Raw genomic sequence first — 144,179 nt, forward strand, 5'->3', positions numbered from 1 at the left:
CTTAATATTACAAATCAGAGACATTTACGAAAAACATAATTACTGCATTAGATTAATTTTTTGTGTGTCTACTACGTTTTAGACAACAACTCATGGCACACTTTTCTGCGATCTTCCACTCCCGTGGCGTGCTACGCAAAGTGGATAGATCCGCGCCATCTATTCGCTCGCACTCGCAACATTCGAAATAAATTTCGAATGCTGCGAATCCTGCCGCGCCACAATAGAAATAAGTAAATCTGAAATTGATAGGCCAGTAGCTTCTTCCAAACTACATTTTTTTATTTATCGGTGTAGATATATATTTGGGAGCAACTTACCCCCTTCATCAGTACAAAACTACAGCTTTGTACTGATGTAGCGGGTAAGTTGCTGATGAAGGGGGTAAGTAAGTATATATCTACACCGATAAATAAAAATTGTAGTAGTTTGGAGGAAGCTACTGGTCTATCAATTTTAGGCTAGACTACAAATAACAGACATATAATCTAGAAGTAAATCTGGAATCTAACTTTTCGCCGAGTTGTTTACCCTTCGAGCAGCAAATCATGGTTTCTGGGCCTCGTACTACAAATTCATGGTTTTCTAGCAGATCCTGGTATAAGTGCTACGTCCTGCAATTTCCAAAACGGCTTCCTTCAACAATAGAAGCTTTCCACCTAGATGGCCTTGAACTGTTTCAAACTAAAGGTATCATTTAGGGAACGATTTCCACCCCCCCCCCCCCCCCCCCCCATTAAACAAATTCTTCTAGATTCCAATGTATTGTAATTAGAATGTGTTACCGAGTTTATAAAACATATAACTGAATAGTTAAGAACACAAAGAGGTCTTGTTTTCCCTAAAAAAATTCCAAGAACTGTTGGTAAATAACAAGTTTTTCATTTATTGATTTCCCAATAATCCTCATACAATTGATTGCTTGTGCCACGAGAAAATTTTAGTAAATTGTAACAAGTATAAATCTGCATAAAGTATTTTTGAACGCCAATCGTTTTTCCGTTGATATAAATCATACGATAATTCATTTATTTGTGCAAAAAAGTATAAAATGTCGAAACAACAATTATCTAATTAAATTTACTGCTTAATGCCTGGGATATGATGATATGTTGCTACTACTCGCTAAAACTTGTTTTTAAGGCAAAATTTACAACTTCTAATTGCACTAAAAAATCACGAATGTGTTTTGCTTTGCTTTTCGAATTCCTCTTATGTTTAATTTCATTTATTATCAGACTATCAACTACTCCGCAGGTAGTTTCATTAACTACATATTGTTTAATCGGCTAAAATATTTTGAAATAGAGAAACTGGTTTAAACTAAAATTCATGTGCTTTCTTCGGTATTTTCAAACACGAAAGCATATTGTTTCCACATCTCTTGTGACATTTTCGCAAATTCACCATTAGGGTCAAATAAAGCAACTGAGAAGAATTCACTGAAAAGTCTACCCATATATTGATCCTTAGAAGATGGCCACCAGCCCTCCAAAAACCCAATATGTCCACCGCGAGCGGTAACGACAATAGCTACGTGGGATGATTTTTCAGCGGCACTAATTGGTATAGCTGAAATTCATGCAAAATCTATTAAATATAATATTCACTTTTTTATTCGTTATACTGACCATCCAAAGGCTGAAAAGGATCATCTGCTGCACTTAGACAAAGCAAAGGCACTGTAATTTGGTGTAGTTTATTATGCAAAGTAGCAGCTTGGTAGTAGCTATCGACATCTTCATAACCAAAATGCTTTGATGTAAAGTGGGCATCGAATTCTTTGATGGTTTTACTCTGTAAGGACATGAATATATGCTGTAAATATTATAAACACTCAATTCATATAAGGATGCATACTGATAAAATCTTTTCCATATCTATTGATGATTCTTTTTTTAATATTTCACACTTACTGATGGTCGCGCATAAACCATTAGCAAGATGTCGACCCAGAAGATTATTAATGAATGGTTTTTCAATATTAGCAGTACCTATTAGGACGAAACATGAAAACGAAAAAGTAAGTTCATCTTTTGAAAATATCTAAGTTCTACCTTTGTGAACATCCCAAGGAACCGAAATTATCTTAGCAGCGGTCAGAATATTCCGGGCTTCTTCATTGTGACCTGCAAGGTAATTTCCGAGAATGAGGCCACCCATTGATATACCAGTAGCGCCTAATTTTACACCGGGACAAGATTTTCTTACATGTTGCACCACTTCAGAAAGATCGTCACAGTTTGCTGCACAATATAATCGCGGAGTCTAAATATAGAAAAAATAAATGTATATATACATAAATATAATTCTTCTCTCTTCAATTTATTAGTTACCTTTAAAGCAATTCCACCCAATCCGCGGTTGTTGAACACAACTGTCCTCATACCAGCATTATTTGCGGCTATGACTAAGCACTTTATATATTCAGCTTGAGACTCACCTAAAGCGTAAAAAAATATTGCAGGGCACTAAATTTCGCTAGCACTTCTAAACACTCACCAGTTAAACCCGGTAGAATTATTATCACAGGGGATTCACTGTCGCATCCTTTTTCTAACCAATCTAATGCAACTTCACCTCCGTCTTTCAAGGTTAATATTTCTCTGCAAAAAAGGAAAAGCTTAAAAATGGTGGCAACTGAAACAATGACTATTGCAAAAATTCTGTTGTTTATAATTGGACGTTAAGTATGAAACGTGTTTTTGGAATGATTCCAATCAGCAAACAGTTTGCACAGATATGTACAGACTAGGTAGAATATTAGGATTTTTCCCAAAAAATAGAAATTAGATCAGACAATTTTGGTATTGAAATTTACTTTGAAATGAAAGTCATATTAAACTGGACAATAAGCTAGATGTCAGATATCACTCGAATCAATTGTGAATGAGTACCTGAGTCACATCATGATCATAATCTTGGGCAACCGCTTCCTAGTACTCGGTTGTAGTCTATCAATAAAGTGCTCTAATACGCTTCATGGCCTAGGTTCAAATTAGGCTCTTGCGCCATCGATTATTACACTTATTTTAATATTTTCTTTTTGGTAGATTTGAGAGCTGTAATTTTTTTTTTTATATCGTTATTTTGTTCAAAGGAAGACAAAGATAGTTCCGTTGTTTTCTATAGTTAATTAAAACTATTAACATTAGCTTCTAATTACACTGTACATACATTTGATTATTGAGAATTTAGCAAACACGCGTTTACTGGCTTTTTTCTGGCATTAGTCTGTTTAAATATTTCCAGACTTTCTGGGGCATCTAGTTTGTGGACTTTGTGTATTTTTCGGATAAAGCCTACGTTGCCTCAGGAAATTTTATGGCCCCTTTCTATCTTGTGTTTCGCGACTGAAAATTTGACATGTGTTATTGGATTTTTGCCGCTAGCTTCGATTCTTGGAAGTGTTCCTCGAATCTTGTTTTTATCAACCGCTTTGTCTGGCCTATGTAAATGCTGATGCATTCCGGTCATGTGATTTTATAGATCCCATTCACTTCCTCCTTAATCTTCTGGACTTTTTAGCTCGTAAACCGAGTTTTAATTTGTTTAAAATCTTTTAAACCCATTCCTGATCCTGGGCCACAAAGAGGTATATGTAATGCTGGATCCAATTGTTGGCTTGTCATTGGCGCTCAGTAAGTTGTTTCCTATTGTGAGCAGCCTTTTTCTTGCTTACTATTGGGTCAATAATGTCAGCGTGGTATTCATTTCTTCTAGCTGTATCTTTTATATAGGCCAGTTCTATATTGTATCTGGATCATCGCCTTGGCTAGCGGTGTTTAACATTCTATGTATCAACTGCGGAACACTGCGAATTTATGCTGATATAAATGGGAACAGTTGCTGAGAATGACTTGTTGTCTGTAGGCTCTAGGTTTCCTGAATATATCGAATTCGAAGTTTTCCTAGTTTCTAATCATTTTAATGTCCAGGAATGTTACATTTTCATAGAGCTGATTTCTCGAGCATTCCGGTTAGCTGAGTGGTTAACGGAAGTTCGCAGTTCAAATCTCAGTGGTGGCAGTGGGGTTTGTATCGTGACTTGACGTCCGATACCAGTTGACTCAACTGTACCTGTTAAATTAGGATAATAATCTCGAACGAGCGAATCCTAATGCAATTGGATTGCTGCGCGAAGGATTATTGTTATTCCGTTCAACTGCGATTTATCTATAATGGCTAACGCATATATCATTAAAGACGGGCATTATCCCACGCTCTTCCAGGCCTACCATAAACATTCCAATTATTAGAGGGAAAAGTAGATTGGCCAGTGCAGTAGTTTTATAAAATTCGTCTCGGAAGGTGAAGTGATTTTATGTGCTAATGATTTTCCCACCTTTCCTTGGTCGAGGTGCGATGTTTGTTTAGCCATGTTTGTAAATTATTTAGGGCCTGTTTAACGGGTATACTCGGGAAAAGTGCTTTTACATCGAATGAAACTAGAATTTCATGATGTCTGATCTGAACATCTTTCAGCTTCCCAACCACCTGGTACCTGTTTTGCACTGTATATTAGCTATGGTAATCGCCGATAGTGTTCATTCCTTTTAGTAGCCGTTTCGTAACACTTGTGGGTGGATGAATTAGTATCCGCGGTAATCTTTCGTGTTTGTGCACATTGGGTTGTACTCTAAACCTTGGTAGCGATGGATTAGTCATGCGAAATGCGGCGATATTCTTCACAAGGTCAGCACATTCCCTAAGTATTTTCTCCATTCTTCTCATCGGCTCTAGTAGAGGACTTGTGCTTAATTTGGAAAAGTTACCGTGACTTAGATTTTCAAGCACCAGATCGTCGTAGGTCGGTAATATCATTAGTTTGTTGGCCTTGTCTGCTTTAAGGTAAAGTACTGATCACACACATCAGTTTTGTGAGTGCCTTGGTGTGTTTGTCAGTTTTTCGGTTAGGTAGTCCTGTTTTGATGGATACCTGATGTGGTTTGAGTCATAGTTGTAAAAATTTGATATCTTGGCCTAAGCCGGCGACTTGTTTTGTACTTAAGTAATGTGTTCAAAGATGTGTTTAAAGATTATGTTAGTTATTAGGTTAATTAGTTAAATAAGAAAACATATAAAACGCTAGCACGTTAAGTGAAACAAACGTGTATAGAATTACCACTGAAGAAGGACACATGTTGTGCTCGAAACACGCGTTTGCAAAACTGTAAATAATCAAATAAATATACGGTATTTATTCTGAAGCGCTTTCTCTAGAGCAATCATATATTTATACTTGATTACAATTTCTTCGACTTTATTAGTAGAATCATTTAGGAAGGATAATCATACCACAAACTTTAGTTTTTAGCCTAGACCACTCAATACAGAGGACAAATCACAAATCTTTACCATCGGCCTGTTGCAGAAAATTATCTGTCGAAAATAAAGGAGAAATATAGAAAAAGTGATCCGCGACGCTGTGGTGTCTGGCAGGGGCACTATCCTCTTTAACATGAGATGTACAAACTGCCTTTATTCAGATCGAGTAATGGGCGTGAGGTCATGGGCTACATGAAGGCAAAATTAAGTGCAAAAATGTAGCGTTAATGACAAACACAACAACAACACCCGTGGTCAATTCAAAACAACGAAGATAGGAGACTATAACTTTGAAATAGTTCAACATTTCTCTTATCTAGAGGTAAAAATCACAACAGTCTATTTCAGTTTACAAAAACTGCTCCTCTCGAAATATCCCACCATAAGGTGAAAGCTCCTACTGTACAAGACAATTATTTTTCCAGTCCTCATGTATTTTTAGTTGAGTTCTTAGCAAATGAAATTGCGAACTCTTTCGACCGTTTATGCGCTTTCCGTTTCTTAGCTATTTCACATTCGAATGCTCTCTGGATTTTTACTAACATTTGATCCAGCGGGGCACCAATTGATGTTGCTTCTTAGACCAATTGTAAATGGGTGCTATATGTGTGTATGTGTCAAACGCTTTCTCCAGATCCAGAAATGCAATGTGAAAAGGGCGTAACGTGTATTGCATCAGTAGTTCCGCAGTTTTTGACAAATCCGGCTTGATTCAAGGTTATTTCAAGGATTTCGCGAATACCGTTGTCAAGAATGCGTTCAAAAATCTTCATGGCATGGGAAAGTAATCGGATCGGACGGTAACTTTCTGCTGGACTACCTTTCTTTCTCCATATTGGAACAGTGGTACTTTCTTGCCAGTCAGATGGTGTTCTTCCTTCCTGAATAGCCCGATTAAAGAATTCACTGAGCCACCGTGTTGGGTCCCAGCTCTTCACTTTCCAGAACTCAGATGCGCTGTCGTCAGATCCTGTGGTTTTCCCCGATTTCATTCGTTTTATTGCCTCCTTGACTTCAGTAGCGCTGACTGGTGGAACTGTTCCAAATGTCGGCAATGATTGTGGAAGTGGAGGATGAGCAAATTCTTCAGTTGAAATCTGCTCGAAGTATTCTTGCCATGTATCCGTTGTGGCTCGACGGTTGGTAAGCAAAGTACCGTTCTTGTCATTAACGCAACAGAAGTGTTCGATATCCTGTGCGCGTTCGTTACGGCTTTTAGCAAGTCGGTACAAATCTTTCTCGCCATCCCGAGGGTCCAATCTACCGTAGAGATTTTTGTAATGGTTCGCTCCGGTGACAGCGACTGCTTTCTTTGCCTCCCGTTTCGCATTCTTATAAATTTGCCAATTAACAAGCGAACATCATTAATGCCGTGTCCAGATAGCTGAGTGGTTAGAGCACAAGGCTGTCGTACGGAAGGTCGCGGTTCAAATCTCGCTGATGGCAGTGAGATTTGTATCGTGATTTGACGTCGGATATCAGTCGACTCAGCTGTGAATGAGTACCTGAGTCAAATCAGGGTAATAATCTCGGGCGAGCGTAATGCTGACCATATTGCCTCCTACAGTGCTCTGTAGTGTACTGTTACGGTCTTGAATGAAGTGCTCTAACACACTTCAAGGCCCTGATCCAATATGGATTGTTGTGCCAACGATTATTATTATTATTATCATTACTGCCGTCGACAGAATTTTGGCTTATCTTTCGGTTGGCGAGATTACTGTGATAGAGATGTGGGACGATTATTCGTCTCTACAATCAACATTTTGGAGCAATTAACAGAGATACGCGCAGGAGGGCTTTTGAGTGTTTCGATTCAACCCAAGAGTCGAAAAGTTGTGTAACGCAAGCACATCTTGGAAATCTATCACAAAGAGCGCACAGATGTGTTGTGAACATCATTGAAAACTATCATTTCAACAATGATATGCTAATCGTAGAATTTTTCGAGGTTCTGAAGTAGAAACTTACAGTATGTTCCAATCGCATCTGTAGATATTAAAGAGCTTCAAACGAAGGACAGACAACACCTTGTTCTTCCGAAACCTAAGAGGATTTTATAAAAATCTTTAACTTTAAGCAGCGTGGCTCCCACACATTATCGTTCAAGATTGTAAAGGACAGCGTATAATCGATACAGTAGCTGTGCAGCAGGCTGTCCACCAAAAACGAAATATCTCGACAGCGCACATTGAATATAAATCAGCCTTTGACTTCATACCACATTCGCGGTTACTACAAAATCAACCCGAATATCTTTCTTTTCCTGAGAACAGTGACGTATCCTCACAAACATCAGAAGAGATTTCAATCGGGTGTGGAATCTTCCAAGGCGACTCTCTAAGCCCACAGTGGTTCTGTTTGAATCTGCTACTCCATCTTTTGCATGAAAGCAAATATGAGTTCCAAGACAAACACGGCATATTTTCGAAATGTACAAAAAGTCATTTAATATATATTGACGATATCAAATTGTATGCCAACGACGAGAATCAATTTCCCTCCTTGCTGAGCATCACCATCTAGTGTTAAGGGGGGCTTCCCATACATGTAAATGGAGGTTGCAAAATTTTTTTTTATAAAATGTGGCCATGTGGGGTATCAAATGAAAGGTCTCAATTAGCACTTTTTGAAACTATATTTGACATTGGTTAAAACATAGGGGAATGAGGGCTCAAAATATGACCCACAAAGGCCTCAAAATACATCCGGTTCCGATATCTGCTCAAATAAAGTTAATAATAGTATATTTTCACATTTAGAAATTTACCCGGCAACCCCACGTATGTTCATCCCAGAATGAAGAACATAATGCACAGTATTGGCAGTAAGTGATACTATGGAGTATTTGTTTGCTTAAGATAAACATAGAGTGTATGTATGTATATCTTTGAATTCGGATATATATGCAGTACACCAGGAACTAATTTTGAATTCGCTGATGCGATACTATGTATCGAAAGTTTCTCATATAAGAAAAATACAAAACCAGCGACACTTGAAATGTTGAGCTTCTGGTTTTCCCACTTGTTTTGTATGCATGCGAATATCATTCAGTTTCCATACCTTTATACTATAATTAACCCTGCTTAACGCTGAACTTACCAGTCAAATGTTAAACTTTGGAATAATAACAATAAAAAATACATACCTTCTGTAGTCAATTTTTGGAATGATCTGTGATCGTAGAATACTGGCAAAAACGGTTTGTGCGCGACTTTCCACACACCAAAATGTTGGCCAAAATTTCATTTCTAACGTAGGTACATTTTTCAGCAGGAATGTTTTAAATGGTCCATTAAAAGCGGCTATGATCGGTCTCTGTAAAGAAATATGTTTACTTACTTAAATTGTTTTTCTAATGTTTCTACAAAATATTTGTTTTTCTTGCGGCAAATCCATTAATCATTCCCATCAGGAAGAAATATCGTGCCACATTACATGTATTACATACATAATTATAGTGTAACTGCACTTGGAGGGCCATAAACGAGTGAAGCTGGTTTTCTACTACTTGGTAGCGGGGTTGGATTTAGTAGAATTATAATGAGCCGAAAAAAGAAAAGTACAGGGAGCAACCTGTCTGATTTTTTTTGCAAATAAGGAGGGGGGTTTTATAAGGGGGGATACTGAAGTTGCCTTATAAATGGCAACAAGTTTGCGAATAAAACGGCGCATATTTGACTTAAATCGGATAACTCCAAGTATTATATGTTAAATAAAGCGTCAAATTTCGATCACAAATACGACATTTCTTTTCCCCTAACCCAATATATTACCAGATGGGGAGGTATCGTCCAAATGTTTGGCGCCAATCTGTGTCAATTTGGAAGTAATTTGGAGCGCTTGGCATTTTGAATGAAATGAAGTGTATAATAAATTAATTAAATAATTCTATAAACTGCAAACTATCTAGCTTAAATTGTTATCCATTTATATTCTGCATATCGGTTATAAATCTAGTAAAAGAATAACTGACTGTCATTTTCGACTGGCTTTGTACATTTCTGACAATGAACACTTTATTGGGAAGTTGGTGGATAGAGACGTTGTATATGAAAGTATTTTTTTATGGTTTTGTGTAAATACAAAACCTTATTGAAATCGGTTTACTGTCTGTCTGTCCGTCACACGCATTTTTCTGGGACAGGTTCTAGCGATTGGCACCAAATTTGGTAGAAAGGTGGGAACTGCGAACGCTCACACACACAGGTAGTTACATCCTTTTACGTTGAATTTAAGCGGGGTTCCCATAAATGCAAAAGGGGGGGTGTACATTTTTTTTTCATCAAATATAGTCATGTGGGGTATCAAACTAAAGGTCTCGGTTGGTATTTTTCGAAGGCGGTCTTAGTTTTGACATGAGTATGATATTACCAGCTTTGTGGAAATCGCACTATTACAAACAAAGTTTTATAATACATCAAAGTTGTTGCATCTTTCAAAATTGAAGACTATGAATGTCAATATCACCCGAAAGTGGGTACTCTTACATAATATATGGATATACTACGTGCTACGTACTAAGAAACACACAAAACCTTTCGTACCTGAAGCGTTGGCAGGGTGGCCCAGTTGGCCACAATTTGCACATTTGAGGGGTGACGCCGACTTCTTTTCGGCGTTGTCTTCTACATTTGAACGGGGGCGGTCCCTGGAGGAGTGTGGCGCGCGCACTTCACGCATCTGGGGTGGTATCCGCAATTTGAAAATACGTGGCCAAACTGTTGGCAATTGAAACATTGGGTGACGTCCCCTTTTCGAGGTTTCTCTCAGCTAATCCATTGATAAAGTGGTGTAAGTTCCTGGTTTGCGTGGAAAGCGGTCCACAAACAAACGTGGGCCTCTCGTTATCATAAATAAGGCCACAAACATACTTGGCCCCCAGTCGCAAAAAGAATCGGAACGGCTGCTTTGACGTAGCAACGGAAAGGAAGAATGCAGCATACCAAGTAATGTTGCATTCTCAAAGAACGCGGGCACGCGCAGAGACTTATCACGAACTCCGGCGAGCGGAGAAGCGACTTCACAGACGGAAAAAGGAAGCCTTGGAGAACCAACAGGTTTATGAACTCGAAAAGTACAAGGAGCAACCGCAGCGCGCAAGTTTAACCAAAGTCAGGAGGATGAAGCCTTATATATCTCGATGCTCATCCTGTCGAGACAAAGAAGGAAATCTGATTTCCGACAGAATGGTCATATTGAAGCGATGGGTTCAGTACTTCGATGAACTATTGAAAAACCAGAACATCGGCGAGTTCGAGGTCCCACCAACTGAAGACGACAGACAACTACTGCCACCACCAAGTGTAGAAGAAAAGTCCGGTGGTTCATCAACTTGTGCTCAAGGTGTGGGACAGCGAATCTGTCTCATACATAAAAAGGGAGATAAAACACAGTGCAGCAATTATAGAGGTATCACGTTGCTGAGCACCATCTATATCTATCTATCTTGCTAGGCCGGATAGCCCCATACGTCCACAACATCGTTGGCTCATAGCAAAGAGACTTCACTCCAGGCAAATCAGCAACAGATCAGATTTTGTCTCTGCGGCAAGCGATGGAAAAACTGTTGGAATATGGGCATCAGTTGCCCCATCTTTTCATCGACGTTAAAGCCGCCTATGATAGCATAGCCAGGGTAAAACTGTACACGGTCATGATGGAATTCGGTATTCCGACGAAATTGACTGACTAGGTTGATCCTGACCAATGTGCAAAGCGAGATAAAAGCAGCAGGATCACTTTCAAGACCAGTCGACATCAAAAACGGTATAAGACAAGGGGATGCGTCCTCTTTAACCCCGCCCTGGAGGAAGTGATCCGTGATGCTGAGGGGTGCGATCCTCTTTAAGTTCATCCAACTACTGACCTACGCCGCCGACATTGGCATTATGGAAAGAACAACCCGAGATGTACAGTCTATCTTCATCCAGATCGAGCTGGCGCGGCGCGAGATCTCGGGCTGTACATTAGTGAAAGCAAGATGAATATATGGTGGCAAAGTCAGCGCCAAAAACCAAAGAACGAACAACATCGAATCGCGCTGGTCAAACGAAAACAATAAACTTTGAGACCGTTGAAAATTTCTCCTGTCTAAGGTAAAAAATCACAACCGATAACGGCTGCGACGAACAGAGCCTATTTCAGCTTACAAAAACTGTTTCGCTCGAAACGTCTCATCATAGGGTCAAAGCTTTTACTGTACAAGACAATGATTTTGCCAATCCTCATGTATTTCTCGGAGGTTTGGGTTCCGTAGTCTACATGACGACGAAATCTATAAGCGATACCATAACTGTGAGGTTGTGGATAAAATCCGGCTCAATAGGTTACGGTGGGCGGGTCACTTAATCAGTATGGATGAGGATGATCCAGCCCGAAAAGTCTATAAGGACAATATCTATGATAGGAAAAGAAAACGAGGCGTGGTGGGGGAGCTTGTGGTAGTTTACTACTACACTAAAGGATTCCAAAAATACATGAAGATAGAAACAAAGCATGATAACTCTCCAACTGGTAAGAAGTCACAGACTTCGAATCCACCAGCACTTTGGGAAATCAGGTCGTGGCCGAGGCATGGATTTTAAAAGCCTCACCTAACTCATATTAAAACTTTAAATAAAATGTTTCTTTGTGACCCCTAATTCATGTGAGCTCATGTTTCATGTGACATCATGCACTTTGTAGAATCCAAAAAAATCACAACAAATGGCAAAGTTTCGACCTCTATAATTTTGTTAATAATAGTTAGATTTTCTTCAACCTTGCCCAAATTGTGCCTTATTTTATAATATTTTGTAGTTCTAGCATAAACTTAAGGGGTTTACGGTTAAATTTCTAAAATATGCTAAAATACTATTATTAACTTTATTTGTGCAGATAGGGATGTGTTCGTTTAGATAAACTACTGTGATTTTTTTCAGATCCTTCAGTTGAATAGGTTCTGAGATAGAGATCTGTTACACTTTTTGGTGCTCATATTTTGAGCTCTCACTTCCCTACGTTTCACTCGATAATAAATGTGGAGCCAATTTCGAAAAGTACTAATTGAGCGCTTTCATTTGATACCCCACATGACCACATTCTGTGAAAAAAATTGCACCCTCAGTTCACATGTATGGGGAGCATCCTCCCCTTAAACTTAACACAAAATGGCGCCACTTGCTATATGTAAAGGGAGCATCAGACCACACCTTCTCACAAATTTTCGTACAATCGGTCCAGCTGTTTCCAAATAAATCAAGTGTGACAGACAGACGGACAGACAGACATCGAATCGATTTTAATAAGGTTTTGTTTCCCACAAAAAGAAGACTGGCTAAACTTCCGGAACTCACAGCGTGAATATAAGAGGTTCGTAAAACTTTCGAAACGAGACTCTTTTAGAGCATATTGTGAGGAACTGGAAGGTGAAAGGGAGACTTTCAGGCTGTGCAGAGTTTTTAATAAGCACTTAGAGCAACTTCTAAGAAATATCTTTCATGGATATCTTGCTCTGGGCTACGGGCGTTCAAATCCAAAGAACATCATAATTTTTTCTGAAATGTCTGGAGACTGGTTGAGGGGCACATTTCAAGGTCGCACCCACTAAATGAAAACCAACATGCTTACCAATGTGGAAAGTCTGCTCTTCATTCTTCGGTTTCAAAGATGGAGGATGCAACTCTGAAGGGTGAGTACGCGATGGGGGTGCTCGTGAACATTGGTATTATTTACAAAAAGGACGAAACTGAATGGTCTTTGTCTTCCACAGATGAGACTTAGGTTTCAGGTAGTAATGTGGATATATGTTGCTATCATTAGGCCGATGTTCGCTTATGCATCCGTAGTGTGCTGGGTTAAGGTGAAACAAAAGAGTTTTCGTTGTAAACTTACCACACTGGAAAGAACTGTGTGTCTGGGTATCACGAGTGTCATGAGCACGGCATCCGGCGCGATTCTCAGGTCCCCATACATCCGTTTGGTAGAAGATATGATGTTATCTTGAAACGAAGAGAAAACTGGGACGAACCAGAAGAATGCGTGTCAGGATATACTGATGTCTACTACATCGATGGTCCAAAAACAGAAAACGGTTCTGGAACAAAAGTCTTCCTCTCGAAAAAAAAACCAGAAGTGGCTTTTTCCTTTGGGGTAATACACAACAGTCTTTCAGGCTGAAGTTTATGCGATCCTAACGGTGGCAACCTGAATGATTTACGAGCGGTTAAAGGGCAGGCGCATCGCAATCTGTAGCGATAGTTAAGCTGCATTGTGGGCGTTGAGTAGAACTTTGATCACTTCAAAAACCGTTCAGGAATGTAGAAACCGATTGAACTCTGTTTCTAGATTCAATACGGTGGATTTACTCTGGGAACCTGTTCATTGTGGTTTCGAGGGAAACGAAATCTCGGATGTCTTAACAAAAGAGGTTCCAACTTTCCCCATGCCTGGACCTGAACCAGAAATTAGGGTGTTAGCAGCTTTGGCTGGCATCACATCCACTAACGGAAATCCTGTGATACATAAACAAATCCGGGGCATTCCCTTAGACTGGGGAATCGAGTACAATGGGCCACAAAGATCTCAGTGCTCAGAGGCTTTGCCTCTCCCCCACCTCAAACACACAACACACAGATGATAAAGGAGTACTCAATAATAGTTCAAAACCATAATGTGTTTGCCTAGCGATAATGTGTGGAAAGTATGTACACACTGCAGACGTAGATGACTACAAGAGCGTCTCAAAACATTGCTGAACAAACAAGTCGGGAAACCGGAAGCTCGGCGCTTCAGGTATGAAATGTTTTCTTTGCTTCTTCTGGGAGTGTATTTAAGTGCAGAAGTATCTCATTTGTACGCAGCCCGTTATGTATATGCATTTATGCATTTAGAATGTCAGATTACTCACTTTAGTGCGATATTGATATTTAGTTGCAGTAAATTTACACGGTAAAGTCAACTTTAAGCTAATTTTAATAATAGCATGTAATTTTAGTAATAGCATGATTTTCATCAAACTTGGGGATAACATGCTCCATATTATATTCTATACTACTACAAACTTTTATAACTCTGGGATAAACTTAAGGGGAGTTTTTACTCAATTTCTCCAAAAATATGGTAATATACTATCATTAACTTAATTTGAGCAGATATCGATATGGAGAATATTTTGAGGCTTGGACACCAAATAGAAGTAGCTTCATGATTTTCTTCCGATTTTCCGGCTGGGTAGTTTCTGAGAATGTGTCCGTTAAAGAAATTATCAATTTGCACCCCTCCCACTCCCCGCTTTTCTAACAAATCTCAAAACTAAGACCGGCTTCAACGTGACTATATCTCATGTGAGAAAGTTTCTATGCACATTATCCCATTCGTATATTGCTAAAAACTCAAAATATTCCCTCATATTTTTATCAAAAATCTCAACGTAGAAGGATATCACTGACTGCATGTCTGGGTGTTCACAGTTCCCACCTTCTCGTTTTCGTGTCAATTTGCGTAGCTGCTTTTGAGAAAAGTGCGTGTGATAGACAAACGTTGAACCGATTTTACTAAGGGCGTTTGCAAACAAAGGCTTAAAAATCAAATGGTACAGGTACAAAGTGGAAAACGATAGACGGCTCGAAGTTATAGGTGGGGAACTCTACTCAACGTGAGAAGAAGACGCCATTGTAGAAGGCAATAGAGGAAAAGGAAAGGTTTTAAGATTTTAGACGCAGTATAAAATCCTGGGAAATGCTTACTGAATCAACACCAACAACTCTACTACCAAACCCTATCTGCACCCCCACGTGGTGATCGCTTGGAGTTCTTTCTTAATGAAAAATTGCAGACGGAGAAGGATGAAGGCAAGTCTCCCGCACTTAAAAACGGGACAAATTGTACCAACTAGGTTGGGGGTTGGGAAAAGCTGACAACCCTACGCGGAAAACCGACGTTACAAAGCCACGGAAGGAGCCTCGGACTGGAGGGACTTTACAACGGCGAACCCGACAATGAAAACGGAATAACGATTTGCGCATTTTCCTTGTACAGACCAAATGCTAGTCAGCAGCTAGCCAATACCCTGTGCCAATATAAAACTGATGAAGCAGCATTGCAAGAGATGCGCTGGACAGGAACCGGTTTCTTGGAGAAGAGCCAATACACCATATAATTATAGCGGCCACCCAGTAAACCATGTCCTCGGAGTAGGTTTCTTAGTCAGCCATAAAATAAAACCTGCTGTTATCGACTTTGAAAATATAAACGAACGGCTGCAAGCGTTAGCTTGCGTGGCAAATTTAGAAATATAAGCCTCATTAACGTTCACGCCCCTACAGAGGAGACTGCAGAGTCGGAAAACGTTACCTTCTACGAGGCAATTGAGCGGGCCTTCGAAGTCTGTCCCAAATATGATATTAAAACCGTACTTGGAGATTTTAACAGTCAAGTGGGGACGGAACCTGTATTCACGCAATACGTCGGCTCCCATAGCTTACATAAGAACACCAATGATAAAGGACTGCGGATTATACAGTTAGCAATATCACACGAAATGGTTATTGGATTGAACGCCGTCACCTCTCAGCGTTAATCAATGTCAGAACATATAGGGGGGCCGATATAGACTGGGATCACTACCTCGTTGGCATAATGTCCGTATTCGAGTTGAATGTAAGCTAGCAACGGAAAGGAAGAATTCTACATACCGGGCAATGCTACATTTTCAACGACTCAATGCTCTCACCATCAAGCATGGAAGAAACAGTCCGCGCAATTTATCCATCATCATAAGTCGCCAGGATCCGATGGAATTACAGCCGAACTGGTTAAATACCAGCGACCAGCTACACCAAATGGTTCATCAACTGACGCTCAAGGTGTGGGACAGCGAATCAATGCCTACCGACTGGAAACGAGGCATTATCGTCTGCCGCTCCGGGTATAGAGGTTTCGTGTTCATTTTATGTGAGAAAGTTTCTATTAGTAGATATTATGCTCCTGTTACACAAACAAACATTGCCCATTACCGAATACCGAATTTACGGTTATATACATGTATATAAATTGAGTGTACACCTATTTTCAACTTACTTCGTCCATAAAAGTATACATATGTACATAAAAAGTACGTATATTGAATACCCCTTGCTCAATGTACAAATATATCTATCTGAATTAGGTACTAGCCCAAAGCTGCATTTACATATACATACATTTATCTGTCTCCAGTAAATAATATTGATATATATGTGAATAAAAAACCAACACGAAATGCTTCCCTGTGACCTCCCATTCACGTGAGCTCACTTTGTGTGGTATTGGCGAATTGATATATTGTAGTGACGTCATACGCGTAATTCACACAAAATGTAAAAGTTTCACCTTTTATAACTTTGTTAATAATAGTTGGATTTCCTTCAAACTTCCCAAAGTTATGCCTTATGTTATCCCTTATGCAAATGCCAATTTTGTATTTCTAGCATGGATTTAAGGGGGTGTCCGTCTAAATTTTTATAATATGCTAATATACTATTATTAACTTTATTTATGCAGATATCGGAACCGGATGTTTGAGGCCTAGAAACACCACTACAGTTTTTTTTCAGATTCTTCGGTTGAACAGGTTCTGAGAACGAAACCTGTTACACTTTTTGAGGATCATATTTTGAACCCTCCTTTAAACTTAACAGAAAATTACACCACTTGCTGTACGTGAAGGGGACAACAGACCACACGCTCTCACCAATTTTCTTGAAAATCGGTCCAGCCTTTCCAAATAAATTGAGTGTGACAGACAGACAGACAGGCGGACAGACATCGACTCGATTCTAATAAGTTTTTAAAAAGGAGATGTCACACAGCTATAGAGGTATAACGCTGCTGAGTACTATTTAGGCCGGATAGCCCCGTGCGCTCAAAACATCATCGGCCCAAAAAAGGTTCACTACAGGCAAATCAGCAACAGGTCAGATTTTCTTTCTGCGGCAAGCGATGGAAAAACTTTTGGAATATGAACATCAGTTGCACCATCTTTTCATTGACTTTAAGGTCGCCTGTGATAGCAGTCAGGATAAAACTGTACACGGTCATGAGAGATTTCGGTATCCCGATGAAATTGGTAAGACTGACTAGGCTGATCCTGACCAATGTGCGAGGTCAGAGAAAAGCAGCAGGATCACTCAGATCAATCAGACGACGCGAGACTTTGGGCTGCACATCAATGAAGACAAAATATATGGTGGCAACTTCAGCACCAAAAACCAACCAACCAACAACATCAAATCGAACTGGTCAAATGGGAACAATAAAGATAGGAGACTACAACTTTGAGACCGTTGATAATTTCTCCTATCTAAGGTCAAACATCACAACCGATAATAGCTACGACGATGAAATCTGCGCACGGTTGTTGGCAGCCAACAGAGTTTATTTCAGCTGGCGAAAACTGGTCCGCTCGAAACGTCTCACCATAAGGTCAAAGCTCCTACTGTACAAGACAATGGTACTTGTCAGTCCTTATGACCGTTGTGTTGGCTAGTTTCTGAGAACGGGTCTTTGAAAGAATTGCCATTTTTCGGAATCTGGCACTACTCCCTTCGCAGCCAATGTCAAAACTAAAGTACTAATGAGGACCTTTTATTTGATACCCCACATGGTTCTATTTGGTGTAAAAAGATTGTACACCCCACTTTGAATGCATGGGGATCCTCCCTCTCTTTAACTCACCGTAGAAAGATGTTATTCATTGCATGCTAGGGGATTCACATTTCCCATCAAATTCCGTATCAGTAACCGTTTCTGAGGAAATGGGTATGAAAGTCAGACAGATGAACAGATAGAAAGACAGTAAATCGATTTCAATAAGGTTTTATTTTCAACAAACCCTAAAAACGCAAAAAGAATAAACAAGCAAGGATTTTAACTGTTTATGCTTACGTTCGACAATAGTGAAGACCCAAACAAAATTCACAATTTAAGAGCCATCCCTAATATGAAGTTCAAAATAGAAGCATTGGGAAAAGTCGGCGACCTAATAGCTCACCGCGAAGGATGCTAGGGATTTAAATACACGCAAAGATATTGTAATTGAAATTCAAGCTATGTAAAATAGAGTAGATATTAAACTTCCTGCCAATCACAAAAAAGGCTTTAATTATCCTTCAACAGACACATATGCTGCAAATCTGACAGCACAAAAAGATACAGGCTACTCACTATGCCTTCTAATAAAATTCCTGCTATAAACTTATTGTAGGGAGAGCATTGAAAGAATTGCCAGAAAGGGCCAAATCAAGTTACAAATAATCAATGCAGCGTTCAGATTAAAATATGTTGGCCGAAGTTATAATGGCCCTTAAAATAAGGAAGGAACTAAGTAGTATCGAATCGTATCGGTCAATATCACTACTCCCAACTACCGCCAAGTTACTTGAAAAGCAGAGAAGCCTTAAACGAGGAGCGAAGAAGACGCTTAAGCGAATCATTGTGGACCGATATCTTATAACAGACCACCAGTTTAACAGGTGCATCATGAATCTGATTGAAAATGTATTGCCAAAAAATCAGTTATACATTTTTCTCGATATCGCTCAGACGTGGTATCAAGGTATGTTGCATAAATTGTATAGGGACTTCGCAGAAGTGCAGGGTAGTGTTTTGCGCCCAACACCGTTTCTCTTGTATACCAATGATATACCAGATGCCAGAAGAATTCCCAGGGGATCAATTCTCCCGAAAAGTTACTGGTTTTGTGTTATTTGACCCTTGAAAGTATTAGTATTAAATAAATATTACGAATTTACGTTTGACGAGCCATAACTCTATATTGCACCTATAAAAAATAAAAAGATTCATTCTTTTTGTTATTTAATATGCTTTGTTTCTGCTTAATATCATTTCTACATGAAATGCATGGTTTTCGAGCTATTTGCGAAAAACCGTTGAAAAACATGCATTATTTGATGAAAAAACGACACGTTTGAACATGAAGAACTCGAAAACTACTACTTGTTTGAAAAATTTTCACAAAGCATTTTTTGGTTAGAATCGATCATTTAATCGATTTCTCTTACCCTGACGAGGGAGAGGCGAGCATCGGTCCTAAATAACATTTGTTTTTTATGTCACCCTCTACCCCCACCCCAAATTCCATGTCAATGTCAATGTCTTGACTGAAATAATTCAGAAGTTGAAAGCATTAATGACTGCAATCAATGCTGAGCCCAAACTTAAGGTCAAACCCATTAACATTCCTAATAACGATATAAGAGCATACAACAAAGAGATTGAATAGTCAGTTTAAATCATAATTCACTAAAATCATAAAATATTAGAATCAAATTGAAACATAATACCAATATAAACATCCTTCTTACTAATGTAAACATCCTCTAACTAAAAAGCTAAGATCATAGAATGACTTATCACCTTATGGCAAACTTAATATAAATCATCAATCAGAACAATACACAAAACTGCATAATCAGCAGAAATAAACATAGATATCAAATTAGTCTTAGGAGTCTTTCTTTCATTAGCAGTCTTTCCTACGAAATCTTCACAAAGAGCCTTTCTTAGTGAAATCTTCAGTCGTTTAAGACGGAAAGTCTTTCTTCATAAATCAGTAATCGGTCGGTAAACACGAAAACTTGTTAAAATGGACTCAATGTCTGTATGTCTGTCTGTCACCCGATACACTCGAAAACGCCAAACCAAGTGTCATTAAATTTGGTAAGAAGGTGTGGCCTATGAATTCCTTTACATATAGCCAGTGACGCCATTTCCAGTCACCTGCTTCCAGGGCAGATGTGAGGCAGCGTCTGATAAGTTGCCTTTGCCCTGGACGAAACCGCAAGTCTTAAATTTCGAATCTCAGGTGCTTGCCCAAGAATGAGGGTTCCGTGGACCACAAGGAGGCAATGTGTCGTGTCTAATTCAGATAGATATATTTGTATATTAAACCAGCGGTATTCAATATACGTACTGTATAACATATGTACATATGTATTCTTTTATGCACGAGCCAAAACGGAAATATGAGTACAAACAGTTTATGTGCATTATTCAGTAATAGGCAGTTTGTTTGTTTAGGGTGAGATTAATATCTATGCCTGTTTGTAAAATATCAAGGAATATGTTGGATATGTGGCTAGCTACGGATGGAAAAATGTGTGTAGAAGTTTCTCACATAAGATGAATACAAAACCTTTATACCTGAAGTGCGAGATGGCTTCGAAACAGTATGTTTTTAGTTGCTAACATACCTACCCCTGTAACAATAGCAAACGATGCGCACCCCATCGCTGTTGCAATACCTACTTACCTTGACCACTTGAATGAGATAATATACGACGTAACTACCTATTGCCATTGTGAAAATATGCCAACGGGGCAGATTCGTTAAGTAACTGTATAGATAGGCAATCATTTTAATCTGAAATGTGAGAAAGATCCAATTATAATAAATAAAATTTTACAAGGGTAATTAATTTGTAGTAGTTAAAATTAATATTAAATGATTTTTTATGATTGCCATTTACCCCTGAATAGAGTAAAGCACATCAACCACGTTTACGTGCCATCGTTCAAGATTTTCTGAAATATATTTCAGCTTCCTCCAGGACTTCCCGAGACGCCTGTACTTCTCCACTGTTCTCGTCCGCCATCTTTGATAAGCGGATTCCACAGCATGGCGTAGCCAGCAAAGGAACTATCGCTCTTCCGCTTTCTCAGCAACAAGTCTACGGATAACTGGCCTGTGCGCCGAGGAAATTCTTCCTTCGAAATTGCATCAGGACAGAATATTCCGATGGCATGTTGCGGACTAGTGTTCACGAAGGTTTGGAGCTTCCGAGTAACAGTGGAGATCACTTACCACATAGCAACACAGAAAGAACATTAGCCAGGTATCAACATGATGTGCAGCTGGGAAGTTTGAAATGGCCCTGCGGTGACTCATTTGTTGCGATCGGCAAGTGTGTGACCGATATTTTAATAGGAAATGAAAACTTGCTATTAAAATAAGTGGTGCATGCTTGTGGGGTCGTGGGTATGTGTGGAATGCGGAGTGTCCCATTTTATAGCATTGACCCAGTAAATGGGTTTCGAGTCAGTGTTGTGCTGATGGAGAATTAAGATGGAGAATTAAGGGTTAAGGTGGGTTAAGATTAGATTGTAAGTAATGACATAAAATTAAGTTGAGTTTCAATAAAGACGCGAATAAGAGTACCATGTTTAAATAGAGGAGTGTTTTTGAGTGAGTTATAGATTAAAGTGGTAGAGTATCACATTTTGTCGCAGCCGGTAATAGGTAAGTGTTTTCTTCTTACTTTTCGTATTTTATACATGATTTGTATTAAATATATACGCTCGTGGCCAGATAATGGTGTAGCGCAGCATATATTATGTAATTGTAATTTTTTGGTGTTTTTACTGTCTATGAGCTTAACTGAATAACTATTTCCCTAGAAAAATGTATTTGCACTAAATTTATATAAAACTTTTGTTTTTTTTCTGTGAACTTTTATTAAAATATTGTATTCAGTAAACCTTCAATCGATGCCAAATTACTACAACCGTAATCTGAAATTCCCCTCCAAACTATGCAATTTTCAAGGAACTTGTTTTTGGCACTTGTTTCTTGGATGCAACTTTGCTTTCACCCTTCGGCGAACGTACGGCGCTCTATCGGGCCGATGGATCTGGAAATATTAATCTCCTCCAATTCATCCGCACTCAAAACTGATATTATTGTATAAACTTTATGACACTCCGAAAGTTTACTGCTTGTTTGCTTGGAATCGAAATAAATTTTTTAGGCAAATTTCCTTTAAAACACGATCCTTCCCCGCCGTCGCTTTTCCACACTTAGAAGCTCTCGTTAAAGAGTTATTATCTTCGTAAAAACCTCAAAGCAGGCACATGACTACATCCTATTTCCTTCCCGACCGCGGTCAGAGACAGATTCTCGTCTCTTAACTTCAAAATCGGCTCACTAGTTAACTTCCGCAGTAATTACTATAAATTACTTCACATGCATTTGCTTGCAAATTTTGTTCAATTTCCAGAACCGGACTTCTGAACACAGTAGTGATCCTACAAATATTTGCGAATTTTATTATTGTTCCGTTACCTGATCTCTGTCGGTGAGGTTAGATGACCAACGTACTAACCACGGAAGAACTAGCTCTTTTTCAATCTCTTCAAATTGGGAAAGGGTTGTGGCGGGATCGGCACTGTTGCTCAGTTAAACAAGCCGGAATACCGAAAACTGGGCCCTTCAGGTATAAAGCTTTTGTGTTCATCTTTTGTGAGGAACTTTCACCTTTACCTTCGGGCAAATCCCAGCCCAAGGTTGAGGAGAAAGGATCGTTCGGGGCATCTGCCGCTAAGGGGAAACCGAAGGCGGGAGCGATCCTTGGTCGATCCCAACTCTTCGACGCAAAAGGCATCAAAGAGGACTCGACCGTCAACGGCTAGGCCTTTATTTGCAGCCAAGGCTATCGAAGCCGATAGATGGGTCTTGTATGACGACTCTAATCCATCCGGTTACGATACTGAGCATTGTGAACAGCTTAGAAGGAAACTCCTCCTAGCTGTAAGAACTGCATCCTCGCAAGACATAAAGCTTTGCTTTGAGTTGGTAGGTGTATGCCGTAAAATGTTTCGGCTAAACTTTCCCAACGAAGACACGAACGAGTGGCACAGGCAGTACTGCTCCTTCCTCAACGATGTATGAGATTGTGCGCGACTAACCCTGAAAAGGGTATCTGAGCTGTCATCGTTCAAAAAGTGCTTCCCCTGGTTTCCAGAAGAAGAACGGAATGGTGGTGAAGTTCCGGAACAACTTGGTGTCCAGACCAACCTCAACATCTCCACCTTGATACTGCTAGGTAGCAAAACAGGAGAGAGAGCCGATAGGCCGGGGACGTTGCTTGCTATCAGCGTTCCCAAACCTGATGTTAAGAAGGTCCGGGACCAATCGGGCTGCCCGCTCTACTACAGGCTAGGGACCGCCACGTTACAAGTGTCGGCTCCTAAAACCATTGGAGAGGACGTGCAGCCCTCGGCATCTTCATGTGAAGCGTAGATGAGGTGCCATATTTCATCATCGGATCAATAGCTGCAAGACATTTATATACCTCATACAAGAACTGTGGGTTGTTTGGTGGGGTAGTCAGGGGCCTAAACTTCCAAAATGCTGTTGTATGGAATGTAATGGAAGTAATCGACCCCGCTCCTACATGGTAGTCTCAAAAGACTTCTAGGCTAACGTGATTAACGACCTATATGATGACGACACGACATCGGCATACGGCAAACAGATACTATGGTGCTCTGCATATTTCCCCTATGACGCGGAAGAAGTTCCTAGTGGAACATTCATCTGAGCTATCCAATATGCCAAAAGTAAAGGCATGGAGGTAATAGCAGAATGTGATGTCAACGCTCACTACATATGCCGGGGATGTTCCAACATCAATGCAAGAGGATCGAGTAGGAACCGATCCGCAGATCCTTAATTTGGGTAATGAACCCACTTTCTTCAACGTGGTAAGAGGAAAGGTCATCGACATCACGGTGACATTGCGGCGCTGGTCGAAGAGTGGAGAGTATCAAACGATATAACACTCTCAGATCACAAAGGCATTGATTTCGTAATGGGCATGGATTCACCTCTACCCACTCCACTTCGGAATAGAACTGAGCGGCCAAGTTACGATCCCTGGAAAACGGATCTATTGCTGGAATTGAGAAGACAAACCAGATGATCACAACTAGCATGAGAGAAGCTTTCGAAGAAAACTGTCCATTCAAGTCGTCAAAGGTTAAAACACCAAAGTGCGCCATCGCTTCACTTTTTTTTGAGAAATTTGGGTGCAACCCCTAAGCGAGGGGTCCGTGGACCAGGAAAGAGGGAGTAAGTTGCTTCCCATTTGGTCCGGTCCTGCATTAAGTTGATGCGGACTTGGGACCCCATCATTCCTAAAACGAATATTTCAGCTCTGGCCAAGCTCTGGTCAATAAGGCGGATTTGCGCTCAATATAATTCGTAGTCATGTCGTGTTCTACGAATTATATAAAGGAGCACGCAACATCTGCGAGCCGCTACGGTCACGCTGCTCCCAGGGCAGAGGTGAGGCAGCGTCTGACGATTTGCCTCTGCACTGGTAAGAAACCGTAAAGCCGCCATCGCTTCACTCTTTTTGAGTAGTTCCTTTGTTTCCTATAGTTCTTTTTAAGTAAAACTAGTAATTTGAGATTTTATTTAAGGATTGCAAACACATCTTTCGGACACAACATGTGTCCTTCTTCAGTGCTGGTTTTGTACTTTGTAGTGCATGAAGAAGAATACATGTTATGTACGAAACATGTGTCTGCAATCCTTAAATAAAATCTATAGTTAAACTGGAAACTTCTTTGCTGGGTCTACATATTTGGAATATATATCGTGCACGCCTAGCACATGCTTATATTCCAATTTACTGACGTGATTTCAAGATGACATTTATTCCCAAACCAGGGGACCCACCTACACGGACACAAAAAGCTTGTGACCAATCACTCGAATGCTCTTTCTACTAAAAGGACTAGAAAGACTAGTAGATTCGGAAGTGGCCACTTCACCATAAGCAACACGTCTACCAAAACGGTAAATCCACGGAAACAGCATTCCGTGAACTCACGACGAAAACTCAAAAGGCGATTTCCGAAAAAGAATACGCCTTAGGCTCTTTCATGGACATCGAAGGTGCCTTCAATTATACCTCATTCGCAGCAATTTGTGATGCGACAAGACAGTATGGAATCGAACCGCTGTTAATCAGTTGGATCCTTTACATGCTAGAGTGGAGAAAAATCCGCTTATTGGTCGCCCAGAAATCTATTGATGCAGGATGTCTTAGGGGCTGGGGGTTTTCTCTCCTCTGTTCGGCTCCTGGTAATGGATACCCTGCTATGACTCCTGGAGGACAAAAAGTCTTCGCATGCGGACAATCTAGCTGTAATTTTTACCGGCAAGTTTGCGGACACAGCATGTGACCGCTTAAATGAAACTCTGCATGAAATCCACAGTTGGTGCCTTCGCAATGGACTCATGGTGAACGCTACGAAGACTGGACTAATTATGTTCACTAGGAACGTCAAGTGGGGCAGCTATACCCTACGCACCTTAGCAGGGGTGGAAATCCAACTGACACAAACAGTCAAGTATTTAGGAGTACATTTCGACTCCAAGTTAACGTGGAAGCACCACATCCAGGAACAATATCAGAAATCCTGCAAATTGCTCTGGTGCTGTACGACTGCAAAAGGTAAGACCTGAGGACTTTCACGAATATATTAGATGTATAAATCTATAATAAAACCCATTTTGATGTATGCATTCATCGTCTGGTGGCCGAGACTGAACTTTGCAAGCAGCAGGAAGCCGCTAACGCGGATTCAGAGGCTCGGTTGCCTAGTATTACTGTAGCAATGAATACTGCGCCAACTGCGGCACTTGAAGCAAACCTAAATCAACCCCCTTCCACCCCCCAGATTACAGAGTTAATAATCGACTGAACGAAACATTCCTGATGTGGATGCTGGGACACTCAAACATTGCTGGTAATGAGGAGGCTGACAAACTGGCTCGCCGACGGTCTGAATCCACACTGGTGGGGGCTAGAGCCAGCTTTTTGAATCCCACCATCCACTGTCAAGTCTACTCTGAAGGGTGAAATTGCAAGGATTCACACAGCTGAGTAGAGCCCTTGTGAAAGAACCTGGGGTCGCCAGAGCGGCATTTTTGTTATCCCTTAAGAAGTGCGACATGAAAACCCTAGAAGGGCTTTTAACGGGACACTGCTCCTTAAACTACCATAGGGAAAATATTGGGTGGTGGTTTCGGCAGTGTGCGGTCAGTGTGAGGAGGGGGAGGATACGGCCCTGCACTTTATATGCAGATGCCAAGCCTCCTCAGATCTCAGAGGAAGACAGAAGACAGCTTGGTAAGGTTTTCTTCAATGAAGAATCTGAACACTCTCTGTCTCTGGAGAATTTTCTCAGATCCGCTAAAGATTGCGAACGCCGTAGGCGGGAAGCCATTGAATAGGCGAATGTAGTGTGGCAAGCAGGACGGTTCGGAATCTTTTAAAACTTCCACCGGCTTCCAGCCGACAGAAAGGAAAATATTGTTTCGATTCAGCAGAATAGATCAAGTTGAATAAAGAAAGACATCTAAAAAAGAAGAAAAATTTGAATATAAGGCTGCTCTCGGTGATAGCTCAATTTACAGTGGGAGGAATATGGTGGATAATTTTTTGCGACCGGCAAGTGTATGATCGATATTCTAATGGGAAACTTGCTATTGCAGTAAGCGGAGAACGCTTGAGGGGTTACGGCTATGTGTGAAATGCAGATTGCCCACACAAGAATTACCTAGTAAATGGGTTTCGGGTCAGTCTTGTGGTGATGTAAAATTTCGGAATAGGATTAAGGTAGGTTAAAATTAGATAGTAAGTAATGATGTAAAATTATGTTGGTTTTCAATAAAGACGCGAATAAGAGCGCACCGTTTTTAAATATTGTATTGTTGAGTGAGTTGAAGTTGTAAATTAAAGAGAAGTCTGTGGAGTATCACAACCTGTCGGAACGGGAACATTGGTTTTCGTGGTGTTTGTTTTCAGTGCGAATCTACTGGCCTTCTCCAAATCCAGAGCTATTTGGTCAAGTTTCCAAGAGAGCAAATAGTTTTCACCGGCAGCGTAGTTAAGGTGATTGGGGGAACATGTCATGCTCTATCGAAGCCATCCGCGTATTCCAGATGAGCGGGGACTTCCCTTTGAACCTCAAATTCCTCTGAGACTTTTTCTCAATGCAACGTAATTTCGTAATTCGGTTCCAGGTTAGGGCCTGGTGTGGGCTCAGATGAAAAAAAGTATGCAACAATGGCTTCGCTGTCAAGTCTATCCACAATATGGCGAATCCAAACAAATTCTTGCAGCCCCTTTATCAAATTTAACTGGGAAATCCATTTTTCATATATACGTGGTAGAATAACCCGCTATGATCGCGTCTGAAATTAAGTTATTCCGATCGAATTGCATCCATTCACGCAGCAACTTTTGCTACATGTGTTTTCGATGGCCTACCATGTCGCCCACGCTAATGATAGTTCGCTACTTAAAATTGACGCCAACGTCTAAGTCGGTGAAAAGCAACCCAAAGATCAACCGAAACATCATGAAATCTCACGCAAGATCGATGTTATCAAACAAGTAGATGCGCCTAGACATTAAGCCTGTTGTAGTTATCAAATTTGGAAAATTTATCTGTGTGGAGCCCGCTTTTCAAAGTCAATTTTCTCAGATCAACTTGATTTGAAACTTTGCAGAAACGAATGGTGATCTTTGAAATGATTCTTTTAGGTTTTTTTTTTTAATTTCTTTTTCATATATAGTAAATACAGTAGAATCCTGAAAATTCGTATAGTCAATGGACTGACAATTTGGTAGGAAATATCGGGAGTGCAAAATAAAGAAAATAAGTTCTGGGAACCAGCAAATTTGTACGAATTAATCGGAAATACGAATAATCGATGTACGAATTATCGGGATTCCACTGTATTGTCATTTTATTTTTTCTCTGTGATCATCTTAATCTTAATTGATCTAGTATTTATTCATACTACATAGTTTTTGTACTTTATACCAAGCGAAGCAAAATGTGGACCTTTGAACCCGGGTAAAAGATAATCGAACCAGACAGTAGAAGTATACGGTAGTCGGCAATAGCTACTACATTCAAATTGCTTCTTCATATAACATTCTACGACAAGATACAGATAACACATATGAACAAAAAAAAATGGCATATAAAGCAGTCTTACATACATATATTCTGAATTTTCATGAAATCGATCGCTCTTCACTCTGGCACAACATTTTTCGTACATCTTATGAGCGTATTTGAACATTGCGTTGCTTTGCGCATAATAGTCAATTTCAACAATTATTCGAGCATGCACTTATTTACTTCACTGCTTTAGCTATTCATCATATGTGGCCGTGAAATTTAATGTTCCTTGTTTAACTTTTGTCCTTGAAGCGACTGATCTTCACTGGGAGCTTCGTTTTTAACGTTTTGTGTGAAACAAAACCTTACTAAAATCGATTCAATGTCTGTCGTCAGTCTCTCCCAATCTACTAGGAAGCGGCTGTTTCAATTATGACGAAATTGGGTAAGATGTCGTGTAGGGAGCCAAAACTTGTTCGGAGGATTCTTCTCTCGAACGCAGATTTCCGAGGAATACATAAGGACTGGCAAGATCATTGTCTTGTTCAGTAAGAGCTTTGACCCTATGATGAGACGTTTCGAACGAAACAGTTTTTGTAAGCTGAAATAGACTCTGTTGGCAACCAATCACTGTGCACCGATTTCATCATCATAGCTGTTATCGGTTGTGATTTTTGGCCCTAGATAAGAGAAATTTTCAACGGTCTCAAAGTTGTAGTCTCCTATCTTTATTGTTTTCGTTTGACCAGCGCGACTCGATGTTGTTTGCTTTTAAGGTTTTGGGGGGCTCTCCATACATGTGAATGGAGGGTGCAAAATTTTTTTTCATAAAATTTTGCCATGTGGGGTATCAAATGAAAGGACTCAATCAGAACTTCGGTTCCATATTTGATAATGGGCGAAACAGAAGATAGTGAAAGCTCAAAATATGACAAAAAGTGTAACAGGTCTCGTTCTCAGGAACCTACTCAACCGAAAAATTTGAAAAAAATCACAGTGGTGCATCTCTACGAAATCTAGGCCTCCAAATACATCCGGTTCCGATATCTGCACAAATAAAGTTAATAATAGTATATTTCTACATTTTAGAAATTATGTTCATCCCATGGCGTGGCTGTAAGGAACAACATAATGCACAATTTGGCCAAATTTGAAAAAAATGCAACTACTATTAAGAAAGTTATAGGGGGTGAAACTTCACCATTTTTTGTGAATTTCGTGCATTCTACAACCTGTATGACGTCATCATCACATATCAGTTCATCATTACCATAACGAAATGAATTCTTATGAATGGGGTCGGAAAGAATTATTTGGTTTTAGTTTTTTAGTCATTTGTATATGAATATCAATTACTCCAACCAGATATGTGTGTATGTAGGCATTTAGTACATCCGACCTAATGACGTTTGCGGCTAGTGTCTAATTCAGATAGATATATTTGTGCATTAAACCAGCCGTATTTAATATACGTACTATATATGTACATCTATATGTTTTTGTGCACGAAGTAAATCGGAAATATGGGTGCGAGTTTATATCATCATCAACGGCGGTATCTGGTCTAGGCCTGCCTTAATAAGGAACTCTAAACATCCCGGTTTTGCGCCGAGGTCCACCAATTCGATATCCCTAAAAGCTGTCTGGCGTCCTGGCCTGCGCCATCGCTCCATCTTAGGCAGGGTCTGCCTCGTCTTCTTTTTCTACCATAAATATTGCCCTTATAGACTTTCCGGGCTGGATCATCCTCATCCATACGGGTTAAGTGACCCGCCCACCGTAACCTATTGAGCCGGATTTTATCCACAACCGGACGGTCATGGTATCGTTCATAGATTTCGTCATTGTGTAGGCTACGGAATCGTCCATCCTCATGTAGGGGGCCAAAAATTCTTCGGAGGATTCTTCTCTCCAACGCGGCCAAGAGTTCGCAATTTTTCTTGCTATGAACCCAAGTTTCCGAGGAATACATGAGAACTGGCAAGATCATAGTCTTGTACAGTAAGAGCTTTGACTATATGGTGAGACGTTTCGAGCGCGGTTGGCTGACAACAATCGTGCGCGGATTTCATCATCGTAGTTGTTATCGGTTGTGATTTTCGATCCTAGATAGGAGAAATTATAAACGATCTCAAAGTTGTATTCTCCTATCATTATTCTTCCTGTTTGACCAGTGCGGTTTGATGTTGTTTGTCTTACCTTCATTGATGTGCAGCCCAAGATCTCGCGCCGCCTGCTCGATCTGGATGAAGGCAGTTTGTACGTCTCGGGTCGTTCTTCCCATTATGTCGATATCGTCAGCATAGGCCAGTAGTTGGGTGGACTTGAAGAGGATCGTACCTCTTGCATTTACCTCAGCATCACGGATCACTTTCTCGAGGGCCAGGTTAAAGAGGATGTATGATAAGGCATCCCCTTGTCGTAGACCGTTTTTGATGTCGAATGGTCTTGAGAGTGATCCTGCTGCTTTTATCTGGCCTCGCACATTGGTCAGGGTCAGCCTAGTCAGTCTTATTAATTTCGTCGGAATACCGAATTCTCTCATGGCCGTGTACAGTTTTACCCTGGCTATGCTATCATAGGCAGCTTTAAGGTCGATGAACAGATGATGCAACTGTTGTCCATATTCCAACACTTTTTCCATCGCTTGCTGCAGAGAGAAAATCTGATCAGTTGCTGATTTGCCTGCAGTGAAGCCTCTTTGATATGGGCCAATGATGTTCTGGGCGTATGGGGCTATCCGGCCTAGCAAGATAGCGGGGAATATCTTATAGATGATACTCAGCAACGTGATACCTCTATAATTGCTGCACTGTGTGATATCTCCCTTTTTATGTATGAGACAGATAATGCCTTATTGCCAATCGTCAGGCATTGATTCGCTGTCCCATACCTTGAGCACAAGTTGATGAACCACTTGGTGTAACTGGTCGCCTCCATATTTAACTAATTCGGCTGTAATTCCATCGGCTCCTGGCGACTTATGATTTATGAACTGCACGGACTGTTTCTCCTAAACTTGGTGGTGGCAGTATTTGTCCGTCGTCTTCAGTTGGCGGGACCTGCAACTCGCCGATGTTCTGGTTGTACAGTAGCTCATCAAAGTATTCAACCCATCGCTCTAATATGCCCATTCTGTCGGAAATCAGATTTCCCTCTTTGTCTCGGCAGGATGAGCATAGAGGTGTCTAAGGCTTCATCCTGCTGACTTGTTGGTAAAACTTCCGCGCCTGGTGCGGTTACTCCCTGTACTTTTCTAGTTCACAGACTTGTTGGTTCTCCCAGATTTCCTTTTTCCGTCTGTGAAGTCGCTTCTCCGCTCGACGGAGTTCGTGATAAGTCTCTGCGTGTGGCCGCGTTCTTTGAGAATGCAACATTACTCGGTATGCGGCAATCTTCCGTTCCGTTGCTAGCTTACATTCATCGTCAAACCAGCCGTTCCGACTCCTTTTGCGGCTGGGGCCAAGTATGTTTGTGGCCGTATCCATGATAACGTTCTTCAGGTGATTGTGAAGATCATTTGTTGATGCTTCATCTCCAGGTCCTCTGTTGACTGCGGTTATTGCGGCATCCATTTCCTTCTTATAGGTGCCGCGGAGGACTGTGCTGTGTATGGCTTCAGTGTTCACTCTCACCTGATTGTCAGAGAGGATTCTAGGTGGTATTGCTATTCGAGCTCGGAGCACGATGCCAACGAGGTAGTGATCCGAGTCTATATTGGCCCCCCTATATGTTCTGGCTGAGAGGTGGCGGCGTTCGATCAACACGTGGTCAATTTGGTTGAAAGTGTTCCCGTCGGGAGAGGCACACGTATATTTGTGGACCGCTTTCCGCGCAAACCAGGTACTTCCAACAACCATTTCGTGTGACCCTGCTAATTGAATAACCCGCAGTCCGTTATCATTTGTTTTTTCGTGTAAGCTAATATATCGCCTGAATACGGGCTCCTTCCCTACTTGGCTGTTAAAAACCCCAAGTATGATTTTAATATCATATCTGGGACAGGCTTCGAGGGTTTGTTCTACTGCCTCGTAGAAGGTATCCTTCTCCGACTCTGCAGTCTCCCCTGTAGGGGCGTGAAGGTTAATTAGGCTTATATTTCTAAACTTGCCTCGCAAGCGCAGAGTGCATAGCCGTTCGCTTATGTTTTCAAAGCCGATAATACCTGGACCTGGCTAACAATCTAAACAAATTGTGTGTATTTCTTTCATAAAGACATTTGAGTGTGCATTGTATATGTGTGCATAATATATGCATATATTATATGAGAATATCCACATTCAGGTGATATTCAAAGTCTTGAATTTGCAAGGAAGTGACAACTTTGACCTATCATAATTTCGTTAGTAATTGTACGATTTCCTTGGTAGGACCATGCTCTATGTTATACCCTACGTTGTTGCAAAATTTCGTGGTGCTAGAATGAACGTAAGCGGGGTTTTGCAGCCAATTACTAAAAATTATAGTAACATACTATTTTTAACTTTATTCGGACAGATATCGGTATGAAGGGTATTTTGGGGCTTAGACACCATACAGGAACACCCCCTTTATTTTTTACAAGTCGAAGTTGTCTGTTCCGGTTATATTACTGCATCCTAAGACATGTAGAATGTCTCCCACGAGTATTAACATTGAAACATAGTTGCAGTTGATATTAATGTACTTGCACATTAAAGAACATTAAATTCACCCATGGCATTCAGCTAACGTTGGACAAAACATAATTACAAGAATTCTAGAACCTTTAGCTTGATATTTGTGTTGAGGTATTAGCATTCCAAGATTCTAGGCGAAGTAGTATTACCATCATCAAAAACAACGCCGCCTCATTAAAGGGGGAAACCACATTAGAAGGCTTATTTTCAAGTACTTTTTTGGGATTTTTTAATAAGTAATAATCGTTGGCGCAACAATCCATATTGCATCAGGGCCTTGCAGTGTGTTAGAGCACTTCATTCAAGACCGTAACGGTACACTACAGAATAGCCTATGGGAGGCAATGTGGTCAGCATTGTGCTCGACCGAGATTATTACCTTGATTTGACTCAGGTACTCATTCACAACTGAGTCGACTGGTATCCGACGGCAAATCACGATATAAATTCCACTGTCAGCAGTGAGATTTGAACGGCAAATCACGATAGAAATTCCACTGTCAGCAGTGAGATTTGAACCGCGACCTTCCGTACGATAGCCTTGCGCTTTAACCAGCTATCCGGACAAGGGATTTTTTAGCGGGAAGAATTAACTGGAATTTAATCGCATTTGGACATTATATTTGTCATATTACGAACAACTTTCGACATTTTTTTTAATAATTTAAACCAAAAATAACGCTGATGGTTGTAACTAGAGTTCTCCAATTGCGGGACGTATAGTGACTCCAATTTTTATCTGAAACCAAAAAGGTTCTATTTTTACAATGCAGCTGTTCTGAAAAGTTTGAAGGCAATGTATCTATTATTAACCAAGTTATAGAAGGTTAAAGTTTCGCATTTCAGAATAAATTTATTGCAATGTATGACGTAATCATCATATAAAGTGAACTTATATGAACGGCGGGTCCATGGGAACGTTTTAGTTTCTTATTTGCTTATCAGTTTCAATTACTCGAGGGAGACATGTGTATGTATGTTATATGCATGTATAATAAAGCTTGTGGAAAGCAATCGATATAATAGACACCTGGTTACCAGCGGTTTTTCATTTACGTATGTGCAATGCGGTAATAGCCAATGCTTGTTTGTTGAGGATTAAGACAGTATTTATGTCGTATATGACGGAATGTTTTGTATTCTTAGCTACGTACGAATGGAGATCGTGCATAAAGAGTTTCTTACGGAAGATGAACATAAACCCCTTAAACTCGAAGCGCCCAATTTCCGGTATCTCGACCTGTGCATAGATCGAAGTATGGGTCGCACAGCTCTCACATAGTAGAAATCAGTAATGAAACCTTTTTCGCAACACAAGTTGTTGATGTACGAAGTAGCATTGAGAAAAATCGAACGAACTGATTTAAGGAGGACATTCGTACTGTGCGGTTCAAATCTCACTGGTGGCAGTGGAATTTGTATCGTGATTTGACGTCGGATACCAGTCGACTCAGCTGTGAATGAGTACCTGAGTCAAATCAGGGTAATAATCTCGGGCGAGCGCAATGCTGACCACATTGCCTCCTGGTGTACCGTTACGGTCTTGAATGAAGTGCTCTAACATACTTCAAGGCCCTGATCCAACATGGATTGTTGCGCCATTTCATTTATTCTTAAAAAAAACATCACATAATATACTCCCAAAACCATTTTGAGAAATCTAAATATATAAAATATTGCTGCAAGTGCGTGTAACTTTATAACTCACGCACGTATCTAAAGTTAGAAAAATATATATGTATTTTGAAAATTTCGGAGCACTATGTTCAAAAGCTTGCCAAATTACCAAAACTAAAATTTGTGGCTGAATTCAGGTGTGTGCAGTAAATTTTCATCAAAACAAAATAAATAATTCTGTTGAACTTGTTACAAGCCACAAATATTTCGGTTGAATTTGTTACGAGTCACTTAGAAAACCTGGGTGCTACCCTGCGCTATTCCCTGTCTTTGCGTTCTCCCGTTTTTAAGGTTTTGTGCGAAACAAAACCTTATTAGAATCGAGTCGATGTCTGTCTGTCTGTCACAGACGATTTATTCCGAAACGGCTGGACCGATTATCATGAAACTTGGTGGCAGCATGTGATCTGCTGTTACCTTTACTTACAGCAAGCCGCCAATTTGTGTTAAGTTTAAGGGGGGCCTCCCTATACATGTGAATGGAGGGTGTAAAATTTTTTTCCATAAGAAGTGGCTATGTGGGGTATCAAATGAAAGGGCTCAATTAGTACTTTTCTAAACTGGTTCCATATTTGATATCGGGTGAAACGTAGGGGAGGGGGGTTCAAAATATAACCCCCAAAAAGTGTAACAGGTCTCGTTCTCAGAACCTATCCAACCGAAAAATCTGAAAAAAAAATCACAATGGTGCACCTCTACGAAATCTAAGCCTCAAAATACATCCGGTTCCGATATCTGCACAAATAAAGTTAATAATAGCATATTTCCACATTTTAGAAATTTACCCGGCAACCCCTTACTTTCATTCCAGAAGTACAAAATTCGGTATGGTCAAGCTTAAAGAAAATCCAACCATTATTAACAAAGTTATGGGGGGTGAAACTTTGCCATTTTTCGTGTATTTCGTGCATTCTAAAACATGCATGACGTCATCATCACACATCAATTCATCAATACTAAGGGAGTTCGTATGAATGAGGTCTCAAAGAACTATTTTGTTTTATTTTTTTAGTCATTTGTATATGAACATCAGTTACTCCAAACAGACGTGTATGTTTGTAGGTATACACTATATATGCGTGCTAATGAAATTTGCGGGTAGTGTCTAATTAAGATAGATATATCATATATTAAACCAGCGGTATTTAATATTTGTGCTATTTTTGTACATATGTATGATTTTGTGCACGAAGTAAGGCGAAAATATGGGTACGATCAATTTATGTACGTGCATATATAGGTACAGTATTCGGAAATAGGCATCTTGTTTGTTTAGGATGAGAATAATATCTATGGCTGTAATATGTACGTATTTATTTAATTTGGGAAATTTTGAAGGATTATGTTGGGTTTAAGCTATATACGGATAGAAAAATGTACGTTGAGGTTTCTTAGATAAGATGCACACAAAACCTTTATACCCGAAGTGCCAGCTACCGGTATTCCGACTTATATTTTGTAACGTTTACTTTGAATCCAACTTTACTTGCCTTCTTCTACAAATCCGGAGCCATTGGACCAAAGTTCCGCGTAGTTGATATGTTTGAAGAAAAATGAAACCGGCCATTAAACCCTCCCTCCTCGAAAAAGAAAAATACCGGTGATAAAATACAACCCGTAATGGAGCTGTCGACTTCTCTCCACTTCCACTTTCGCCTTCCTTCATATGTCGACGAAGATCTCCATTTGTTACTGTCTCCGGCTAGGGTACCCCAATGGCACGACGTAGACATGAAAGCTTGATGAAAGCTTAACGTTTTCTAGTAATAACTTCGGTTCGCTTCCAGGCCGAAATTGGATTTAGCGCAGTTAATATGTCGGACCGCTATCTAGAAATGCATTTTGTTCGACGACATCGATGTTCCTGGAACCTGGAACTTTATTTTTGATGGTGTTTACTTTATCTTCAGTCTGACTCCACCTACCATCTTTCAAATACGCTCTTTCCTCCCTCTTACGAAAGTCTCTCGAAATCCATGAAAAGCAGATAGAGCGATGATTCCAACGCCGCATATTTTTCCTCAACGATTCTAAGGGTTTAAGTCGGCACAGAAGGATCCAGAGTCAGAACCAGCCTGATCTCTGTCGATCAAACTTGCGAGGTGTTCTTTAATCAGTTGTAAAATGATTTTAGCTAGTACCTTCGCAATAGCAGGAAGCACATAAATACGCCTCCAGCTGTCCAATCGAGATCCTCCCTTCTTCTACTCACTGAAAAAGATTAAATTTCCACAATTTACGAATCAGTACAAATAGCATCTTTGCACAGGCAGCAGGAGCTGCAGGATCAAGTTCTGCAGGGACATCATCAAAGCCGGCAGACTTAATCCACTTGAGCGCGTTGACGGCCAAGATAATTTCATTTATGGAGGAACAATAAATACCCTAATTGTACGGTGGTTCGTCATATCAATCCGTTTTAACATAATATACACGATGCGTTGCAACTCTGTTACTGTGAAACAGTACGAGTTGCAACGCATCGTGTTCTCCCCTGCATGCATTGATTAACAGAGCTCTCAGCTCCTTACTTTCATCGATACGCCCTCATGTTTTAAGTCAGTCAGGCCCTGTAACTTGCTTTTGGGAGGTGGCACACAAATTCATCTTTGCCAAAAATAAAGAGTGGGTTTTCTAGAGCTTGTGTCGTTTACGAAGCAAAATTGTTTTCCCGTTGCTGGATGACAACCTGATCGCGGAGACATCCGCATTCAATTTGGCAGGTCGACAGCCTGTTATCTTGTGAACAGACGCAATAACTACACGAAAGTGAAGGTAAACGGCAATGTTTGAAACCCCTCCCAGATAATGAGGGTGCGCCTTCCGGTTGCCACCAGGTTAACGTTTACTTTCGCAAGATTTTCCGGAGTACATTGGCGCGGGATCGAAATGCTTTCAATTCCATTTAACCTCGCTTAAGCGAGAACAAACAAGCATGTCTCTCCTTTATATTGGAAATCTTGGTTCAGAGCACTGCACAATTTGTCAAGTTCCTCAATCTAGACCGGAATCTCGCAGTCGAAAGCCTTTCTGGTACCGGCATCCAGGTCATGAGAACGTACTTTACGGTAGCAAACAGCTCAATGACGAATTTGCGTCTGCTAGCACTAGTATTGCTACGGCTATTTAGAGTATAGAGCAATGCTCTTCCCAGTAACACTACCTCATTTCATCCTGGATGCGCTCGATATCGTTTCCGAAGAGCATGCGTATATTCCAAAAACCAATTATAAACCGTTTACGATAGCCAAAGGCTTTAGCCGTAACGTTAGTCCCTATTTGAGCCGTTGTTACAAGAAAATTCTGAACTTTACAGCTTGTTGGCTTACAAATTTCAATCGTCTTTATAACAAGTAGAGAATACTTTGAGTGTACTCTTAAACTTGAACTCAATGGGCACAACATTATATGAAATTAGTAAGGCTCTTCAAGGAAGAAGATATTGCACCGTCCACGATCTCCACTATTTTTGGCTAGCACCCAATTTTTCAAAAGCAAACGGTGTAGGTTACATGGTATTACTTGCTTCATTTATATTGTGGTCGGCGCGATGGTTGAGAGGGTAGCGTGTCAGCCTCCCAATCTCGCTGTTCTGGGTTAGAATCTCAGTCTTCATGTGTGCCTGTGTTCGTCTTGTGTTTATCTCGCTGCTGGGAACTTATTACTTGCGCAGGGTTAAGTGTGATAAAAGTAAAACTGAAGAACAGTCTGGTTGTGTGGATGCCCTATACTCCAGGAAATAAGATCATATATTGTGAGTATAAATTATATTCAAGTATGTGGTATTGCCAAACTATCCAACATCAATTTGATACAACGGTCAAAGTCTAAAATCCAGAGATGTATCTCAAGTGCTATATGGTTGCCATGCATCAAAAAGTTACGATCAGCTGGAAGCTATGATGCAGCTTTTATTTCTGCATTTATGTCGCAGCTTTTATTTCCCAATCCACACGATGGTGAAGTTCTACGATACCATGCACTTCTTGTACTTACTTACAATACCGTAGAACACGCATCACACTCGCTCCACTCGTAGATATTAATTCAAACGGCAACACCTAAATCTACTGCTGGTATTAATGTGGTCGATCAGATCAGATATTCGTTGCTGGTCAATCGAAAAAGTATTAATCTCATAGCAGGCCATGTACAAGAACAGTGTGCCGTCAATTACGAATCGGTGTAAGTTGCAGAAATTTAAAAATCGTTAATCATATTTATTATGGGTATCAAGATTATGTTCGAGCAAGGTGTTGTCAGATCATCTATCACGATCACAATATCGCGACTTAACAGATGGAAGTATATTCAGTGCAAAACAGTAGTCGTAAGCAGTTGATCAGAGTGGCAAAAATCCATCATCGACTCTAGGGAAGTTCCTACATGACCATTACTCAAAAGTTCACAATGCTAAAGTCACTCGCAGCGTTGCGATTGTTTTTTTTTGAATGTGAAAAGTTCAAGAAGACTGTTGTACAGACGAGAAGCCACGTTGTTAAATATAATAAGGTTTGTTTTAATTCTTTGTTCACCAGCCACGATGTGAAGCGCTGCCCTTAAAAGGAATGCAAACGTTGCAAGAGATCACACAATAAAATTATCCATATTGATCGAGTGATACGTCGGTAGCAGCAGAAGCTAACATCCAGTGCAATCAAGCCCACGCACTTAATGATCAGGTGCTGCTTGATATAGCTTTAGTGCAGATTAATTCCCCTAGAGGAGAAAGGTGACTTTACGAGCCTTATTAGATATTGGCTACCAAAGGTCTTTCATCAGGGAAACAGCAGTACAATCCTCAATCAAGTACAATTCGTAGGCACCCCAAAATTTCTATTGGGGTCATCGGATCGAAGGAAGCTGTCACAATGAAGGGTTGACATAGACGTCATTATCAGTGAAAACAGTGTGGAAGAACCACTTCCACTTTCAACATTAATCATACAAACCATTACATCGATAACGCTATCCAAGCTAATCTACGTCGCAACGCTCAGTAACATAGACCGCAAGCAATTAGTTAATCCCGCCCCTGCTTGGCGCACATATTTGTGATCAACAGATTCAAACACGGATGTGCACAAAATACTAAGTTTTGATGCGTGTTATTTGGGTCTTGAATACGATCAACAGCTGTTGGAAAAACGTCAAGGAAAAGATAATAATAGAAAACAGCAATATTATCAGTTTATCGAAAAATATCTTCGATTTAGCCAAATGGAAAAAGTTGCAGAGAATCAGATGTAAATCGAAAAGTGCTTTTATCTTCTACACTACGAGGTGGTTAAGGAAAGCAGTTCAACAACCAAACTACGAGTTGTCTTTAATGCCTCCCAAAAATCTTCTAGGGGAAAATCACAAAAATGATTTATTCCACGTCGGGCCAACGATCCAGAAAAATCTCCTGTATTTGCTGTTGAGATGGAGGTGCCATAGATTTGTCATTACTGCTGACATAAAAAAATGTATCGGCAGATAGAAGTACATGAGAATTGCCGAAACAATTAACGCATTTTATGGCGATTTGACACAAATAGAGGAATCGATCATTAGAGATTGAAAACAGTAACCTATGGCACGGCCTGCTTCATTCTTAGCAATACATTCGTTACAGCAGTTAGCAACGGATGAACAACTCCATTATCACGAGGCCTGCGGAATAATTTTGACAGATTTCTATGTTGATGACCTTCTAACGGGTGCCAGTGAGGTAACCCATCTGAAACGAAGGCAAACCTATTTGATATCAACTCTACATAAGAGGGGTTTTCATCTGCGGAAATGGACAACCAAAACATATTACACCAGAAGATCGAGAAACTCACCTGCCATTCGATTCTGAGTTAACCCAAGAAGTAAAAACGCTAGGTTTACAATGGCACCGAGGACACGATGTGGTCACGGTCAAAGTATATCTGTCAAGAAACACGAAGTCAACTGAACGTCTCATCCTACCAGAAGTAGCAAGACTATACAATCCACGGGGTTCGTTAAAGCCGTGTATCATTATCAGTAAAATTACAATTCAACAACTTACTCAAAATAGGCTAGAATGATAAAATACTAGAGAAGTACGTCAAACTCTGGTTGAATATACGAAACCAACTGCGTCGCCCTGAAAATTTGCGCATCCCAAGATGGATAGAATATATAACCAAGGTTACTGTTAATTTAAATGGATTCTGTGACGCATCCAGCGTGGTATATGCTGCTTCAATCTATTTAAGAGTGATCGATAAACATGGATTTATTTAACCCCATTTATTAAAAGTCAAAACAAGGGTTGCGCCACACTTTCTATTCCAAAACTTGAACTTTGTAGAGCTGTTCTATTGATGAAGACAACAGAAGGAAGTATATGGTTGGAATAGTGTAAAAAACATTTTACTGGACTGATTCCAAAATAGTGCTGGCTTGAATTCGAAAACTAGCTGTAAAGTGTTTGTTGTGAATCGGGTAGGTCTTGTTTACTACGACTCCATTCCAGATGCACTGACGAAAGACAATGCCGCAGATATCACTTCCAGAGACATACTACCTGAGGAACTCGTCGACAGTACTTTATGGTGAAATAGCCCACACTGGCTTTTGTAAGATACTGGCTGTAAATCGTCTTACAACTACTGATCAAGAGGTTATCGAAGATAAAATGCGCTCGATATCAACGATAACAATTGAGCCAGCAAACCAGACATACTTATCAGGTATTCGTCACTGCCAAAGTTGCTCCGAGTCTTAGTGTATACGATGTGATTCATCCAGCTTACAAAGAACCACATGTCCAAATAAACAGGCCCTTTCACGTACGAGGAAGTGCAAGCCGCAAAAAATCGATGCATACTTTTCTATCAGCAATATTTGTTCCAACCTGAACTGAAAACATTACTACAGAAAGTACAAGGACATCTCACATGATAGTAAAATTAAGGTGCTAAATCCATGGTTAGATGCCGATGGAATTCTCAGAATAGAATGAACACTGCAAAACTTTTAAGTGACAAGGCGAACCATGTGACAAGAACTTTAGAACATTAATGCATTGTCCTTAGTTAAATGGATGACGTATTTTCGAGTAACAGAGAAACCCAACAAATAGTTGATGGGTTACCTACCGCCACCTCAACTATATATGGGAAAACCGTTTGCCACAACCGACTTGGATTACGCAGGACCTATTACTATAAAGTGAGGTGCTAAAACGGCAAAAGCATACATTTCCCTTTAGCTTATCTATTAGAGCATTTCATCTAGAAGCCGGCCTTCATTGCAGCACTTCGACGGCTTATAGTACGGAGAGAGAAAAGTCACACCACATACAGTGATTATGGCACTAACTTTGTAGGGAGTGGCAACAAATTGAGAAAGGCATTTGCTGAAGCGACAAAAACTGCAGAATTCCTCATCAATGAAGAAATATAATGGAAGTACATCCCTCCCGGTAATTCACATTTCGGTGGGCCCTGGGAACCTTGGGTAAAATCTGCGAAAAGGCATTTAGCTTTTGAACATCGAAGAACTCTATACTTTGTTGGCGAAAATAGAGGCTTGTTTGAATTCATGACCTTTATGTCAAGTGGGCAATGATCCAGCTGACTAAGAATCTTTAACTCATTTAATCGAAATTCCAGCAACATCATCAGAGAAATCGCTCATAAACAAATGGAAGATTGTCCACCAAGTAAAAAATTATTTCTGGAAGCGATGACAATTGAAATATTTAGGCCAAAATGAAATACCAGTCGCACTAATTTGAAGATCGGGGATTTGGTGTTGGTGAAACACGAAAACTCTCCATCAACATCGTGGTGCGGACGGAAAGGTATGTTTTATCTGTCCAGCTACATTAGAAGGCCCCGACGAGCAATTACGAAAATTTGCCGTTTGTTATATATACATCGAACACATATCTAAATCGAGGCGGTTTAAAAGGTAACCTTCAAGTCCTGTGGAACAATTTGGAATTCAGTAAAGCACAAAGTTTTCCGAAGAACTCGAATGTGAACATCATATTGAACACTAAAATGAATTAAAAGCAGAAGTGTTCCACACCTTGCGCTTTCTTAATTCGAAGCAATGACAAGGAGTTCTTGGATCACTGTTTACAGTAATATTCGGGGTAAATGAAGAAGTACCACGATATCAACAACCTTTCTGATTATCAGAAAAAAATAATTTAATCAATGGATCCATAGCAAAAAAAAAAAACTAAGCAGTAGGACATAAACACCCAATTAAAATGCCTTCAAGAAGAACTACAGTTAGGTTTAAACCGCATTAAGGGGTTTAAGGTCTGGTATACGATTGATCACAATAAAATTCGTCTCAACTTTCCGAACGCTTTTCAAGGAGCAATAAACTATATTAAGGAGGCTTACCACAAGTATTCCAGTTTTGTATCAACCGTTACATCTCGATCTAACATACAGGAATGTATCAATCTTGGAGATACGACTAGAGATCTCAACAGAACACAAGCATTGGTTCCAGCATTTTGAAGTCTCCTCAAATTTACAGTACACCAAATTGATGAACTGAATCTCGTTGACACCAGTATAGTTTACGATGTCGACAAGCCAAACTGCATAATTGAGGAAATTTATCATGTTTTCGGCAAGAATCAATGTGCGATTTATTCATTTAAACTTAGGAGTATCGTTTGGAAGTCACTTTCAGCTCCAAATACCTGGATGTTTTCAACCTCGCAACCGGCACCCGTCCAAACCCTATGCCACGGGTTACGACAAAACATAGTTTTAAATGGCACTGGATTGTTAATGCTTCCCCGGGAATGCAGGCTCTGAACTTGCTAGTAACAACGTCTTGGATAGGCTCTACTAAACCATACAATACCTACCGTAAATACCATACACCACCATTAGTTCCCAATGGTTTAATCAAGTCAACCGAATCCTTTACGTCGTATACTTGAGAAGAAGACTTACTTCAAGTCCAACAATTCCTCACATGAACACCGATTAGACAGCATGGAATGAGTATCAGTATTGCCGCTGTTATCTCTTTTGGTTTGATTGCGACATGATTATCAAGCGAAGGAACTCAACATTCAAAGAAGCAACATCCACAAAATAGTACGAAATATCGTCTGACACAGCATGGTAAGAAGTAAGAGTTTCTGCTTCTTTTTCTTCAGCCTTTGTTCCATTCACAAGCGGGATCGGTTCGTCGTGATCGGTTTCGCCATTTGGCTCTATCGAATGCCTGATCTGGGTGCAATCTTAAGGCTTTTAGATCCCCATACAGCGTATCAAGCCACCGTTGTTTCAGCCTGCCTTTTGGTCCTTTACCATCGACTTCGATGTTCAGACCAATCGAGGACGCCTCTCTCGCAACTTTTCCACGATCGGTGCAAACCCATAACGATCGCGGATGTCCTCATTTCGGATGTGATCAAAACGTGTTTATAATAATAATAATCGTTGGCGCAACAATCCAATTAGATCAGGGCCTTGAAGTGTGTTAGAGCACTTCTTCAAGATCGTAACGGAAAACTACAGGATTACAGTACCCTACAGCAGGCAATGTGGTCAGCATTGCGTTCACCCGAGATTATTACCCTGATCTGACTCAGGTACTCATTGATTGCTGAGTCGACCGGTAACCTTGAAATTGCATCTATTTCTATACATATATTTCTAAAATTTCCTAAAATGCCACCGTTACGCACTTATACTGCGTATGTAATTAGACTGTGTGTAATGCAAAACAAGTCTGAAATCGGAAGCTGGACGCTTCGATTAGAAAGGTTTTGTGTTCATCTTGTGTGAAAAATTTCCTATGCGCCTTTTTTTCATTTGTACATAGCTAAATATTCAAAATTTTCCTTGATATATCCAACTCCTCTGTTGATATGAGTTTACTTGTGTGATCATGACGTGACACACGTTTTAGACTGCGATAATTTCACTTGAAATACAAAACTTGGATCTTCTATAGCTTTGTTAATAGTAACTCTATTTTTTTCAAACTTTCCAAAATTGTGTATTATTATTACTTATGACGATACCGAATTTTGTACTTCTAGGATAAACTTAAGGGCGGTTCTAGGGTAAATTTCTAAAAATTTTTTTACCCGCCACTGTTTTCTAATTATTGATGCGTTACACCAGAAAACCTCAGTTAATTACTCAGAAAAATGTAATGGGATGCTAGCTCCTCAGATGCATACACGACTCTTGGGGATCCTTTTATTTTTTTCAGGATTTTTTTAGAAAACAGAGTGTGTCTTATTATTTTTACCGGCACTTTCTATGCGTGGTTGACACTGTTTAATACATGTGCGTATTCTGTGGTACATGGCACAATATAATGTCTTTTAAATAAGTATAAAGTCGTTACGAGTTTGTGAATTATTTAAAAAAGAATTTAAAATTTCTATTTTACTATCATTTTACTAGTTAGAAACTTATTTTGAGAAATTTTTAATTTATATTGAAAACTTTGAAAAGTTGGGTGGCCTTAAACTTTCTTGACAAAGTGTAGACCACCTTCCTACTGACCGAGGTGCACCGCTAACATGCTTAAGTGAATCGACAATGTGCAGCATAAAATTTGCGAAAAAGGCCGCTTAGAACCGGCATATTATGCAACCGACATGTACCCTCATATTAAAATGCAATCTTATGTCAACGAAGTAGGTCTTTCATTAGCAACGATATGCACTGGAAGTATACTTGCTACTTTACCCTTATCGATTCAAACAATATTTTGGACCATACCAAAGGTTAAATAGCCAAGGTTTCTCGGCAGTTTACGACTCACTTGGTTGCCTGTCGGAATTAATCGATACAAATTGCACAGTTCTGCGTTCCAGATTCAGCCGATAGTTTCTGTAGTTTCGCACCACCACTTCCACCAACTTCGATAAAGACAAACTTCGATTTAAATCCCGGCGGCGGACTTTGACCAGCACAGACAGTTCCCTAGGCGAGAATAAACCTCACTGACTCACTGTACAGCTGACATCTTTTAAATCTTCGTATGTACACACACTGGCGGTAATATATTCTGTCAATGTGAATCTCGCTACTCGCACGAAACTTTATGTCATGAGAGTATTTTTCTGTAGCGCAACATTTAGGCCAATTTCACAAGTATACGGTTCCATTCGGTTCGGTTGCGGCGAATGAACCGAATGACTAGATGCCGCTTCAACGTATTATGGCTCTCGGGTTTCGAAGGTTATTATCTCCTAATGCAGTCAGCATATAATGCAGATGTGTATACAGAATCATTTTATACATTCATTTGTGAGGATACAAAAACAAAACATTGGAATCGGTTCACTAACTGTTATTCGCTCCCACACAATTTGTCAGAATACGATTGTATATAAAATTTGGTGTGTATGGGATCTACAAAAACCTTACGGATGCGGTCATTGGTAATGTTCCGGGTGTTTCTTAGTGATATGTAATTGTAAAATTTCATATTGAATCTCGATAAAAATAAGAAGATAAAATCAGGAATCTGCCTCCGAGAAAATTGAAACTTATATATAAACAAATACAGTGACTCAAAGTGAAACTCGGAAATTAAGGTATTTTTTTATACTGCCTTTAGGGGTCTAAAAAAATGTAGGAAGTAGACAAACTTATTTTTGCCTGATTCATGTTTATATCCTTGAAAACACAAGCAACATTTATCCAAATTAATTTTCAACGAATTTAAGTTTGAAAAATGAGAAAAACTGATCTCAAATTGAAACTCGGACAACTGGCAATACCGTTACTCTTTTAACAGAAAACGCAGAGAATCCCCAAAATTTGCAATCCCCTTGAAATTGACAATCCTATTTTCATTCAGATTTATTTGTTGAGCAAAGAAAAGAGATACATGTGCGGTACAAAAGGAATAATAACGCTAACCTACGGAAATATCCGGCCTAGCCGATTACATGTTATAAAGTGAAAAAGTAGTGCATGTCAGTGCTCATTTGACTTAACATGTGCTTAAGCCTAAGAATAATTTATAACTTACAATTAAACAAACATAACACAAAATAGTACTCCATACTGGAAAACGGGAAAAGGGGAGTTTTTAGTCACCGATGGACAGGATTGATCGACGGAATTGGAGTAAAACGCAGTCCTTTCTCAATGGTGGTAGCATTCTGAGAAAGGACTACCTTTTACTCGATTTGGACCTGTGCAAGGACAGTGACCCAAGGCGGGAGGGATGAAGGACTTTGATATTGCGGGGCATGTATTGTGGAGCCTAATTGATAGGAGGGACCTTAATTTAGGGAAGAAGTTTATGCTTGGAGGTATTACATATTGTACAGGTTAATTAGTGTCTATTGTGTTAATCTGGACTAAGTAAAGAAAAATAATAAATGGTGATCTACACCTGCGCGGGGATTGTCTGCCAGAACCTTGGACTTACGCGTTTAGCCTCTGTGAAAGTCCGGGGCACAGTTAGATACCAGACAGCTACCACACTCCCTTTTTCTCCTCAAGGGGGGAAATCAGTTCGGGTAGGCACGATTTCAAATTGTTTTGCGCACAGTTAGATACTAGACAGCTACCTCACTCCCCCTTGCCTCTCAAGGAGGGAAATCAGTGCGAGTACACACGATTTCAAATTGTTTTGCCCTTGAGCATGAGCGAGATGTACCGAAAACCCGATCAGCTGTGTTTGACATACCGCCCGGACTTGCCAATGTATTGAAACAGCTTTTTGTTATATGCGTGAGCACGCCGTAGTACCAGAATAGCAAAAGCTCACCGATCTCTCTCTTACCAATACGATTTGACGAAGATTATGCATTTTCCTTGTTTAGCGTCTCTGATGTGTACAGATAAGCTTCTGCAAGCACATTTGCAAGTGGGGTCATTTTTGTAAGGGTACTGCCTATAGTAGATCTACTGTGATTTTGCGCTTGAGCATGAGCGAAATGTACCGAAAATCCGAACAGCTGTTTTTGACATGCCGCCGGGCTTGCCAAAGTGTGGGTGAAACTGGCACGTTTTTGTCTACGCAGAAGTGAATACGTGAAACTACTACGTTCGGCTAAATGGGTGAACATGCTTGGTGCCATGGCTGACATATTCTTTTTATCTCTCTCTTATCAATACGATTTGACGAAGATTATGCCTTGTCCTTCTTTAGCGTATCTGATGTGTATAGATAAGCTTCTGCAGGGCATTCGTAAGTCGGGTCATTTTAGTGTGGGTACTGCCTATAGTAGATCTACTGTGGTCCGGGGAGAAGCTTTGTTAAAAGGAGGAGATGAAGGAATGAGGGGGGACGTGATGTTTGAGAGGAGAATTACTGTCGGAGAGGAGAGCCAGCCCTGACGCCTAGTACCTCTGCTCGCGTAACAATGCATTGCGTTTAGCGAGATCTTTTAACAGCGGGTTGGGGTGGGACAGCGACTTTTTCAGTCCGACGCGCGACAACATGATCATGTGCGGAATTATGGGGCAAACCCCGGAAAGGTCGTACAGAAGAGAGTTTTGGTGAAATTTTTGGTTTGGCCTTCTGTATTTGGCCGTGCATTTCCTGAGTATCGTCCTTTCAAAGCCTTGGAGGGCTTCTGCTACGTTCGGTGACATGCCTATGCTGGGAAACCGTAGGTCAGGATTGGACGAATAAGAGTTTTGTATAAAAGGGTTTTGGTGGCAGGGAACAGGACCCGGGATGAGAGGAGGCTTTTTAAGGCAGTTGAGGCCTTAAAGGCATTGGCAATAGCAGATCTGACGTGAGGGTTGGATTTGAGTTTGTTGTTGAGGGAGATTCCCAGGTATTTAATGTTTGATTTCGGCTTGAATGTGTGGTTAGCCATGTGGAAATGCAGGTTTTTGCTTTCTGACATTGTGCGCCAGTGGTAATTCCCACTGGGGTTTCTGAAGCAAATAACCTCAGACTTAAGGGAATTAAAGTTAAGGGCCCACCGGTTGAAATAAGCGATGACCTTATTGGTTAGGATATTGAGAGAGAGGGAGGCTAGTGAGGGCCTGAGACCACTCGCATATAGGATGGTGTCATCAGCGAAGAGAATCCCTCCTGACGCGGGAGGACCATTGTCGTTGGGGGAAGAGGGCGGGAGAAGGGCTGCCTGAGTTTCCGTTGTCGTGGGAGAGTTTACGGGAGGGAGGGGAATATCGTGGAGGAAGATATTAAAAAGTTTGGGGCCTAGAAAAGATCCCTGAGGGACTCCTGAGTTTACCGGCAAGTTGATGGAGCGTAGTCCATCGAAGCGCACGTGGCCAGTTCTGTTGGAGATGAAGTCTGCGAGGATTCTGAATAAGGGGACAATTGAACTGGATTAGTTTGTAGAGCAATCTCTCTTTCCAAACTGAATTAAACGCCTTTTCGAGGTCTAAGGCGCAGGCTACGGTGCAAGGCCTGTTTTTCAGTTGATTGAGGATATGTTCTTGCAGGTACATGATTGCCTGCTCAGTGGATTTGAGGTTTTCGAAGCCGAATTGATTAAGTGGAATGATGGTGGAGTAGTGTCTATTGAGGTGACTTAGTAGGATACGTTCGAAGATTTTTCCAATATTGGAAAGAAGAGAGATAGGCCTCATATCTTTGAGATCGTCCGAGCACCCTTTTTTAGGGATAGGCATGAGAAGGGCTGATTTCCAAGATACCGGAAAGTGGCCGCTGTTCAGGCAGTTGTTGAAGAGGATGGCGAGACGATGGTAGGCGCACACTTCCGCAGAACAAAGTTAAGGATGCCATCGGGGCCCGAAGATTTTTTATTGTTGCAATGGGAGAATGGCAAGTTCGACGTCTTCTAGGGAGGTAAAGAAGGAGACGAACGGGCCTGTTTTGACTGTATCAGCCGGGCATCTGGGAGAGAAGGGGCAAAGATAAGACCCTTCCAAGCTCAACCTTTTATCGCTGACAGCATTGGCGACCACCGAGTTCCAGATGGGGTCCGCTGGCGATTTGGCTCTGAATAAGTGGCTGAAATAGTCTTCGCAGGCGAATATTTTTTCCTCAGGGGGGTGACACTGGTTACTTATTTTTATCGGGGTTTGGTTGAAGTTAGTATATATCTTTTTCTTCCGGCCTATCGATTAATTATTAAGAAAACTTGTGGGCCGGGTTTGGGAGATTTGAAGAGTTTCTTGTAAGATGCATTCAGTTCGGACCGAATAGCTCCATTGATTTTGCTGGACAGGTCTTTGATGATCTCGGAGAGGAGACGGTAGTCAGCGTTGCATCTGTTCCGTAACCGGTGAAATAAACGCTTCCTGCGCTGCAGTAGTCTGTTTCTATCGCGGACTAAGAAGAGGGTTGAGGGGGAAAGGCACCCATATTTGTAGTAACCAGGTTCTTTAACTGGAGCGTGCTTGTTAATTGTAGTTTCGAAGGCAGGGTTCACTTTCCGGATGTATGTATCTAGCTCAACATTAGAGTGGATGCGTGATTTGTCCAAGGGAGGGCCCAGCACACTGTCTAAGTCGCGTTGGAAATTATCCCAGTTTGTCAGATTGAAACATCTGCATTTGTGCGGACGGTGGAGTGAACGGAGAATTTGCTGTAGATGTAGAGAGAGGCTGAGGGCATGATGGTCCGAGTGGGCTGCTAAAGAGGAGCAGATAGTGACACATGCTGAGAGATTGGACGAGATTATAAAGCAGTCTAGGAAAGAAGAAGCACCAGGAAAGGGTGGCACTCCCGCGTTAATATCTGCGTTAAGGAATGTGCCTGACTGGAACCAATCGAAGAGCACTTTGCCGTTTTCGTTGTTAACTGAGTCGCCCCAAGATACGTGCCTCGCGTTTAGGTCACCGCCGAGGATGAAGGCGTCGAAACTGATCGCGATTTCCCAGAGTTCGTCCAGAGTGGGAGTGAGGTGACGACCTGTGCCACCCGGGAAGCAAAGAGAACGTATTAGGACTCGGAGGATGCCATCGCCCCTGACAGAAAGACTACTGCTAACAGGCAGTTTGACGCCAGTACAGCCGATGGGATATTATTTGCCCTTAGTCCCGCTTTGACTAGTATCGCTGTGCCTCTGCCCGCACCGTAGCGGAAAGTACTGTAACCGGGAGTATGTAATTTTACGTTGGGGGCTTCCCCCAGCCTGGATTAAGATCGTCAAAAGATGGGATCAGTGAGGGAGGGCGGTCCAGTTGGCATGAGGCAAAGTATTAGGCTGCGAGGCACGAATAGGCGAAGGTCTGTCAAGGGGGGGGGGGGGGGGGGGGGGAAGAACGAAGCAGATCGAAAATGCGGGATGCTTTTTGCTCTTTCTTTACGCTGGATAGGTTCCAGCCTACGGAGGCACTTAGAGAAGTTGGCAATGGGTGACTTCCCTTTTCGGGGCTTCTTCCAGCTGATCCGTTAATACAGTAGGGTATTTTTTTGTGACTATATTGGCCTCTGCGTCAGAGTTGGAAGTTACACGGAAGAGGCTCAGATTGGTGCCATTGGCTCGTGACCACGGGGTGGAAAGCCTAGTTACTCGGACAGGTATGATCTGCGTTAGGTCCTTGATTTCCGAAGCCACGTCTTCGGGAGTGAACTCATGGGGGGAGATTCATTTGAGGATGAGGGTTGGCTTCCTCTCCTCTTTCAAAGTGAAGGAATGGTCTTCCAATTTCGTGATCTTAATTAAATGTATTAGTTTCCTATGGATTTTGGGACAAGTGAGCCGGACTTTGAGCCTGTCGGTAATTTCAAATGTGGCATTTTTGTCTATGTTCTTGATTACAAGACCCAGTGTCCTGGCAGTCAATCCATACAAGAAAATCGGGGGGAGAAAGCTAATTCGTATGTTTGACTAACGGTGGAATGGCCGTGTCGGCGGATTTCGAGGTTCCGGGACGTGCGTGCGTCGCTTCGGGGCGATGCTCGTTGTCAGAGAAGAGATAATATGGGTTTTTGTTCGCTGGGGTCTCGTTGTCCTAGATGCCCAAGTCTGTTTGTTTTCGTTTGAAGACAGACTTACCTGAAACAAATTTAAATTCATCTGGGAAGCCTTGGATGTAGTTAACGCAGTAATTTGCTTCACCAGTCCCCAGGAGGGAAGCTCTGGTCGTCGTCGACAGTTATGATGGGGCAGTCGTCACTTATCATTTCTTCGGCCGTAATGGTCTTGTCGGCCGCTATGGACGGGGACAGTGTTTAGTGTCCCTCGAGTAAGGCTGATTTCCGCACTCGAGGCGCGAGGCTTGTACCGGTTTCACTTTGTTAACGCGAAGTCACGGTTATTAAAACTCTAACTGGCATTGTTTTAAAGTTAAATAAACCGTTAATCAAACACAGCTAAACAATTGAATAACGATGATCGTAAACTTGGCAACAGCGCACAAGTCCAATCTGAACACAGTCGAGAGCAATCGCCAGAACGAACCATTCGCTTCGGCGGACACAAGCGAACTATCCTATTTTCATTCTACGTTGAGAAACCTTAAAGTCACAGTTAGATACTAGACAGCTACCTCACTCCCCCTTGCCCCTCAAGGAGGGAAATCAGTGCGAGTACACACGATTTCAAATTGTTTTGCCCTTGCGCATGAGCGAGATGTACCGAAAACCCGATCAGCTGTGTTTGACATACCACCCGGACTTGCCAATGTATTGGTGAGATTGGCAAGTTTTTGCTTATGTATAAGTGAATACGTGAAACAGCTTTTTGCTATATGCGTGAGCACGCCGTAGTAAAAGAATAGCAAAAGCTCACCGATCTCTCTCTTACCAATAGGATTTGACGAAGATTATGCATTTTCCTTGTTTAGCGTCTCTCCAGCGCTTATTATAAATCATTTTAAAGACGGTTTATCAGTACGACAGATCGCGACTTTTGTAAAAGGAAGTCATTCTACAGTTTATGACACATTAAACTATTTAAAACAAGAAAAACTTTGAAAAACAAACCAAGATCAAACAAACGGAATATCAGCATCCAAAAACGATGGATAGTACGGAAAATAAAAAAAAATCCAAAGTTAAGTGTTCCAAACTTAACTTCCATTTTGGAAATAGTATTGTTTACCGACGAAAGTAAGTTCAACGTTTTTTGCTCCAATGGCCGATCATATTTTTGGAGAAAGCCAAATGAGGAATATAAAGAAAACAACTGACGGCCAACAGTTGGAGGTTGGCCTGTGATGTTTGGGGGTCAATGTTAGTCGCTGAGCTAGGAAATTTACATTTTATTGACGGAATCATGGACCAGTATAAGTATCTACAGATTCTGAAGCAAAAATGTTACGAGTAGTGCCCAGAAATTGGATGTAGCCGATTGTTTCTATCAGGATAACGATCCGAAACATAAAACCGTAAATGTTCAACTGTGGTTCCTTTATAATTGCCCGCATGTTTTTCATCCACCCTCTCAATTCCCAGACTTTAATGTTATCGAACATTTATGGGCATATTCGGAGGAAAATTTGAAAAACTATTCGATTTCTAACATGAAAGACTTAAAGAACTCTTTGAATTACGAATGGAATAGGATTGACCCCAGTTATTGCAAAAAACTGGTGCACTTGATGCCAAGCAGATTGCAAGCTGTCATCATATCTTCATATTATAAAGATTTCTAAGTGTCCCACTCAATTTGAGATAAAATTTGCTCATTTGTCGAATTTCAGTTTTTTTTTTAGAAATTAATGAGAATAAATTTTCCTTTGATTTTTAAGGATTTGTTATTTACATGAATAAAGCTTTGTAATTTTCGGTTGTTTACATTCTTTCCGTACACTCTTAATGGTCTTATAAAGAAAACAAGTCGGGAAACCGGAAGCTTGGCGCTTCAGGTTTTCTGTTTCCCTATGTGAAGAGCATAACGTAGTTCTCCATTGGCTTATAACATTGACCCGAGATATTGAAATCGTTCAGTTCTGGGCAGGTTACTACCATTGCCAGAATTGAGCGATTTAAATATCTCGGAGTGCAGGTTACCGACATTTCCAAAACTCAGCGATTTAAATATCTCGAGGGGCAGGTTCTGGCCATTGCCAGAACTCAGCGATTTAAATATCTCGAGTGAATGCTATCTGCCAATGGAGAACTGCGTAATGAAATTATTTCACACATTAACGCAACCTGGATGAAGTGGCATTCCCCAACTGTGATCGACCTGTGATCCCCTTTGTGATCGACGTATCAGCGCACGTCCCAAATCTAAAATTTACTGCAATGTCGTCCGTCTGCCGCTCTCTATAGTTCTGAGTGTTGGCCGACTATAAAGGACAATGAACGGCGTCTTGCGGTAATGGGGACGAAGATGTTGCATTGCACGGGTGGCGTGACACGTTTTGATTACGTCTGAAGTGAGAATATCCGCGATCGATATGGGTTTGCATCGATCGTCGAAAAACTGCAAGAGAGGCGTTTTCGATGGTGTGGTCACGTAATTCACGCTAACGAGAATTCAACAACCAGTATTGAAAGAACATCGAAAGCAATGGTGAGCAACCAAAAAGCCGGCCAAAACAATGGTGGCTTGATACGCTGGACGGGGATTTAAAGGTCTCGCGATTACATCCTAATCAGGCATTTGATAAAATAAAATGACAAAACCGATCACCACGAGCTGACCCCCCTTGTGAACTGAAGGCTCAAGAAAAAGAAAAGGATATGAGGAGCGACGAGTGCACGACAGCTCCCTGTAATATAGCGAAAAATTCCATTGCCCTCAATTCTCTAGAAAGCGATTTAAATAAATCATTTGATGGATTTAAATAAATCATTTGATGGAGCCCCCCTTTAAACTCCACCTAAATTTATGCTACTCACTGTATGCGTGGGATTTTATAGCTCCCATCTGTCCACCAAATTTCGTTCGGATCGGTTTAGCCGTTTTGGAGAAAAATGCGTGTGACAGACAGACAGACAGACATTGAATCGATTTTAATAAGGTTTTGTTTTACACAAAACCTTAAAAAACATCTTTGTGTCCGAGCTTCACTTTGCACCACTGTAAAGTTCCAGAATGAAGGGATTGTGGTAACAGCACGATTTGCTCCGGTGTCACGGTCGCTATGTGGTGAACACATGGATTATAATTCGCTTCCAAGATGTGGTGCGCTCCGAAGCCTAATAAAGAGCCAAGAAGGATTTAGTCGGAGCAGCCAAAAAGGCTCCACTCCTGACTTAAATCAAGGGAGCAGCTATTGGCAAACTCCACTGGAAAGTAGTTAGGCGAGTTTGGAGAACTGTTTATTTGCAAATTAACTCACTTAGCGCTAAATCTAATTTTCTTACTGCACTTCCCGTGATTCATACAAATTATGCTTGCTCAGACGGTATGAAGAAGTTTTGTCTGCATATATTATGAACGGCCAATACACGGAGTGGGTCTCTTTCTTCTCATATGTTAAACTCTATATTTACCGTCGTCATCTCAGGTGCATCTATATCATATTTCTTTTGTGAGAGATATGGATGGGTGGATGGCCGGTTGATGATGATATTGACTTTGAATTATAATTTACTATGAATGGAACAGAATAAAACTAAACTTCTCCTACTACAATATATTTTTATAATTTGTAGATATGTATTTCGAGAGCTACTTACTCTCTTCCTCAGTACTTTAGCTACATAGTTTTATTTTATTTAGAAAGACTATAAGCAGCAGAACGATAACTATTTTTAAGGTTTTGTGTGAAACCCGCCTTATGGCCATCCCAGAAGTACAGATTGGCATGGGAGTAAGAGATATAATAGTGCACAATTTGGATAAGTTTGAAGAAAATCCAACTATTATTAACAAAATTATAGGGGGTGAAATTGCCATTTTTTCTGCATTCTACAACGTGTATGACGTCATTATCCCATAGTTTATAGAGTTTGTTACATAAGATGAACGCAAAACCTTTATACCCGAAGCGCGAGTGGTTGCAATTACTTACAGTGTATGGATATGAATATTGTACAGGATTGATTATAAAAGATAAATTATTATTAGCTGTGAGTATTTTAGAGGATACTCTTTTACCGCGGAAGAGGAGAGCAAGATCGCACCGGTTCCTTGAGGAATTAATGTCTCACTCCTTTGGATTTTAGAATAACTGCTTCTATTACGGTAAGGTAAACTTGGTGCATATCTTACCTACAACGCTAAGTCTTTAATTGACCGTGATATTCGATTGATACTGCATAAACTCCTGGTGAATGTGACTCCGTCCAACGAAAAGTTATCAGTACTTTCCGGAAGGAGTACGGCCAGGGGAAACACAAGCTCCCCTTCATATTAGACCTCGGACAATAGAACATAAGGAAGGGTCCCAGGTGGCAATTGAATTCTTCATGCCTTCGCGCTACTCATTACTTAAAACACAGGTTCAGTGTATGACTTATTCCATCGTTGTTGCCATCTCATGTAAAATTCCTTCTTAGTGGCATTTTGGAAGTCCATAGTCACTTCGGATGGATTTCCTTCCTTCTTTAGTATAAATAATGCGCCTCGTTCGCTACAAGATCTAACGGTTCGGTTCCTGCGATGATGTCAACTGCCTCATTCAATTTTGTTCTAAATGCGCTTCACAGCCTCAGCGCAATTGGCGGGAATATCGAACTGACTTTTCTTTGTTCCACTACGTTCTTCACTCTTCTCATTCAGATAGACGTTAAGCTGTCTGCGAAGATGCTTTTGCCTCTGATATTATACATAAACCTTGCTAGAAATTTACTAACCTTTTGTGTTTCCTATCGGGGCACTTAGACTATGCCAAAAAAAGTTAAACTTGCTAGCGAGCACCACCCCCAAATATTTAATGATCTATGATATTTAAAGACGTTGCCTGCTTTTGCATCAAAAATCTGTCATTTCGTCATACTCGATGTTCCCCAACGGTGTTTTCAATACGGAATCCTAGGAAACAACTGCTTTCACAATGTATTCTTTCCGCCCGTCCTTTGCCTCCTACTGTAGAAACCTCTCGGAGGGGTAAATCTATATTCGTCATCATCGTCTACGGCGCAACAACCGGAATTCGGTCTAGGCCTACAGTAGTAAGGAACTCGAGACATCCCGGTTTTGCGCCGAAGTTCACCAATTCGATGTCCATAAAACCTGTTCGGTGGTCTGGCCTACGCCATTGCTCTATCTGAAGCAGGACTTGCCGCGTCTTCTTTTTCTCTAATTTTTTCTACCTATTCCTTTCTATTTTCCTTATAGACCATCCAGAGTGGATCATCCTCACCCATGCGGAACAGCTCTTTAAAGTCGAAATAGGCCCAGCTGGTTGCCAACAAGTGCACACGGATTTTGTCGTCGCAGCTATTATTGGTTGTGATTGTGGACCCCAGTGCTATTCGACGTTGTTTCTTTCGTTTTTGATGCTGACATCACCACCATATATTTGGCCTTGCCTTCATGAAGGTGCAGCCCAAGATCTCGCGCAGCCTGCTCGATCTGAATGAGGGCATTTTGTACATCTCGGGTTGTTCGTCCGATGATGCGAATATCGTCAGCATAGGTCAGTAGTTGGGTGGATTTGAAGAGGATTGTGCCCCTTGTCTTAGAAGGTTGTATATGTTGAATAGTCTCGAGATGAACGTGTCACTTTCATCTGGTCTCATACATTGGTCAAGGTCAGCTTAGTAAGTTTTATCAATTTAGTCGGCATTCCCAATTCACTTATGGCCTTGTACAGTTTTACCCTAGTTATGCTCTCTGTTATGCTAGGGAACGAGATGATCCAACTGACGGCCACCTTTCAACAGTTCGCATGCCGGAAAGAGAAAATCTAATCTGATGCTAATTTACCTGGAGTAAAACCTCTTAGATATGAGCCGATGCTCTGGCCATATGGGGCGAAAAATATTTTATAGAAAGTACTCAGCAACGTGGTGCCTCTATAATTGTGGCACTGCGTGATATCCCGTTTTCGGAAAGCTAACCCAAAAACCTAAAAAGATGGCAAAACTGATTGTGAAGGCCAGCCCGCAAATTCAGCAGCTTCACTGAAATGTCCCATCGACAAGCGCTTCCATGTCTCTGTATTAGTCAAGCTGGGCAATTTCAGGGCGGGGTTCTTTTCAATCATTCAATCCCTCACGTCTCATTATCCAAAATGCCTGGTGCCATTTAACCAATCTGAGGATTGCACCGGAGTCTGAATAGAATAGAGGAATATCTCGCGAACCTTGCGAAAAACATACGCGAATCTAAAACTGAAAATAAAAAAATACCGGCCGCTCATCCCCTCTATATTTCTATGGCCTTGAGGGTGCCGCCTAGGCTGTTCAGAGCATTCGTGCATTACTCCACAAATCTGGAGGACGTCGCCACTGAGTACAAACGTTATCTAGGGGCAAAGTGCAACAAGGTGGTTAGTATCAAAATATTTTCCATTAAAAGCCAATTCCAATTTTCATGCCGATTGGTTGAACGGTTTCAGAGTCTATCGATCACAAACGAATATATGTATTACAATAACTTCCATTTTTTATTAAAATCGATTCAATGTCTTTCTGTCCATCAGTATAGCTGTCTATCTGTTTCTCCATCATCTGCTACAAGAGATTTACCTCGAAACCACTCGAGCTAGTGCCACAAAATTTGGTGAGAATATGTAGGCTGTGAACCGCTGCACGTTCAACCAGTTATATCATTTTGTGCTAGGTTATGGGAAAGGGACCAACAGTAGTCATGTATGAATGAAAGGATTCAATTAGTACTTTTCGAAAGTGGTCGAACTTAAAATGTTTGCCCCAAAAAATGAAACAGGTCTCTTTCTCTGAACATATCCATCCGAAAAAGTCGCAGTGATACATATATATAAAATCTAGGCTTAGAAATACACCCCATTAGGATATCTGTTCAAATGAAGTTAATAATGGTACATTACTATATTTTAGACATTTACCCGGAAAACACCCTTAAGTTTATTCTAGAATTACAAAATTTGGCATCAGCATGAAAGCAATCAAGTTATTATTAACATTATTAAATTAAGTATTAGAAGGATAAAGTTTGGTATTTCACGTGAATTTATTGCACTCTACAGACATGTATGATCTGAAAGTAAATTGATATGAAAAGCGAGTTGGAGTTTGGAAACATGTCAAGCAATATTTTGAATTTTTAACTGTGTACGAGTGGGAAAACATGCTTAGATGAACAAAAGCCTTTGTACCCGAAGAGTCCAGGTTCCGGTATTCCAACTTGTTATATAATAGACTAGCTGATTCCGGCAGACCTTGTTCTGCCTGTATATTTTTGCAGAAATTGCTGTTTCTCTTCAGGTACTAAAAGAAGTGATGCAATCTGATGATATACTTGGGATCCTTTCAATCAATCTTGAGCGAACCTGGCGTGGGCGTCCAGTTTCACGGCCTATGGCTTACTTTTCGGGAATTCTAACAGGTTTGAAAATAGAAACTTTGCTCGCACATTTGTAATTCGTACACTATGTTGTTGTGATGTTTCGGCAGTCCTGGAAGTGGAAGCTCAAACTCGCAGGTTGTCAAATCATGCATCTTGCTTTTCTGATGTTTCAGCAACTCTTGAAGTATAAGCTCTGATCCGGTCATATCTTCTGAGTGAGTGTCTTCCTTCTCATCTTTCAATGTCCGATTTTTTGGATACAAATCTGAGTAATTTTCAGAATTTAATCTTTCACCAACCAGGGTGAAAGGTGTATAAGTTGATCAATTGTAGCGCCATCAAAACTCCGCCAAGCTATTAACATAGTAAGCTGGTCCCAAGCCCAGGTAAAGGAGGAGGGTTTGAGCAACGTACTCTGTACTGTCCTCAGTAAAATAAAAATAAAATGCTGAGATCAGGGAAAGAGATAAATAGAGTATAATTGGAGTTATTCCACTATGCTAACTACTACCTGATCTCTCTTGGTGACAGGTCTCGCGAGAGGCCGACCAAGAAAATGCAAACAATGTCGTTACAAACATGATTATCGGATTGAGTCACAAGCCTTGGAGAAATACTAGAGCATCCACCTCAGTCGAAGCGGCAGGACGGGCCCCGGTCCTGTCGAGAAATGGGCAAGGGTTCTTGACGCATGGACGGCGTCAGGACGTAAGAAAATTAGTCCAAACACAACGAACAAAACAAATGCGTTTTGAAAATGCGTGTCTGCACGCTAAATGTTGGCACCCTAACTGGAAAGACCGAGGAACTCGCAAGTGGCCTTCGGAAAAGGCGCATTGATATCTGCGTTCTGCAAGAAACTTGATGGTCTGGTGTCAAAAGCTGCGACATTGAACGCGAACGCGGTAAAAATGGCTACAAACTTCTCTATTTTGGTAACCCACCCACTCAAAATGGTGTTGGCATTGCCATCTCAGAGGGTTTCCGTGATGCCATTAAAGAAGTCGAACGATTTCATGATTGGCTGATGAAGCTCACCATTATATCAGCTGATCGCACTATTCACTTCTTCACCGCGTACGCACCACAGACAGGTCGACCTGACGCCGAGAAAGATGCCTTCTGGCAACTTCTCGATGAAAAGACTTGTCACGTGCCTTCTGATTGTTGGCGACCTTAATGGTCATGTGGGTGAAAAGGCAGACGGTAACAGATGCCATGGGGGAAAGGGGCTCGGAGCGCGCAATGAGGGTGGCGAGCGTATAATCGATTTTGCGGACATCCATGACCTTGTACTTATGAATACATGGTTCATCAAACGATTGTCTCATCTTCCTAAATTTTATAGTGGGAACAGTAAAACGCAAATCGATTAAATTCTCATAAGAGGCCGACATTTTACCACCGTCACTGATTGCAAAGTCGTTCCCTATGAGACCGTCGCAACTCAATATCGGCCGTTGATTGCCGTCCTGCGAATTAAGCCACAGATAAAACAGCGTGAGGAACGCACTAGCTTGCAGCGCGTCAAATGGTGGCGATTTGGTGAGAAGAAAGAAGAAACGATCCCACTCTTGCAATTGCCGACTATTACGAATGTAGAAGAAGAACCAAATGAAAGACACGATCCAGAAAGCGGCCTCTGCAACCCTCGGGGTCACCAAGCCGGGTAAGTGGTACATCAACCGTGATACTTGGCTTTGGAATGATGCTGTTCGAATGAAGGTCCGTGAAAAGAAACGCCTCTACCACAAATTTCTCCAAGATAAAACGCCTGCTAATTGGCAAATTCATAAGAATGCCAACCAGAAGCAAAGAAAGCGGTCGCTGTCACCCGAGCGAACCATTACAAAAATCTTTACGATAAACTGGACACTCGGGAAGGCGAGAGAGATCTGTATCGACTTGCTAAAAGCTGCAACGGATAGGTGGCGAGAATATTTCGAGCAGATTTGAACTGAAGAATTTGTTCATCCTCCATTTCCACAATCATTGCCGACATTTGGACCAGTTCCACCTGTCAGCGCAACTGGGTGTTCTGAGGTGGCGGGGAGGAAGACGGGACGGCAACCTTGTCCGCTGAACCAAAACCAAGTGGCCGAGGAGAACCTCCACGTGGTGGCACCGGGAAATGCTGTATCGCATTGGCTTGCCGGCCGTGACGCAGTAGACGAATGCTCCAAGCCCTAGCAAAGGCGATCAGACCCGAGTCTGCACGAGGTACTGGTACCATGGGAACCGGGGTAGCCCCTGGACTCTTATACTTCGGGAGAATTCCTATCGTGGGAGCTTCATGGGGGCTGTTGGTGATGCTCAAGCGAGAAGAGACCTTCCGGTCTCGGCGTGGTGTTGCGTTACAACACGGGTGCTGTACTCTTTAGTTGGGTAGAGATTTAGGTAGGTCTTGCATCCACCAGTATGAATATTAAGCCATGTACTTGCATAGACTGGTACCGTTGTTGCCTGTCACAGCGGGGCTCTGATTGTGGTCCCAAAATCAATCCATGTCTTAACAAGACCGTAGGATTAAGTCTCCACGACAGCTACCTACGTTAAAACCTAAGGACTTAACTGTCAGCGCAACCGGTGCTCCGAGGTAGCGGTGAGGAAAACGGGGCACCGAGAGACGCTGTACTCACTTTGGTTTGCCGGCCGTGATGCAGTAGGCGACTATTCCAAAGGCCTAATTGGGGCGATCAGATCTGAGTCTGCACGGTGACTCATCTGAAGTGGTAATTGGCTACGAAACCTTACCAGGGGTATACTGGTACCATGGGAACTGGGGTAGCCCCTGGACTCTTATACTTCAGGGGGAATTCCTGTCGTATATGAGTACAGCTCGGTTGTTTGCGGTTGGCCCCCTAGTGGGAGCTTCATGGGGGCTGTTGGTGATGCTCAAGCGAGAAGAGACCTTCGGGCCTTGGCGTGGTGTTGCATTACAACACGGGTGCCGTACTCCTTAGTTGGGTAGAGATTTAGGTAGGTCTTGCATCCACCAGTATGAATGCTAAGCCACGCCCTTGGTATAGACTGGTACCGTTATTGCTTGTCTCAGCGGGGCTCTGATTGTGGTCACAAAATCAATCCATGTCTTAAGAAGACCGTAGGATTAAGTCTCTACGACAGGTACCTACGTAAAACACTCAAGGAGTTAACTGTCAGCGAAATTGAAGTCGAGGAAGCAATATAACGAATGAAATCGGGGAAAGCCATAGTACCTGACAGCATCGCATCTGAGCTCTGGAAAGCGAAGAGCTGGGATCCTACACTGTGGCTCAGTGAATTCTTTAATCCGGTTATTCAGGAAGGAAGAACACCATCTGACTGGCAAGAAAGTACCACTGTTCCAATATGGAAAAAGAAAGGTAGTTCAGCAGAATGTTCAAATTACCGTTCGATCCGATTACTTTTCCACACCATGAAGATTTTTGAACGCATTCTTGACAACCGTATTCCCGAAATCGTTGAAATAACCGTGAATCAAGCAGGATTTGTCAAAAACTGCAGAACTACTGACGCAATACACGCTGCGCGGTTACTCTTTGAGAAACACCGTGAGAAGCATCGCCCTCTTTACATTGCATTTCTGGATCTAGGAGAGTGTTTGACCGTGTGCCACACGAACTCATCTGGTATGCTTTACGACAACACTTGGTACCAGAAGAACTCGTGCGCTGGGTTCAATTGCTCTACCATAATCCGAAAAGTAAAGTTCGAAGTATGGCGGGTGTATCAAAACCGCTTTGTGTCTCTGTTGGTGTTATCAAGGAAGCGCCCTCTCACCATTCCTCTTTGTTCTTGTTATGGACACCGTCACACGGGATATCCAACGTCCAGCGCCATACACACTGCTTTATGCAGATGATGCATCTGATAACAAAAATGATCTGGGTCTCAGATTGAATCTAAACAAAACCGAATTTTTGACGACCGATCCCCATGAAACGGACACAATCACTGTGAGCGGCAGTGGTCTGCCCAGAACTGAACGATTTAAATATTCCGGGCCTTCGCTATCAGCCAATGGAGAACTGCGTTATGAAATTGCTTCACGCATTAACGCGACTTGGATGAAGTGGCGTTCCACAACTGGTGTTCTTTGTGATCGACGTAGCAACGAACGTCTCATATCGAATGCAATGTTGTCCGTCCTGTCGCTCTCTATGGTTCTGAGTGTTGGCCAACTGTGAAAGACAATGAATGGCGTCTTGCGGCAATGGAGAAGAAGATGTTGCGTGGGAGTAGTGGCGTGACACATTTTAATCACATCCGAAATGAGGATATCCACGATCGTTATCGGGTTGCACAGATCGGGGAAAAGTTGCGAGAGATGGTATGGTCACGCAATTCGCGCTAACGAGAATTCACTTGCCAAGATTGGTTTTAACATCGAAGTCGATGGTAAACGACCAAGAGGTAGGCCTAAGCAACGGTGGCTTGATACGCAGAATGGGGATTTAAAAGCCTCGATATTGCACCCAGATCAGGCATTCGATAGAGCCAAATGGCGAAACCGACCACGACGAGCCAATCCCGCTTGTGAGCGGGACAAAGGCTGAAGAAAAAGAAGAATTGTAGCGCCATCAAAACGAATGATCGGTTGCAAGGTTTGACAGTTTATTGATCGCAAATGGGTATATACCAACTACTTCCTTTTTATATAATAGATGTATAAGATATAATAAAAGAATACATTTTTTTAACAATGCTTTTTTGCTTATCAATCAGTAAGGAGGTGGACCCGCAAGGTAGATTTGCTCTCTTACGAGATGGTATTGATCCCCGTTTACGTGAATCAAAATCACTGCGATGATAAGTAAAAAAGATAAAATAATAAGATGCTATAACTCGCTGATAAAACCTAATCCAGAAATTTTAAATTGATTATCTTTCGACACCGCAATATCGATAGAAAAAAATGTAAAAAATTGTCCACAACAGAAGAATGAATATGACCGTGGTGTGTTCACTTACACATACGCTGAATATATTACTCCTTAACGAATCCCTAAAATCGGAAAGAAAATACTGGATAAATTATGGCAGATAAGTTGATTCATATTTAATGACATTGATCATTATTAATTCAGTCTTCTATTTCTTTTTAGGGCTACAGGAAAGAGATGTTGTACATACTTTCACAGCATGGAGGACATTGGCAGTGCAACTTATACTGACCGAAAAAGGATACATAATCATTAATATGAGTACAACGGAAAGCGCAAGGCTGTCGTATGGAAGAACGCGGTTCACATCTCACTGGTGGCAGTTGGATTTGTATAGTGATTTGACGTTGGATACCAGTCGACTCAGCTGTCAATGAGTACTTGAGTCAAATTAGGGTAATAATTTCGGGCGAGCGTAATGCTGACCACATTGTCTCCTATAGGGTAGTGTAATCCTGTAGTGTACCGTTATGTTCTTGAATGAAGTGTTCTAACACACTTACGATCCACTTTAATTCCACCCAACTACTGGCCTATGCTGACGATATCGACATCATGGGAAGAACTACCCGAGACGCACAAACTGCCTTTATCCAGATCGAGCAGGCGGCACGAGATCTTGGGCTGCATATCAATGAAGGCAAGACAAAATATATGGTGGCAACGTCAGCACTGAAGACTAATCAACCAACAACATCAAACCGGACTGGTCAAACAGGAAGAATAAGGATAGGAGAATACAATTTTGAGACCGTTGACAATTTCTCCTCTCTAGGGTCGAAAATCACAACCAATAACAGCTCCGATGATGAAATCCGCGCACGGTTGTTGCCAGCTAACAGAACCTATTTCAGCTTACAAAGACTGTTCCGCCCGAAACGTCTCACCATAGGGTCAAAGCTCTTACTGTACAAGACTATGATCTTGCCAGTCCTCATGTATTCCTCGGAAACTTGGGTTCTTGGCAAGAAAAATTGCGAACTCTTGGCCGTGTTCGAGAGAAGAATCCTCCGAAGAATTTTTGGCCCCCTACATGAGGATGGACGATTCCGTAGCCTACACAATGACGAAATCTATGAGCGATACCATGACCGTCCGGTTGTGGATAAAATCCGGCTCAATAGGTTACGGTGGGCAGGCCCAGATAAACCTCCACCATGCGAGAGCTGCATCTGCAGTGATTGCAAGGGCAAATTCCAAGGAGAACATTGGAATAGTGCTGGCTCAGGAGCCCTGGGTGTACCGGGGGCAGATTCGCGGTCTGCAAGGAGGAGACATGCAGGTAATTTGGGACTCGTCTTGTGAAAAACCAAGAGCTTGCATAATTCTCAAACGTAATCTAAAATACATATGTCTTTCAGAGTTCTTAACCGGGGACCTTGTGGCTATCCAAGTCTCATTGGAAGCCGGGAGGAGCACTCGAAAGGTAGTGGTAGCATCGGGATACTTCCCAGGAGACGAGAGCCGGGCTCCACCGGAACAAGTCGCAAAGCTGACGGAGTATTGCGAGGAGAGGGCGTTACCACTTCTTCTCGGCTGCGATGCCAACGCCCACCACGTAGTGTGGGGAAGCAGTGACACTAATCGTAGAGGTGAGTACCTTCTCGAATTTATTCTTAGTAATAAGTTAGAAATATACAACGTAGGGAACACTCCAACATTTGTGACCAGCACCAGACAAGAGGTACTAGATATAACTCTAGGAAATACCCTAATGAACGGGATGGTCAGGAATTGGAGGGTGTCGGATGAACCCTCAATGTCTGATCACAGGATAATCAGATTCGACATTGAGGGTAACTCCGAAATAAAAAGAATAATAAGGAATCCCAAGAGAACGGATTGGGAATCCTACACAATGCACCTGAGCAACAACATTGCCCACCTTCAAGGGAGTGGTGACATCAGGAGCGAATTAGAATTAGAAACGGTGGTGGAAGACCTCAACACAATCGTCATTGACGCATATGAGGCCAGCTGTCCGGCCAAGACAGTCAAGTCATCAAGGGATGTACCATGGTGGAACAGAAACTTAGCCAGAATGAGAACGGAGGTACGAAAACTCTTTAACCGGGCAAAACAAACCGGGGACTGGCGGAGGTATAAAAATGCACTGACTGCGTATAGCAACGCCATCAGGGAAGCGAAACGGAACAGCTTTAGGGAATTCTGTGAAGGGATTGAACAGATCACAGAAGCAACTAGGCTGTACAAGGCTGTAGCCAAAGACGGGAGGATATCCTCTGTCTGCTTGAAAAAGGAAGATGGGACATTCACCGAGAATGAGGAGGACAGGGTACACCTGCTTCTCAGAACTCATTTCCCGGGGTCCTACTCCTCGGCGGCAGGCGACAATAATCTGCCTGACACCCCAACAACGAATAAAAGGGGAAGGAAAGAGAGCTGGAAACTAGCAAAAGAGGTATGCTCGGAAGCTAGGCTAAGATGGGCAGTGGGAACCTTTCAACCAATGAAATCTCCCGGAGCAGATGGCATTTTCCCTGCACTTATCCAGAGGGGCCTAGGAATTATCCTAGAGTCTCTTCTGAGGGTGGTAAGGGGGAGCATAGCACTGGGTTACATACCAAGGGCATGGAGACGGGCAAAAGTGGTCTTTATTCCGAAGGCGGGTAAAAAGGATCCTTTTCACCCTAAATCTTTCAGACCAATCTGCCTAACATCGTTCGTACTCAAAACGGTGGAGAAGGTCATAGACAACTATATTAGAACTAACGTTCTAAAGCGTAATCCCTTACATCACCGTCAACACGCTTACCGGGCAGGAAGGTCAACTGAAACTGCTCTGTATCAGCTGACAGAGGTACTACGGGACGCCATTGAAACAAAAGAAATTGCACTGTGCGCGTTTTTGGATATCGAAGGAGCATTCGACAACACATCGCACGCAGAGATACAGGATGCCCTGAGCCGCAAAGGAGTGGGAAACACCCTGGCACTCTGGATGGGCAAAATGCTAGAAAGCAGACAAATAGAGGTACAAACAGGTACAAATTCTATTATCATGAACACCACTCAAGGCTGTCCACAGGGCGGAGTACTATCGCCGCTGATGTGGAGTATGGTAGTGGATGAACTCCTGGACGTGTTAACTAATACTGGAATACAAGTCCAGGGCTACGCGGACGACATTGTTCTAATCTGTAGGGGCAAATATGAAGATACCCTATGTGATAGAATCCAAACTGGATTAAGGGTTACTAGTGCCTGGTGCAGGAAGGTGGGACTGCGGATCAACCCAACCAAAACCACCATAGTACCATTCACTAGGAGGCGTAAGCTGGATCACCTGAAAGCCATAACATTACATGATATGGAGGTGAAACGAGAAACAGAGGTCAAATACTTGGGAATCACGCTAGACCAAAAATTACTCTGGAAGACACATGTCGGAAACACTTGTCGGAAAGCCACGAGGGCTCTGATGACTTGCAGATCCATAGCAGGAAAAAAATGGGGTTGTAGCCCGAAGATACTACTTTGGATATATACTGCAATAGTAAGACCAATGATTACCTATGGAGCGGTAATCTGGGCAGAAAGAACCCAACTCAGCACACAAGCCAGGGAATTACATAAGCTCCAAAGGCTGGCTTGCGTGTGTATCAGTGGGGCAATGAGGACATGCCCAACGGCATCCCTGGAGGTCCTTCTGGGATTAACCCCTCTCCATCTGCACATACAGATGCAGGCAAGGAGATCAATATTCAGGATGGCCGGTAGCATGAGTGAGGCGGGGAGCTGCCTAAATCGAAGGAAGATTGATATCCTTTCTAGGCGGTATCCCGAATTACTGATACCGAGGGACAACATGACAACGAGGTTTCACTTCGATAAGAAGTTTGAAACACGTTGGAGTAACAAGACAAACTGGGAAAGCGTGGCTGTGACATACGGCTTAAACCAGCAACTGATTACTTGGTACACTGACGGATCCCTCACAGCAGAGGGAGCGGGTGCCGGTGTCATTGGTCCAAGGAAAATGTACTTTGAGCCAATGGGCAGGTACACTAGCATATTCCAGGCGGAAATTTACGCCATAGACAAATGTGCCTCCTTTAATCTGCAAAGGAACTACAGGGGGCAGAACATAGCTATTCTCACCGATAGCCAAGCAGCGATCAAGGCACTTAGGTCCAACCAGGTGAACTCTAAACTGGTATGGGAATGCCTTGAGAGACTGAATACACTCGGCTCGTCCAACAAGGTCTGGATACTTTGGGTTCCAGGCCATGCTGGGCTGGAAGGCAATGAGGCAGCGGATGAACTAGCCAAGAAGGGAGCAGGGATGCCTTTACACGGGCCAGAACCCTTCTGTGGAATCGGAAACGGTTTCATGGCTATGAATCTAAGAAACGAAGAAAAACGGTTGAGGGAACTATATTGGGCGGGCCTACCAGGGATGGAGCAGTCCAGGGTGCTTATTGGGGGATACGAACCCATGCGCACAAAGGATTGCTTAAACCTCACCAAAAAGAACCTCCGAATCATAGTGGGAATTCTCACTGGTCATTGTCGGCTGAACTACCACCTAGGGAAGCTAGGGATATCTACGGACACTGCCTGCAGGTTTTGTGAGGAGGAGGACGAAACCTCTATGCACGTCCTGGGACAGTGTCCAGCACTTGTGCAAAGCAGGTCGATACATCTGGGAGAACACTTAATACCAGATGCAAAGCTGAAACTTCTGGAAGTGGGGAACATACTAAAGTTCCTAACGGTTACTGGCCTGCTTGAGATACTATGATCAACAGGTACACTATAACCAGTAAAAGGGGTACAATAGTTCTTCAAGGACGCGGTGCGACTTTCCCTTAACAAAATAATAATAATACGGTGGGCAGGTCACTTAATCCATATGGATGAGGATAATCCCACCCGGAAATTCTATAAGGGCAATATCTATGGTAGAAAAAGAAGACGAGGCAGACCCTGCCTAAGATGGAGCGATGGCGTAGGTCAGGATGCCAGACAGCTTTTAGGGATATCGTATTAGTGGACCTCGGCGCCAAACCGGGATGTCTGCAGTTCTTTATTAAGGCAGGCCTAGACCGGATACCGGTTGTTGCGCCGTTGATGATGATAGGTTTCGAATATTTTTCCTATTCTTCTGACAAAGTATTACTATAACTATCCTTGCCACAATAGATGTACACTTGTCCTAGCAACAGTCATTGTCATAACCTTCAAGTCATACTTTCATGGCTTCTTTGGCATAGACATTTTTAATTTATAGCGCCCACGAAACGACACTAGCATTTCATCGATGCATGCATAGGCTCCAATTGAATATACCGTTTTACCATTCTCAATGAATTTTTAGAATGAATTTTAAGAACTCCCACCTGATTGTCAGAGGTGGTGGTGTTGTTATTCGAGCTCGGAGCACCATGCCAACGAGATAGTGAATCAAGTGTATATCGGCCCCCTTATATGTTCTGACATTCATTAACGCTGAGAGGTGGCGACGTTCGATCAACATGTGGTCAATTTATTTGAAAATGGTCCCGTCTGGAGAGGCCCATGTATGTTTGTGAATCGCTTTCTGCGCAAACCAGGTACTTTCAACAACCATTTCGTGTGACAGTGCTAATTGAATAATCCACAGTCCGTTATTATTTGTATTTTGGTGTATGCTATTTGGCTGTTAAAATCCCCAAGTATGGTTTGGATATCATCTAGGCCTCAAAATATGTCCCATTCCAGTATCTGCTGAAATAAACTTGCTAATAATGTTCAGGAAATCCATTGATTCCTTGCCAGCCGGCGTTTCGTCTGGCAGTAAAGTAGATGTGTAGAATAATACTGATGATTTTATTTTCCGGACAACTTAATTTATACAAAGGAAACTTACGTTTTTTTGCTGACACCTTGAGAATTATTTCAAATCGTTATCATGTTTTTAAATTTGTCTGGTGGTGTCTCATGACTTGTCTGAGAATTCTTAACCTATTTAGTCTAAATGTTTAGTCTAACGATCAGGTAACAATTCGTACTGAATAGGATGGAATGTGCTTGTTTCAAGTGAATGTGTTTCGTTTGAATTGAATGTTACATGATCATTATGAAAATGAAATGTGTTTTGTTTGTGAATGAAAAATGCTTATGGTGTGCAAATTTATAATAATAAATAATAGATTATTAGACACAATAATAAATGATAGATTATTAGACAAATAGTATATTACCAACTTTTAGAAATTGACTAAAAACCCCCCTTAAATTCATCCTAGGACTTCCAGCCTAGAGGACAATATTTTGTTTACACTTGCCAAATTTCATGGCAATCTGGCCATTACCACTAAAGTTATAGCAGTTCAAACTTAGCAATTCCCCGCGAATTTATTGCTTCCACAGCCATGCAAATACGATGCTGACGTCATAATTAGCGAGAATAATTGACATTCGGGTGAAATATTAAAGTTGTATTTATGAAGAATCTACTTCTCCCCAGCCCTTTTTAAGATTTTGTGTAAAACACTTATGTGAAATCTAAGCCTCGAGAGATGTCTAGGAGTACCAAATTTTGCACCGGTATAAGGGGCAGTATCATACATACGCATTTCAAGTTTCATGAATTACTCCAACATTCTGTGTCAAAGTTATAGCAGTTTAAAGTTATCCATTGCCTGCAAATTTACCGCATCCTAGACCATACAAATAAGATGTTGACATCATAATTAACGGGAATAACTGACATTCAAGTGAAATATTAAAATTCCACTCATGAAGTATTTACTTCTCCCTAGCCTTTTAAGGTTTTGTGTAAAACAAAACCTAATTAAAATCGATTCAATGTCTGTCTGTCTGTCTGTCACACGCACTTTTTTCCAAAACGGCTAAACCGATCCGAACGAAATTTGGTGGGCAGATAAGAACTATGAAATCCCACGCATACAGCGAGTGGCATAAATTTAGGTGGAGTTTAAAGGGGGCTCTCCATACATGCAAAGGGGGGATTCAAAATTTTTTTTCACCGGATATAGGCGTGTAGGATATCAAATGAAAGATCTCGATTTGTACTTTCCGGAACAGATATTATCATTATTCTGTTAACGGAAAGTTGCACCGCGTCCTTGAAGAACTATTGTGCGCCTTTTACTGGGTATAGTGTACCTATTGATCATAGTATCTCGAGCAGGCCTGTAATCGTTAGGAACTTTAGTATGTTCCCCACTTCCAGATGTTTCAGCTTTGCATCTGGTATTACGTGTTCTCCCAGATGTCTCAACCTACTTTGCACAAGTGCCGGACACTGTCCCAGGACGTGTATAGAGGTTTCGTCCTCCTCCTCACAAAACCTGCAGGCAGTGTCCGTAGATATCCCTAGCTTCCCTAGGTGATAGTTCAGCCGACAATGACCAGTGAGAATTCCCACTATGATTCGGAGGTTCTTTTTGGTGAGGTTTAAGCAATCCTTTGTACGCATGGGCTCGTATCTCCCAATAAGCACCCTGGATTGCTTCATCCCTGGTAGGTCCGCCCAATATAGTTCCCTCAACCGTTTCTCTTCATTTCTTAGATTCATAGCCATGAAACGGTTTCCGATTCCACAGAAGGGTTCTGGCCCGTGTAAAGGCGTCCCTGCTCCCTTCTTGGCTAGTTCATCCGTTGTCTCGTTGCCTTCCAACCCAGCATGGCCTGGAACCCAAAGAAGCCAGACCTGGTTGGACGAGCCGAGTGTATTCAGTCTCTCAAGGCATTCCCATACCAGTTTAGAGTTCACCTGGTTGAACATAAGTGCCTTGATCGCTGCTTGGCTATCGGTGAGAATAGTTATGTTCTGCCCCCTGTAGTTCCTTTGCAGATTAAAGGAGGCACATTTGTCTATGGCATATATTTCCGCCTGGAATATGCTAGTGCACCTGCCCATTGGCTCAAAGTACATTTTCCTTGGAACAATGACACCGGCACCCGCTCCCTCTGCTGTGAGGGATCCGTCAGTGTACCAAGTAATCAGTTGCTGGTTTAAACCGTATGTCGCAGCCACGCTCTCCCAGTTTGCCTTGTTACTCCAACATGTTTCAAACTTCTTATCGAAGTGAAACCTCGTTGTCATGTTGTCCCTCGGTATCAGTAATTCGGGATACCACCTAGAAAGGATATCAATCTTCCTTCGATTTAGGCAGCTCCCCGCCTCACTCATACTACCGTCCTGAATATTGCCTTCCTTGCCTGTATGTGCAGATGAAGAGGGGTTAATCCCAGAAGGAGCTCCAGGGATGCCGTTGGGCATGTCCTCATTGCCCCACTGATACACACGCCAGTCAGCCTTTGGAGGTTATGTAATTCCCTGGCTTGTGTGCTGAATTCGGTTCTTTCTGCCCAGATTACCGTTCCATAGGTAATCATTGGCCTTACTATTGCAGTATATATCCAAAGTAGTATCTTCGGGCTGCAACCCCATTTTTTTCCTGCTATGGATCTGCAAGTCATCAGAGCCCTCGTGGCTTTCCGACATGTGTCTTCTAGAGTAATTTTTGGTCTAGCGTGATTCCCAAATATTTGACCTCTGTTTCTCGTTTCACCTCCATATCATGTAATGTTATTGCTCTCAGGTGATCCAGCTTACGCCTCCTAGTGAATGGTACTATGGTGGTTTTGGGTGGGTTGATCCGCAGTCCCACCTTTCTGCACCAGGCACTAGTAACCCTTAATCCAGTTTGGATTCTATCACATAGGGTATCTTCATATTTGCCCCTACAGATTAAAACAATGGCGTCCGCATAGCCCTGGACTTGTATTCCAGTATTTGTTAACACGTCCAGGAGTTCAACCACTACCATACTCCACATCAGCGGCGATAGTACTCCACCCTGTGGACAGCCTTGAGTGGTGTTCATGATAATAGAATTTGTACCTGTTTGTACCTCTATTTGTCTGCTTTCTAGCATTTTGCTCATCCAGAGTGCCAGGGTGTTTCCCACTCCATTGCGACTCAAAGCAATGCCTGTCTCCATGCCATTGGTATGTAACCCAGTGCTATGCTCCCCCTTACCACCCTCAGAAGAGACTCTAAGATTATTCCTAGGCCTCTCTGGATAATTGCTGGGAAAATGCCGTCTACTCCGGGAAATTTCACTGGTTGAAAAGTTTCCACTGCCCATCTTAGCCTAGCTTCTGAGCATAGCTCTTTTGTCTAGTTTCCAGCTCCCCTTCCTTCCCCTTTTATTCGTTGTTGGGGTGTCAGGCAGATTGTTGTCGCCTGCCACCGAGGGGTAGGACCCCGGAAAATGAGTTCTGAGAAACAGGTGTACCCTGTCCTCCTCATTCTCGGTAAATGTCCCATCTTGCTTTTTCAAGCAGAAAGAGGATATTCCCCCGTCTTTGGCTACAGCCTTGTACAGCCTGGTTGCTTTTGTGATCTGTTCAATCCCTTGACAGAATTCCCTAAAGCTGTTCCGTTTCGCTTCCCTGATCGCGTTGCTATACGCAGTCAGTGCATTTTTATACCTCCGCCAGTCCCCGGTTTGTTTTGCCCGGACAGTTGGCTTCATATGCGTCAATGATGATTGTGTTGAGGTTTTCCACCACCGCTTCTAATTCCACTTTGTTCCTGATGTCACCGCCCCCTTGAAGGTGGGCAGTTTTGTTGCTCAAGTGCGTTGTGTAGGATTCCCAATCCGTTCTCTTGGGATTCCTTATTATTCTTTTTATTTCCCCTCAATGTCAAATCTGATTATCCTGTGATCAGACATTGAGGGTTCATCCGACACCCTCCAATTCCTGACTATCCCGTTCATTAGGGTATTTCCTAGAGTTATATCTAGTACCTCTTGTCTGGTGCTGGTCACAAATGTTGGAGTGTTCCCTACGTTGTATATTTCTAACTTATTACTAAGAATAAATTCGAGAAGGTACTCACCTCTACGATTAGTGTCACTGCTTCCCCACACCTCGTGGTGGGCGTTGGCATCGCAGCCGAGAAGAAGTGGTAACGCCCTCTCCTCCCAATACTCCGTCAGCTTTGCGACTTGTTCCGGTGGAGCCCGGCTCTCGTCTCCTGGGAAGGATCCCGATGCTACAACTACCTCTCGAGTGCTCCTCCCGGCTTCCAATGAGACTTGGATAGCCACAAGGTCCCCGGTTAAGAACTCTGAAAGACATATGTATTTTAAATTACGTTTGAGAATTATGCAAGTTCTTGGTTTTTCACAAGAGGAGTCCCAAATTACCTGCATGCTTCCTCCTTGCAGACCGCGAATCTGCCCCCGGTACACCTAGGGCACCTAGGGCCAGCACTATTCGAATGTTCTCCTTGGAATTTGCCCTTGCAATCACTGCAGATGCAGCCCTCGCATGGTGGAGGTTTATCTGGGCTATCTTAGTGCTGGCCATTGGCTCCGTTATTGTTTGGAGCTCTTCTCCACTGTCGGAGTGTCACCCTCCTCCTCCGACATGGCGCTTTCCTGCGCGTTGCTGTCCACCCTGAGCCCTAGGAGTCCTAGGTCTAGGTAGTCCAGCTTCTGCTCTTCACTGGGCAGCAGGTCTATTTCTCTCGTTGTTCCAGTTCTTTCCGCCTCTATGGCTTCCGAGACTTCTTTACGGACCTCGGTAAGTTTTTCACCCGATGCCTCCTCCGAGGTATCTTTCCTCGGCTTTTCCCTGTGGACATGCACGGGTATGTTGCCAAATCGGTAGTTGATATGACAACTCCGACGTTTAATTGCTCCAGGGATCGGTCATCTACCCCGCTTCTGAAGACCCTCGCAAATGTTTGACGGATTTTAAACATGTTTGACATCTTTTTGGCAACGAGACGTTTGCGCAACGCGATGTATTGTGTATGGGCATATTGTGCTTCGTTCAGCAATATTTTTCAACCGACCACTGAAATATAATTTTCATAAAGATAGAATTTCAACCTCATCCCCGGAGGGGGTGGAAAGGAGAAAAAGGAACTCGATGCGCTCATTGCCCTTACAAAGTTATGGCCATTCAAAGTGGGGTTCCTTTTACATCAGCATGACCAAGTTAAATTTTCAAGGTTAACCTGCGAGGAGGACGGAATGGGGAGAAAGGTTTTCTTATTCTAACCTCGTTAAAGGACAGCGGCAGCCATCATCCCTTTAAGGGGGTCATCCCGTGTGAAGGCCGTTTTTTTTGCCCTTTTTTGAAAAATCATTTTGAAGGATTGGATAAAGATAGAAACGTGATTTTTTCAGCATACTCGTATGTTTATTGATATCTCTAGTATATGTGATAAATTTTTCAGCTTGATTTCGTAGCTAATTTTCGGAATAGGTGTTAATTTATGCACTCCAAAAAAAGGTGTTTTTCTGCTGCCACGCTGGAGGGCGCTGTGTTCATCTGAGGGAAAAAACCTAAACGGCATTTTAATGTGGACAATATTCCGGTCCGCAAACTAGGATAATTAGAAAATATTAAAAGGTAAATTTTTGGTGGGCTTTTAAACTTATTTTTTTGGATTTTGGTGTTTTTTTACGGATTTTTTTATGAATAAAAAAAAAACTACCTGTCCGATTGCAATTATCCTAGTTTGCAGACCGTAGAAATATGTACTAAAGAAGCCGTGAAAATTTCAAAGAATTTGGTTGGATAGATTTTGAGCTATGGTGGCAGCCGATTTTCAAGATGCAGTTTCGAGAAAAACGCATTTGAAAATTTAAATGTGATTATCAACAGTAAAATTTTAACTCACCATTAATCTGCTATACCTGGCCCATAGAGAGCACCCTCCGTTTCTTAAAAAAAGTCTTGTAAGGCCGATTGTTGCTCTCTGGTGTCAATTGTGGCTCTTTTAGCGAGGTCAGTCGATCGTCGTTCGGACCGCCAAATTCGCGCTTCTTTACGGCGGTCGGCATAAACCTGATATATGTGACCAACTTGACATCCCATTGTCACTAGGATTTTGAGAATGCCATTGAATCCTTCATTGAAAATAATTACAGCCAGAAAAGTGGCTATTTCTACGACCTTGGCCCCAGAATGAAGGTGTTTAGGAGCGAAAGTTCAGATCAATGCATTTAACGACTCATTGTTATTCTGGGTCTCTGCTCCTAAACATCTGTTCAAGAGATCATCTCGTGACAAATCTTCGTAGATTGGTTTGATGACTGTTTGAACTTCTTCAGTCAAAGGTGTCTTCTCGTGGTGAAAACTATCCAGTTCTCCTTTAGCTTCCGCTTTGCGCCATTTGCACCAACTGTCCTCGCCTGTTTGACAATTTTGATGCTGAGGATTTTCGTCTGTAGAACATTTATGGAAGAAAATTTGCCAAATTTCTTGCTTAATTCCGTCTATTGAATTTGCGTGTCGACGAATAGCTAGCCCAGAAAATGTAGTTAGGTCCTTATCAGTAAGTTTTGCAGCCCCTTTTTTTACCAATGCCTTTGTGATTCTTCTTTGCATTTCTAAGCCGCGTTCCCATTCTTTTCTCGACATTTCCTACGCATTCCTTTTTTACTACTACATATATTTTATTATTTGCAGAAATTTGCAGAAATACCGGAGAAAACTCCAGCAAAATCCAATATACAATATACAAAACTTGTCGCAATTGGAACATCCATGTTCATGCTTGCTAAAAGTTTCTTTGCTGATGTTGATACGAAGTCCTTTTTCTTCTCTGATAAATATCGATTCCCATGAAATACTTGTTTTTTAGTGCGTTTCTTAGCATGACGTTGAACGTTAAAGGGATCTCCCTTCGTACGATCCATTTAAAAAAATCACTGAACACACAAACAGCACAATACTTACAACAAAATATAACTGAGCATAACTTGAACGCCTTTCAGTGCTCACTCTAGAGTGGATTATCCTTTTTATTCCAAACAGCAAATAAGTTAAGACAATTGATTGGTTTTTCATCTTTTTATGTTTATACCTGTGTTCAAATTTATAAGGCTCAGGTAAAAAAAGATTCGATCCTTACCTGGTTAACCCTGTAATTTCTGAAGGACTCGGAATATCGGAAAATTCCTTTGCCCACATATTCTCCACTATATATAGATACAATTCATGCAAAAAAAAATCGATTTCTCCAACCCGACACACAGGATGACCCCCTTAAACGATAAGGTTTAATTTTGAGCCCTATTTCTGCTGTGATAAAGGATGTCCTCCCTCTCAAATTCCCTCCGCCTAATGGGGGGTATTTTGATATTATCATGGTAAAGTTGAGTTTGCCAACCATATCCCCCGGACAGTAAGAGAGTAAATAGGATATATAGAAGGAAAAAAATATCCCCCTTTCCATTTCTCTTAAAGTTACAGCACCTCGAAAAAAGGCTAGTTTCGAATCATAAATAAGTTGTTAAAGTAAATATAGCCCCAATGTGGAAGGGAGGCTAGAGAGGACTCCGCCCCTTCACCTCCTACCCCTCCCGATAACAATACAGATAGATGCAATACCCTTTTAATGGCATGTTACTCATACCGTTTCCAACTTGTAACTAATTTTTGAACAAAATTTCACTAAGTGTATGGGAAATGCAATTGCACTACGCAACGTTGCACATCGCCCCGTTGCGCAATTTGTTTGACAGTGTATGGGCCCTATAATATATGTACTATATGTGTACATATGTATGCTTTTGTACACGAAGTAAATCGGAAATATGGATACGATCAATGTGCATATATATGTACAGTATTCGGAAATAGGCAGTTTGTTTGTTTAGGGTGAGGATAATATCTATGGCTGTAATATGTACGTATATTTTGTAGTTTGGAAAAGAATGAATGAATGAATGAATGAATGAATGAATGAATGAATGAATGAATGAATGAATGAATGAATGAATGAATGAATGAATGAATGAATGAATGAATGAATGAATGAATGAATGAATGAATGAATGAATGGAATGAATGAATGAATGAATGAATGAATGAATGAATGAATGAATGAATGAATGAATGAATGAATGAATGAATGAATGAATGAATGAATGAATGAATGAATGAATGAATGAATGAATGAATGAATGAATGAATGAATGAATGAATGAATGAATGAATGAATGAATGAATGAATGAATGAATGAATGAATGAATGAATGAATGAATGAATGAATGAATGAATGAATGAATGAATGAATGAATGAATGAATGAATGAATGAATGAATGAATGAATGAATGAATGAATGAATGAATGAATGAATGAATGAATGAATGAATGAATGAATGAATGAATGAATGAATGAATGAATGAATGAATGAATGAATGAATGAATGAATGAATGAATGAATGAATGAATGAATGAATGAATGAATGAATGAATGAATGAATGAATGAATGAATGAATGAATGAATGAATGAATGAATGAATGAATGAATGAATGAATGAATGAATGAATGAATGAATGAATGAATGAATGAATGAATGAATGAATGAATGAATGAATGAATGAATGAATGAATGAATGAATGAATGAATGAATGAATGAATGAATGAATGAATGAATGAATGAATGAATGAATGAATGAATGAATGAGTGAATGAATGATGAAGGATTATGTTGGATTTGAAGCTATATACGGATAGAAAAATGTGCGTTGAAGGTTCTTACATAAGATGAACACAAAACCTTTATACCCGAAGCGCGAGCTTCCGGTATTCCGACTTGTTCATATTGGATGTTGGTTAAATCCTTGGCATTTGCTAATATTATTAAACTCAGTGTGTGAAGCGTATGGGGCTGACTATTATCAATACATTGGTTTCCATCAAATGACTTATTTAAAGCGCTTTCTAGAAAATAGAGGGCAATGGAATTTCTAGCTATATTACACGGAGGTGTCGTGCACTCGTCGCTACTTACATCTTTATCTTTTTCTTGAGCCTTCAGTTCACAAGCGGGGTCGACTCGTCGTGATCGGTTTTGTCATTTTATTTTATCAAACGCCTGATGAGGATGTAATCGCGAGACCTTTAAATTCCCATCCAGTGTATCAAGCCTCCATTGTTTTGGCCGGCTTCTTGGTTACTTACCATTGACTTCGATGTTCTCACCAATACTAGTTATTGAATTCTCGTTAGCGTGAATTACGTAACCACACCATCGAAAACACCTCTCTCGCAGTTTTTTTCACAATCGGTGCAAACCCATATCGATCGGGGATATTCTCATTTCAGACGTAATCAAAACGTGCCACGCCACCAGTGCAACGCAACATGTTCGTCCCCATTACCGCAAGATGCCGCTCAATTTTGGCAATAGCAGCAACCTGCCCAGAACTGAGCGATTTCAATATCTCGGGTCAATGCTATAAGCCAATGGAGAACTATGTTATGCTCCTCACATAGGGAAACACAAAACCTTTTATACCTGAAACGTCAAGCTTTTGGTTTCCCGACTTGTTTGTATCTGTTGTAGGCTAAATTCTTTGCATTTGCTAATAATATTAAACTCAGTCTAAAGCGTATGAGGTTGACTATTTTCAATACAGGGCTTTCGATCAAATAATTTATTTAAATCCCTTTTTAAAAACTAGAGGGCAATGGATTTTTAACTATGTGACACGGAGGTGTCATGCACTCGTCGCTCGTCACATCTTCTTCTTTCTTTTCAGCTTTTGTACCGTTTATAGGCGTGGTGGGCTCATCGCGATCGGTTTCGCCATTTTATTTTATCAAATGCCTGATCTAGACCCCGTTTCGAGGCTTTTCAATACTCATCCAGCCACCGTTGTTTCGGCCGGTCTTTTGGTCGCTTAACATTGACTTTCTCCACGATCGGCGCAACCCCATATCGATCGCGGGTATCCTCATTTCGGATGTAATCAAAACGTCTCACACCACCAGTCCAACGAAACATCTTCGTCTCCATTCTCCATTCTCTTTTATATTCGGCCAACACTCAGAACTATAGAGAGCGGCAGACGGACGACATTGCAGTAAATTTTATATTTGAGATGATCGCTGATAGGTCAATCACAAAGAACACCAGTTGTGGAACGCCACTTCATCCAGGTCATTAATCCGTGAAACAATTTCATTACGCAATTCTCCATTGGCTGATAGCATTGACTCGAGATATTTAATTCGCTCAGTTCTGCACAGGTTACCGCAGCTGACAGCACTGAGCAATTTAAATATCTCGAGTCAATGCTATCAGCCAATGGAGAGCTGCGGTATGCTCCTCACAAATGGGAACACAAAACTTTTATACCTGAAGCGTCAAGCTTCCGGTTTCCCGACTTGCTTATATCTGATGTAGGTTAAATTCTTCACATTGGCTGATAATATTAAACTCAGACTGTGAAGCGTATGAGGTTGACTATTATCAATACAGGTCTTTACATCAAATGATTTATTCAAATCGCTTTCTGAAAAATAGAGGGCAGTGGAACTTTTAGCTATTTGTTTTTATTATTATTGCCGGCGACCTTAATGGTTATGTGGGTGAAAAGCCAGACGATAATAGGTGCCATGGGGGAAAGGGGTTCGGAGCGCGCAATGAGGGTGGCGAGCGTATAATCGATTTTGCGGACACCCATGACCTTGTACTTATGAATACATGGTTCATCAAACGATTATCTCATCTTCCTACGTGTTATAGTGAGAACAGTAAAACGCAAATCGTTTATATTCTCATAAGACGCCGACATTTTACCACCGTCACTGATTGCAAAGTCGTTCCCTATAAGACCATCGCACCTCAACATCGGCCATTGATTGCCGTCCTGCGAATTAAGCCACCGATAAAACAGCGTGAGGAACGCACTGGCCCGCCGCGCATTAAATGGTGGTGATTTGGTGAGAAGAAAGAAGAAACGGTCTCACTCATACCATTGCCGACCATTACGAATGTGGAAGAATCATGGAACCAAATGAAAGACACGATCCACAAAGCGGCCTCTGCAACCCTCGGGGTCACCAAGCCGGGTAAGCGGTACATCAACCGAGATACTTGGCTTTGGAATGATGATGTTGAAATGAAGGTCCGTGAAAAGAAACGCCTCTACCACAAATTTCTCCACGATAAAACGCCTGCTAATTGGCAAATTTATAAGAATGCCAACCGGGAAGCAAAGCAAGCGGTCGCTGTCACCCGAGTGAACCATTACAAAAATCTTTACGATAAACTGGACACTCGGGAAGGCGAGAGAGATCTGTATCGACTTGCTAAAAGCCGTAATGAATGCACACAGGATATCGAACACTTCTGTTGCGTTAATGACAAGAACGGTACTTTGCTTACCAACCGTCGAGCCGCAACGGCGATGGCGAGAATACTTCGAGCAGATTTCAACTGATGAATTTGTTCATTCTCCACTTCCACAATCATTGCCGGCGATCAGACCCGAGACTGCACGGAGACTCATCTGAAGTGCTAATTGGCCACGAAACCTTACCAGGGGTATACTGGTACCACCGTTGTATGTGAGTACAGCTCAGTTATTTGCGGTAGGCCCCCTATTGGGAGTTTCATGGAGGTTGTGGTTATGCTCAAGCGAGAAGAGACCTTCGGGCGTTTCAACACGGGTGCCGTACTCCTTAGTTCGGTAGAGATTTAGGTATGTCTTGCATCCACCAGTATGAATACTAAGCCATGCACTTGGTATAGACTGGTACCGTTATTGCTTGTCTCAGCGGCGCTCTGATTGTGGTCACAAAATCAATCCGTGTCTTAAGAAGACCATAGGATTAAGTCTTCACGACAAGGACTTAACTGTCAGCGCAATTGAAGTCGAGGAAGCAATAAAACGAATGAAATCGGGGAAAGCCATAGAACCTGACAACATCGCATCTGAGCTCTGGAAAGCGAAGAGCTGGGACCCAACACTGTGGCTCAGTGAATTCTTTAATCGGGTTATTCAGGAAGGAAGAACATAGAAAGTACCACTGCTCCAATATGGAAAAAGAAAGGTAGTCCAGCAGAATGTCCAAATTACCGTCCGATCCGATCACTTTCCCATACCATGAAGATTTTTGAACGCATTCTTGACAACCGTATTCCCGAAATCCTTGAAATAACCGTGAATCAAGCAGGATTTGTCAAAAACTACAGCACTACTGACGCAATACACGCTGCTCGGTTACTCATGGAGAAACACCGTGAGAAGCATCGCCCTCTTTACATTGCATTTCTGGATCTAGTGAAAGTGTTTGACCGTGTGCCACATGAACTCATCTGGTATGCTCTACGATAACACTTGCGCTGGGTTCAATTGCTCTACCATGATCCGAAAAGTAAAGTTCGAAGTATGGCGGGTGTATCAAAACCGCTTCGTGTCTCTGTTGGTGTTATCAAGGAAGCGCCTTCTCACCACTCCTCTTTGTTCTTGTTATGGACACCGTCACACGGGATATCCAACGTCCAGCCCCATACACACTGCTGTATGCAGATGATGTTTTCCTAGCATCTGATAGCAAAAATGATCTCGAGCAGAACTGAGCAATTTAAATACTTCGGGTCAACGCTATCAGCCAATGGAGAACTGCGTTATGAAATTGCTTCACGCATTAACGCAACCTGGATGAAGTGGCGTTCCACAACTGGTGTTCTTTGTGATCGACGTATCAACGAACGTCTCAGATCGAAAATTTATCGCAATTTTGTCCGTCCTGTCGCTCTCTATGGTTCTGAGTGTTGGCCAACTATAAAAGACAATGTACTGCGTCTTGCGGTAATGGAGACGAAGATGTTGCGTTGGACTAGTGGCATGACATGTTTTGATCACATCCGAAATGAGGATATCCACGATCGTTATGGGGTTGCACCGATCGTGGAAAAGAGAGAGATGGAATGATCACGCAATTCGTGCGAACGAGAATTCAATTGCCAAGATTGGTCTGAACATCGAAGTCGATGGTAAACGCCCAAAAGGCAGGCCGAAACAACGGTGGCTTGATAAGCTGGATGGGGATTTAAAAGCCTCGAGATTGCACCCAGATCAGGCATCCGATAGAGACAAATGGCGAAACCGATCACGACGAGCCGACCCCACTTGTGAACGGGACAAAGGCAGAAGAAAGAGAAGTGGAATTTTTAGCTATGTGACATGGAGCTGTGATGCACTCGTCGCTCTTCACATTTTCTTCTTCTTCAGCCTTTGTCTCGTTCACAAGCGAGGTCGGCTCGTCGTGATCGGTTTCGCCATTTTATTTTATCAAATCCCCATCCAGAGTATCAAGCCACCGTTATTTCGGCTGGCCTTTTGGTCACTTATCATTGACTTTGATGTTCAGACCAATATTGGCATTGACAGAATTGAGCGATTTAAATATCTCGGGTTAATGCTATCAACCAATGGAGAACTGCGTTATGCTCCTCGGATATGGAAACACAAAACCTTTTATACCTTAAGCGTGAAGCTTTCGGTTTCCCGACTTGTTTAAGTAATGTCTTCTCTAATAGAAATGTTAGACAGAGCGGGTGGCGCGTGGGTTTTATGTTGTGACCACGATGATTTTCTATGAATAAGAATTCCAATATATTCCTATTCGAAAAAGTGAATATTTTGGTATTTTCCCAAGTGAATATGTATGTATTCTCACATCCGAAAGTGAATACAAACGGATTTGAATTTACAAGTCAAATACGAATTCTGTTGGGTGAATACCTGTATTTCCAAGTGCGAATTGAATTTTTTGTAACGAAATGGTAATATTCGCTATACTAGGGAATATTAGCGCCGCGTAGAATCGAACTTAATATCCAATAAAGAAATTAAAAGACGTTGCAAAAAAATACGTACATATAAAATTCGAAAGAAATTTTCAAGCCTGAAGAACTGTTTTGTGACATATTCTTTTTCTTCTGTTTCTTTGTCAGGTAAATGCCTGTGCGTGTATCAGACATCAGAAAGATGAATTTCTGTGTGAGGCAAATGTCTGTTTCAGATGAACGACTGTTTCAGGCAAAGTCTGCTTCCATATCAAACAAATACCTGGGCCTGCCTCAGATGAATGTCTGCTTTTGCAACAGCCAAATATTTGACTATGTCTTAGACATCAGACAGTTTGTATCAGACAACAGGCAGACAGTTGTCTGTGTCTGAAACAAACAGTTGTTTGGGCAATTTACTCCCACAGCACGTAAATATAAATAATACGCATAGATATGTAAATATTTAAGTTTCTAAGTGGGGAATAGTCCAGCTCTCAGAACACATATGCAAATTTGTGCGAATCTCAATTCGTAATTTCGGCTTACAGGGCTAGAGGATAAGTCGACCTACATCCGTTAAAGGTGTGTAGTATCCATCATTTCCGACTGATTTCACTATGAAACACCCTACCCCAAATTTAACCGTTTTCGAGATACACAAGTTTTAATTTTTTTTTATGAAAATGGCCGTTTTTCCGCTTTTGAATTAGATTATTTTGAAATAAGTGACTCTTATTATTATGATTATTTCTGGACTTCTCATCGGAAAACACTTTTTGACGGCGAAAAATGTTTTTCGGTGTCAGTAGAGAATCGAAAAAGGCAGTAAAGTTTGCCATAGGTCATCAAATAAAAATAATTCGCATTCAGTACAAAGTGAAAATATAAACAACTAAACTATCAGTGAATAATTTATAATTTAAATAAAGTAAAAAATAATAATAATATTGCTGAGTGGATCACCGCCGAAGGCACCCGCTATGCCAATACGCCTGGCATGAATTTTGCGGATGTTACCGAAGAAGAAGTTCGACGATCCATAAACAACTCGAAGAACTGGAGGGGCCCAGGTCTGGATCGGGTGCAGAATTGCTGGTATAAGAAATTTACCAGCGTACACAGGCGGTTGGCACGCAGTATAAATGAGGTCATGAGTCGGCCGGAGGAATTTCCACCTTTCGTCACTGCGTGGATTACCTACCTACCCTAAGAAGGACATGGTGCAGGACCCCGCAGACACAAGACCGATCACTTGCTTACCAACCCTCTACAAATTCATCACGTCCATTATTAGTGGAAGGATCAATGCACACCTCGAGACCAACAACATTCTGTCCGAGGAGTAGAAGGGCTGCCGAGTTGGGTCAAGGGGTTGCAAAGAGCAACTCATTATCGACTCGGTAGTTGTAGGACAAGCAACTAGAGGCCAAAGAAACCTCTTTAGTTGCTATATCAATTATGCCAAGACTTTTGATAGCGTTCCGCATACCTGGCTAATCGATATCCTACATCTGTATCGCATTGATCCGAAACTAATAAAGTTTTTAGCGACAGTCATGGAAGGGTGGCATACCATCTTATCAGTCCGTGCATCTGAGGGTGCTAATACCTCAGAGCCCATCCGTATACGGAGGGGCATCTTCCAAGGGGATTCGTTGAGTCCCTTTTGGTTTTGTATGGCACTGAACCCCCTTTCATGGCTGCTGAATGATGCTAGAGGGCATGGTTTTGCAATAAAATATAGCCTACGTGCTAAGTGCGAACTGACACACTTGATGCACCTAGATGACATCAAGCTGTATGCTGGGACTCACAACCATCTTAGAAGTCTGTTGCGAATAATAGACATGTTCAGGCGTGATATTCGAATGGAGTCTGGATTAGACAAGCCATCCGCAAAGATCATCACGAGCCACATGCCGGACATGGCATTGGTGACCTCCACATCGAAGCTATGACCGAGACAGACTTCTACAAGTACCTAGGAATTCTGCAAGGAACCCATGCTCGAGTTGATGATCTGAAGGATGCTCTGCTGTCCGAATACCTGCGACGTGTAAAGCTGGTGCTGAAATCGCATCTCTCGGGGAAGAATAAAATAAGCGCGTTGAATGTATTCGCTATCCCTTCACTGGCTTATGCATTCGGAATATTGCCGTGGACGAAGACCGATCTGGAAAACATCTAGCGGCGGATACGGACAACTATGTCCAAATTCCGAATGCATCATCCAGAGTCTGCCGTGGAGCGGATGAACCTGCCTCGTGATATCGGAGGTAAGGATGTGGTTGACGTGGCGGCACAACATCATCACTAAGTCGACTCGCTGCGCGCTTATTTTTACAGCAAAGAGCAGGCGAGTCCCTTGTATGCGGCTGTCTGTAAGGCAGACTGTGGGCTGACTCTACTTAACTTAACAGATCGATCTTTCAATCCTCTGAGTGGGATGAAGTCGGACCAAGAGCGGATCGATAAATGGAAGTCGAAGGCAATGCATGGTAAACACGTGAATTGACTTTGGCAGCCATTTGTCGATTTGCATTTGTCGAACAAATGGCTGTGCGCTGGGGAGCTCTTTGCTAAGACGGAGGGGTTCATGTGTGCCATTCACCCGAGCTTATTAAAAGCTCATCATGAAAGAACGTTTGGAGAACGACCAGTGCAGAATGTGTGGTTCGGCGTTAGGGACGTTGGGCCATCTCATTTCTGGCTGTACTGTCATGGCACTGGTGCAATACATCACCAAGCATAGTGCTATATGTAAGGTTATCCATCAAAACCTTGCATACAAGCATGGGCTGATCACGGGAACATGTCCGGTTTACCGATAAGAGCCGCAAATAGTACTTGATAGTTCTGCTTATAGCATGTATTGGGACCGGCAAGTTCTGACTGATCGTCATACTCCACAGAACAAGCCTGACGTACTGTTAGTTGACAAGACGGGTCGCTCCGCGTATATTATTCATGTTGCTATCGCCCATAATAGCAACATTGATCGGAAATACGTGGAGAAGAAGGTGAACTATGAGCCATTGGCTTGGGAAATCAAAGAAATTTGGCGTTTCGAGCGGGTGGTTGTAGTTCCCATAATATTGTCAGCTACAGGCATTGTACCTAAATCCCTCACGGCTTCCCTTGATGTCCTGGGACTTTCGCACAGTGTGGTTCAAACCATGCAGAAGTACACCATTCTGCCTACGTGCTCGATGTTGCGGGGAGTACTCGACGGATTCTCCCACTGATCTACCATCGGCCACCACAACCAGTGCCCCTTTAGTTTTTAAGTAGGTAGGATCATCGGAGCCTGAATGCTTGGCAGTTAGTGCAAGTATTAGGTAAAAGCCGGCATCTGCCAGATTATGATAACACGGAAATAATAATCGTTTGCGCAACAATCCATATTGGATCTAGGCCTTCAAGTGCGTTAGAGCACTTCATTCAAGACCGTAACGGTACACTACAGTATACTGTAGGAGGCAACGTGGTCAGCATTGCGTTCGCCTGAGATTATTACCCCGATTTGACTCAGGTACCCATTCCCAGCTGAGTCGACTGGTATCCGACGGCAAATCACGATACAAATCCCGCTGCCACTAGTAAGATTCGAACCACGAACTTCTGTAGACAGCCTTGTGCTCTATCCACTCAGAATAATAGAATTTATTAATATTGTAGTAACTTTAATTACTCCATAAGATAATAAATATCTCACTAACTAACTTCGGAACCTTGTGGCATTATTAGTCCCTTTCATGTCCACAACATCGAGAATCCTGGCCTGGCGAGAGGGAATGAAAAGAAGGAATTCGCCGGGCCCGGAGTTTTCTCGGGGACCCGGAGTAGAAATTTCAATGAAAACCAGGGATAATAGGGAGGGTTACATAATTCTTGACAGACCTGGCTTGATTCATGGTTATTTGAATGATGTTGCGAATACGGTTGTCACGAATGGGTTCGAAAATCTTCATGGTATGGAACAGCAACCAGATTGTACAGTAATTTGAACATTCTATTGAACTACCTTTCTTTTTCCATATTGGAACGGCGGTGTTTTCTTGCCAGTCAGATGATGTTCTACCTTCCTGAATAACCCGATTGAAGAATTCACTTAGCCATAGTGTTGCGCTTCCGCTCTTCGCTTTCCAGAGCTTCCAGTTGCTTTCTCCGATTTCATTCGTTTTTTTCCATCCTCAACTTCAGTCGCGCTGACAGGTGGAATTGCCCCCCAATGTCGATAGTGTTTGTGGAAGTGCAGGGTGAACAAATTCTTTAGTTAAAATATGCTCGAGATATTTTCATCATCGCGGCTCACCGGTCGATAAGCAAAGTACCGTTTTTAAAGTGTTTGATATCCTGTGTGGGCTGGTGTCGGCTTTTGACAAATCGATAGATATCTTTATAATGGATATATATCTTTAAAATAGAGATCTTTATAAGGGACCGCTTGGATGACACCGATCGGTTTCTTTGCTTCCAGGTTGATATTTTTGTAAATTTGCCAATTGGCCAGCGTTTTATTGTCGAGAAACTTGTGGAAGAGGCGTTTCTTTTCGCGGAACAATGTTTGGACATCGTCATTCTAAAGGCGAATATCTCGATTGATTAACCGCTTACCTGGCTTGGTGACCCCGAAGCTTTGTGAATCGTGTTTTAAATAGCTCCCACGATTCTACTACATTCGTAATGGTTGGTAATTGCGTAAGTGAGATTATTTCTTCCTTTTTCTCAAGAAGTCGCCATCGTTGAGTTGCCGTGATTTCATAGGGAACGGCTTAAAATAAAATTTGATTAGAAAAACCGGGGTTTCGGCTAAAATATCTTGTCGGTGTTTTGTTTGATAATTCGTAGGATATAATTAGTTTTTTTGTGAAATCTTGTTCTGAAAACGTTGAAGATGAGTGCTCGTAAAGGGATCAATGTGGGAGTTCAAAATTTCATTCACTAAAAATATAAAATAAGGACATCTTATCCTGAAATTGGTGGTTTGGTTGATTCAACCAAGATTTAACGGCAAACTCTACTGCCCTGTTCCTACTCGATTCTTTACTGACACCGAAAAACAATTTTCGCCGTCAAAAATTATTTTTCGATGTCATGCCTACCAAGATTCATACTTAGGTGCGTCCGTCAATTTGCCCACTCCGCAACAACACTCCACCCCCAGCGGAAACCAAAGGCATTTCAGCGAGGAACCAGACGCACGGCTCCCTCATCAATTCGGCTGCCACGAATTACCTGACCATTCCATCGAAGACACCTTTCTCGCAGTTTTTCCACAATCGGTGTAACCCATATCGATCATGGATATCTTCATTTCGGATGTGATCAAAACGTGTCATGCCACGTCCAACGCAATATTTTCGTCTCCATTACCATAAGACGTCGTTCATTATATTTTATAGTCCGCCAACAATCAGCACCATAGGGAACGAGAGGACGCACGACATTGTGGTAAATTTTTGATTTCAGACGTTCGTTGATACGTTGATCACAAAGAGCACCAGTTGTGGAATGCCACTTCATCAAGGTTGCATAAATGCGTGAAGCACTTTCATAACGCAAGTTTCTATTGACTGATAGCATTGAACCGAGGTATTTAAATTGCTCAGTTCTTGGCAAGTCACTGCCACTGACTGTGATAGTGCCTGTTTCATGGGGTTCGGTGTTCAAAAATTCAGTTTTATTGAGATTCAATCTGGGACCGTATTGCATGAGGCGATCGTTCCATTTTTGAACAAGTTACTTGAGATCATTTTTGCTATTAAGCGCTATGAAAACATCGTCTGCATAAAGCAGTGTATCTGGCGCTGGGTGTCCATAACAAGAACGCTTTCTCCAGATCCAGAAACGCAATGTAAAGAGTGCGATTCTTCTCATGGTGTTTCTCCACAAGTAACCGCGGATCGTGTATTATGTCGTAGTTTCGCAGCTGTAGACAAATCCGGTTTGATTCACGGTTATTTCATCGAATACGGTTTTCAAGAAAACGTTGGAAAAATCTTCATGGTATGGGAAAGTAACCTGATCGGAAGGTAATTCGAATATTCTGTTGGACTACCTTTCCTTTTCCATTTTGGAACTACTCCGACGTGACCTCCATTCTCCTTTGACCCTCTAGCGGTTCCTCAGATAGTCCCCCAATATTCGTGAGAGATAGTTCGTGTGTGTCTAAAATGTATTTTCATCTTATGGAATTAAAGGTGTTTATAACGTCAAGCGTGACGAGCAGCATCACCCGTTGGGTGCGGCGGCTATGTGCCTTCGCTCGTCGAATGGCATCCACAACTTGCATGGCAGCATCAACTGTGGATCTCCCTGCTCTGAAACCGAACTGCCGTGGAGATAAATATCAGTAAGTCTGGCAGTGTTGGAATACCAGTTTCAATACTTCCGCTGGAATACAATCGGGTCCTGGCGCCTTCTTGCTTTTCATTGAGAGGACTGCTTGTTCCAACTCTTTCATAGAGAAAAGTGGACAGTCCTCCGCGCTCTCCGCGCCGACGTCATCATCCCGTACGGGGTGCGCTGGAAATAGTACCTGTACAGTACAAGTTCATCTGTTCAGCCTTTCATAGAGCCTCTATTTTTCGGGTTACCAGTTTTTTGCCGAATCCTCACGAGTCCCCATTCAACATATCTCCCAGATTCTGCCAGCAGCGAGCTTTGCTCAAGTTTATTACGCTGCGGAGTCTCTTTTTGGCTGATTTGTATTCCGTCTTTATGGTAGACCCCTCCTCCCGAAGTTGTGTTACACTGCGGGGCTATGTATTGATGCGAAACGTGGATTCGTACCCAGAATGGAGCATAAAACCTGGGAAACGCCTGCTGAACCAACAGCAAAAGCTCTACTACCAGACCCTATATCTAGCTCCACGTGGTGACCGTTGGGAGTTCCTTCTCCTCATGAAAAACTGCAGCCGAAAAAGGATGAAGGCGAGTCTCCAGCGTCTAAAAACGGGACCAAATGTACCAACTTGTCCTCCAGGTTGGGGGTTGCGTAGGGTTGACAACCATACACGGAAAACCGATGTTACAAAGCCACGGAAGGAGCCTCGGACAGGAGGGACTTTACAACGGCGAACCCGACAATGAAAACGGAATAACGATTTGCGCATTTTCCTTGTACAGACCGAATGCTAGTCAGCAGCTAGCCAATACCCTGTGCCAATATAAAACTGATGAAGCAGCATTGCAAGAGATGCGCTGGACAGGGACCGGTTTCTTGGAGACGAGCCGCTATACCATATATTATTGTGGCCATCCAGTAAACTATGTGCTCGGAGTAGGTTCCTTAGCCAGCCAAAAAATTAAATCTGCTGCTATCGGCTTTGAAAACATAAACGAACGGCTATGCACTCTGCACTTGCGAGGCAAGTTGAGAAATATAAACCTCATTAACGTTCACGCCCCTACAGAGGAGACTGCAGAGTCGGAGAAGGATACCTTCTACGAGGTAGTTGAGCAAACCCTCGAAGACTGTTCCAAGTATGATATCAAAATCATACTTGGAAATTTCAACAATCAAGTTGGGACGGAGCCCGTATTCAAGCGATACGTCAGCTCCCACAGCTTACATAGGGATACCTATGATAACGGTCTGCGGATTATTCAGTTAGCAGTATTGTACGAAATGGTTGTTGAAAGTAACGCCGCGACTTATCACGAACTCCATCGAGCGGAGAAGTGACTTCGTAAATGGAAAAGGGAAGTCTGGGAGAACCAACAAGTCTGTGAACTAGAAAAGTACAGGGAGTAACCGCACCAGGCGCGGAGGTTTCACCAACAAGTCAGCAGGATGAAGCCTTATACACTCCGAAGTTCATCCTGCCGAGGCAGATATTGGAGCGATGGGTTGAGTGTTTTGATGAACGGCTCAATAACTAGAACGTCGGCGAGTTGGAGGTCCCGTCAACTGAAGCGATTCATCAATTAATGCTCAAAGTAAGGGACAGCGAATCAATGCCTGGCGACTGGCAACGTCGCATTATCTGTCCCATACATAAAAAAGGAGATATCACACAGTGCAGCAATTATATAGGTATCACGTTGCTGAGTACCATCTATAAGATAGGCTGCTAGGCTGGATAGCCCCATACGTCCACAATATCATTGGCCCATACCAAAGTAGCTTCACTCTAGCGATGAAAAAACTTTTGGAATATGGTCATCAGTTGCATCAACTTTTTATCGACTTTAAACCCTCCTATGATAGCATAGCCAGGGTAAAACTGTACACGGCCATGAGGACCTTCGGTATCCCGACGAAAGTAATAAAACTGACTGGGCTGACCCTGACCAATGTGCGAGGTTAGATAAAAGCAGCAGGATCACTCTCAAGACCATTCGACATCAACAACGGTCTAAGCCTTATCATGGGTCCTCTTTTACCTGGGCCTGGAGAAAGTGATTCGCGATGTCGCTGTAAATGCGAGAGCCACCATTCTCTTCAAGTTCACCCAATTACTGTCCTACGCTGATGATATTGACATCGGTCTACCTTCATCTAGATCGAGCAGGCGGCGCGAGATCTTGGGCTGCACATTAATGAAGGCAAGACGAAGTGAATAGTGGCTACGTCAGTGCCAAAACCAAAACTGAAAGAACGAACAACATCGAATTGCACTGGTCAAACGAAAACAATGAAGACGGGAGACTACAACTTCGAGACCGCTGAAAATTTTTTCTATCTTGGGTCGAAAATCACAACCAATAACAGCTACGATGATGAAATCTGCGCACGGTTGTTGGCAGCCAACAGAGCTTATTTCAGCTTACAAAAACTGTTTCGCTTGAAACGTCTCACCATAGGATTAAAGCTCTTACTATACAAGACAATGATCTTGCCATGTATTCCTCGTAGACTTGGGTTCTTAGCAAGAGAAGCTACGAACTCTTAGAAGCGTTCGAGAGAAAAATGCTCCGAAGAATTTTTGGCTGCCTATATGAGGATGGATAATTCCGTAGCCTACATGACGAAATCTATGAGCGATTCCACGACCTTCAGGTTGAGGATAAAATCCGGCTCAATTGGTTACGGTGGGCAGGTCAATTAATTCGTAAGGATGAAGATGATCCAGCTCGGAAAGTCTATAAGGGCAATATCTTTGATAGAAAAAGGAAACGAGGCAGACCCTGCCTGAGATGGAACGATGGCGTAGGTCAGGATGCCAGACAGCTTTCAGGGATATCGAATTGGTGAACCTCGGCGCAAAACCGGAATGTTTGGAGTTCCTTTGACGCTGGAAGATAAATTGAAAACTCTGAGCTGCACACTTTTAGAGTGCTATGGAGAAGCTTGTCCTATTTCCCGAGGCCAAAGCGGCAAAACGGTTTGTTGGTGGAACCGGGAACTGCAAAAACTCAGGAAATCAACCAGGCGGCGGAACTGTTCTTGCAAAAGTAATGAGAACAAAGACTGGTTAAATTTCAAGAACTCGCAGCATGAATATAAGAGACTCGTTAGGTGCTCGAAACGAGACTCCTTTAGAGCGTACTGTGAGGAACTGGAAGGCGAAAGAGAGACTTCAAGGCTGTGTAGAGTCCTCAAAAGGGATGAGTCGGCCAAATTGGACTCTTTTAGAAAACCCGACCGTACCTTTACGAGCTCCAGACTGGATTCAGTACACACCCTCCTGGAAGTACACCACTCGGGAGAACGGGTGAGAGAAGTGGTAGGGGGAGAGTTCTTGCAAACCGGTTGTTATCCATGAAAAAGTGAGAACTGCCATACTGTCCTTTGAACATTTCAAAGCACCTGGCATAGATGGTATCTATCCGGCAATGCTCTAGGAAATATTTTTCGAGGATATCTTGTTCTTGGCTACGTGTCTTTTTCTTGGCAAAAGGTTAAGGTAGTCTTCATACTGAAACCTGGGAAAGATGACTATTCTAATCCAAAGAACCTCAGACAGATCAGCTTGGTTTCATTCTTGCTGAAAGGTTTAGAGAGACTGGTGGAGCGTCACATTCGTGGAAATGCACTTAGATTGCACCCACTTAATGAAAACCAACATGCTTATCAATGTGCATAGTCTTGTGAGTCTGCTCTTCATTCTTTGGTCACAAAGATAGAGGATGCAACTTTGAATAGTGAGTTCGCAATGGGGGTGTTCGTGGACATTGAAGAGGTTTTTGACTGCACCTTTTCAAAAACTTTGTGATGCCGTCAGAGAGCATGGTGTTGATGATGCTTTAATTAAGTGGATCCATACTATGCTAACGCGGAGATTGCTGTGCGCTGAGTTGGGTGCCGATCGTTATCTGATTGCAAAAGCAACGAAGGGCTGCCCCCAAGGAGGTGTGCTTTCGACTCTTCTGTGGAGTATGCTGGTCGACTCACTACTATGCGAACTACAAAATTTGCCAATACACACTCAAGCTTATGCTGATGACGTGGCTGTACTTGCTGTTAATTGGGATTTTGGAACGGTGTGTAGGAATATACAACGTGCCGTTGATTTGATAGACAGTTGGTGCCTCAGGCATGGTTTTTTAGTAAGTCCAAATAAAACTACAATGGTATCCACAAAAAGGAGACAACTGGATGGACTTTGCCTCGCTGAGATGAGGTGTACTACCCTTCAATTCTCCGAAGAAGTGAAATATCTGGCAGTCACTCTAGATAAAAAACTTCTTTGGAACAAACATGTTGAGGTAAAAATGAAATGAGCTCTAACAGCTTATGGGCTGTGCAGACGCACCTTTGCCTCGACATGGGGACTCAAGCCTCATGTGGTAATGTGGATATACGTTGCCATCATTAGGCCGATATTCGCATATGCATCCGTAGTGTGGTGGGTTAAGGTGAGACAAAAAGGTTTTCACCTCCCTCACCTCCCTCCTCCTTCCCTAGCCGTACTGAAAAGAACTTTGTGTTTGGGTATCACTGGTGCCATGAGCACGACATCCGACGCAGCTCTGAATGCACTACTCAATTTGCAGCCCCTGGATATATTTATTCAAAGCACTGTAATGAGAACAGTTCATAGACTAATTCGAATAGATCTACGGGGAAACAAAGGATGTGGGGGCACAGAGCATTGGAAGAGTTACTGGGAGGACTGAATCCAGTTCTTACAATGCCTTCCGATCCTCGTGTCCCCATACATCTGTTTGGTAGAAGATATGAAGTTACTCTGAAGGGTAGAGAGAACTAGGAAGCTTCAAAGGAATGCGTGGCGAACAGAAGGGAAGAGCGTTCTAGAGCCGCAGTCTACCTCTAGAATAAAACAAGAAGTGAGCTTTTCCTTTGGGACAATATGCACCGGTTTTCCAAGCCGAAGTTTATGCAATCCTAAGGGCGGCAAACTGGGTGATTGACGAGCGGTTGAAGGGCAGGCGCGTCGGAATCTGCAGTAATAGCCCAGCTGCATTGAGGGCGTTGAGTAGTCCTTTGATCACCTCGAAAATCATTCAGGAATACAGAAAACGTTTGAACTCTATTTCTAGATTCAATACGGTGGAACTACTCTGGGTACCTGGTCACTGTGGCGTCGAGGGAAATGAAACCCGTGAGCGGTTGTAATCCGGTAAATATTGATTTGCGTACGTCGAAAGTCCGGCATCATCTGCTTTGGCGTAAGATAAACACTGAAAAACGTTATCCCTGAGCATTGAATCCAGACAAAGCCGTCACCTCGACCTTGGGTAAAAACCCTAAGGAGGGTGCCGTCCCGAACCCATATGACAGGTATACTTGATATGTTAAGGTGCCATGGAACTGGGTCCTTGTTTTGGTACTGCTCATTGATGAGTACTAAATCAGCTTTGGTGTCTGCATCGAACTGCGCTGGCAACTCGTGAGCGGTTGCACTCAGGTGCATATTGATTTGTAGGATGCGAAATATGTTGACCACGTCCTAGCTCTTCCCAGTTTTGCTCTGAAGACTGGACATCGCCCCGAGCCCGCAGTATGCTCAACGTTCTCATCAGACGAGCCACAGTCCCTGCATAGGGCGCAGCTTTCCTTTTCATTGCAGGTGTTCGCTTTATGGCCTGACTGACCGCATTAACGGCATGTTGCTCTTCTGACAGGTTCCCGACAGGTTGTAAACGTGTGCCCATAATCCAAACATCTGTAATAGTTTCTAGACAATCCGACTATTATTAACAAAGTTATAGAAGGTCAAAATGGTCAAAAATGTTAGGTAAATTTATCGAACCCAAGACATGTGTGGCGTCATCATCAAATAAAGTGAACTTATATGAACGCCGGGGTCGGTGGGGACGATCTAGTTTTCCTTTTTTGGGTTTTTTTAATTAATTGCTTTTCTGTGTCAATTACTCGAGATAGACGTGTATATGCAGGCTGTTGCGCAATAAATTGCTATTATATGGGCGCGTTTCATGCGTTGCGCAAATGTTAGACGAATTTCATACATGTTTGAAATTTTTTGCACAACGGGACGTTTGCGCAACGCGATGTATGTATGGGCATATTATGCTTCATTGCCCAATATTTTTCAGGCGACGGTTGTAATTTAATTTTCGTAAAGGTAGAATTTCAATCTCATCTCCGGAAGGGGTGGAAAGTTTATGGAGGAGGAAGGGGAACTCGATGCGCCCATCAGCCTTACAAGTTATGGCCATTCAATATGGGGTTCCTTTTACGTCAGCATGACCAAGTTGAATTTTCAAGGTTATTCCGCCCGGCTTATTTTACCATTAGTTGCGATGAATCCACGGACATCGTTAATTGTGCACAGTTAATAGTGTTCGTTACATCAGCGGAAATGACATTGAAGAAGAGATTTTGTACTCCCAATATTTGACAGCAGGTACTACATCTGAAGATATATAGTATTTCATTCAATATCAAATTTTGTTGAAAACATTATTTGGATTGGAATGAACCTATGGACTTTGCACAGATGATACACCTGCAATGATAGGTGTACGATCGGGCTTAGCTAAGAAGCTCAAGGACAAAAATTCCGCACATTGCGTTATGCAGGGACAAGCTTTGGCTTTCAAAACATTGCTACAGAAATTACGCCAGACTTTGGACTCAGCTATAAGGATTGTAAACTTCATTAAAAGCAGCGCTTTGAATCATCATCATCATCAACGGCGCAACAACCGGTATCCGATCTAGGCCTGCCTTAATAAGGAACTCCAGACATCCCGGTTTTGCGCCGAGGTCCACCAATTCGATATCCCTAAAAGCTGTCTGGCATCCTGGCCCACGCCATCGCTCCATCTTAGGCAGGGTCTGCCTCGTCTTCTTTTCCTACCATAGATATTGCCCTTATAGACTTTCCGGGTGGGATCATCTTCATCCATACGGATTAAGTGACCCGCCCACCGTAACCTATTGAGCCGGATTTTATCCACAACCGGACGGTCATGGTATCGCTCTTAGATTTCGTCATTGTGTAGGCTACGGAATCGTCCATCCTCATGTAGGGGGCCAAAAATTCTTCGGAGGATTCTTCTCTCGAACGCGGCCAAGAATTCGCAATTTTTCTTGCTAAGAACCCAAGTTTCCGAGGAATACATGAGGACTGGCAAGATCATAGTCTTGTATAGTAAGAGCTTTGAATAGTCGGTTATTTATTTTACATTGCCAGTATCTCGATTCTGATCACAAAATTCTCCTGTTCTACACAGAAGTACGCTGGCTATCCAAAACCTTTATGAATTGAAAGAAGAGGTCATTTTTTTCTTGAGTTCAAATAAAAACACGATTTTTTTGCAAATGCTCAAAAAATGAAACATTTCAATGAAGGCTGGCTTATTTGACTGATGTATTTGATGCCTTGAATGAGTTACACTTGAAACTTTAGAGCTGAAACGGCACTTTAATAAGCAATTGTGAATGTGTGTCCCTCGACGCAAAACCGAGATGTCTGGAGTTCTTCCTTAGTCCTCCTTCCTCCTTAGTCAGGCCTTAGTCAGGCCTAGACCGGATACCGGTTGTTGAGCTATTGATGACGATGAAGAAACATGTCATTAGTTTGAAGTTTGTTTATTTGAATTAAAATAAAAGTGTTTTAAATCATGTGATTTTTTTATATTTTTTGGAAACCCTGATTTAAAGGAAGTTCAAGTCTCGGATGGCCGGGCCAAAGTTGTCCGATGCCTTGATGAATGAAAGGACTAAGAAGATTTTTATATTAAAAATCAGATCTTATTCAAAAATCCCAATAGGTAATTGATAGCAGTTCCGTCTCGAAAGGAGATTAAGATGATACTCATTAGACACAAACAAGGCCCCACTCAAGAATTTGTCGAAAGGTCATATTTCTTTTCCGAATTTAAAGGAAAAGTAGCTAGAATAGTTGATAGTTGCGTTGAATGTATCGTCATTAATGCCAAAGCTGTTAAAAAAATTAAAAAAAAAAATCATTGTTGTAAAAGAAACAGGTTAATATTTGCTTCAAAATGCTGCACAAAGTACTCTTTGTTGCGCCATTTTTGGCTTTAATGACGCTCTTCAGTCTTTTAGGAATGGAAGCGTATAAAACACTTAAATATTGAGTCGTAAATTTCACATCTAAAATTTTTTCGATTTTTTCCTTAAGTTCAGCCATGGTTGTGGGCTTCCTTATTCATATTTTATTTGCCACTTGGCCCCACACATTTTCGATTGGATTGAAGTCTGGATTGTTGCTTGGCCAATCCATAGAGATAATGCCTACATTTTCCTTCAATTTTTTTATCTTTTTCTTTTTCTTCAGCCTTTGTCCCGTTCACAAGCGGGGTCGGCTCGTCATGATTGGCTTCGCCATTTGGCTCTATCGAATGCCTGATCTGGGTTTGCACCCAGATTGCTCTCGAGGCTTTCAAATCCCCATCCAGCGTATCAAGCCACCGTTGCTTAGGTCTGCTTTTTGGTCGTTTACCATCGATTTCGATGGTCAGAACAATCTTGGCAAGTGAATTCTCGTTGGCACGAATTGCGTGACCATACCATCGAAGACGCCTCTCTTGCAACTTTTCCACGATCGGTGCAACCCCATAACGATCGCGGATATCCTCATTTCGGATGTGATCTAAACGTGTGACGCCACTAGTCCAACGTAGCATCTTCGTCTCCATTACCGCGAGACGCCGTTCATTGTCTTTTATGGTCGGCCAACACTCAGAGCCATAGAGAGCGACTGGACGGACGACATTGCGGTAAATTTTAGATTTGAGACGTTCGTTGATACGTCGATCACAAAGGACACCAGTTGTGGAACGCCACTTCATCCAGGTTGCGTTAATGCGTGAAGCAATTTCATAACGCAGCTCTCCATTGGCTGATAGCGTTGACCCGAGGTATTTAAATCGCTCAGTTCTGGGCAGATCACTGCCGCTGACAGTGATTGTGCCTGTTTCATGGGGATCGGTCGTTAAAAATTCAGTTTTGTTTAAATTCAATCTGAGACCGTGTTGCATGAGGCGATCATTTCATTTTTGAACAAGTTTCTCGAGATCATTTTTGCTATCAGATGCTAGGAAAACATCATCTGCATAAAGCAGTGTGTAGGGCGCTGGACGTTGGATATCCCGTATGACGGTGTCCATAACAAGAACAAAGAGGAGTGGTGAGAGGGCACTTCCTTGATGAACTCCAACAGAGACACGAAGCGGTTTTGATACACCCGCCATACTTCGAACTTTACTTTTCGGATCGTGGTAGAGCAATTGAACCCAGCGCACGAGTTCTTCTGGCACGAAGTGTTGTCGTAAAGCATACCAGATGAGTTCGTGTGGTACACGGTCAAACGCTTTCTCTAGATCCAGAAAGGCAATGTAAAGAGGGCGATGCTTCTCACGGTGTTTCTCCATGAGTAACCGCGCAGCGTGTATTGCGTCAGTAGTTCCGCAGTTCTTGACAAATCCGGCTTGATTCACGGTTATTTCAACGATTTCGCAAATACGGTTGTCAAGAATGCGTTCAAAAATCTTCATGGTATGGGAAAGTAACCGGATCGAACGGTAATTTGAACATTCTGCTGGGCTACCTTTCTTTTTCCATATTGGAACAGTGGTACTTTCTTGCCAGTCAGATGGTGTTCTTCCCTCCTGAATTACCCGGTTAAAGAATTCACTGAGCCACAGTGTTGGGTCCCAGCTCTTCGCTTTCCAGAGCTCAGATGCGATATCGTCAGGTCCTGTTGCTTTCCCCGATTTCATTTGTTTTATTGCCTCCTCGACTTCAGTTGCGCTGACTGGTGGAACTGCTCCAAATGTCGGCAATGATTGTGGAAGTGGAGGATGAGCAAATTCTTCAGTTGAAATCTGCTCGAAGTATTCTCGCCATCTATCCGTTGCGGCTCGACGGTTGGTAAGCAAAGTACCGTTCTTGTCATTAACACAGCAGAAGTGTTCGATATCCTGTGTGCGTTCATCACGGCTTTTAGCAAGTCGATACAGATCTCTCTCGCCACCCCGAGTGTCCAGTTTATCGTAAAGATTTTTGAAATGGTTCGCTCGGGTGACAGCGACCGCTTCCTTTGCTTCCCGGTTGGCATTCTTATAAATTTGCCAATTAGCAGGCGTTTTATCGTGGAGAAATTTGTGGTAGAGGCGTTTCTTTTCACGGACCTTCATTTCATTCATTTCGTCATTCCAAAGCCAAGTATCTCGGTTGATGTACCGCTTACCCGGCTTGGTGACCCCGAGGGTTGCAGAGGCCGCTTTCTGGATCGTGTCTTTGATTTGGTTCCATGATTCTTCCACATTCGTAATGGTTGGCAATCGTATGAGTGAGACCGTTTCTTCATTCTTCTCACCAAATCGCCACCATTTAATGCGCGGCGGGCCAGTGCGTTCCTCACGCCGTTTTATCGGTGGCTTAATTCGCAGGACAGCAATCAACGGCCGATGCTGAGGTGCGATGGTCTCATAGGGAACGACTTTGCAATCAGTGACAGTGGTAAAATGTTGACGTCTTATGAGAATATAGTCGATTTGCGTTTTATTGTTCCCACTATAAAATGTGGGAAGATGAGACAATCGTTTGATGAACCATGTATTCAAAAGTACAAGGTCATGGGTGTCCGCAAAATCGATTATACGCTCGCCACCTTCATTGCGCACTCCGAACCCCTTTCCCCCATGGCACCTGTTACCGTCTGCCTTTTCACCCACATGACCATTAAGGTCGCCGGCAATGATTATGTAATCGTCAGCAGGCACGTGACAAGTCTTTTCATCGAGAAGTTGCCAGAAGGCATCTTTCTCGGCATCTGGTCGGCCTGTCTGTGGTGCATACGCGGTGAAGAAGTGGATAGTGCGATCAGCTGATATAATGGTGAGCTTCATCAGCCGATCATCAAATCGTTCGGCTTCTTTAATGGCATCACGGAAACCCTCTGATATGGCAATGCCAACACCATATTGAGTGTGTGAGAAGTTTGTAGCCATTTTTACCGCGTTCGCGTTCAATGTCGCAGCTTTTGAAACCAGACCATCGGGTTTCTTGCAGAGCGCAGATGTCAGTGCACCTTTTCCGAAGGGCTCTTGCGAGTTCTTCGGTCTCTCCAGTTAGGGTACCAACATTTAGCGTGCAGACACTTATTTGTTTTGTTCGTTGTGTGCGGACTAACTTGCTTACGTCCTGACGCCGTCCATGCGTCAAGAACCCTTGCCCATTTCTCGACAGGACCGGGGCCCGTCCTGCCGCGTCGACTGAGGTGGACGCCCTAGCATTTCTCCGAGGCCTGTAACTTAATCCGATCATCATGTTTGTAACGACATTCTATGCATTTTCTTGGTCGACCTGTCGCGGGGCCTGTCACAAAGAGAGATCAGGTAGGATTTAGCATAGTAGAATAACTCCAACTATACTCTATTTATCTCTTTCCCTGATCTCAGCATTTTATTTTTGTTTTACTGAGGATAGTACAGAGTACGTTGCCTCAAACCCTCCTCCTTTACCTGGGCTTGGGACCAGCATACTATGTTAATAGCATGGCGGAGTTTGGCTAATTCAAATAGATATAAGAAGTAAATCCGGAATATGGGTACGATCAATTTATATACGTGCATATATGTGTATAGTATTCGGAAATAGTCAGTATGTTTGTTTAGGGTGAGCATAATATCTATGGCTGTAATATGTACGTATGTCTCGTAGTTTGGAAAAATATGAATGATTATGTTGGATTTGTAGCTATATACGGATAGAAAAATGTGCGTTGAGATTTCTTACATAAGATGAACACAAAACCTTTATACTCGAAGCGCGAGCTTCCGGTATTCCGACTTGTTTTTTTTTTAATTTGTATTATAAAAAATTTTGTCTGAATTATCTGTTATGCTTCTCTGTGAAATTTCGATGAGCCCTTTTTAAATTCTTCAGACAGACACCGTCTCGATTCTAATAAGGTTTTGTTTCACACAAAACCTTATTAGAATCGAGACGGTGTCTGTCTGTCTGTCTGTCACACCCGATTTATTCGGAAACGGCTAGACCGATTGTCACGAAAATTGGTGAGAGTATGTAATTTGGTGTTCCCTTTACATGCAGTAAGTGGCGCCATCTTGTGTTACGTTTAAGGGGGGGCTGCCCATACATGTGAATGGAGGTTGCAAATTTTTTTTTCATAGAATGTTGCTATGTGGGGTATCAAATGAAAGGTCTCAATTAGTACTTTTCGAAACTGGTTTCATATTTGATATTGGGTGAAACATAGGGGAGTGAGGGCTCAAAATATGACCCCCAAAAAGTGTAACAGGTCTCGTTCTCAGAACCTATCCAACCGAAAAATCTGAAAAAAATCACAGTGATGTATCTCTACGAAATCTAGGCCTCAAAATATATCCGGTTCCGACATCTGCACAAATAAAGTGAATAATAGTATATTTCCACATTTTAGAAATTTGCCCGGCAACCCCCCTTAAGTACAAAATTTGGCATGCGTATAATGAAGAACATAATACACAAGCTAGTCAAGTTTGAAGAAAATCCAACTATTATTGACAAAGTTATAGGGGGTAAAACTTTACCATTTTTTGTGAATTTCGTGCACTCTTTATGCATGACTTCAGGACGTTATCATCACATATCAATTCGTCAATACCACAACCAAATGAGTTCTTATGAATGGGGTCCCAAAGAATTATTTTGTTTTAGTTTTTTAGTCATTTGTATATGAATATCAATTGTGTATGTAGGTATATAGTATATGCGTGCTAATGAATTTTGTGGGTAGTGCCTATTCAGATAGATACAAGAAGTAAATCGGAAATATGGGTACGATCAATTTATATACGTGCATATATGTGTACGGTATTCGGAAATAGGCAGTTTGTTTGTTTAGGGTGAGCGTAATATCTATGGCTGTAATATGTACGTATGTCTCGTAGTTTGGAAAAATATGAAGGAATATGTTGGGTTTGTAGCTATATACGGAAAGAAAAATGTGCGTTGAAATTTCTTACATAAGATGAACACAAAACCTTTATACCCGAAGCGCGAGCTTCCGGTATTCCGACTTGTTTCAATTTTATATGATGCAATCAAGTCTAAAGTAACTAATGGGCTACATTTTCCATATTTACATTAGCAAATGAAAAATTTCTGAAATGTGACTGCACAAATGTTTCGTGTTATATTCTATACTCCACCAAGAATCTATTGCTATATTACAAAGCAGATACAATAATATATTGGCAGTAAACTTCGGCTATAGGAAAACTATTTATGTACAGTCGAATGTTATACGTAGCAGTGGCTGCTCGTAGATCTCGGTATACTTATATCTCCTTACTTAACATTTTTTTATTAAGGTTTTGTGTAAAACAAAACCTTATTAAAATCGGTTTGCTGTCTGCCTGTCGGTCTGTCTGTCTGTCCGTCACAAGCATTTTTCTCGAAGACTGTTGCAGCGTTTGACACCAAATTTGATGGGAAGGTGGGAACTGTGAATGCTCACGCATATAGTAAGTTACATCCTTTTACGTCTAATCTAAATGGGGACCATATATCCGAAGGGGTGTGAAACATTTTTTCTCATCAAATACCATATAGTCATGGTGGGTATCGAATCAAAGGTCTCGGTTAGTACTTTCCGAAGCTGCGCTTAGTTTTGAAATTCGTTGGAAGGGCGGGTAGTTCGGGGGGTCGAAAGTGATCATTTATTTGACGGGCCCATTCTCAGTAACGGCCCAATCGAAAAATCTAAAAAAAATCAGGGTGCTGCCGCTATATGATGCCTAGGCTCCGAAATACCTTCCATACTGATATCCCTTCAAATAAAGTTAATAATAGTATATTACTATAATTTTCAGTAATTGGCTGCGGAACCCTCTTTGAGTCCATCCTATAATATAGAGCTTGATTCAACCAAATTTGGTGGAAATCGCACTATTACTGACAAAGTTATAATAGGTAAAAATTGTCACTTCTTTGCGAATTCAAAATTTTGAATGTCAATATCACCCGAAATTCTCACATAATATATGCGTATATTACGTGTTACGTACTAATGGGACAAATTCACACTCAAATGCCTTTATAAAAGAAATACACAAAACTTTTCATACCAAAAGCGTCAGCTTCCGGTTTCCCGACTTGTTTGTATCTGTTGTAGGTTGTCTTCTTCACTTTTTTAATAATACTGGGGTTCTTGTGTGAAGTGCATGAGGTTGACTGCTATCAATATAGGGGTTTGCAGATCAAATTATTTTTGTAAATGACTTTTTCAAACTAGAGGGCAATTGAATTTTTGACTATGTATACAAGGGACCGTCATGCACTCCTTGCTCCTCACATAGGAAAACATGAAACCTTTTATACCTGAAGCATCAAGCTTACTGGCTTAAAATAGTTATCGTTCCGATGCTTGTAGTTCCTCTAAATAAAAATAAAACTAGGTAGCTTTCTCCTACTACAATATATTTTAATAGTAATAGTATTTACTATACGTATTTCGACAGCTACTTACTATCTTTCTCAGTACTTAAGCTACCTTAAGCTAGTAGGTAGTCACAAAGGCAGTAGGTAGCTTAAGTACTGAGGAAGAGAGTAAGTAGCTTCCGAAATACGTATTTACTAACTATTAAAATATATTGTAGTAGGAGCAAGCTACCTAGTTTTATTTTTATTTAGAAGAACTACAAGCATCGGAACGATAACTATTCTCTTCCAAACCCAAAATATGTTGATAAAATTGCTTCCAAATGGAAATGGGAACACTCCCACATCTCTCCAATGGTCATCCGTCAACCGGTACAGATGGACAGTCGCTCCTTCACTACACTGGCCAGCAACTTCAAGTGCAGCTTGGCGTTATAATGTTTATTAAAATCGCTTCGCCGGAATTTTCTCGGGAACACCCTGTGACCCACCTGGAAAGTTGATGGTCTTGCCCTCAAGTTGAAATAGCCAGTTGCTCTCTGCTGGGCCAATCGCAGTTTCCCTTGGACCTCCTGTTTTACCCCCGTCCTCGCATCAATAGAGATGACCGAGGAAGGATCCTGAAGGAGGTTCAATCGGCGCAAACGAGAGTTGGAGCCGCCATGATTGATCATATTCTGATCAAAAGCTAAAAAGTAAGGGATGTGTACGGTGGCAGATGGACTCAGCTCGCAGCAGATATCAGAGACCTTTCCGTTCCAGTTGCGCTGATCAGAAGAGACGTAGGCTCGAATGGCAACTGTTAGGGATCAGTTAACCCGTTCAGAGGCATTCACCTGAGGAGAATATTGAGCAGTGAACACGTGTTTAATGCCCCTTTACTTCATCACCTGACCGAAGTGAGCGGAACAGAATTGTACCCCGTTGTCCGTCAATACCGAATCAGGAATGCCAAAGACATTAAAAATCCAATCCATTGGGAATCGAGTTACAACTTCAGCCATGAAGCACCGAATCGGCTCCACGAAAACAAATTTCGTGAAGTGATTAAGCATGACGATAGCTCCAACGTTTCCCGAATTACTTCGTCAATACGGACCAATAAGGTAAGGGTGTGCAGTGAGAGCCATAGGAGGGCGAGGTGTTTGATTGGGTGCCTTCGTGATCTTGCACGTAGTACTATTGTACACATATGACTTCATTTATTGAGCCATACGAGGCCAATAGCACACGTTGTTTAGACCACGTAAAGTCTTAGTGGTCATGAAGTTGTTCAATCAAACCCTCCGCCAACTCACCCTGAACTTAAATTTTTCAACTCGAAAATTCCTGAAGAGCATCTCCAGAGGCGTGTTGTGCTGCATGCAGCACCGGAGCGAAAGTAAGCGCCGTCTTCAGTTGGTAAAACGCTTGGAGCCCATCATCGATCCATTCGAACTCCCAACCTTTACATAGGATATTTGTCAAAGGAGTTGTGACAGCTACGAAGTCGCATATGAACCTACGATATCAACTGCAGATATTCAAGAAACATCGCAACTAATTTCAGCAGCAGAAACTCTACAATAGCCTTCATTTTGTCAGCATCCATCCAGACTACTCCATGTCCAATGATATGGCCCTATTACTTCACCTCCTTCCATTCGAAATGGCTCTTCACCACATTAATAGTCAAACAACCTGTGGAAGGATGAGAATATAGTCTTCGAATGCCTCAGACACGCCTAACAAATCATTTAGATAAACGAACAGTTGATTCCTCAGATAGGCTGGAATCACCTTATCCATTAACTCACACAATTCTGTAAAGTTTTGCACAATCCGAGTGGCATTGTTCGGAACTGGTACAAGGGTCTGCCTGGTATGACGAAGGTGGTCTTATTCCTTGACGCCTCACCGAGGGGTAAGAAGGCGTTTCTAAGGTCAATACCAACTGTATTGAGTTTAAGCAACCGACTTAGGATTCTATCAATGAACGGCATGGGATAACCACTCTTTACCGTGCGGAGATTGACTTTACGGGTAGCGAGGCACATTTTCACCTTGCCTGGTTTAGCGACACCCGCCACCGGAGAAGTCCAAGCGCTTTGCGACTTCTCGACGTCACCCATTTCCAACAGGCGATATACCTCCGCGTACAAAAGCTTCTCCAAAGCTGACGATACCGGATAGTGACGCGGTTTGATCAGTTTGGCATCTCCTACGTCAATGTGATGCAATATCAACTATGTGCGTCCTAGTCCTGCAGCTTAAGCTCCTGCACAGGCAACTGAACATGCCGCTGGCCATAGGTCCCCAAAGCTGTCGAACCCAGCAAAGATGGAATACCGTTTGTTAGAAAAAATTTAGGTGCTAAATTAAAAGCGGGAACAAAATCAACTCCCAAATACAGGTTTTTACTTAGGGTGGGGATGATCCAGAACTTCAGGTCAGCTGTAGATTCACTAAACGTGACCATAGCAGAAACATTTCCTAGCGTGGAATAAGGAGTCCCATCTGCCGTCTTTAAAGCGAGGCGTAATTTTCAGATGGGGACTAATTTTTCATATGGGACTTGCTCAGCCAATTCAGCGGAGATACAACTCATCTTAGCTCCGATGTCCACCAAGTCCAGTACGGGTATGGTCTTAAGTCTCCCTTCGGCTTGTCCACTAACAAAGGCAGACGCAAGGAATTGATGTGCCCGCTTTTGTGCAGCCCAGTAGGCGCGAATGCGGAGAATGGAACGCTTGAGCGGATAGGTGTCATGCAGCTCTGAGATGCCCATGATTCACTCTCGAGTTTCTTGATACCTCCGCAGCCTAGTATGGTAAGGGAGCCAGTGTCTAGGTACTTCATATGTCTCCTCCCTCCCTGAATGTTTGTTTAAATTGCCAGTATTGGTTTCAATGCTTGTCGACGAATCCGAGTTGAGTGTTGCGGTTTCTTGTATAAAGTTATCGTTAGAAGATACTATGGACTCGTCAGATTTAGACGAACTACAGACGATAAATGCAACCCTAGAATCATCGGTTTGCGATGGAACTAACTATGCCTGGTGATACAGACGAACGACGGACATGGCAAATCTGTGAATTAGTTGATACATCCTATCCAATATTCTGGGACTGTCGCCAGTATGACGATGGGAAGCCATTGATGGTAGGGTGCTCCCTACCCTGCCACAATGCAATCAGGTTTGTAAGTGTCCAGCGCACCCCATCCGTAACAAAATACCTTACAGGGAGCCTAACACGTATCCCAGCGATGGCCGGGCTCTTGATAGCACAGTGGAGCAGGCATTATAGCCTCCAGCTGGTTATCATCATGTTCGAGGCTCGAATGTGGAAATTCCAAATTGTTGAAAACCTCACTCACGATGGATTTGAGAGCGGGACGAGAGGAGGGATGGAGTGAAGTCTTCGGTCTCCGAAAAGTTCCTGCGTTAAGACGCTACGGTGTTAAAACGTTGTCTGTCCTTAGCGGAATGCTCATCCCTGCTTGCAGCACATCAAGCAGTTCCTCATTGGTAAGGGGCATGGATAGGCGCGAATTTAAATTTTCAGATCTCTTCCCGTAGCCTCTCAACTTGCTGGACGAGCGCAAAAGATCTATCTAAGCATAGGTTACGTCCGGTATATATTTGCTGAGAGGTGATGAGGGGCGTTTTCACGTCAGTGTTGGATGGTAGATCCGCTGAAGGCGTTGAAAAGGCGGGTTTGGCTCCCTTTCCAATCTTATGTCGAGCGGCCATATGTCCTATGGGAATTTTGGGCACAGCCCCGGCCTGTTTCGGCAGGGGCAGGGGCTTCTTTGAAAGCCTTATCAAGATAGTAAAATTTGATTCACAATTTCGTGATGAAGAATACAACAAAAGAAAATACTGCGTCAATGAACTTTATTTTAATATGTTCAGTCAATAATTTGGGCTAACTCCACGGAATATATTTAAACAGTGCAGCTCGTTTGTTCGTTCAGGCATCAGAGTATTCGCAAGCGAAGAAAACGTTAATCCTAATACTATTAAGCTCGGTGGGTGTAAACCCTAAAAGATAACGCAAATGCCACCTTTCGCCCCCCCCCCCCCCCCCCCCCCCTCAGCACCAACTCTGTCAACAACCAAACTCCGCTGACAAGTTTGGCAGTCGTGAACACCGACTGTGGGAGATATCATCTCAGGTCTGCCTCGTCTTCTTTTTCTACTATAGATATTGTCTTATAGACTTTCCGGGTGGGATCATCCTCATCCATACGGATTATGTGACCCACCCACCATAACCTATTGAGCGGGATTTTATCCTCAACCTGATGGCCATGGTATCGCTTATAGATTTCATCGTTATATAGGCAACGGAATCGTCCATCCTCATGTAGGGGGCCAACCATTTTTCGGAGGATTCTTCTCGCGAACGCGGTCAAAAGTTCGCAATTTTTCCTGCTAAGAACCCAAGTCTCCGAGGAATACATAAGAACTGGCAAGATCATAATCTTGTACAGTAAGAGCTTTGACCCTATAGTGAGACGTTTCGAGCGGAACAGTTTTTGTAAGATGAAATAGGCTCTGTTGGCAGCCAACAGCCGTGCGCGAATTTCGTCGTCATAGCTGTTATCGGTTCTGATTTTTAACCCTAGATAGAAGAAATTTTCAACAGTCTCAAAGGTGTAGTCTCCCATCTTCATTGTTTTCGTTGAACCAGTGCAATTCAATGTTGCTTATTCTTTGCTTTTGGCGCTGACGATGCCACCATGTATTGGTCTTGCCTGTATTGATGTGCAGCCCGAGAACTTCCGCCGCTTACTCGATCTGGTTAGTTAGACTGTACATCTCTGGTTGTTCTTCCCGTAATGTCAACATCGTCAGCGTAGGCCAGTAGTTGGGTGGACTTGAGGAGGATCGTACCTCTCGCATTTACGTCTGCATCGCGAATCACATTTTCCAGGGCCAGGTTAAAGAGGACGCATGATAGGGCATCCCCTTCTCTTACACCCTTGTTAATGTCGAATGATCCTCTGCTTTTATCTGGCCTCGCACATTGGTCAGGGTCAGCCTAGTCAGTTTTATTAACTTCGTCCGGATACCGAATTCTCTCATGGCTGTGAAGTGAAGCCTCTTTGGTATGGGCCAATGATATTCTGGGCGTACGGAGCTATCCGGCCTAGCAAGATAGCGGAGAATATCTTATAGATAGTACTCAGCAACGTGATATCTCTATAATTGCTGCAGTGTGTGATATCCGCCTTTTTATGTATGAGACAATAATGCCTCGTTGCCAGTCGTCAGGCATTCATTCGCTGTCCTACACTTTGAGCATTAGTTGATCAACCACTTGGAGTAGTTGGTCGCCTCCATATTTAACCAATTCGGCTGTAGGCCGATGGAATGCTCCTGGCAACTTATGGTTTTTAGGCTGGTGGATTGCACGGACTGTTTCTTCTATGCTTGGTGGTGGCAGTCTTTGTCCGTTGTCTTCAGTTGACAGGATCTCCAACTCGCCGATATTTTGGTTGTTGAGCAGTTCATCAAAATACTCAACCCATCGCTCCAATATGCCCATTCTGTCGGAAAGCAGATTCCCCTCTTTGTCTCGGCAGAATGAGCATCGAGGTGTATAAGGCTTCATCCTGCTCACTTGTTGGTGAAAAATCCGCGTCTAGTGCAGTTACTCCCTGTATTTTTCGGTTTCACAGACCTGTTGGTTCTCCAGGCTTCCTTCTTCCGTCTGTAAAGTCGCTTCTCCGCTCGACAGAGTTCTCGGTAGGTCTCCGCGCGTGCCCGCGTTCTTTGAAAATGCAACATTACTCGGTATGCAGCATTCCTCCTTTCCGTTGCTAGCTTACATTTATCGTCGAACCAGCCGTTCCGGCTTTTCTTGCGACTGAGGCCAAATATGTTTGTGGCCGTATCAATGATAACGTTCTTCCGGTGGTTGTGAAGATCATTTGTAGATGCTTCGTCTGCGGGACATCTGTTAGCTGCGGTTATTGCGGCATCCATACCCCCCTTATAGGTGTTACGAAGGGCTGTGTTGTGAATGGTTTTAGTATTCACTCTCACCTGATGGTCAGAGAGGATTGTATGTGGTGTTGTAATTCGAGCTCGGAGAATGCCAATGAGATAGTGATCCGAGTCTTTATTGGCTCCCCTATATGTTCTGACATTCATCAAGGCTGGGAGGTGGCGGCGTTCAATCAACACGCGGTCAATTTGGTTGAAAGTGGTCCCGTCTGGAAAGGCCCACGTATGTTTCAACCATTTCGTGCGATACTGCTAACTGGATAATCCGCAGTCCGTTACCATCGGTATCCCTAGCCGACATATCGTCTGAATTCGGGCTCCGTCCCTACTTGAGGTTCTTGGTTCTCAAATATTACCTCCCTGTCAGGACAAATTTTATCACGTGGCTAGACTCAGGAATCAACAAAACTAAACCTACCCGGGGTAAACTACTTTAATAAAGGCGTGAAGTCTCTAGGCGGATTGGTACCACCGAAGATTTCAATCGCAAAGGAACTCCACTCCCTAACGGCCTAACAAGGAAGGAGACATAATCAGAAGAAAAGGATTAGCCTTGAGCCGATCCTGATATCTACGCAGTGAGTGGCCCGCGTTTTCATTTCCTCTTCATGGAAGCCAGATGATATGGTAGCCCTGCGGCGGTCCACCCCAACCTAAACGCCACTTTTAATATAATGATAATAGGGCTAGAGCAAAACGTTCGCCCCATGCCGCTTTGAATATTATAGAGGGAACCCTCGCAAATTGGAGGGCCGACGCCATTGCGAGAGAGGGCTAGAACGAAACAATTCAATTCAATCCATTTATTCCATGGAAGCATCAAAACTCTACTTCCTTTTCCAAGTTTAGCATACAAAGTGTTTGGGAAAATATTCATCATATAACGTTGACCCAACGGTTTTTCATATAAAGCCGTGGAAGCGAACCGCATCCTCAGAAATTTCACATTTCAAAGGTCGCAGCAAAAAGACTTCAGAAAGCTCTCCATAAGACGATAAAATACTGAAGGCCATTTCATTTATTCACCGAGCTCTTTCTAAATGATAATTGAAAAAGTAAGTTTCAAACTGAGTATTTCTACTGTCATACTGTATACGTATACTGTATACGTATACTGTCATAAGGGAGTTCGCTTGTATTCGCCTAAGCGAATGGTTCGTTGTGTCGATTGCTCTCGTCTGTGCTTGGATCGAGCTTTTGCCCTGTTAGCAAGTTTACGAACATCGTTATTCAGTTGTTAAGCCGGTTTAATGGTAAACCAGTATCAGTTAGAGATTTAATGCACGTGCCTTCTTGATAACAAAGTGAAACAGAAACAAGCCTTGTGCCGGAACCCATCCTTACTCGAGGGACACAAAGGACGCGGAATTAACTTACACTTTCGTTGCCCATGGACGAAGCAATCAGCTCTGAGCCGCTTCGGACGGCTACACAATGAGCGGCCCCCGTCTTCCTTTCTTCTTCGTAAGGGGCTAGATGATATGGTGGCGGCGGCCCACCTCAACCCAATCACTCCCTGTCGCTGTAAACATAATGGGGGAACCCTAAATGACTGGCAGGACCGACGCTCCCCGGGAGAGGGTTAGGGATCTATAAGAAATCTAGAGCTCAAAACGCTATCATAATTATTTTTTTATATGCACTAAGGCAAATAAAAAATTTTCCTTTCTAAAAATAAAACACTAAATAAAACTTTCAAATTCCTTCAGATAACAAAAAAACTTTCTTAGGCCAGCAATTTGTAGGTGTTTCACTAAAATATATTCTCTGTCATTTTCTTCTTTCCATATACTTTGATTTCTTCAATTTAAATCTGTATCATTTTTTAAATATTTGTATATATATATATATAGTTTACTTACGATGTTCTTCCTTGCCTTCTTTTATATTCTATTATATTCTCTCGTTATTTTTACTTTAATGTATCTTCTTAGCTCAAGGCGTACTGTCTCTCATTGTCTGTCTTATATTTAGTGTAAAATTTCCCACTCAAGATGATCCAGTCTTCACATTTATCACTTGGGACACACGTACAAACTGCCTTAATCCAGATCGAGCAGGCGGCGCGAGATCTTGGGCTGCACATCAACGAAGGCAAGACAAAATATATGGTGGCAACGTCAGCACCGAAGACGAATCAACCAACAGCATCAACCGCACACAAACAAGAATAAGGATAGGAGAATACAACTTTGAGACCGTTGACAATTTCTCCCATCTAGGGTCGAAAGTCACAACCGATAACAACTACGATGATGAAATCCGCGCACGGTTGTTGTCAGCCAACCGCGCTCGAAACGTCTCACCATAGGGTCAAAGCTCTTACTGTACAAGACTATGATCTTGCCAGTCCTCATGTATTCCTCGGAAACTTGGGTTCTTAGTAAGAAAAATTGCGAACTCTTGGCCGCGTTCGAGAGAAGAATCCTCCGAAGAATTTTTGGCCCCCTACATGAGGATGGACGATTCCGTAGCCTACACAATGACGAAATCTATGAGCGATACCATGACCTTCCGGTTGTGGATAAAATCCGGCTCAATAGGTTACGGTGGGCGGGTCACTTAATCCGTATGGATGAAGATGATCCCACCCGGAAAGTCTATAAGGGCAATATCTATGGTAGGAAAAGAAGACGAGGCAGACCCTGCCTAAGATGGAGCGATGACGTGGGCCAGGACGCCAGACAGCTTTTAGGGATATCGAATTGGTGGACCTCGGCGCAAAACCGGGATGTCTGGAGTTCCTTATTAAGGCAGGCCTAGATCGGATACCGGTTGTTGCGCCGTTGATGATGATGATGATGACACTTTGTCCCTTTTTTCGACATGGTTTTTTCACTCTCGACAATGGTTGGAGTCGCAATGGATTCGGTGGACGATGGTGCCACCACGGACACTACAGCCTCTTCATCTTGCACCGCTGCCGCCACCTTACTACTCACCTCAGGCGGTCAAGGTCAATACGCAACTGGGGCACACCTCGAACCCTGCGCCTGATACGACCCGATTTAGCTCTCACTGGGGCTGAAATTACCAGTTTTTCTTTCGAGCTTAAGATAGAAAATCACTGGACACAACTTATCACAAATAATCGTGAAACACGTATGTACTCGATAGGTAAACCGAATATGTCCAATACAACGGTGATCCACCGTACACATCGTTTTCCCGGGTGGAAAGCCACTTTGCCTTTTTACAAGTTTCGACATAAAAAAAAACCAACGTCCCAGCACAGACCGCAAGTGACAACCTTCTTGCTCTCTTCCCCTCTTCTTCCTCTTTTTTCGAAAAACCAATTTCCCAGCCATGTAGCGCGACAAAGCAGAGCAGGGCGCCATATGGACAAATTTCCCTTTAAATTGGAATATTCGAACCTCGAAAGCGACCAGGAAAATCATATCGCTGTAACAGGCCCCAGCGAACAAAAATCGTCTCTCTGACAACGAGCATCGCCCCGAATTGGGATTTCCTCGCTGGCCACAGCTTCTAAGGACATTACTTATTTTTGCGAAAATAAATTATCCGTAATGATCGGTATTTATAATGCGACTAAGGAGCTGATTGAGCGTGTTCATCGCGATCTCATTCCCGATAGCTCTCCCGTCGATGTAGAATTCACAGGTGGTAGGACAACATCAAGTTCGCGCCCCGGACCTTCAGCAGAGCTTAATGATGCTCGAGGGGAGACGGAGGACGCTACAAAACAACCGGAAAACTTGTTCTCTAGAGAATGGTTTAGTGACATACCGTTGCCGACAGGAGGCTTGGGGCTAAGAAGCTCCGAGAACGAAGGCATTCCTTATTAGAATCGCGGCCATAGACCTCGTCCTTGTCCACCAGTCCCTGATATTCCTTCGTTTGATGGGGACCTTCGTCACTGTGAGTCTTTCCGCAGTATCTTTCAATCAGTCTAAGAAGGATCTGATATTGGGCGAGCAGAGAGACTAATGATGCTGCAGAGCAAATTAAAAGGTGATGCGAAGAGAGCCGTAGAGCACACAAAAGTGGAAGATGGACGAAATGACGTCGTGTGTGGAGCCCCATTGAACCGATGTTGTAAAGTCTGTAAAGTAGCTTCCATCTAAAAAATTGTAAGGAAGTTACTAATGAACAGAAAATTTGAATTATAACTTCGCAAAGTAGTTTTCAAAAAAAAAGAGAGAATTTTAGGAAGATCATTCATAACCGTAATTGATAAGCATCATGAAAAGGAGGAAGCTCTCTCGGGTGGAGAATGTTTGAACGCTTTTCCACAAGCCATCGACCGCCTAAGTCCGCCTCAACATCGTCAGCAATCACCGACAGTGATACTTTACACGACAAGGTGGGAATGATTTATCAAAGCAGCGAACCAAATACATACGACTGAAGAATCCGAAGTGTTTGAGACACCAAGTGAAAATAGTGGAAAAACCTCACCCCACAAAAAAAAATTCATATCTACGGAAGAAATTCCGTACCCTATAAAACCAAAAATGACAAGTAATATGAATGCTACAGTTGATAAAATGGAAATTGTACATTCTACAAATTGGCAATTATACAATGAAATAGATAATATATCTGAGTGTGATTATGCGATGTTCCCAGCGATTAGTTATTTGAAATAATAAAAAACTTGTTTTTAAGGTTTTGTGTAAAACAAAACCTTATTAAAATCGATTCAGTGTCTGTCTGTCTGTCACACGCACTTTTCTCCAAAACGGCTAAACCGATCCGAACGAAATTTGGTGGACACATGGGAACTATGAAATCCCACGCATACAGCGAGTGGCGGAGGTGGAGTTTAAAGGGGGGCTCCCCATACATGCAACGGGGAGATTCAAAAATTTTTTTCACCAGATCTAGTCGTGTAGGATATCAAATGAAAGATTTGTACTTTCCGAAACTGACATTAGTTTTGGTATGAATTGCAAACTGCGTGAGTAAGAAGTCAAAATGTACGCACTTAAAGTGAGACAGGACTCATTTTCGGAAACTACTCGAACTAAAAATCCGAAAAAAATCAGGGTGCTGCGCTTAGATGAAATCTAGGCATCAAAATATGTCCCATTTCGATATCTGCTCAAATAAACTTACTAATAGTATATTACTAATTTTTAGAAATTCACTGAAAGACCCCCCTTAAATTCATCCTAGGAATTCCGAATTTTGTACCAGCATAGTGGACAATATTTCGTATACGCGTGCTGAATTTCGTGGAAATCTGGTCATTAACGCCAAAGTTATAGCAGTTCAAACTTAGCAATTTCGCACGAATTTACTGCTTCCAAAACCATGCAAATGAGATGCTGACGTCATAATTAACCGGAATAATTGACATTCGTCTGAAATATTAAAGTCGCATTTATGAAGAATTTATTTATATGCAGCTCCTTTTAAGGTTTTGTGTAAAACATTTAGGAGAAATCTAATCCTCGAGAGAAGTCCCATTCCGGTATCTGCTCAAATAATTTACTAATAGTATATTATCAACTTTTAGAAATTGACTAAAAAACTCCCCTTAAGTTCATCCTAGGTGTACTAAATTACACTACATTCGGTGAAAAAAACTTTACACCTCCCTTTTACATGTACAGTCTAGAAGACAGCGATTGCAGGTTGCCGTATAAGCATAGTGTGTAGGTCTAAACAGAATTGCTATTACTTGGCCTAATTTATATCTGACTATATGTTTCCAGTTCTGTTCATCAGCTAGTCTCTCTGATATTTTCTGCCTATCTTTCAGTACTGTGGTACGTCGTTTGTTGTCCCCTGAACATGGTTTATGTGTTAGCTATGGCTAATGTGTGGTTTTCATATTGATCTCTATGTCTCTGCACTGGCTAATTGTGTAGCTGCAAACCGCTAACACTTCTCATGCGGAAGCAGCCAATACCTCTCATTTGGTCACGGTAAGAGTGTCCAGTATGGAGGCACAGATACATTCCACTGCAAGCAGCCCGGTGTCCTTCGCCCTCTTAATTCGAGATACAAAAGGGGGATGGGATGGGGATGATCCAAATGGAGTGAGATTTTCCTTAATATAAAAACAGGCAAGGGCTATCGACTCCAAGTGACCATCCTTGTATTCATCGGGTTGGCCAGGATTACCTATAAGGAATACCAGAGTCAGGTTGACAAATACCTATCTCTCAGTGAGACAGTCAAGGAGGAATCTTTAGCTGCTATTATGTGAAGTTCAATAGCAGTTGCAATAAAGGGTGTGATGGGTATCTATATGCACCCTGAAGACATATTTCTATGTCTTAGAAGAAGATCATCACGAAGAATTCTTCTCACAGAACGATCGGATAGTCCAAGGGCAGATGCGTGTTTGCGCGCCGAACGCCGTGGCGATCGCAACATTGACGCTCTCACTGCTTCAATGTTCTCAGGAGATCTAACTGGCCGAGGGACCCCAGTTCTTCCTTTTGTCGCACTTACAGTTTGTCTGAATGTAGTGACCCATGTAACAATTGATTTGCGGTCCAGGACGGGAGCCAACGGGGCTAAATTAAAGCGATTCCGAAATGCACGCTGTGTTCCAATAACCGAACATCCGCTTGAAAAGTAAAGCTCAACGGCAAAGGCACGCTCCTCACTATTCCAACGCAAGATGGCGACTGAACCGTGTCGGGACAAAACTTTACAGTATCCCCTCTTGAACGAGACCACTAGCGCTCTGCTATGACATCAACTAACTGAGTGGCGCGCATTTTAAAAAAGGAAGTTATGCTGCCGCACCCTGTATATTCCGTGAGTAGTTAATAGGGAAGGGTTCAGTTTTGAAAAACTGCTGTCCTAAATTATCATGTGTGTCGAGTAGTGTGTGTACCTATTTTGCACGAAGCAAAACATTCAATTTGCTTCTAATACTGCCGATACTGCCTATCATCTCGGTCGATCCTATTTGCCTAGTATCGGTGCTTTTCACTTCGATACCACTACAACCCTTACTATGCCCTTTGTTGGTTTAAGATCTTTTAGCTGAGGGGGATCCCCTGTGCTTATTCTTTTAGCTATGTTCGCAGCACGTGTATCGTCGTCGAGTCTCGCGACCAAGTCGATAGTTTAGCCTGGGGAATTTTTCTTCATCGCTAGCATCTCTATGTGCTAACGGTACTTACTCCTTTCCCGGGTTTTCCATCCAAAGTCTTGCGGTACTTTCGTGCACGTCCCGACGTATGATTTTCGCTGGATCTGCTAAACTTGCTCATTGCAAGTTAGATCCTAGGAAAGATAGGTCGCGCAATGACCAATCCTCTTGCTTTGAATCATTTTGTGATTTGTTAGTTATAGTGCTGCAGGAGTTCAATTTGAGATTTTTACTTTGAGATTTTTTCCGGGGGTGTTTCTAATTTTATAATTTATTTCATATATTGTTTCTAGCCCGTGTTCTATTCGGTTTTTGGTGTTGAAGCTTTGGCAGACCATTCCTAAAGATCTGCAGATGCTTGGTTGGATAGTGGACTATCGATCCGTCTATGGTAGGGAAAAGATGAACCCAATCTAACGGAAAATGTTCTGATCGAACATCGAAAATACAATAAGTTTGATCACTAGCCCACATGTGAGAGAAGAAGGCCGCCCGTGGTGACAGCACCATGGGATGCGACCAGACTATCAAATGAGCAATGTAACCTTTTTAATCAATATTAAAAATACAATAAAATTATGGCGATTTTATATGTAATATATACAATCTTGGCAAGACTGATGTTAATGTTGCTCGACTTCAACTATTCATCAACACATATACGGTCTCAAATGTTAACGAATTTTTAGCCCGCTATAAATTAAAAAATGTTGAGGCTAGTAACCTACCATCATGTCGAAGTGAACTATTCCAGCAATTTTTGAGAGCAAGCTTTATAGTAGCCATTTGGAACAATGCTCATTTAAAAACTCTTGCCACATATCAACCAGGAAATAATGGTTGGGTAAGGGAAGACAATTTGTACCATTTTAGATGGTTTGAGCTACCAAATTATATCAGTGATTCATTGAAAACTCTACCAGGTATTATTACTTCAAATAATAAGAAAATTCGTTATTGTTTTTTTTGCTTATTGTTTTTACAGAAACTGCTGGAGAAGATGACATTGTTCAAGCCGTTGAGTGGAGTAGCAGTGGTGACGATTTGCAAGACATCGACAACAACGACGAAAATTGGTAGGTGTTTTTTTTTAATTTGTTTGTTCAATGTGTTTGCAAAACAACATTTTTCGTACTTTGTATACGACAATGAACAACATAAAATATTATGTTATATAAAGTCTTATTTTGCATGCCGTGATTATCAATATCAATATAATATAAGTGTCTATCCATCCGCTTTCTTAGCGTTTAAACGATTCTCGTACAACATTGCAAACGGTGAAATTTGCATGCAATATAAAAATGTAAATTAAACTTTATTTCAAAAAGATAGGAAATTTTTTAAAAGATGGGAAAACATTTATTGCATAGTTTCGTTTTTCCTTCATTTAGTTATGAACTTGAAAATAATACTAGCAAAGTCTAGCAAAGATAATAAGAAAAAATCGACTTTTAAGAGTAAGAGCCAGCCAACTATAGAACTACATCATAGTATAAAACCTAATAGTTTCTGCGTGTGAAGTCCCCTCAGGGATAAGAACGATTGGGTTATTGTTGAATTGGTGTTGGAGGGGGAGAGGTAACAAAGTTGAGTAAAATTCTTGTTTGACAACGTAGTATAAAGGCTATCTTTTTTAAGGTGTTGTATAAAACACCATTGTATGTTAAGTTTAAGGAGGGCTCCCCATACATGTGAATGGAGGGCGCAAAATTTTGTTTACAGAATATGGCTATGTGGGATATCAAATGAAAGGGTTCAATTGGTACTTTCCGAAGCTGGTCCCATATTTGATATTGCGTGAAAAGTAGAGGAGTGTGAGCACAAAATATGACCACCAAAATGTATAACAGGTCTGGTTTTCAGAACCTAGCCGACTGAAAACTGAAAAAAATCGCAGTGGTGTCCGTTCCGATATCTGCACATAAAGTTAATAATAGTATATTACCATATTTTAATAATTTAGCCGAAACTCTGCCATGCTATTAACATAATGTGCTGGTCCCAAGCCCAGGTAAAGGAGGAGTGTTTGAGGCAACACACTTGGTGCTATCCTAAAACAAAAATAAAATGCTGATATCAGAGAAAGAGTTAAATAAAGTACAGTTGTATTTATTCCACTATGCTAGATTCTACTTGATCTCTCTTAGTGACAGGTCCCACGACAAGCGTAGCAAGAAAGTGTATCCAATGTAGCTAGAAACAAGATGATCGGATCGAGTAACAAACATCGGAGAAATACTAGGACCTCCACCTCAGTCGACGTGCCTGCTGATGACTATATCATCATTGCTGGCGACCTTAATGGTCATGTGGGTGAAAAGGCAGATGGTAACAGGTGCCATGGAGGAAAGGGGTTTGGATCGCGCAATAAAAGTGGCGAGTATACAATCGATTTTGAGGATTTATTCAAAAGTGCAAGGTCATGGGTCTTGTAGTTATGGATACATGGTTCATCAAACGATTGTCTCATCTTCCTACATTTTATAGTGGGAACAGTAAAAAGCAGATCGACTATATTGTCATAAGACGCCGACATTTTACCACTGTGATAGATTGCAAAACCGTTCCCTATGAGACCATAGCATCTCAACATCGACCGTTAATTGCTATTCTGCGAATTAAGATTTTGCGGACACCCATGACCTTGTACTTATGAATACATGGTTCATCAAACGATTGTTTCATCTTCCTACATTTTATAGTGGGAACAGTAAAACGCAAATCGACTATATTCTCATAAGACGCCGACATTTTACCACCGTCACTGATGGCAAAGTCGTTCTCCATGAGACCATCGCACCTCAACATCGACCGTTGATTGCCGTCCTGCGAATTAAGCCACCGATAAAACAGCGTGAGGAACGCACTGGCTCGCGGCGCATTAAATGGTGGCGATTTGGTGAGAAGAAAGAAGAAATGATCTCACTTACGCGATTATCAACCATTACGAATGTGGAAAAATAGTGGAACCAAATGACACGATCCACAAAGCGGCCTTTGCAATCCTTGGGTTTACAAAGCCAGGTAAGCGGTACATCAACCGAAATACTTGGCTTTGGAATGATGATGTTGAAATGAAAGTCCATGAAAAGAAACGCCTCTATCACAAGTTTCTCGACGATGAAACTTATAAATTTATAAAAATGCCAACTAGGAAGCAAAGAAAGCGATCGCTGTCACCGGAGTAACCCATTACAAAAATCTACGATAAACTGGACTCTCGGGATGGCGAGAGAGATATGTACCGACTTGCTAAAAGCCGAAACGAACGCACACAGGATGTCGAACACTTTTGTTGCGTGATTAACAAGAACGGTATTTTGCCTACCAACCGTCGAGCCGCGACGGATAGATGGCGATAATATTTCCAGCAGATTTCAACTGAAGAATTTGCTCATCCTTCACTTCCAGAATCAAAGCTAACGTAACTGAAGTCCAGGAGGCAAAACGAATGCAATCGGGGAAATCCACAGGACCTGATGACATCGCATCTGAGCTCTCGACATCGAAAAACCGGGACCCAACACTGTGACTTAGTGAATTCTTTAATTGGGTTATTCAGGAAGGTAGAACACCCATCTGACTGGCAAGGATGTACAACAGTTCCAATATAGAAGAAGAAAGGCAGTCCAGCAGAATGTTTAAATTACCGTCCGGTCCGGTTACTTTCGCATACCATGAAGATTTTTGAACGAATTCTTGATAACCGTATTCGTGAAATCGTTGAAATAACCGTGAATCAAACCGGATTTGTCAGGAACTGTGGAACTACTGACATAATATATACGGCGTGGTTACTCATGGAGAAACACCGTCAGAAGAATTGCCCTCTTTACATTACGTATCTGGATCTGTAAAGGATTAGGCGCAGGATGTGTTATCTGCTTTTTATATTGGTAGCTTCATTACATCTTTAAGGATTTCAGCAAAGTTGAGTGTTATTTGTTGTTCTGCCATTGTGTTAGTATTTTATTTTTGTTTTTTTTTATATTATGTATAAGGTTACTTGGCGGTCTCACCTCTTCTTTTTCTTCAGCCTTTGCCCCGTTCACAAGCGGGGTCGTCGTCATCGGTTTCGCCATATGGCCCTATCGAATGCCTGATCTGGGTGCAATCTCGAGGCTTTTAAATCCTCATCCAGCGTATCAAGCCACCGTTGTTTAGACCTGCCTTTTGGTAATTTACCATCGACTTCGATATTCAGACCAATCTTGGCAAGTGAATTCTCGTTCGCACGAATTGCGTGACAATTCCATCTCTCACAACTTTTCCACGATCGGTGCAACCCCATAACGATCGTGGATATCCTCATTTCGGATGTGATTAAGACGTGTGACGCCACTAGTCCAACGCAACATCTTCGTCTCCATTATCGCAAGACGCCGTTCATTGTCTTTTATAGTCGACCAACACTCAGAACCATAGCGAGTGACAGGACGGACAAAATTGCGGTAAATTTTCGATTTGAGACGTACTTCGATCACAGAGAACATCAGTTGTAGAACGCCACTTCATCCAGGTTGCGTTAATTGTAAAGCAATTTCATAACGCAGTTCTCCATTGGCTGATAGCGTTGACCCGAGGTATTTAAATTGCTCAGTTCTGGGCAGGTCACTGCCGCTCCTAGACACTGTGCCTGTATCATGGGGTTTTCTTTAGATTCAGTCTGAGACCGTGTTTCATGAGGCGATCATTCCATTTTTGGACAAGTTTCTCGAGATCATTTTTGCTATCAGATGCTAGGAAAACATCATCTGCATAAAGCAGTGTGTAGGGCGTTGGACGTTGGATATCCCGTGTGACGGTATCCATAACAAGAACAAAGAGGAGTGGTGAAAGGGCGCTTCCTTGATGAACGCCAACAGAGACACGAAGCGGTTTTAATACACCCGCCATACTTCGAACTTTACTTTTCGGATCGTGGTAGAGCAATTGAACCCACCGCACGAGTTCTTCTGGCACGAAGTGTTGTCGTAAAGCCTACCAGATGAGTTCGTGTGGTACACGGTCAAACGCTTTCTCTAGATCCAGAAAGGCAATGTAAAGAGGGCGATGCTTCTCACGGTGTTTCTCCATGAGTAACCGCGCAGCGTGTATTGCGTCAGTAGTTCCGCAGTTCTTGACAAATCCGGCTTGATTCACGGTTATTTCAACGATTTCGCGAATACGGTTGTCAAGAATGCGTTCAAAAATCTTCATGGTATGGGAAAGTAACCGGATCGGACGGTAATTTGAACATTCTGCTGGGCTACCTTTCTTTTTCCATATTGGAACAGTGGTACTTTCTTGCCAGTCAGATGGTGTTCTTCCTTCTTGAATAACCCGATTAGAGAATTCACTGAGCCAAAGTGTTGGGTCCCAGCTCCTCGCTTTCCAGAGCTCAAATGCGATGTCGTCAGGTCCTGTGGCTTTCTCCGATTTCATTCGTTTTATTGCCTCTTCGATTTCAGCTGCGCTGACAGTGAAGTCCTCGGTGTTTAATGTAGGTACCTGTCGTAGAGACTTAATCCAACGGCCCTCTTCAGGCACGGATTGATTTTGTGACCACAATCAGAGCCCCGCTGCGACAAGCAACAACGGTACCAATCTATACCAAGTGCATGGCTTAGCATTCATACTGGTGGATGCAAGAAATACCTAAATCTCTACCAAACTATGGAGTACGGCCCCCGTGTTGATACGCAACACCACGTCGAGGCCCGAAGGTCTCTTCTCGCTTGAGCACAACCACAGCCGCCATGAAACTCCCACAAGGGAGCCAACCGCAACCAACCGAGCTGTACTCAGATACGACAGGAATTCTCCTGAAGTATAAGAATCCAAGGGCTACCTCGGTTCCCATGGTACCAGTATACCCCTGGTAAGGTTTCGTGACCGAAGCCACTTCAGATGAGTCTGCTAGGCCTCGGAGCATTCGCCTACTGCATCACGGCCGGCAAGCCAATGCGATACAGTGTTTCCCGGTGCCACTACGAGGAGGCTCTCCTGGGCCACTTGGTTTTGGTTCAGCCGACAGGGTTGCCGCCCTATCTTCCTCCCCGCCACCTCAGAGCACCAGCTGCGCTGACAGGTGGAACTGGTCCAAATGTCGGCAATGATTGTGGAAGTGGAGGCTGAACAAATTCTTCAGTTGAAATCTGCTCGAAGTATTCTCGCCACCTATCCGTTGCGGCTCGACGGTTGGTAAGCAAAGTACCGTTCTTGTCATTAACGCAGCAGAAGGGTTCGACATCCTGTGTACGTTCGTTTCGGCTTTTAACAAGTCGATACATATCTCTCTCGCCATCCCGAGTGTCCAGTTTGTCGTAAAGATTTTTGTAGTGCTTCGCTCGGGTGACAGCGACCGCTTTCTTTGCTTCCCGGTTGGCATTCTTATAAATTTGCCAATTAGCAGGCGTTTAATCGTCGAGAAATTTATGGTGGAGGCGTCTCTTTTCACGAACTTCATTTCAACATCATCATTCCAAACCCTAGTATCTCGGTTGATGTACCACTTACCAGGCTTGGTGACGCCGAGGGTTGCAGAGCCGGCTTTCTGAATCGTGTCTTTCATTTGGTTCCATGATTCTTCCACATTCGTAATGGTCGGCAATCGTATGAGTGAGACCGTTTCTTCTTTCTTCTCACCAAATCGCCACAATTTAATGCGCGGCGAGCCAGTGCGTTCCTCACGCTGTTTTATCGGTGGCTTAATTCGCAGGACGGCAATCAACGGTCGATGTTGAGGTGCGATGGTCTCATGGAGAACGACTTTGCCATCAGTGACGGTGGTAAAATGTCGGCGTCTTATGAGAATATAGTCGATTTGCGTTTTACTGTTCCCACTATAAAATGTAGGAAGATGAAACAATCGTTTGATGAACCATGTATTCATAAGTACAAGGTCATGGGTGTCCGCAAAATCGATAATACGCTCGCCACCCTCATTGCGCGCTCCGAACCCCTTTCCCCTATGGCACCTGTTACCGTCTGCCTTTTCACCCACATGACCATTAAAGTCGCCGGCAATAATAATATAGTCGTCAGCAGGCACATGACAAGTCTTTTCAGCGAGAAATTGCCAGAAGGCATCTTTCTCGGCATCGGGTCGACTTGTCGGTGGTGCGTACGCGGTGAAGTGAATAGTGCGATCAGCTTCACCAGCCGATCATCAAATCTTTCGACTTCTTTAATGGTATCACGGAAACCCTCTGAGATGGCAATGCCAACACCATATTGAGTGTGTTGGTTACCAAAATCGAGTAGTTTATATCCATTTTTACCGCGTTCGCGTTCAATGTCGCAGCCTTTGGCATCAGACCATCGGGTTTCTTGCAGAGCGCAGATATCAATGCCCCTTTTCCGGAGGGTGCTTGCGAGTTCCTCGGTCTTTCTAGTTAGGGTACCAATAGTTAGCGTGTAGACACGTATTTGTTTTATTCGTTTTGCTTACTTCCTGACGCCGTTCATGCGTTAAAAACCCTTGCCCATTTCTCGACAGGACCGGGGCCCGTCCTGCCACTTCGACTGAGGTAAGGCCCTAGAATTTCTCCGAGGTTTGTGACTCAATCCGATCATCATGTTTGTAACGACATTGTATGCTTTTCTTAGTCGGCCTGTCGCGGGACCTGTCACCAAGAGAGATCAGGTAGGATTTAGCATAGTGGAATAACTCCAACTATACTCTATTTATCTCGTTCCCTGATCTCATCATTTTATTTTTGTTTTACTGAGGTTAGTACAGAGTACATTGCCTCAAACCCTTCTCCTTTACCTGGGTTTGGGACCAGCATACTATGTTAATAGCATGGCGGAGTTCTTGACGGTCTCACCTAGCAGTTTTAAAAGTGATTTAGGAACTTGATTACTCACTCCCTTAAACGATTGGTTATTAGAAATGTTTATTACAATGTTTTTCACTTTGTATTATATGTAGTTTGTTACTACTGTGCTCCCTTCTTCTGAATTTTCTTCTGGCTGTTAGTGGAGTTTTAACTTGAGGTAACAAAACTATATTTGTTTCCACTTGAATTTTCTTTGAGTGGTTTTATTACTTATTATAAGTTCGATTTTCTTGTACTTTTTTTAATTTCCGAGTTATTACAATCTCGGCAGATGGCGGATTTTACCTAATACTAGCACTAAGTGCCATCATTTAAGCTCGGACGATGCTACCTTCTTAAATTATAAAGGGGCGCTGGTAGTTGTGGTCGGTGGTAGGTCAATGGAAGAATCCGTCGAGAACTTCCCGCGACATCGAGTACGTCACAATATTATGGGAACTACAACCACCCAGTCAATATTTCAAATAGTAGCACGTCCAGCTTGTTGTGTAAAATATAACTATCAGTTAGAACTTGCCGGTCGCAATACATGCAACCAGGCTCCTACCTCCGATGTGACGAGGCAGGTTCATCCGCTCCACGGCAGAGTTTAGATGATGCATTCGAAATTTGGACATAGTGGTCATATTCACCATTGGACGTTCTTTAAATCAGTTTTCGTCCACGGCCATATTCCGAATGTATAAGCCAGTGAAGGGATAGCGAATATATTCTATGAGCTTATTTTATTCTTCCCCGAGAGATGTGATTTCAGTATCAGCTTCACACGTCGCAGAAATTCGGACATCAGAGCATCCTTCAGATCATCAGATCAACAACTATTAGGTTCACTATTGTCGGAAAAGCGGTTTCCTCCCAACTTTTGACAAACGACTGCCCCAGCTATATTACTTGGCGTAATATATTAAAAAAAGAAAATTGATTGTAAGTCTCTTTCGCGTCTATCAAACACTTCCGCTCTTTTAAAGTAGATATTTTATTTTTATTTATTATTATTATTACACTTGTATGAAACTCACTTAACAACTCTTTAACTTTACAGAATGACTCCGACCGATTTTAAGTAAGACTAACTCCGTAAGAAAGACTGGGTAAAAGGACTTCTGTATTGAAGCCCGTTCCTTGAGAAAGAACTCTAAGAAAGATTTCCATATTTTAAGACTGTTCGGCAAGTAAGAACTCAAAAAAAGACTTCTGTCAAAGACTTCTGTATTTTATGACGTTGCGCAAGAAAGACCCAACTAGTGACCCATGCCACATCCTGGTAAGAACGACCCGAGACGTACAAACTGCCTTCATCCAGATCGAGCAGGCGGCGCGATCTCTTTGGCTGCATGTCAATGAAGGCAAGACAAAATATATGGTGGCAACGTCAGCACCGAAAACCAACTAACCAACAACATCAATCCGCACTGGTCAAACGGGAAGAATAAAGATAGGAGAATACAACTTTGAGACCTTTGATAATTTCTCCTATTTAGGGTCGAAAATCACAACTGATAACAGCCACGATGATGAAATCCGTCCAAGGTTGTTATCAGCCAACCGAGCCTATTTCAATTTCAATCAATTAATCAATATCCGGCCCACCGAAAGCAGCCAAAGAACAGGCAACCGTAACACCATCACCTAATGAAACAAATTCTAAAACTGTGAAGTTATAGTGATGTTATGGGTGTGTGCTACTTCCTCTGTTTTTAAAATATTACTCTAAATTGGCCAGTTTGGTTGATTTGAGTTTTTTTCGCTTGAAAGGAATTGAGTCCTCGATGAGTTCATTTATACTTCTCTGGGTTAATTCCGAGACAGCAGTTCTACCGCACTCTTTTAGAATCGTCTTAATTGGCTTACTTCCTACTTGATATAGTTTTGTATTTAATAAATTATATTTTATTTAAACTTAATTTTATTTTAAAAAACAAAATTCTATTTATAAATCAATACATTTCATAAATATGTTTTAAAATTCAAATAGTAAGCGGAGTGCGGATGTCGATTGCTTTTTTGAAGTAGTTAATCAGTAGTAGGTAGAAGTCTAGCAATTATTTTTTGCCTTCCACTCATGGCGCTCTGCTCTCCACTCCTGTGGAGAGGTCTCAACTGAGTGGAGAGCGCCGGTAGCGTCATCTGTCCGCTCGCATTCGCAACATTCAAAATAAATTTCGAATGCCGCGAATCCTGCCGCGCCACATCACTCTGCCCCCAGATGAAACCGAGGAGTTTCCGCGACGGAATCCGGAACTGTATTCCCCATCGGTCCTTGAAGCGAACGCGCCGTTGTTTTGGGGTGCACACGCGCTTCAGCCTGGACAGGGAGGCCGCCTTCTTGTGTCTACCGATCTAGATCTGGAAGAAATGTTCTCCCCGCTCGAGAACGCGGTACGGGCCTTCATAAAGAGGCGGCAGCGGCTTCCGACCTGACCAGGACGTGCGTACACGTGTCCAGTTCCTTGGGCGCACAGACAGGTGCGGACGAGTGTTGGGTGGGAAGAGTGGCCTTGATGCGTCGGAGATTGCCTCTCAGCAGACGCATAAACCCCGACTCTGTGAGACCCGAGCTCTTGTCGAAGACCGGATCACTTGGGAGTCTTGGGTTCTCCCCGTATACCAGCTCCGCGTTGCTGGCAGCAAATTCCTCTCGACGGGTTGTACATAGGCCAAGTAGGGCGAGAGGCAAGACTTGGGTGCGGGACGGATCGTCTCGTGCCATAATGGCGGCTTTCAGCGTCCGGTGTCAACATTGTAGCATCCCATTGGATTGCGGATGGTATGCAGTATTCCGCTGGCGTTTAAGCCCCAGGAGTTTGCCTAACTCCGAAAAAAGGTTGGACTCAAATTGATTTCCCTGGTCAGTGATGACCACTGCAGGGACGCCAAAGCGAGGTATCCACTCTCAACAGAGGGCTTCGGCGCAAGATTGCGCCGTAATGTCCTTCAGAGTTATTGCCTAGCCTGAGGCGCGTATACCTGTCGATGATTGTAAGACAATATTGTAACCGTGCGAGTCTCGCAAAGGGCCTTTGATGTCGAGGTGTATTATGTGGAACCGTTTGGTGGTGCGGGGGAATGAACCCACTTCTTTCCTTACATGCCTGGTGACTTTACACTTTTGGTATACGATGCACTCTCTGGCCCGGGAGTTGAAATCCTTGTTCATGGAGGGCCAGAAGTATTTCTCGGTGACTAACCGATTTGTTGTCCTGATGCCTGGATGCGCTAAGTCGTGAACCGCGTGGAACACTTTCTTGCGAAAGGTGTCCGGAATATATGGCCGACGTCTTCGCAGCAGAGAGAAAGGTTCGAGCCGAAGATGGGCAACTCCCAAAATTTGTATTTGGGTTGGATTTGGAAGTACTGCATCATCCTCCTGCGCCTTGGCAATAGCCGAGAAGTCGAGTGAGGCGGGGATGCTAACTTCGGAGGCATGGGACAAAGCGTCAGCAACTATGTTGTCCTTGTCGGACACGTGCTGGATGTTTGACGTTAACTGGCTTTATAAGCTTTATAAGCTCAGATGTCGAAGCTGACGAGGGGACACTTTGTCGGGCTTTTGTTTCAAAGCGTATGTGAGCGGCTTATGGTCCGTGAACACTGTGAACGGCCTGCCTTCAAGGGAGAAGCGGAAGTATTTGATGCTCAAGTACGCGGCGAGCAGTTCACGATCATAGGTACTGTAGTTCCATTGAGCAGGATTCAACTGCCTAGAGAAGAAGCTCAACGGTTGCCAGACGTGATTCACCTTTTAGTGAAGAGCGCCACCTACTGCGGTGTCAGAGGCATCAAAAAAAAACGGCTAGACGTGCATCTTGCAGAGGAAATGCCAAGAGTGTAGCTTTAGCCAGTTGCTGTCGGGATTTATTGAACGCGCGGACAGCCTCTTCAGACTACACGATTTTTTGTGTGTCCTTAGTTTTGGGGCCAGACAAGTACGCGTTCAAAACGGATTGGTGTTGGGCGGCCTTGGGTAGGAAACGACGATAGAAGTTTAGCATGTCCAAGAACCTCCACAAATCCTTTACAGTTTTCGGACGCGGGGAGTGTGTGTGCCTGCACTCTGTTTGATTCGGGCTGTATTTCGTCAGGGGAAATGGAGTGGTCGAGGAATCTCACCTGCGTTTGAAGGAACTTACATTTCTCAACGTTTAGGACTAACCCGGCCTCAAGGAGACGTTGAAAAATGCACTCGAGATAGGCTAAATGCTCACACTCTGAGGAAGAAGCGACCAAAACATCATCCAAATAAACGAAACAGAAGTCGAGGTATCGCAGCTTCACGCGCCCTGACGGAGGTGTTGCTGCTGTTGTCGTCGCCAATAGTATTGCTTTACCGGTTTCTGTTGCCTCCCGTTTCAAGAACGGATCCTGTTGGCACCAGTGGACTTGCGTTTCTCGTTAGAACTCTAATACCTCCACCGTGTTCACTAATACCAGGTATTCGATATAAATTCTGAATTGATGCTCAGGCACTGAAGTGTGTTAGAGCACTTCATTCAAGACCGTAATGGTACACTACAGGGTTGTGGTACCCTGAAGGAGGCAATGTGGTCAGCATTGCGCTCTCCCATGATTATTACCCTGATTTGACTCAGGTATCCATTCACAGCTGAGTCAACTGGTATCCGACGTCAAGATACCAGTAAAGTTTGAAACGCGATCTTCCATATGACGGCCTAGTGCTCCAACCATAGAGCTATCAGGACACATTGACAGTATATTTATACTTAATCGACGTTTGAAATTAAGCATGAGTTAGGATAGAGCCCTAGTTGAACGGAACTCAACTAATCCTCCTTGATGTTAAGCGATTTGCACAGAGAGTTTTTCAATGAATGTTCTGTTCATCGCTTGATATTCTATGAATTTTACGATTCTACGAATCTTAGCATTTTTCCCATTTTTCCAAAGATGTAAACACCGCACCAATGAATTACCCATCATCCACGGTCTTACAAATTCATCATCCATCAACACCCTCGTCGCCCTATTCACTAGACAGTGCTCCTACCGCCTTTTTCGCATCCGTTTTTCGATCCGGTAGTGCTATTTTTGTAATATATAAAAGATGCATGGGTTAATACCACGATAGAAAAGTAAAGAATTATTGCTTTGAAGCGTTTGAGTCTCTCACTTCTACTTGGGGTGTACTTTTCTTCATAGGGAATATGAGCTCATATTGACCGAGGTCTGGAAGCGAAAGCTTTAATATAGCATTTTTGACAATCGCTTTTTTATAATTTTCGCTCTCCTATATCTTCTTCACAGGGTTGGCAACTTCGGTGGGGCTCATGTTCGCAGGAAGTGTGTATTAAATTTTTTCATCGTTAGTAATTATTAGAGAAGAAGGTCTAAATGTGGCCCCCCCTTTTGTTTTTCGAGCATGAAAAGAAAAATGAAGATCGGCATGTCAAGTTTCATGTGCTATGCATTTCAATATTCTCCTGGTCATTGATTCGTAAGGAAAAAATATGATAAAATTCCATATATTTTTAACAAAATCGTATATTTCGACGTATCCAAAATTTTGGTTTTGATGTAAAGTGTGGGTAATATGGCACCCAGGGGGCCATATGGAAAGTATGAAAAATTCTTTAAAAAATATTCTCCAAAACTTAACAATTAAGTAAAAAATAAACAATAAATTACCTTCTTTTCTTAAAATTAAGTAAATCCATTAATAAAAAAATAATAATGAACATAATAAAAACGAAATCAAGATAATATACATATAAAATAAAGTTATCGGCAAAAATCGCAAATATAATAATCTCCTTCGTTTCCCGCACAAACGCAATGAGCCTATAAATTGCATCCCTGGCATTGAATCCACTCCTCCCCTTGTTGGTCATTTGAATACCTTGCATCACAAAATAAGCATTCTGCATCTAAGCTCGTTGGTATTTTATCATTTGAAGGTCCTTCGTCGAAGCTGTCGGATTGTGTGTCTAAATGATTTTCATCTGAGACAGTGGTTTTCCCTCCACGGCTACGACTTTGGATATTGTCAGGATTCTGATTTCCATCTGAAGCACTTGATGTACCTGCCAGGTGTGTTCTATATGCAGAAGAAGTGAGTACTTTTGGTGTGGTACGTTTTCGCCCTCGATTCGAAGTTTTATTTTTAGGTTTTGGTATTGGTTGAATAATTTCTGGTGAAACTATGATGTTTAACTGATGATGCAACAACTCATCTCTTTGCGATGCAGTCAAATTTTCCTGTGTGTTGCTCCCTGGGCGGTTTTCGGAAGTGTTTTCATCGTTATAAACTTGAGCTTCTGCTAAAAAATCTGCGTCAGAAAAAATCTGCGGATTAAAGGGGTAGATTCCGGTGACGCGAAATCCATTTGCAGCGATTTCTCCTGTTGAGCTTCGTAGATAGGCTCGACCAAACAATTCGGCGATATCGTAGGGTTTAGGCAACCGATCGGAATGCAACAAGAAATTTCGGATTTCTTCACTATAATAGGTTTTTAGTGCCCCCATAAAGGTTTTATCCAGGGGCTGCAATTTATGCGTGGTGTGAGGTGGAAGAGTAACTATTGTTACATAGTTCTCATGAGCTAACTCCAGAAGTTCAATGTTACGAGTGTGGCTGTAATGCCCGTCGAGTATTAACAGTACAGGCGACTCCTTAGTTGGATTTGTTTTAGAAAGAAAATGACGAAACCAATCGGTGAATAAATTCGTTTGAATCCAGCCGGATGGGTGGACTTTGCCGATAGCACCATGCGGAGCTCCTTTCATAAGTATATCGGAATAATTTTTTCTGGGGAAAATCATCATGGGTGGTATAAAAAACCCGGAAACATTCATACAGCAAACCACGGTCATCAATGATCCTCGTTCCGCAGCAGTTAAAGCACCTATTTGTTTTTTGCCTTTCTTCCCAATTATTTGAGGAACTTTAGATTGAACGATTGTCAGCCCGGTCTCGTCAACGTTGAAAATGCGATCAGGAGGGTATCGAATTTTTTCCATTTCCGCCTTCAAAATCTCAAAAAATTCCTTTACTGCCTCACGGTTAAAGCTTTGAACACGGGCAAAAGATGTTCCTAATGGTTTCCTTAAAGAAAGTTCGTGTTTGTGTCTTCGTAGAAAAAGGTCTAACCACGAACCCCCTGCTATTTCCTTTGTAAAATTGTTGGGTATGTTATTTTTCAAAGCTAACTGATAGACCATTCGCCGAACATCTATTCGTGTTAGACCATAGTATTTCGCTTCCATTAGAAGAATATACTCCACGAGTTTCTTTTCTATATTAGGTGGAAGTACAGTTTTCCTGCCTAGCGGTTTTTCAACAATTTTTTCAGACTCTCCTAGATCGTGCACCAACCTTCTTAATGTAGTCCTCGGTACGCCAAACATTTTTACGGCTTTTTTGTAACCCATCGTCTTACTCCTGACTGCATCTATAGCTTTTTTCATTTGTTCCGGGTCCCATGTTTTCCTCTTTTTGGCTACGGTTAACATAATGCTGTTCCGGGGCATCTATAGGAAACAATACAGCAATCTTTAATACTTTTGTGTTTCAAACATCGATTATGGCCCCCGGAGGCCATAATCGAAACCGAACGGGGGGCCATATTAGACTTATGCAATCACAGAAAAAAAAAGCAAAAAATAAAACGAAAAGTAAGCCGTGCTTCAGCATTACCTTGATATGTAATACTGCTGAACCTGTAAAAACTTTTTAGCACAAAACACCAAGATGCCACATTTACAGGAATACCGACAACAAATATCTTCTTGGAAGAAAGTTAGAAGAACACAAAGAACAGAAACTAGAATTTGTCTCTACCATTTGTCATTTAAATGACATATGGATACATGAAAAAACAACTGTTAAGATTGTGGTTGTTGCACAGTGGCGTTTTTATCTGTGGCTGTTTTGTGTCGCGTAGAATCGTAGGGGGCCAAAATACCAGCAGGGGCCAAATTTAGACCTTCTCCTCTACCTTATAATCATCTCCATTTCATCTATCTATAGTAGTTTTCTACATTTTCGAGGTTATAAACATTTTGCATTCGGGTTTGCAGTACTTTTGCCAGCCGCTGGAAAATGTTTCTTCAATTCTGGACCATGTCTACCTCTTTGTTCAGTATGTAAACAATTTATTATCTCATTCCTATAGCTATACCATTTATCTGTATCAGGAAGGTTTCTCTTCTTCAGTATTTTATTCTTCGCTTTATAAAACAACGTCTGATTGTTTGATTCTTCAATAACATCCATTTGAACGAATTTAGTTATCCCGGATAAAGGCCAGAGATTACCATAGCTGCGTGCCGTTTGACACTTTTGAGACTCGCAAAGTGTTCCGTTTGACGTCCATATGTTTGCCAAATAACCGGCCGTTCCATTGCTTCTATCATGTTCGCAAACAAAGTGAAACGCGGAAGTGTTCCGCATGTTTGATCGTTTGCAAACATTGGGATTATAAAATCACAGGCGGACGTGTTTCGCAAAAATCGGAATTTGTCAGCAATTTCCGGGTTTCGGACAGATTTAAAACTTGAAGCAATTTCCGTGTCTCTGAAAGGCTTAAGACTGAGAAGTAAATAATTTGTCCTCATCATCATCATCAACGGCGCAACAACCGGTATCCGGTCTAGCCCTGCCTTAATAAGGAACTCCAGACATCCCGGTTTTGCGCCGAGGTCCACCAATTCGATATCCCTAAAAGCTGTCTGGCGTCCGACCTACGCCATCGCTCCATCTTAGCCAGGGTTTGGCTCGTCTTCTTTTTCTACCATAGATATTGCCCTTACAGACTTTCCGGGTGGGATCATCGTCATCCATACGGATTAAGTGACCCGCCCACCGTAACCTATTGAGTCGGTTTTTATCCACAACCGGACGGCCATGTTATCGCTCATAGATTTTGTCGTTGTGTAGGCTACGGAATCGTCCATTCTCATGTAGGGGGCCAGCAATTCTTCGGAGGATTCTTCTCTCGAACGCGGCCAAGAGTTCGCAATTTTTGTTGCTAAGAACCCAAGTTTCCGAGGAATACATGAGGACTGGCAAGATCATAGTCTTGTACAGTAAGAGCTTTGACCATATGGTGGGACGTTTCGAGCGAAACCATGCGCGGATTTCATCATCGTAGTTGTTATCGGTTGTGATTTTCGAGCTTAGATAGGAGAAATTGTCAACGCTCTCCTATCCTTATTCTTCCTGGTTGACCAGTGCAGTTTGATGTTGTTGGTTGATTCGTCTTCGGTGCTGGCGTTGCCACCATATATTTTGTCTTGCCTTCATTGATGTGCAGCCCAAGATCTCGCGCCGCCTCCTCGATCTGGATGAAGGCAGTTTGTACGTCTCGGGTGGTTCTTCCCATGATGTCGATATCGTCAGTATAGGCCAGTGATTGAGTGGACTTAAAGAGGATCGTACCTCTTGCATTTACCTCAGCATCACGGATCACTTTCTCGAGGGCCAGGTTAAAGAGGACGCATGATAGGGCTTCCACTTTTCGAAGACCGTTGTTGATGTCGAATGGTCTTGAGATCCTGCTGCTTTTATCTGGCCTCGTACATTGGTCAGGGTCAGCCTAGTCAGTCTTATTAATTTCGTCGGGATACCGAATTCTCTCATGGCCGTGTACAGTTTTACCCTGGCTATGCTATCATAGGCGGCTCTAAAGTCAACGAACAGATGATGCAACTGTTGTCCATATTCCAACAGTTTTCCATCGCTTGCCGCAGAGAGAAAATCTGATCTGTTGCTGATTTGTCTGGAGTGAAGCCTCTTTGGTATGGGCCAATGATGGTATTCAGCAACGTGATACGTCTATAATTGCTGCACTGTGTGATATCTCCCTTTATATGTATGAGACAGATAATGCCTTGTTGCCAATCGTCAGGCATTGATTCGCTGTCCCATACCTTGAGTACAAGTTGATAAACCACTTGGTGTAACTGGTCGCCTCCATATTTAACCAATTCGGCTGTAATTCCATCGGCTCCTGGCAACTTATGATTTTTTAGCCGATGAATTGCAGGGACTGTTTCTCTCTTGCTGGTGGCAGTATTTGTCTGTCGTCTTCAGTTGGCGGGACGTCCAACTCGCAATTGTTCTGGTTGTTCAGTAGCTCATCAAAGTACTCAACCCATCGCTCCAAAATGCCCATTCTGTCGGAAATCAGATTTCCCTCTTTGTCTCGGCAGGATGAGCATAGAGGTGTATAAGGCTTCATCTTGCTTGCGTGCCTGGTGCGGTTGCTCCCTGTACTTTTCTAGTTCACAGACTTGTTGGTTCTCCCAGGTTTCCTTTTTCCGTCTGTGAAGTCGCTTCTCCGCTCGACGGAGTTCGTGATAAGTCTCTGCGTGTTGCCGCGTTCTTTGAGAATGCAACATTACTCGGTATGCGGCAATCTTCCGTTCCGTTGCTAGCTTACATTCATCGTCAAACCAGCCGTTCCGACTCCTTTTGCGGCTGGGGCCAAGTATGTTTGTGGCCGTATCCATGATAACGTTCTTCAGGTGATTGTGAAGATCATTTGTTGATGCTTCATCTCCAGGTCCTCTGTTGACTGCGGTTATTGCGGCATCCATTTCCCTCTTATAGGTGTCGCGGAGGGTTGTGTTGTGGATGGCTTCAGTGTTCACTCTCAGCTGATTGTCAGAGGGGATTCTAGGTGGTGTTGTTATTCGAGCTCGGAGCACCATGCCAACGGGATAGTGATCCGAGTCTATATTGGCCCCCCTATATGTTCTGACATTCATCAAGGCTGAGAGGTGGCGGCGTTCGATCAACACGTGGTCAATTTGGTTGAAAGTGGTCCCGTCTGGAGAGGCCCACGTATGTTTGTGGACCGCTTTCCGCGCAAACCAGGTACTTCCAACAACCATTTCGTGTGACCCTGCTAATTGAATAATCCGCAGTCCGTTATCATTTGTATTTTCGTGTAAGCTCCTTTCCTACTTAGCTGTTAAAATCCCCAAGTATAATTTCAATGTCATATCTGGGACAGGCTTCGAAGGTTCGTTCTACTGCCTCGTAGAAGGTATCCTTCTCCGACTCTGCAGTCTCCTCTGTAGGGGCTTGAACGTTAATGAGGTTTGTATTTCTAAACTTGCCTCGAAAGCGCAGAGTGCATAGTCGTTCGCTTATGTTTTCAAAGCCGATAACAGCAGGTTTCATTTTTTGGCTGACTAAGAAACCTACTCCGAGCACATGGTTTACTGGATGACCACTATAATATATGGTGTAGTGGCTCTTCTCCAGGAAACCGGTCCCTCGCATCTCTTGTAACGCTGTTCTATCAGCCCTATATTGGGACAGGGTGTCGGCTAGCTGCTCATCAGCTTTATCTCTGTTCGTTCCATGAGAAAATGCGCAAATCGTTAATCCATTGTCGTTGCCGGGTTCATCGTTGTAAGATCCATCCTGTCCGAGGTTCGTTTCTTGGCTTCGTAACATCGGTTTTCCATGTAGGGTTGTCAGCCCTACCCAACCCCCAACCTGGAGGACCAGTTGGTACAATTTGTCCCGTTTTTTTTCGTAATTTTTCAGCAAATAATAATAATCATTGGCGGAACAATCCATATTGGATCAGGGCCTTGAATTGTGTTAGAGCACTTCATTCAGGACGGTACACTACAGTACGCTGTTTGAGGCAATCTGGTCAGTATTGCCTTCGTCCGAGATTATTACCCTGATTTGACTCAGGTGCTCATTCACAGTTGAGTCGACTGGTATCCGACGTCAAATCACAATACAAATCCCAGTGAGATTTGAACCGTGATCTTCTGGAAAGCCTTGTGTTCTGACTACTCAGCTATCCGGACACAAATAAGAAGCAAAAAATGTATAAGTCGAAGAGATTGTAAAGTTATTTTGTAAGTTTGTAGGCAAAGTTACATTTGTAGACAACTTTTGTGAAGTATAATATCTTCTTTAAGACATACACGACAGATTCGTGGAAAAAGACGCAGGTAAAATATAATAAATATTCTTTTCAGCCTCTCTTTCGGACGAACAACTGTGGTGACAGAACCAACGGCCATTGGAAGTGCGTGCCCCAAGTTCCAGCACGGTGGATTCAAATAGAGCCAACCCTACATATTGGTCCTTCGACTCGGATGTGTGGAATTATGGATATACAGTTATTTGACCCGTCAAGCATTTAGGCGTTAAACCGATTGTCACCAAATTTGGTGAGAGGGTGTGGTCTGCGTGTCCCTTTACATATAGCCAGTGGCCCAATTTTCTGTTGAGTTTGAGGGGGAAGGGGGGGCTCCCCATACATATGAAACGGGGAAACAAATTTTTTTTCACCAAATATGATCATGTGCGGTATCAAACAAAAGGGCTCAATTGGTACTTTCCGAAAATTATCTTCCTTCTGATATTAGGTGAAGTTTAGGGGAGTGAGGGTCCAAAATATGTGTCCCAAAAAGTAAAACAGGTCTCGTTCTCAGAACCTCTCCAGCCAAAAAAACTTAAAAATCATAATGGTCCATCTCTATCGAACCTAGGCCTTTAATTACAACCCGTTCCGATATTTGTTCAAATAAAGTTAATAATATTATCACCCTTTAGATTTTTACCCGAAAGCCCTTAGGTTCATCTTAGACGAATACATTGCAGCATTGGTATAAGGGATAACATAAAACACAACAATAAATTTCGAATATTGTTAACCATGCTGCGCTACATCACTCCGCCCCTAGATGAAACCTGGGGGTTTCAGCGACCGAACTCGGAACTGTGTTCCCCATCATTCGGCGAAGCGAACGCGACGTTGATTTGGATTGCACACGAGCTTCAGCCTGGATAAGGAGACAGCCTTTTCATACCCCCCGATCTCGAGCTGGAAGAAATGTTCTCCCTTCTCGAGAACACTGTACAAGCCTTCGTATGGAGGCTGCAGCGGCTTCCGGACGGCATCCTTCCTGACCAGGACGTGCGTGCACGTGTCCAACTCCTTGGGAGCGCAGGCAGGTACGGACGAGTGTCGGGTGGAAGGTGTAGTTTTAAGGCGGTGGAGATTGTCTTTCAGAAGACGCAGCAATCCCAAGTCTGTGAAACCCGATCTATTGTTGAAGACCGGATAACTTGGGAGTCTTGAGTTCTCCCCGTATACCAGCTCCGCGGGGCTGGCAGTAAATTCCTCTCGGCGGGCTGTACGTAGACCGAGTAGGACGAGAGGCAAGACCTGAGTCCAGGACGGCACAAGATTACGCCGTAATGTCTTTCAGAGGTATTGCCTCAAACCACCGCGTAAACCTGTCGATGATTGTAAGGCAACACACCGTGCGAGTCTCGCAAAGGGCCTACGATGTCGAGGTGTATTGTGTAGAACCGCTTGGCAGTGCGGGAAAGTGAACCCATTTCTTTTCTTAGATGCCTGGTGGCTTTACACTTCTAGCATGCGATGCACTCTCTGGCCCAGGAGTTGATGTCCTTATTCATGGAGGGCCAGAAGTATTTATCAGTGACTAACCGACTTGTTGTCCTGATCACTGGATACGCTACGTCCTGAATCGCGTGGAACACTTCCTTGCGAAAGGTGGCCGGAATGTATGGCCGGGGTCCCGTTTCCGAGTATTCACAGAGAGAGAGAGGTTCGAGCCGAAGATGGGCAACTCCCGAAATTTGTATTTGGGGTTGGATTTAAGACTCTGAAGTGCTGCATCATCCTCCTGCGCCTTGGCAATAGCCGAGAAATCGAGTGAGGCGGGGATGTTAACTTTGGAGGCACGTGTTAAAGCGTCAGCAACTATGTTGTCCTTGTCGGACACGTACTCTATATCTGACTTATTGACTGTCTGGTTTATAAAGCTCAGATGTCGAAGCTGACGAAGGGACGCTTTGTCGGGGTTCTGTTTCAAAGCATATGTGGGCGGCTTATGGTCCGTGAACACTGTAAACAGCCTACCTTCTAGGGAGAAGGTTAAGTACTTAATGCTCAAGTACGCGGCGAGCAGTTCTCGATCGCAGGTACTGTAGTTCCGTTGAGCGGGGTTTAACTGTCTGGAGAAGAAGTTCAACGGTTGCCAGACTTGATTCACCTTTTAGTGAAGAGCGGCATCTACTGCGATGTCAGAGGCATCAACAAAAACGTGTGATTGTGATTGCTGCACCTTGCTCCGCTGAGCGTCCAGCGTCGCCCTCATCTCAGCCATACTAGCCACAATCGCGGCCATCTCGCGCTTCAGTTCGCCAAATTCACCAGAAGCCTGCTGAATGGCCGCTATAGTTGGAGGCGCCTGCACATCATGCACTTTATCGGCCGTAGCTGCCAGTGGCTCCAAAGAACCGGAGACGCACGCGAGGATCGCCTGGGTGCCCTCCGGAAGTCGTCGCAGTCAGAGCGACTTCAACAGATCGTTGTCGATCTTGCTCCCACCCAATTGCCTCATTTCGCAAAGCAATTGGCTGGGAGTTCAATCGTCCAACGTCAAACCTACCAACCAGTGATCCAGCTTAGTGGACTCGCTTACCGACAGGCGTTTGATCATCTCTTTTTTCAATACAGTGTCTGAGGCCGATTTTACTATGTCGACCACCAGGAGGATGGACGCGTAATTAATCTTTGTCGCGTCCGCCGTGATCCCGGACATCTGGAATTGAGCCTCCAGATGGAAGAATCCCAGCTTCAGATTCCGTCGCCAAAATGGAGGGTGCACAACGAGGGCGGTCACGTGAGGGTCCGATGGGCCTGCCGCGTCTTTGTCGCCCATCGACATTATAACAGTTTACGACGCGAGTTTTGTTGAAGACCCAATTCTAAAAGGCCCTACTCTGATCACGGCAGACCTTACCAACAAATGCCCCGTTCGACAGAAAAAGAGACACCACCGACGCACCCCGAAGCGCACGCCTGATGCGCAGACCAAAATAAAAACACAAAAAGAGCGAAAATCCAAGGAGTATCAATGCCGTCTCTTGCGGCGGTTTTATGATGATTATTAATTTTAGCACTTATTATTATTATTATTATGAAAAATAAAGTAATAAGTAATAAATAATAATAATAATAAGTACTAAAAACTCCTTTTAAATTCTGCGGCGGCTTGCAGTAACAGCGTTTTTCTTTTTTGAGATTGATGCTCCTGAGCGTGCGATTGATCCTTGATGGCGGCTCCTGCTCTCTGCGGCGACGTCGTCGAAGCCAGCTTTCGCTTCTCAGAGGCTGACGGCTCAACGCTCTGATGAATGATTTCAGCACTAAACATCGGGGACACACAAAAACGAACGGAATTTTTCGCGTCTTTCCCAGCGAAAAATTTATGAACGAATACAAGCAACTGGGGCATATGACGGAAATAGATGAAGGAAGTATTCCGAATCTTCATTACTTTCTTCCCCATCATTGCGTTCTGAAGCCAGAGAGCACCACCACTAAACTTAGAGTAGTTTTTGATATCTCTTCGGAAACCTCTTCTGGATACAGTTTGAACGATGTACTTGCTATAGGCCCTACCATCCAATCCGAATTATTTACCATTCTCGTATGATTTCGGCTGCCTTGGTTTGTTGTTACTGCCGACATTGAAAAGATGTATCGGCAAGTCCAGGTGTCGGAGGAAGAGGTGAGCCTAATGAACCTATAAGATGTTATCAGCTAAAAACAGTCACGTATGGTACTTCCTTTGCCCATATCTAGTCACCAAATGCCTACAAGAATTGTCATCACAGACAACGCACAAATACCCATCCGGTTCGGCTGCATTAAGACGGGATTTTTATATGGACGATGTGATGTCAGGCGCAAGCGCCTTGACAGAAGCTATTGAGAAGCAACATCAACTTCGCACAATCTTGCAATCGGCCGGCTTTAAGCTTCGAAAGTGGTGTGCAAACAACAAGAATCTTTTAAACAACATTCCTGTTGAAGATCAGGGACTATAACTGGACATAACCCAAGAAAGGGAGGAAAGCGTGGACTCCCAAGATAGATGAATTTCAAATTAGATGCTCATACACGGAATCTAAGAAAGTAACAAAAAGATCAGCGCTATCAGATATCGCTCATCTGTTCGATCCGCTAGGATTGATGGCACCAGTTACAGCTAAAATCTTCCTTCAAAAGCTGTGGAGCCTCAAAATAGGTTGGGATGAAGAAATTGCTTTAGAATTACAGGCAGAATGGTCAAGATATTATAATGACTTACAGGGGCAGAATCAAATTAAGGTACCTCGTCACATATTTGGAGGGGAGGTACCTGAAAAAATACAGTTACATGTCTTTTCGGACACTTCGGAAAAGGCATATGGTGTAGCGGTATATTTAGAAGCTATTCAGTCGGATGGGGTTCGCACAGTTCGTCTTTTATGTGCAAAGTCGAAGGTGGCACCATTGTCATGAAATTGTCCTAAATTGGATCAATGCGGAAGCATCGTCTTTTTTACGTTCGTGGCTAATCGAGTCGCTGCTATACAACAAAAATCCTCACCCAAGCAATGGAGGCACATACATTGAAAGGAGAAGCCAGCAGATTCGGTATCGAGAGGTGTCGCTCCTGGAAAACTGCAGAATTATGCCCTCTGATTCTATGGGCCTATATTTCTTCATGGGACTGAAAAGTGCTGGCCGGAAAGGTTTCATAGTCTAGATACCACCTTGAAGAAAAAACGTTCAAAAATGGTATTGGTCATGGTGAAGGACTCAATTTCCCTTATCAACCAAATCGATCATCAAAACTCTTTTCAACGACTGCAACGCATAATGCCATATGTGCTACGGTTCGTTAGGAACCACGAACAACGAACCACAAGGAACGGAAAAAATCGCTCTTAACTGCAAGCGAAATGGAGGAAGCCTTGCGAGTAATAATAAAGGAAGCTCAATGAAATGTGTATCGATAATCTATGCAACAACTAACATGTAACAAGCAATTAAACAACCGCGATCCATTGAGCAGTCTGCATCCATTCTTAGACGAATTCGGACTTTTGAGAGTCGGCGGTCGGCTTGAAGCTTCAAATTTAACTTATGATACCAAACACCCGATCATTCTTCCTCACGGTCATTACGTAACTCGATTGATTTTAAATGATCTGCACGATAATCATCTTTACGCCGGACCACAAGCCTTATTGGCAATAGCGAGACAACGATTTTGGCCTATCAAGGGCAAAGCAGCCATCAGATCTATCATGCAGAGCTGTATGAAATGCGCAAGGGCGAAACCAAAACTCATGACGCAGCTCATGGGAAACCTGCCCGCCCATCGATTACAACCAGCCAGACCATTCACGAATACTGGTATCGACTTCGCCGGCCCTCTATGGATTCACTTTAAGGGGAGAGGCAATCGTCCACAAAAGGCGTACCTTGCTGTTTTTTGTTGCTTTGCAACGAAGGCGGTGCACCTGGAACTAGCGACGAATCTAACGACAGAAGCCTTCATCAATGCGCTGAAACGTTTCATTGGACGTAGAGGACATTGTAGAAATCTATATTGCGACAATGCAACTAACTTTATGGCCGCCAAAAATCAACTAACAGAATTAAACGAAAGCATATACGGAGAACAATCCCAAGAAAAACCGATCAATTTTTGCACACCCAAGGGTATTGATTTTCATTTTATTCCACCAAGATCGCCACATTTCGGTAGCCTGTGGGAGGCAGCAGTAAAATCTGCCAAACACTTTTTAATCAGTAACATATCCCCAGCAAAACTTACGTATGAAGAAATGGTAACTTTACTAATCGAAGTCGAGGCTATTTTGAATTCAAGGCCACTAACACTTCTATCGTCTGATGCCAGAGACCTTACGGCATTAACCCCAGACCATTTCTTAATTGGGGAACCACTAACGAACCCAGTTGATGTACACGCCCAGGCAGTAAAGGCCAATTTACCGCAAAGATGGAAGGAAATCAACGACATAAAGAATAGATTCTGGCAAAGATGGTCAAGTGAATATCTGTCGGAACTGCAGAATAATTGTGCGGAAACACAGATATAGGACCTCTCGTAACACTACTACGAAACCGATACCTCTACCTAGGAATCTTTCAACCCCAGCCTTTACGATTGCGATCGATCCAGAATAACGGTTGACCTAACGCTCAACGGAGGGGAGGATGTTCAGGCAGCAGTAAAAAAACCCGTCTGCACGCGCATCCGGTGCATGCAAAGAATACTTGCATATCAAAGGTGAATATTCTTGGCATGCACGCATATTCAGCATGTAAGCAATTTGTAATTTTTCTACATAGCCAGTAAACATTTTTGTACACTTTTTGATATTAGCATGTAAGCACTTTTATTACTATTTAAGCGAGATCAATTAATAAAAAATTCAGTGTATTTTCAACTCCCGAAGAACTAAGCCTTTTATTCTTCTCCAGTGAGGCTGCTGGAGACTTCGAAGATTTGGAAATATACTCGACTGGACTAAACTTGATTCGGTGTTCCACCCAATTAAGAAAGACAGACTCATTCGGTGTTCCACCCAATGAACATACTGACAGACTTGAAGAACGAACTTTACTTGGTTTTGACTTGAGCAGGTGCTTCACTTGATCAAGGAGAAAGACTCACTCGGTGTATCACCGAGTGGACCCATCAAGAACAAGACAGGTATCGTGTTACTTTTGCAACGAAGATCCCATTGTTCTTCTGTGTACGAAACTCCACGAAGCCCGAAATAAGATTGAAATATTGTTTCATTATCGGGTGTGTATTTTATATGATTCCGCTAAATTTCCGAGGGAAAAGGAATGTCAAAAGAAAAAGAATCTAAAATGCTATGTTTTTCAGGGGCAGCACGAAAAAGTGCTTCATCTAAACAAGAACCCACCGAGTGGTGCTTCCGTGGTAGGGAGCAAATCACGCCATGCCGAAAATTCGACCGCAATGGCACACACAGGTACTATTCTTCCCATAGCCGTGAATAAAGTAAAGGTAAGGGATGGGCAGAACGGATCGAAGATTGAGACTAACACACTTGTCGTGAGGTAAGTAACCAAATTAGGACTCGCTCGCCTACCCCAACGGATCGATGAATTATTCCCAGTTAAAAAAATTAGCTGACCCAGCTGTTAATTGTAAAGCCGATAGTGCGTACCGATTGGGCCAATCGTTATGTGGACGGCAATAGCACCTACCGATACCTGTATTAATTGGAATACCAAAACTGTTTTAAATCAGAAAATCCTTTATTATACTGGTTCTCATTTTGGTTTTATAAATTTAACTATGGGGGAGGAAGGGGTCCCACTGTTTCTTCCTTTTTCCAATTCATCGACCCTCTGCCGTTCCTCAAGTTTCGCTAGTCCGCAAGTTTTCGCATGTTGC

General features: G+C 42.5%; 1 protein-coding gene across 3 annotated transcripts; it reads right to left on the reverse strand.

The window, feature by feature from the left end:
* Positions 1-860: 860 nt before the first annotated feature.
* LOC119658811 (protein ABHD1) lies at positions 861-51,745 on the reverse strand. 3 transcript variants are annotated; one of them, XM_038066532.1, is made up of 9 exons: positions 51,343-51,745; positions 20,624-20,734; positions 8,480-8,649; positions 2,503-2,606; positions 2,337-2,443; positions 2,058-2,268; positions 1,861-1,994; positions 1,632-1,797; positions 861-1,572 (listed from the first exon to the last, which is right to left on the reverse strand). In XM_038066532.1, exons 1-9 carry the CDS (start codon positions 51,361-51,363, stop codon positions 1,331-1,333), a joined length of 1,266 nt encoding a protein of 421 aa, XP_037922460.1. In that variant the 5' UTR covers positions 51,364-51,745; the 3' UTR covers positions 861-1,330. The 3 variants fall into 3 exon arrangements, with proteins under 3 accessions (XP_037922460.1, XP_037922461.1, XP_037922462.1); XM_038066533.1 differs by lacking the exon at positions 51,343-51,745 and adding an exon at positions 45,195-45,428; XM_038066534.1 differs by lacking the exons at positions 20,624-20,734; positions 51,343-51,745 and adding an exon at positions 45,195-45,430.
* Positions 51,746-144,179: the final 92,434 nt, after the last annotated feature.

The sequence above is a fragment of the Hermetia illucens genome, chromosome 6, assembly GCF_905115235.1.
Source record: "Hermetia illucens chromosome 6, iHerIll2.2.curated.20191125, whole genome shotgun sequence".
Classification (NCBI taxonomy): domain Eukaryota; kingdom Metazoa; phylum Arthropoda; class Insecta; order Diptera; family Stratiomyidae; genus Hermetia; species Hermetia illucens.

What these genes read in the sequence shown, in the direction of transcription:
- LOC119658811 (XM_038066532.1), bottom strand. Translation starts at nt 51,363, where the DNA reads ATGAATTTAAATTTGTTTCAG. An exon ending in TGGGTGGAATTGCTTTAAAG is followed by an intron (nt 2,269 to 2,336) that starts GTAACTAATAAA and finishes TTCTATATTTAG; the next exon opens with ACTCCGCGATTATATTGTGC. An exon ending in TCCTTTTCAGCCTTTGGATG is followed by an intron (nt 1,573 to 1,631) that starts GTCAGTATAACG and finishes CATGAATTTCAG; the next exon opens with CTATACCAATTAGTGCCGCT.